Source organism: Nuphar pumila, chromosome 15, assembly GCF_984573655.1.
Source record: "Nuphar pumila chromosome 15, dmNupPumi1.hap1.1, whole genome shotgun sequence".
Taxonomy (NCBI): Eukaryota; Viridiplantae; Streptophyta; class Magnoliopsida; order Nymphaeales; family Nymphaeaceae; genus Nuphar; species Nuphar pumila.
The window spans coordinates 8,435,721-8,579,899 of NC_143263.1; the positions used below are offsets into that span (position 1 = coordinate 8,435,721).

The window sequence follows — 144,179 nt, forward strand, 5'->3', positions numbered from 1 at the left end:
AGCATCAAGGTGACCTCGGACAGTAACTTGTCAGATATTGCTCTAACCTGATAAGTACTCTTTAAGAAGGTGGTATCATAGCTCCTCTTTTAATGAGTCTCTAATTTTCAGGAAACCTCACTAATGTGAATCGTTGTTGGCCTCAACTTGCATGCACCTTGGCCTTCTACACATCATAATATATGCTAGAATGTAATAATCACTACAAGAAATAACATCTTTATTAGCGCACCAATAAAGTGTCATTTACATTGATGCAATTATATTTAGTCCTAGTGAAAAAGTAAGTTATATTGTAACCAAAGATAGGGTAGCGTCAGTATAATAAATTTTTCTTGGCACACAAAGGAAGTGTGTCAAAAAATATATTTTTACTAATGCATCTACTTCTTGCGTCAATAAAGAATAGTTTTTTCTGGCGCACATAAACAGTGCACTAGTAAAAAAATAAAAAATGACTGTATTGTATAGGTAATTTGACGTGTTTCTCTAAAAACCCTATAGGTTTTTATATTCTTCTCATGTCCAAAATCACAAATAATCAATGTTAAAATGCCTCTTTTATCCTTTGTATATGCAAAACTAACGAAGTTCATGCAATATATTGCTCTGCTCCTTAAAATGAGGTTGGCACATTTTTTTTTTTGGCGCTTCACAAAGTTCGTATAAAATTATATGCGAACTTTCTGTTAAACTTGAACAAAATGAGGAAGTCATCATATATTTTATGCAGATTTGAAAAAGTCCACATATATTTTATGTGGACTTAAGGAAGTCCACACATATTTTATGAAGACTTTGTCAAGTCCTTATATATTTTATGCGGACTTCCTCAAGTCTGCATAAAACATATGAGAACTTTTCAAGTCGGCATTAATTATATGAAGATTTTTTCAATTTGTTTAAGTTTAACAGGAAGTTTGCATATAATTTTATGTGAACTTTATGAAGTTCGCAAAAAAAAATATGTGGACTTCATTTTAAGTGAGCGTATATGACACCCGAGAAGTGGATCGATATATGGTGCGAACTTCATCAGTTTCGCACATATGAAGGGTAAAAAGGATATTTTAATGCTAGCTATTTGTGATTTTGGATAGAGAAAGAATATCTCAAATTATGGGGTTTTTAATAAAATGCATTATTTTTATTGATAATATGGTCATTTTCATTGAAGGTTTGTTTTTAATTTGACTTTTGGAATATTCCCTCGAACACGCTCCCTATCTCAATGTCACTCTTTGTGTTCACTGCCACCATCAATATCCACCACTACCACGGTCAACTGATGCTTCTCTCTATCACTCTTTGTACTCTCTCTCTCCCCCCTCTCTCTCATTTTCTCTATGTTCACTAGTGACCATTGTTGCCTGCATCTCCCTCTCTCTCTATTTTTCTTTCTATCTCTCCTTCTCTCTCTCACTTTGTGTTCACAGGCCGCCATCGTCACCTCGGGTGCTCGCTTCTACTACCTGCCACCATCGATAAGGTATTTTTTTATTTTTTATAATTTTTGGATTTTTGGGTTTTGTATTTTAATTTCTAATTTAGAATTTTATTTAGTAAAAGCATGCTTAATCTAATTTTTTCATGATTTAGATTTTAAGAGTTTTTCATTTTGATTGCTAATTTTGTATTTTATTTGGTGAATGCATGCTAAATCTTATTTTATTTTTAAATATGATTTAGATTTTAAGGGTTTTATATTTTAATTGCTAATTTTATAATTTATAAAGTTAATGCATGTTAAATCTAATTTTTTTCTCATATATGCTTTATATTTTAAGAATTTTATATTTTAATTCTTAATTATGTAATTTATTTAGTGAATGCATGCTAACACACATTAAAAGATCAATTGGCAATGTTCATATATATTGGGTCAAGACAGATATCCTTGAAATAAACATGAAAAAATCAATTGACACACTCATATAAGAATGTCTACATGATAGTGGTAGGTTTTCATTTATTTGATGATATGTTTGCAGTTTATTGTGATATCCATATTTTTGTAATATATTATTGAATGTCTACTTCTTTTAAATGCTAATTGTCATAAATGTTGTTAACTTATTGTTAATTTTTCAACAAATACTTCATTGACGTGTATCATTAGAAGCATCAATGTAGGGACAAAAGCATAAGGTTGACATTAATATGTATAGTCAACTCATACGACGGAGGCACAATACCTAAGTATCTTTATAAGAACAATCATACAAAATCTTGACCACACACCTTTACATTTTTTCCTAGCATGCATTATCAGATTTTTACAAGGAGGATGTTTGGACTTTAGTGCTAGTATGTATATTTTTTTATATATTAAATGTAATTTTTTTGAATTTTGACTTTTATTCATTTAACTATAGGTAATATACATATATTATTATTGTAGAAAAAGTTTGGCATTTTTGAGATTATGAAAGCATGGGTGTTAAAAAAATATGAAAAAGTTGAAAAAACTTCAAGTGCAAGCTTAGAAAGATCTTCAAGCAGTATAGTACTCTCGATAAGTGTCTGGCAACACGTCTACCTTATATACCTTCTTATTAGTAGTTACAATTAATGTGTTATTTTGAACTATAAAACTTCAGGTTATGAGATGTCATCATTTTTTTATTTCATGAACTATAAAACTTTTTTGTAAATATTTAAAATAATTTTTATTTTATTTTTATGTTAGCTGACATTATCTAACATGTGAATTCATGATTTTTTTCTAATATTTATAGTTTTTAAGTTCAAATATGAATGTTGAAATTATGGAAGGTTGAAGGAAAAAATATATATATATAGTTGTGTATATGTATATTTTAAATATTGTATTTCTTAAATAATTTCAAATATAAATGTTGGAGTTATGAAGGTTCAAATATGAATGTTGAAGTTATGAAGGTTGGAGTTATTGAGGGTTGAAGGAAGAAATATATATAGTTGTGTGTATGTATGTTTTAAATGTTGTATTTCTTCCAAAGTTTCAAATATGAATATTGGAGTTATGAAGAGTTGAAAGAAGAAATATATATAATTGTGTGTATGTATGCTTTAAATATTATGTTTATTGTAGGGCTCTAAATATGAATGTTGGAGTTTTGGAGGTTCAAATGTGAATGTTGAAGTTATGAAGGTTTAAATATGAATGTTTGAGTTACGAATGTTGGATTTATGGAGAGTTAAAGGAGAATATATATATATATAAATGTGTGCATGTATACTTTAAATATTTTGTTTCTTGTAGGGCTTTAAATATGAATATTGGAGTTAGAGGGTTGAAGAAAGAAATATATATTATTGTGTATGTATGTATGTTTTAAATATTGTGTTGAATAAATGTACAAATAAACGTGTTCATTTGGTGATAAACAAATGAATGATTGTAAAAGTTTGTTCATATTGAATGTAAAAAATGAATGTATGCATGAGTAGGTTTTTTTATAAATGAATGAACATGTTTATTTTGAATGAATGGTATGAAGGAGTTCATTTTTAAATGAATGAATGTACATGAGTATATTTATTTTTTAATGAATGATTGAATGTATGTATGAGCAAAGTTTATTTATACAACAACTACTACGCCTTCATCCCAAAATAATTGGGGTCGACGATATGAACCAAAAAAGAAAATCATTCTGGGTCTTCCACATGAATCTTTCTCCACCAATCATTTTTATCCAATGCCATGTCCTCGGTGAGGTTCAAAGCATGCATATCCTTTCCTATCGTCTCCATCCAAGTCTTCTTAGGCCTACCCCGGCCTCTTTTAACTAATATATTTTCTCATTTCTCCATCCTTCTAACTGGAGCATCATTAGGCCTTCGCCGAATATGTCCAAACCATTGTAAACAATTCTCTCTCATCTTATTTTCAATGGATGCAATGTCTACCTTCTTACGTATCTCCTCATTCTGAATCTTATCTTTTATTGTATTTCCACACATCCATCTAAGCATACGCATCTCAGCTACACTCAATTTTTGAATATGATGTCTCTTGGCAGCCCAACATTCAGTACTATATAGTAAAGCGAGCCTAATTATCATCCTATAAAACTTTTTCTTCAACCACAATGGCATTCTACGATCACACAATACTCCAGTTGCACTTTTCTATTTCATCCACCCAACCTTTATCCTATGATTTACATCTCCATCAATTTCTCCATACTTTTGAATGATAGATCTCAAATATTTGAACCAATCATCCACCAGTATTTCTTGCTCACCAAGCTTCACTACACTCCCATCACTACTTCGTTGCTTATTAAACCGACATTCTATATATTTTGTCTTACTCTTACTCAACTTAAAACCTCTTGCTTCCAATGTCTGTCTCCATAATTCTAACTTAGCATTAACCCTAGTTCTAGACTCATCAATCAAAACAATATCATCAGCAAACAACATACACCACAACACATTTTCTTGAATTGATCTCGTAAGCTCATCCATCACTATAGCAAATAGGAAAGGGCTTAATGCAAATCCTTGATGTAACCCAACCGTTATAGGAAAATTGGTTGTCACCCCTCCACAAGTGCGAACATTGGTTACTACTCCTTCGTACATATCTTTAATTATACTAATGTACTTGAGAAAAATATCTTTCTTCATCATTGTCTACCAGAGAACATCCCTAAGTACTCTATCGTATGCCTTCTCCAAATCAATAAAAACCATATGCAAATATTTGTTCATCTCTCTATATCTCTCAATAAGTTGTCTAAGAAGATGTATAGCTTTCATAGTTGATCTTTTAGGCATAAAACCAAATTGATTCTCCGATATCATGACAACCTTCCTCAATCTATACTCAATCACTCTCTCCCAAAGTTTCATAGTTTATTTTTAAATGAGTGAAATTAATAAGTAGGTTTATTTTGAATAAATGTATGAACTGATTTATTTTTAAATGAATGAATGTATGTATGATTATATTTATTTTTTAATGAATGATTGAATATATGTATGTGCATGTTCTTTTTTTAATAAATTAATGAATGTACATATGAGCATGCTCATTTTTTTAATAAATTTATCTATAAGCATGTTTATTTGGTGATGAATGAATAATTGTAAGAGTTTATTTATATTGAATGCAAAAAATAAATATATCTATGAGCAGGTCATTTCAAATGAATGTATAAATAACTCATTTTTAAATGAGTGCATGAATGTATGTATAAGCAGATTTATTTTAGAATGAATAAATAATTATTGTATTAGCAAATCACGTGAGAAAGAAATCACATTAGCAAAATAAAAAAACTATCACTAGTGTTATGATAGCATTAGAAAAAAAAATTATGATGCAACAAAAAAAAGGTCTTTTATTAGTGCTATGCATTAGCACCAATAAATGCACTACCATCATTACTTTTACTGGCACAACTACTGGTCGTTAGCACCAGTAAAAGTCTTTACTAGAGAGACTTTTACTGATGCTAATTGAGCAGTGTCAAGTGTTCTTGGTTTACCTTGCAAGGGAATAGGCCCATTAAGTGACCCGGGTGTCAAGTGCACCACCTGTGGTGAACCCATGACAACCTAAATAGTGATTGCAGATTTAGATGAGAGACTGACTGGTCCACATGAAAGCCTTGATTTGGTTAGGCATCTGTTTTCAGCCTCACATAGTTTTGTTTTAGCCCAACCTTATGATGTCGTTTCTATTTTGAAAGTGAACGGTAATATGTTAGAACAACATAGGCATTTGGTTAAACTTTACACCCAAAGTACTGACTTTCAAATGCCCATGAGAGCTTTTTTTTTTCAAAGGTAAGCTAGGGTTAGGCAGACCCCTGCCAGATACAATGATACCATTGGGATTTGAACTTGCAACGTCTCAACACAAGGTAACGTGCACTAGCTGCTCTACCAGACAAGCAGAGCCCGACTTTTCTCATTGGTAGGGGCGATTTGTGAATTTCACCAAGTTGGCAGGTGAGTAAGGGAGACGTCAATGGTTTTACCAGGAGGCCAGACGATATACGGTTGGATTATCCAAAAAAACGTACTACCTTTCATTCCCATCCTAGTTTAAGTTTAAACTTGCATCCAAATGCAGCCTTCTTATTGTAGGGGCAAGCCCTCGAGTTTTACGCTGACAAGGACAGCAACCTAAGTGTGAGCCAGCGGGGTTAGGTCTCTGCTGCTTGAGCGGTTTCTCCAAGTAAAAATTAAAAAAATACAACCTTCGTATATCCCACTTGAAGAGATTAACGCCTCATAAAAATATAACCATAAGTTGGGTTTCCCATGTGTTAAGCGGGATCCTGTGTCAATCTGAAGACCCAGGATCGAATCCCTTTGCCACATGGGGCCGGTAGGGGTCCGCCTATCCCCAGCTTGCCTTTAAAAAAAAACAAGTTGGGGTTCTTTTTTGTTTTTTTAATGACCAATTATGACAAAGATTATTCATTTGGTTAAGAGTTCGTAAACTATATTATTACAAAGATTAAAATATAACAAACACTTTTCAATGCAAAGGTTTACGAGTAATCAGACCTTTTATAATTAACTTTAAATGGGCTAGAGTATATATATATATATATATATATATATATATATATATATATATATATATATATATATATATATATTGGAAGAAAACCATATTTTTCTTTGTATAGGTAAGTAGTGAATATTTGAAATACTACAAAAGGCCACCAAGTGTTAAATTGCTCCAAAGCCATAGAAATGACGAAGGTTAGCAGTTGCTGTGATGTCTAGTTCAAACAAAAGCAAGTAGTGGTTATTCTAATGAGAGTAAGGCAACATTGGATGCAGGAAAAGGTGATTTAGCCTCTTTCTCCGGCGCTGGGATGGGCATTTATGCATTTGAGATGGGAAGTGAGACCCTTTCTCCTTTGTATTTACACTGAATCATGGAATTGGCAGCTGCCACTTCTTCAAATGCATAAACGCCCATCCCAGCTACAGCTTCCAAACAGGTCCTAAAATACTTTAAGACTGTCAATTGACGTAGAAAGACCACTTTTTAAGTGGTTAGGTGCCGTGTGATATTAGGCATCTCTCTCTCTCTCTCTCTCTGATTGGCTAAGAAAACTGGGGCATCCATGAAAAACATGTTTGAACTCCCCCCTGGGAGTGAAATCGGCCCAACTGCACTCCTAATAAATTCACGGTCAAGCCCTCTAATGGTTCAACCGGGAAATGTCTGAAGCCTCCTCCCGACTCTAGACCTTCTCCCCTGGGATACAAACTGTTCAAATCCGGAACAGCGAAATACATCGGAATTCAGATAAGAATCGGATCCCGAACAGCCAAAAATTGCAAATTTTCCATCCTGGATACGACCCATTTTCATCCCCCTAGCCAGAAAGACCTCAACCATGAAGACCTGCCATGTTTCTAACAGGCATCGTCAATAAGCAGGTTCTCACACCAAAGCTTGCAACCTGAATAGACTAAAAAACAAATACCATAATGGGAAAGATACATCCAATACAATAAACATTCTCTTTCCTGTAAATTGAAACTCATGGGAGAACATAACCGGCAAGTGATACCCAATTTGGACAACTGACCACAGCCTAGCTAATTAGGCTGGACCAGGCAGTAGCCAAAGAACCCAGCACAGTACATGGTTTAGCCTAAAATCATTTTTTCAAAAGAACCAACACTTCCAAGACTTCAGCATCAGGAAACCTCCCAAGTCATCACTCTTGAATTCTGAGTTTACTCTTCAATGGTCAATGCTAAAACGCCTGCATTCTTAGAATATCAGGAAACCTCCAAAGTCACAACTCTTGAATACTGAGTCTACTCTTCAATAGCCAATGCTAAAACGCCTGCATTCTTGGGACGATTGACACCTTGGCATCCTACAATATAAACATCACACAAGGCATATGTTGTCCTACCAGTGACCAAAAACAGCTCAGTTTTCCAACACCTTTTTAGTTTTTTTTCTTTTTTACCTTAATCAATATCAACACTAAGTAATTCACCAAGACATGAAGAAATTTAAACATAATCTTTTGTATGGTGGAGAACATGCTGGCTCAAAGCAATTTTGTTTATCAAACTGAGCAGTATGGCTTACAAAAACCCAACACACCCCCAACCCCCAAAGGCTTTTATACAAGTGGAGCAGGGGGGCCATTGGATTCATGACATTTCCTTTCTTCTAACCAGGCATAGCCCATTCCACCCATAAGAGAGAGAGAGAGAGAGAGAGAGAGAGAGAGACTCACAACACACACAAACAGAGGCTCAAAAACAGAACGTTCATGTATTGTTATGTTGCTTCTATATAGTGGTTCAGTATTATTAACCCCACAAAGGTCGCCTAGCTATTACTGAGTGCATGAACGTTCATCTTTCTCAACAGACAAGGAAAAGGTGCATTGCATATTTCGCACGCACATGTGATCTCACCTTTCATGTGAGGTAGATTAATTTACTCAGATAGTAGGTCCCTCGAAAGCCTGGGTGTGGGATTGAGATCATAAAAACTTGCCAGGAAAATGACTGCTTCATGTTGAAGAGACCAATGGCTGCGTAGTGCTTGAATATGTTGATTCCAAGTGTGTTGGTCTCAAACGAGGCTGCCGATACGCATTGATTGCAGCCTCTCTGTTGGCTTCCATTGTCCCCTCCTTTTCGTCAAGTTCATCATTCTCCACAGAATTCTAAACACAAACAAACATCATCAGTGATCACTTATTTTACCACAAAACTTGGCTAACATCAGAATTTGTTCGAAAATTGAATGACATGCATCTATCTATATATCTATATACACACATACAGGGAAGGGGGACCGTCCAACCAAAGGAAGGTCAAAAATTCCTTCTCTCAAGATCGATTTTTTCATCGACCGGACTTTACATATTGGATTTTTATCATTCATTTAGTGAGAGGCATGTTTTGGATTACGAATTTTCGATGTTTAGATGCGTTTTTTGAAAGCGCTAAAAAACAACGGGCCACAATACCTTTTATTGTAAAGTTTTAAATGCATTGTGAGCCGTCGATAATGCATGTTTTGAAAAACATGTCTATATGTCATAAAGTCTTCAAGTAAAGCATAATTTTTACTAAATAAATTATAAAGAACAAATACATGAAGTCCGATCGATGAGATGTTCAAGCATTGGAGAAAGGGAGCTGTCCAATCATCATTGGTTGTAGATTTTGGACCTTCCTTTGGTTGGATGGTCCCCGTTCCCCACATATACATACATAAATATATGTGCACGAGCATGTTGCATATGGGTATTGCACGGTTGGTATTATAGCATATCGGTGCTTAGCACTATCAATGAACAAGTAGAAAATTTCTACCTGAACTGAGTATCCGTAAAACAATGGAAGGAAGCGGATTTTGCAATGCTCGTTGAACAATAAAGTGAGCACTAAAAGAGGTATGGTTAAAACTGTTGCCGCTGGCTTTGACTTCAAACCAAACAGCCCAATCATAGTTACTTGCATAAGAATGATGGCAATTACTATATAGTGATGAATATACGGCCAATGCTGGCCATATGTCTCGTAACAAGTTTCATATACATCTTTAATCTGCAATATAACGATGCACCCATTCAATATATGGACAAGATCAGAAACATGTTTAATAGAATATTGCACCAATCAACAAACAGAAGCAATTAAATAGAATAACAGAATTGTGAACAATTTTTCATGAAAGAACAAGTAGAGTTCACCATTAAAAAGAACATAAAAACACAAAAGATATGCACTCCTCTTAATCCTCATACCAGATATCCCATCTCCCAACTAAAACCACAGATGAAAATATGGTAATCCAAATCAAACGAGCCTGACTTGAAGGCTGCCCTTTTAGCCTACAGCTAGATGGGATCGACGTTACCATAATATAGTCAATTCAATTGCTTTCTTTTAGAAGAGCAAGTAATAAATTCTTCAGAGGTTATTTCTCTAAGCCAAATGGCTTCAAGGTTAGACAAATGCACTAGCAACAGCTGATACAACCAGATGTGAATTTAGGAAGCAGTATAGAAAGCATAATTAGGAATCCAGTTCCTAAAGAAAGATAAAAACTGGAAATTCAGATTTTAAGGGAAGGATACAAGAATAATGTGCAAGCTACCATGCAAGAAAAAAGGAAAGCATCACAGAAAGCATGCAGCAGGTTTGATTGCAGCAAGTTTCTACAGAAGCAAATTTTGCCTGGGATGTAAGCTTCCATGCTGACACTTTGGTGGAGGCTATAAAAAATCCCTGAGGATAAATGCATGGAATCTTCTGATAAATATGGCATTAACTAAAAAATGCAAAAAAGTAAGATGGAAATGAACCTGGAAAGCAAAAAAAGTTCTTTAAAATGTTTGCATATAGTTGCTGAAAAATAAAAAAGCATAGGAGGGCATACGCTTCAGTGACAACAATGGGTAACAGACAAGCAGCTCTTTGTTTCGATATAACCCAGACTGGATAATTAGGATGGTCCAGGACATGAAAACCAATCATATTTATCAAATTGTCCTACTGAAGATGCAGAAGACTTGTATGCATTCATGAGTTGATGCAATCAGCAAGTCACTTGATCAAGGAAAGAAACTGTTAAAACTAGTGTTTTGATTATTGTCCAACTTCACCAAGTAAACATGATAAAGCAAGTTCTCTCATAAGATTGTATGTAGCGAACACACCATCTAAGACATATCACTCATTTCCCCCCTTTGGATAATGGTTGTGTAGAAAGCCTACTTTGTTTCTCCTTATATTTCTTAGTACCAACAATGGCAGATTTTAATATTAGCAGATTTGATCTTTTCCCCCTTCTATTTCTATAGTAGAATAAATGATGTTAAGCAAACTTAGCCTACACAATGCAAGGTATGTTATCAGCATAGCATTGTCAAAAGCTATCAAAAAACAATCTGCATATAAATGCAGGTTATTTGATGCATATTTAAAAAAGATCCAGGACATAAGAATGAAAGAAATCTGCATATTCACACAAAGAAAGTTTGGCAAACAAAATAAAAATAAAAAAACATAAAACCTACAGTTGCCTAAGACAGAAAAATGGAAGAAATAACCTGGTTGATGTACACCACGTAACCGAGGAGCAAGTAGACAACTAGAAATGGAAGTAAAAAAGGAGCCACGACAGCATAGACCATTCCAATTAATATGGAAATACAAACGGATGGAATAACTCGATAGTAAGGCAGTGAATAGAGATAAGGTTCTTTCTCCGCTCCTCGGCAAAAAGAATGGGCTCGAATAAGATGCCATAAAAGTAGACCAGGCTGAAGAATCTCCAGAGAGAAGCCAGAGAGCCCATCAGTGAGAATGTATGTTATAAAGAAGTCTGCCTGAAAAAGTTGAGGAAAAAAAGTAAGAGCGTTAACCATCATTTTACTTGTAGAATGACTTTTAACCATGACATGTTCAATGCAACATCAGCCTCAATCTCATTATATATATATATATATATATATATATATATATATATAGTCACTAGAATATGAGAACTGCAAATATGAGAACTAATGTGTGAACTGCGATTTTCATGGATTTTTGGTTTTTTTCTATCGAATCTAACTGCACGGATGTGATCTACATGCTTGGTTTTATAAGAACCCATTCTTGAATAATCCGATTTTGATGCATAAACGAGATTTTTTAAGGCTTTAAAATCAATTGCTCATAAACTTCATAAATATTCAAGCATTCAAAAATCACAGTTTTTCATTGAAAATACATGATCCAATGATGGATTCCTAGCAAATTCACCATGTCAAACACATCCACATGGTTGGATTTGCAAAAAAAAAAGTGTTGGAAATGCCCATATTTATAGCTCTCTCTCTCTCTCTCTCTCTCTCTCTATATATATATATATATATATATATATATATATATATGTCACAAGGATTCGGCTAGCAGAGTGCCGCACCCGCGTCGACGCGACGCGGGTGCAGCACCGGGTGCGGTCAACCCGAACCTGGGTGTGTTGACCGCACCCAGGGTCATTTTGGTCCAATTTTCAGACTTAAAAAAAATTGCCAAGAAAAATTTTTTTGCCCTATATGTCACAGGGATTCTCCAACTAGGTGCCGCACCTGTGTCGCACCCGCACCCGATGCGGTCAACCTGACCCTGGGTGCAGTCAATGCACCCAGGGTCATTTATGTCCAACTTTTGGACTATATATATATATTTTTTTATATTTATACCGCACCCCCGCACCCGGGTATTTTGGAAGTGCCACATCCCCGCACCCACACCCATGTGACATATATATATACCCTCATGGGTAAGGAACCCCTTAGCAAAAACTGCAATATTTTTAATTTTTTATTGTTTTTTGCACATCTAACCCTCCAGATGTGATCTGCATGTTTGGGTTAGTAGAAATCAGTGTTTAGATCATGTTATTCCAACGTGTATGTAAGATTTTGCAGGGGTTGAAAAATCAACGGCCTACAATGTACCACATTTTCAACCCTATATAAGTTGAGAATTGACATGTAATATAATGTAATAAATGACAAATATAAAAAAAAATGCATGCAAGTAAACAGAAATAATAATCAACATCATAAATGGAAATAGATAAAGACATGGTGTTGACTGCGTCCTGAACATATTCGATGTCCATGAGGTGCCATGATGTGTCTGTAAAAGTATCTTCAACAAGATACTTTAGTCGATAACGCAACAACCTTAAGAATAAATGTGTGAACACACACACCCAAGAACACTTGTGCACAACAAACACAACACACCGAATCACAAATGTGCACTTGCACCCATAAGTTTCATAAACACTAAAAAGGTTGGGCTATAATCCCAAATCCCTTAAAGAAATACAAGAGGAGTTGCCCATATATATAGGGCTTTGGAGGAGGCCTTGGGAGGGGCTCCACATAGTCGTTGGAGCCCCTCCAACGGTCACAAATGTGACCGTTGGAGGGGTCCAACGACTAGTGGGTTGGGCCCCTCCCAATGCATGTACAATGCATTAAATGAAAAGGAAAAAATAAATAAAGAAAAAAGGAAAAAAGAAAATACAAAAAACATATTCTTGAAAAAGAATATGTGTAAAATTCCTAAACTACCCTTACTATGACTATATATATTTTATATATATAATTGGTAAATACATATACATATATTATATATATGTATATGTATTACCTTATATATATAAAATATATATACGAAATTACAAGTTTGATTACATAATTTAACACCCCCCCTCAAACTTAGGGCAAGATGACCGATAGTTTGCCAAGAAGGAAGTTGAACCGCGGAGCGCACAAGGCTTTAGTGAAGAAATCTGCCAACTGATATTCGGACGTGACATAAGGGAGATCGATAACTCCTCGGAGATATGCTTCACGAACATAGTGACAGTCCATTTCGATGTGTTTTGTCCGTTCATGAAAGGTGTGGTTCTTTGCAATGTAGATTGCACTTTTGTTGTCGCAGCATAGCTTGGTGGGTCCTTCAATTTTGATCCCCATGTCTTCTAGCAGTTGGTGAATCCAAACAATCTCCATGGTAGTAGTGGCCATGGCACGATATTCAGCTTCAGTTGAGGAGAGCGACACCTTTTGTTGCTTCTTGCATCTCCACGAAATTAGTGAGTCTCCTAAGAACACACAAAAACCAGTGGTGGAGTGACGGTTATTTGGGTCACCTCCCCAATCAGAGTCAGTATAAGCAATCAATTTTAAGTCAGAGGAAGAGGACAGAAAAACTCCCTTATTTAGAGTACCCTTTATGTATCTTACGACCCGTAAGATGGCACTCATGTGAACGGATGTAGGCGCATGCTGAAACTGACTTGCAGTATGGACTGCATGGGATATATCTGGTCTGGTAATACTCAGATACATCAGAGATCCTACAAGCTGTCTGTAGGGTGTAGGATCCAACAGGGGAACTCCATCATCAATTTTCATCTTTGCTCCTACAACCGCAGGAGTTTCACACAGCTTCTCATCTGTAATACCTGACCTGTCAATGATCTCAGAAGCAAGCTTAGTTTGAGATAAGAAATATCCTCTAAGAGAGTATGCTACTTCAATTCCCAAAAAATAAGTTAAAAAACCCAAGTCAGACATTTCAAATTTATCTTTTAAGATAGATTTTATACTTTTAACCCCGTTAGAATCACTCCCAGTGATGAGCATGTCATCAACATACAGAAGTAAAATTACAATCCCTGCATTGGATTTTCTAACAAATAGAGCAGTGTCAGTAAAACAAGAGGAAAAACCATTCTCAATCATAACAGAGTTAAATCTATCATACCAAGCTTTGGGAGCTTGTTTTAGGCCATAGAGTGCTTTCTGAAGACGAAGCACCTTTCCCTTAGGAGTCTCCATTCCAGGAGGAGCATCCATGTAGACTTCTTCACTTAAATCGCCATTTAAAAAGGCATTTTTCACATCCATTTGATAGATGTTCCATTTGTTGATAGAGGCAACGGTTATAAGACATCGAACAGTGACCATACGAGCTACAGGAGCAAAAGTTTCTTCATAGTCAATACCATATTCTTGACTATATCCTTTTGCAACCAAGCGAGCTTTATACCTTTCAAGGGATCCATCACTTTTAGTTTTTACTTTGAAAACCCATCTGCACCCTATTGTTTTCTTGCCTTTAGGAAGATTTTGGAATTCCCAGGTTTTGGCTCTTCTCAGAGCCTCAAGTTCATTGTCCATGGAATTAATCCATTCAGGGCATTTACGTGCTTCTTCAAAATTTCTAGGTTCTATATAAGAGTGGATGGCACTAAGGCAGGCTCTATATCTTGGGGAGAAGGAGTCATAGAAAATGAACCTAGAAGGAGGCCTTCTACTTCTCTCAGTTCTACGAGGGATCACTTCATTCTGAGAGGCACTGGGACTGGCATCACTATATCTGTCAAGAGCACTCCTAAAGTTGTTTTGATCTCTATGAGAGTAGGTGATAGGGTCTCTAGGTAATTCAATAGGTTGATGTGACGAAGGAGACAAGGAGATGTTTTCCTCGGTTTCAAGTTCATTTGGGTTACTTTGATCTGACTCATTATCACTAGTATCATCGTCCTTATTCAATAAATCAAATAAAAAAGAATAATCCATATTTTCATTATGGGGGTCACAACGTTCAAATCCACTAACATTTTCCAAAAAACTCACGTTCCTGGAAACATACAATTTATCACTTTTGATATCATAACAACGAAACCCCTTTTGGGTTTCAGAATAGCCAAGAAAGGCACAAGGAATGACTTTTGGAGAAAGTTTGTCATTCTTATCAGTAAGAACAAAACACTTACACCCAAAAACCCTTAACCTGCTATAATCAGGTTTCTTATCATACAATTTTTCAAAGGGAGAAATTTTGTTTAAATTTTTCGATGGAAGTCGGTTTATGAGATAGACAGAGGTAAGGGCTGCCTCAGCCCAAAGATTTTTTGGAATGCTTTGAGAAATGAGCAAAGTCCTAGTTGTTTCAATGATGTGTCTGTGTTTTCGTTCGGCTAACCCATTTTGTTGAGGGGTTTTCGGACATGATTTTTGGTGAAGAATTCCAAAATTTTCAAGATAACTCTTAAATTCATTTGAGAGGTATTCTCCTCCAGAGTCAGACCTAAAGATTTTTAAACATCCATTGAATTGATTTGAAATCATCATGTGAAAACTTTTAAAGGTTGAAAAGACTTCATGTTTATGTTTAAGGAAATAGATCCAACAAAACCTAGTATAATCATCCACAAAGATCACATAATATGAAAAACCTCCTTTTGACATTACCGGAGCCGGTCCCCATACATCGGAATGGACAATTTCAAATGGTTTTGTCGTAAACATGGATCTTTGAGGAAAAGGCAAACATTTCATTTTCCCAAGAATGCATTCATTATACAAAAGTCACTTTTACAAAGATGTTTAACAAAAGGCAAATACGAGATTTTAACAATATTGGGATGACCCAATCTCTTATGCCATACATGAATGTCTTTGTTTTGGACGACGTTGCAAAATTGACTCTTGGGAACTTGAAGAAAATCTACGTAGTAGAGGTCTCCTCTTCTAGAGCCTTCCCCAATCAATCTCCCGGACTGGCGATCCTGTATCCAACATTTATTAGAAGAAAATTTTATATCGCAACCATGGTCCGAGAGTTGGGAAACGGAAAGAAGATTTAGGTTAAGGTTTGGGATAAAACGAATTTTTGGAACAAAGAAGTCTTGTTTTTCAAAATTACCTATTCCTTTAATCTCAAGAGATGTACCGTCCGCGGTTGATACAAAGGATGGAAAAGCATTTTTAGAAAAATTTGAAAGAGTGCAATAACTAGGGGTCATGTGAAAGGATGCCCCGGAATCTAAAAGCCAAGATGTCTTACCGGGGGAAGAGGATGACATAGCGGCTCCGGAAGTACCTCCCTTGAGAAGAGGTTGTAGGGCTTCCACGATTTGTTGAAGAGAAAGAGACTCACTTGATAAAGAGGGTCGTTCTTCAACTTGAGATGCCATAGCCGTTGCAATCAATTTCTTCCATTTAGGACACAAGGGTTTGATATGTCCGGGTTCTTTACAATGATAGCAAGTTACTTTGCTATAGTCTCTTTTGTCATACCGATCATTTCCTCCTTGACCTTGATTCTTGAAATGAGGAGGTCTATAGGTCCTCATGTTATTTCCCGGTCTTGACACGGCATTAGCCATTTCACCATCTTCTTGAGTAGAGGAAGTAACAAGAATGCTAGGATTATTTTTGCTAATCCCCATACGGGTTTCTTCACCACTTAGCTTGGTGATAACATCTTCGAGTGAGGGGGATGTGAAGGCGGAGAGAAGAGAGGACCGAACTTGTTCAAATTCGGGTCTAAGGCCATTTAAAAAATTGAAGAACCGGTCTTCTTCAAGTTGTTTGTGCCTTAATTCGATTGCCTCACCACTCCATTTAGGTTCAAGGATAGCGAGCTCGTCCCAAATAGAGGATAATTCGGCAAAGTACTCCCGAATGGTCATGTCATTTTGTTGGAGAGTCAAAGCCCTCTTTTGGAGAAAGTACTTGTGGGATAGATCTCTTGAGGTGTACATTTTCTCAAGATACACCCAAGCTTCGGAAGCCCTTTTAAATTTGATGATGTTGGCATTTATCTTGGTCTCAACGGATGAGAAAATCCAAGATAAGATCTTGAAGTTCTTCATTTCCCAATCATCATGTTTTTTAGAATACTCTTCAAGGGCCTTTTGTCTTTCATCCCCTTCAAGGATCTTAATATCCCCTCCTTCAACAATGGTAATTTTGGGTTCCAGTTCCGGTATGGATCCATAAACGTAACCCCAAAGCCCCTTTCCTTTAATATGGGCTTCCATATTACCGGCCCAAACATGATAGTTTGAGCCATTAAGCTTAAACCCAAGAGAGAAATGGGAGTCTTTTTTGCCCATTAGAGAAGAAAGAATGCAAGAGATAGTAAGTACCTTAATTACTTTTTGCGTCTTTCTTGACAAAAGAAGCTCCTAAAACATTGCCCGAAGAAGATGATCCTCTTTGATTTCAAAAAACTTGAAGGCATGCTTCCCGAGGAATGCAAAAGAAGGTGAGTCGCAATTCTTCTTCTTCAACGAGGCTTTGATACCATGTAAAAGTATCTTCAACAAGATACTTTAGTCGATAACGCAACAACCTTAAGAATAAATGTGTGAACACACACACCCAAGAACACTTGTGCACAACAAACACAACACACCGAATCACAAATGTGCACTTGCACCCATAAGTTTCATAAACACTAAAAAGGTTGGGCTATAATCCCAAATCCCTTAAAGAAATACAAGAGGAGCTGCCCATATATATAGGGCTTTGGAGGAGGCCTTGGGAGGGGCTCCACATAGTCGTTGGAGCCCCTCCAACGGTCACAAATGTGACCGTTGGAGGGGTCCAACGACTAGTGGGTTGGGCCCCTCCCAATGCATGTACAATGCATTAAATGAAAAGGAAAAAATAAATAAAGAAAAAAGGAAAAAAGAAAATACAAAAAACATATTCTTGAAAAAGAATATGTGTAAAATTCCTAAACTACCCTTACTATGACTATATATATTTTATATATATAATTGGTAAATACATATACATATATTATATATATGTATATGTATTACCTTATATATATAAAATATATATACGAAATTACAAGTTTGATTACATAATTTAACAGTGTCCTACATCTTGTCCGGTGTTGTGTCATGTGGACACCGCACACACATGCAAAGTGAAGTGCCCATATGTCATAGCCCAATAAGACCATGTAGTCGAGAAACTCCATAATTTTTACATGTCAAAAAATTAATAGTCAATAAAGGAAAAGATTTTCAGAACATAAATTAACGACATGAGTACCATACAGGTGAATAGAATAAATACAAGTAACATCGACTTAGGAATGGAATGTTTTGATGCACAAAAAACTTATAACTGAAAAAAAAACATGTTCGTTTCCAAGAGTATTCACAAAGAACCAAAGAAGCAAATTTGTTTCCTCCTCCAGTGATAAATACATCAATGAACCAAGAACCAGTTTAATTTTTGTGGACAGTTTTGCTGCCACTGACAAGATTGTTTCCAACTCTCAATCCTGCCCTTTCAGGCATCCAGAGTTTGAGGAGTATGTTTTTGAATATTTACTCTACATATACTGTATGCCCATCAAAAGATATTTGTGTCTGATGTACAGTTATTTTGGTATAGTGGCAGTTTTTAACTTTTTATTATAAGTTACTGTAATTTTACAGAGGTGATTAGACATTTTTTTATGGTTCACCCTCTGTCCTCTCCCAAACTCCCAAATCTTCAATGAAACTCAATAAGCATCAAAAGGTATGGAGAGTTCTCTTTTTTCGGTTACTTGTATATCATAAAACTTGTCAAAAGCATCTTACTATAATGTTCTTCCATTAGGGTGTTATTGGGGCCTCTTTGGACGAAGGGATTAACCAGGTAAAAAGCTAGTCTCCTTTTTAACCAAAACTGGGTTAACACCTTGTTTTTTTATGGTGCAACCTGGTTTCTTAAAAATCCACCCACCCAACGCAACCCTCCGTACTGGCCACCATTTGCTGATTCCAGCCACTATTGCAGTCAGCCATAGTCCCAAAAGGAAAAAAGGAAAAGAGCAGCATGACAGTGTGTGTGTGTGTGTAGAGAGACAGAGAGAGAGAGAGAGAGAGTGAATATAGTGAAGAAAAAGAAGTATATAGTGGTTGTGTGGGAAAGGTGGAGGTGAGAGAGATGGTGGTGGTGGTGAAGAAAAAGAAATTGTGGGAAAGAAGGTGGTGGTGATAGTGATGGTAAGAGAGAGAATAAAAAGAAAAGAAAAGAACAAGAAAAGGATAATGGTTAACCTAATGATTGTGATAATGATAATAAAGTTACTAAAGAAGAAGATTTGGAGGGTATGATGCTGATCATAAAGTGAGAGATTAGATACAGTGATGATAGTAAGAGAATGATGGGTTAAAAACTCATTTAAAGATGAAACAATCTATTGATGCTGGTTTCCTTTCAAATTGCTATGAAAACCATATGGGACACTAGGAATGAGATGATTCCCAATGACAGGATTATGTCCACCAATCAGACAGCAATAACCTGCCTAAATACACTCTGTGAATGTATTATGTATGTCGGACATAATTACTCCCAGGTTATTCTTGCTCGTTGGATGTTATACTGGTTATTGCTCCTCATGTAGATTAGATCAAGGTGAATGTTCACAGCATCTTCACTTCCCAGTGACAGGTTGGTTTCACAATTCAGAATCATGCAAGCGAATACGTTCACATTGGATGGCTGGTGGGTGGCAAGAAGTGGGCTAAAAGAGAAAGGGGATTGATGGTCACACATTCTGCAAGTTTTAACCAGCCTTCATAATATTATCATTAAGTCTTCTAGGAGAAATCTGGTCCAAGTAATAAATAATAATCAAGGGTCATGGCTCCCCAAGGCTGGTTATTGGTTAACCAAAATATTCTGGACCTTCTATATTAGTTCCAGAGTCTTTGAGTCTGCCTTGTTGATGCATAGCTAATGATTTGTATGCTGCACACACAGTTCTTTGCACAGTTTGTTTCATGCCTTCTTGAAACCAAGACTTTCTTGTGCTACATTATGTCTATCAAGATAGTCATTAACATCCTGCCCTCTTAAGTTAAAATGTTTTTTGCTTCATGCCCGGACATTAGAGGCATCCAAAATTATTGAACAAGAGATGGAAGGTTATGATCAAATGATGGAAAGCAAAGGCATAGCTGAAACCTAAGGGGACATTTGATTCTGAGGGGCGTGGTGTCCATGGGATGACCGCCGCATGGGGCCCACACACTCCCATGCAAACGCGGGATGCATGGATGGGCAAGACACTGCATTAAGCATGGATGCATTTTGCTCTCACTCTGATGCGCCCTCCCCGTGGAACAGGGGAGGACAGGACAGTGTGGACACCTTTGAAAAAGAAAAAACAAAACAAAAAGCATCCTTGTCCAGGGCCGTCCATGGACAGGACACTGTCCTTGTCCTCCCCTGTCCGTGAATCATATGCCCCCTAAGAAATTAATAAGATCAGAGCAACCTTCCACCAATTCATTTTCTAAATGGAAATTGTCAGGTTAGTAGTATAATTAATCTTGAATGACTGAATTGATATATATACACATATATGAAAGAATCTAGGATATATACTGCTCTTTATTTCTGAGCTGAATAAATAACCATCCGATTGAACAGAAAGAACATAAGTCAAATAATGACCTTGGGTTCCTTTTCCTTTTCTCATTGCTGTAAGAAAAAATGCCATATCAACACAATTGGAGGGTCACTAAGATAAAAAGTAGATAGAAGACAACAATAGAAAAAGAAAGAATATATAAAAAGAAGTAACATTGATAGATTAGAAGACAATAACAGAAGAATGTAGCAATTTAGGGATCGTTCAGAAATGACTTACTGATCCATCAAAAATTCACATTGTAAGCTTAGGAGAGAAAATGGTCTACCACCCTTAAACTACAAGAGAATGACAGCATGCACATGCACATAATCATTGACAACTATAACCATGGTAGTGATATCTTCCATCTGTAACCCCAATAATGTTATTATCAACTTCTAAGGCATGGGTTTCCATAAATCCTGGTTGGCAGCAGCATGGATTACCAATTCCTCTATGTTGTAATTCCATATGGGCTTTGCACTTGAGTATGAACGAACATTTTATTTTTACTGAATCTGCTCCTAGAAGGATGCAATAACTGGATGTATCCAGTATCTGCTCATTTGCAAAAAAAATCAAGTTCTACCCACAAGTGCTTTGGACACATTATGCTGTGATGTTCTTTATGTCCATGAACTAACTAGTCAACCAGTGTCACAGAAATGATTGGTTGAGTGATAGTAAAGATTACGCTTACCACAAGTCAAACTGTTTTATGCTACTCTCATCTCAAAAACCAAGATACAATTTTGTTCAATGGGAGCCAAACATGTATAAATGCATCAACTAATGTTGAACAGTAAATATGCATGATTCAATGCACATGCATTAATAACTTATTAAATTATTTATCAAAATTGTTTTTGTGCATGCATGTTCCTATTAAATGCACACAAGTTTAATTTTCACTTTTCTTTAAATCCGTGGATACTTAAAATGGGTACAAATTCCTGAAGTTCAAGATTGATTCTCATTTGTAGATTAATACACAATTCGTATTTTATTACTGGGATTTACACTTATTCTTCAACCGATATCAGGAATCAATATCATCCATCAGAACATTAAAAATCATCTAATGTCAAGACATCGGAGAAATCAACATCACTGACGCCACTTTCTTGGTATACCAATAACTATAGTTGAGTCAACAACACCCCCCCCCCAAGCAAAGTAGTTTAATCTCTTTAAAACCATGTCCGAGAAGTGAACCACCATATCGAGTTCAGGAGTACAATCACAAACGAAGTTTTAGTATCCTCACGGCCCCTCAAGACCGTCATCCAAAATTCTCACATTGTAGAAGGGACATCAAAGAAGAGATTAATTACATTGTTTGATGATTTGATCTCTTTTACTCTTTTCAAATAAATTTCAAGTTCTTTGCACAATAACCGTTTTGCAAATCAACGTGTAAAAACCAAATTCGGGCATTGACCCGCATAATATTAACAGTGCAATTAACTTTTGGAAAAACCAATAAATTTTCAGAAATAAATTTTGCAATGCATAAATGAAATCAACAATAAGTAGAGCAACATACGCTCATAGCCTACACGGCTCGCAGTGACCACCAACACATCATAAAAGTAATTTATGCATCTTTGTAAAATTTCAGTGAACATATGCAACACACTTAATGTTTCAAAACATGTTCACAATGCACATTCAAATACACAAAATGAATGCACATGAGGCCAAATGCATACGCATGCCAATCGATGATCGCAGAACACATTAACATGAACAATTTAATGCATAAATAATCAAACGTGCATATGATCATGTTTATGCAAACATCAAATAAATTTCAGATTCATGAGTATGATACGCACAAGTACAAGCCAATTAAATCAAAATCATGTTTATGTATCATTTCAGAAAAATGCATACATTAATCTTAAACGTGTACATGACCGAACCCATATACTCAAATGACTATGCAGAAATTTCTGTGATTCCAATCAACTGGTCTAATCCATGTGCATGATCACATTCATGTACATAGGTCAACCATAATAAAAAACACGCATTTTCAGCATCTTGGTTGATCCATGTACATGGATCACCGAGACCATAAAGAACCATATGTACCGCATATACAATATGTTGGCTACATTCGTACATGAGTACAAAAACAATATAATTGCAATATATAATTCTATGAACATGGTTCGACTAACATGAATTGCAATATCACATTTGAATGCATGAGCATGCATAAACAATCAAACATGTAATCAAATACATAAGCCTGCATCCAAAATGAATATAAACATGTACTCAACAAATCTGTTCAGATTTACATACTTACGAATCTCGACAATTTTGATCAGATTTACATACTCACTAAACTTAGCAATTCTGATCAGATTCGCATACTATGAAACTCAGCAAAACCTGATCATATTGGCCTACTGTGAAACTTGGCAGAACTTGATCAAATTGGCATACTATGAAAGTCGGTAAGTCTGATCAGATTTGCATACAAGTGAAACTTTGCAAGTCTGATCAGATTTGCACACAAATAAAATTTGGCAAACCAAATCAGATTTGCATCTCATAACACTGAGCAGATCTAATCAAATTTACATATCAAAACACTTGGCAAATCTGATCAGATTTTCATAAAAATTGGCAAGTTTGATCAGATTTGCTCATAAGTAGGAATCGGCAAGTCTGATTAGATTTGTAGACACATAGAAATTGGCAAGTCTGATCAGATTGCACATACACACAGAAATCAGTAAGTCTGATCAGATTGCATACACGCAAAAATCGACAAGTCTGGTCAGATTGTACATATACAAAAATCGGCAAGTCTAATCAGATTTGCTTGCATGTAGAAATTCGCAAGTCTGATCAGATTGCACACAAAAGAAAAATTGGCAAGTCTAATCAAATTTGCTTACATGTAGAAATCAGCAAGTCTAATCAGATTGCACACAAATTAAATTCAGCAGATTCTGAAATAAGAAAATATTGTCAGTAGCATGAATAAAACAAACAAATTTAACACAGCAAAACATGATCAGTTGTATGCATATGAGCTCGATCAACTGAATGCCATCAGAAGTTATATATATATATATATATATATATATATATATATATATATATATATATATATATATAAATATTGGGATTGCATGAGCATGGAAACTCACAAAAGATTAAACTACATATATAAATATTCAGATGCACAACAAGGAAAAATCGCTAACTCATATAGCATGCTCACATTCAATCAAAAAAATAGACATCTATAGAAATCAAAAACAGATATTTTTAGGATTTGATATTCTAGGGAAATCGACAATCTTAAGAAATAAACATAAATATGTATATATATATATAATCATCACTTTATATATGTATATATATTCTTTTGAATCAGATTTCTCTTTTTCATCTAAAACTTATACATAAAATCAGATTTATACCTATTTCTTCTCGTAAGAACTTAGAGAGAAACTCGTACTTTGATCGCAGCGTGGAAAAGGACTAGAAAAGAATCGATGGATATATGAAAAACCAAATTTTTCTTCTTCTCTTTCTTCTTCCTTTTTCTTCCTTTTCTTTTTCTATCTCACTCTCTCTAACTGTCTCTCTAGAACACGAGTTCTAGAGAGAGGGAGAGATCCACCCTTTTTATAATATTTTAATATATTATTTTATCTTTTATTTTTTCTAACTTGAATTAATCTAGAAGGGGGTGACGTACCCTCTAGAGCCTTAATTAAGTAGAGTTCTACTACTTGTAAAACTCTATATTATCTCCTAGATTCTTCTTTTTATTAATTAATTGATTTAAGTATTTATTTATTATTTTATTTAATATAATATCTAAATAATATTCCAAAGGGTGTCGCCCCCTCTGGAAGTCTCTATGGGGTAGAACTCTACCTCATCCAATTTAAATTTTAAATTTATTTTAAAGATTTAAATTGGCCATGTATGGATTTTGAATCTAGATCTGGATCCAATATCTAAATCCATATAGATCCTACTTGGACCAGATCCTAATCAATATGGATCCTGGAATGGGTCTAGATCCATATTAACTTGAATCAAATGGAGCGGATCCAGTCCTATCCAATCCAAAAAAAGACAAAAATAGAGGTGGGTCATTTTTTAAAAATGTGATTTTCGAGCCAACCATAATCCAAATTTGGAAAAATAGGCCATCAACGCGATCAGTATTCCGAGGTAGATCTAATGGTGTATATACCTGATTTTTGCCTTCAAATTTTGCTTGAATTTTACTCGATTTTTGCTCGAATTTAAAGGTTAAAAACGAAAAAAAACTCAAATTATAGTGGGCTCAACTAGGTCTTGTCAGTGGGCTATGGGCCACGTCCAGACCCAGCTGGCGTCACCTATAAAATACTATATTTTCTCATGATTTTTATCACTTTAATTAAATATATAATATAAAATTTATATTTTTCAAATTTAAAAAACATGGAAAAATTACGCGATATTACACTTTTGCTCGCCAAATGCAACCAATATAGGAGGATAGCATGAAAATCATTCTCATGCTGAGGTTCCATATATAACCAATAATCACTGCATGGAGTTTCCCTCATCATACTGGTCCACATATACATAAGAAGGTGAAAAGGCAAAAGAAATATGTCACATACATTGACAAGCCAATTTTTTTTTCAAGAACAAATCATTCTTGAATATAGGAGCAATAGGTATATAACTTTGAGACAAAAGATCAGCCACCTAATCGTGTCACTCATGTTGTATCGCACTCACCTGGTCATGCCACTCATGTTTTTAAATAAGATATAACACTTGTTTAAAGATTCAAGCATAGCAGGTCACTTTTTGCACAAGTATTAGTTAATATCAATGGAAGAGAAAATTGTTACTTGAACAAATAAAAATGGAAAAACTATTAAACCTTATGATTAAACTAAAATGGAACATCACAAAAATTACAGATCACAGAAGTTGCAGACACAAAATCTCATGTTGAGAAAATCTTATGCTGTCAACAATGCTAAATTTATTTGTAACAATATTGTTCTTTAACCATAGGACATGAGCATACCTGAAAAAATAATCTTTTGCATGTGAATATGTATATTATCAATATCATACAATGTTGATGCAGCTCACCTGAGCAGAAACAGCAGTAGCCAGATGGTTTGGGAAACTCTTAGGGTGGGTAAATGACTCTCCAATTTGTTCTAGCAAGGATCCTGATAATAAACTCAAGAAGAACACATTTCCCACTAAGAAATAGAAAACCATACTGCAGGTTTTCATCTCCTTCTTGCTTCTCGAGACACAGCATTCCAGGCTACATATTCCGAGCATAGCATAAGGAATAGCATATATGAAACTGTTTAGGATAACACTTGGAAGGTATCCAGTCACAATCGAGCTTAAGCCAGGTCTGCAAGAAATGAAAATGAAGGTTAAGAAGCATCTCTTCTGAGGAAATCATAGACAGAACAAGAAGATTCCATTACATGATATCAGATCTACACTTTTATTGACAATAAACAACTGTTCCACACTGCACTAGAACACAAGATAAATCACTAGAAGACATACTTAAGCACTGACTAAGAGTCAATAAGACAAGAAAATTCAAAAACACAAAGATAGTGAACACATCGGAAAAAAATATTAATGCTACTTGTGAAATAGAAAATGTATGGTAGTCTCCAGTATTTGCACTAAATTGAAAAGCATTTAATGTGTATGATGAGCAATAGATGAGAAATATTTAGAATTGAATACTTTCCAGAAAGTTGTTAAAATATGACTATATGTATATATAAGGGTATTTTGGTCATTCCCCTGTTGTAATAGGGACAGTCTAGTAGAGACTGTTTTGTAATTTTGTTTAATTCTGTTTGTTTTTTTAACTGTTATAGTCAATATGACTGTTGAGGCAGACTGCTCTCAACGGTCATATTTTTTAGTGTTGGAGGCGGTCCAACTACTGCCGCCCTTTGGCCTCTCTTGGATCTATAAATAGAGCTATTTTTCTTGGTGTAATGTTATGATTTTTACAAGCATATTTCAGGTTATATAAATTTATATTTTTTACATTGTGATTGTCTTCTTAGTGAGATTGTATGTGACCCAATAGTGGTCTTTGGGTGTTTGTGATCTCTTGTATCACTTGGTGGCATTCTATTGTGATTATTATTCATCTTATTTCATGGTATTAGAGCCTAGAACTCTTGTTATTTGAAAGTCATTTTGATCGTGTTTTCCTAGCGGTGGTCATCTTCAAGTCATCTTCTTCATAGTGACCGAAAGAGAATCTCCCGGCATCTCCTACAAGCTCAATGAAAGCAACTATTTGATGTGGGCTGCCACTATGAAAAACCACATCAAAGGGAAAAAGTTATGGGTTTTGTTAGTGAAACTACTACTGAACCTCAATTAAAGCTAACAAGGAAAGAGAAGATCAAGTCAAAACTCTTTAGGAATATGCTACAAGAATATCAAAAAAAAAGATAGAGGATTGGGAGGCCACAATGTCCAAATACTCTCATGGTTCATGAATACAATGAAGTAATATTATCAAATTCAAGAAAGCATGTGATGCATGGGTGTTTCTAAAGAGCATGTTTATTCAAAAGGACATGACTCATTTATACCGATAATTTTGAAATGATACAAAATCATTAATGACACATAAAAACATACATAGACATATGTGTATAACACATGAATATGTAGATGATATACCGATAGAGCAAACTCATGAGAGCATACAAACCATCCATGGCATGACTAATGAGAGCATACATACAAGAATTTAAAATTTCTCAAGTAGCATATCTCAGTAAAAGCACCCCATAATCTTGCAAAATATAATTTTCATTACGATATTTTTCAAAAAATATATATTCATAATTGAAATATATACTTCAAGTAAACATGTTTATGCAAAAACATGTCAAAAGACAATAATTTTCACAAATTTTAATTTTAATTAATTTGAAAACATATTCATTTTTAATAAATAGCCACAATATTTCAAATACATTTTTAAATATATGCTATAAAATTTTAAAATAGAGAATCCAAAGAAAAATACATACCAAAATACGAGAGTCTTGAGGCCAAGCTGTACATCAATTCAAATCTTTCTTTTGAAGTAGAAAGACAAACAAGATGCCAAGACCAAGATGCCTTGCTTTGATACCATGTCACGAAATAGCACGAAACCCAAGACATTCCAAATCGTAGTCCAAATGTCAATCATAACGTATTTGAATACTAACAATACGCAAAACTTGATACAAGTTGGATGAATAAATGATTTCATTCATACAACAACAACAACAACTACGCCTTCATCCCAAAACAATTGGGGTCGGCGATATGAACCAACAAAGAAAATCATTCTGGGTCTTCCACATGAATCCTTCTCCTCCAATCATTTTTATCCAATGCCATGTCCTCGGTGAGGTTCAAAGCATTCATATCCTTTCCTATCATCTCCATCCAAGTCTTCCTAGGCCTACCCCGACCTCTTTTAACTAATATATTCTCTCATTTCTCCATCCTTCTAACTGGAGCATCATTTGGCCTTCGCCGAATATGTTCAAACCACCGTAAATGATTCTCTCGCATCTTATTTTCAATGGGTGCAACGCCTACCTTCTTACGTATCTCCTCGTTCCGAATCTTATCTTTTATTGTATTTTCCACACATCCATCTAAGCATACGCATCTCAGCTACACTCATTTTTTGAATATGATGTCTCTTGGCAGCCCAACATTTTGTACCATATAGTAAAGTGGGCCTAATAGTCGTCCTATAAAACTTTCCCTTCAACCGCAATGGCATTCTACGATCGCACAACACTCCAGTTGCATTTTTCCATTTCATCCACCCAACCTTTATCCTATGATTTACATCTCCATCAATTTCTCCATACTTTTGAATGATAGATCCCAAATATTTGAAACAATTATCCACCGGTATTTCTTGCTCACCAAGCTTCACTACACTCCCATCACTACTTCGTTGCTTACTAAACCGACATTTCATATATTTTGTCTTACTCTTACTCAACTTAAAACCTCTTGCTTCCAATGTCTGTCTCCATAATTCTAACTTAGCATTAACCCCAACTCTAGACTCATCAATCAAGACAATATCATCAGCAAACAACATACACCACGGCATATTTTCTTGAATTGATCTCATAAGCACATCCATCACTATAGCAAATAGGAAAGGGCTTAAAGCAGATCCCTTTCATAAGGGCCTTACTACAATACACTCAAAAACACTCAAAAAAACACAAAAAAATACATAAAAGAAATAAATACATAAGGGCCTTAATACAATACACTCAAAAACACTAAAAAAACACACAAAAAAACCTAAAATTATTCATCACTCTCTCACCCACAATAGGCACACACACCCCATATATAGAGAGAGAAAAGAGAGGAAGAGATAGAGTAAAGAGAGGAGAGAGAAAGTTCTCTCTATCCATTCGACTAGAAATCTAGTTGTTGGGCTTAGTTCTCAATACAAATCTAGTTGTTGGGCTGAGTTCCCAACAACTAGTGTAAAGTCAACTTTAGTTGACTTTATAATATATATATATATACTATGTCACAGGGGTGCGGGTGCGGCACCGGGTGCGGTCAACCCGATCCTGGATGCGTTGACCGCACCCAGGATCATTTCGGTCCATTTTTTTAAAAAAAATTGCCCTATGAAATGGGCTGCGGAATTTAAAAAAAAAAAATTGCTGACAGCTGCTTGCTGCTGCTGCTCTTGTTTTATAAAGGGGCACTTTTAAAACCATCTAAAATTGAAGAGCCTTTTCAATCCAGATCCTTCTTTTTCGTAAAGGATTTTCTCTCTCCATAATAAATGATAATGATGGTGGTAGCCTTGCTGGCTATTAGTATTCATTGTTTTCCTGACGAGATGGGTGCTCTAGCTGTAGCCTTGTGTAGACCTCTCTTTTTCACATGTCCAATCCAATAAATTTCTTTTAGTTGCCGTGCAGCTGTATATAAAATGAAATTTGAAGAATCCTATTGCGTAGCAGTGGAGTCGTAGGCCTCATGAAGACTCTCTCTCCAACAAACTACATCAAACCTTGCGCTTATATTTTTTTTCGTGAAGACCAGGGAGTTTCAGACATGATTGAATCATGACAGTCAGCAGAACGCAGCAGGCTGGGTCGATCAGATTGCCAATCCTTTCGTTTCATCAATTTTGTCCCATTGCCTTAAAGTACACAACAAGCAGAACGTGGTTAACGAGTCTTCAAACAAACACACCAGCAAAAAAAATTGGACCCCCGACCCGCGTCGGGGGAACCCCCGGACCCCCTTTTATATATATATATATATATATTTACATTTTTGCCCCTGTTGCACCCCCACACCCAGGTTTTTTGGAAGTACCGAATCCCCGCACCCGCACCCATGTGACATAGTATATATATATATATATATATATATATATATATATATATATATATATATATATATACACACACACACAAAAATGATAGAGTAATCTTAACACTTACGTGTTCAAACTCTAGATGTAATCCATACAAAAATTAGAAAAATTGCTCTCTTTTCATTTGTTCCCGCCCAAGTTCCATATCTTCGGTGGCCACCCACTTAGGCTACAAAAGTGCCAATTCAACCCATAGAGTGGATACAACATTAAAAAGTCACAGACATTCATGTCTTCTTTCTTGGTTGTTCTAATTTTTTCTTGCAAGTAATATTGTCTTGCAAGATCGTTTTGAGTGTATATGCCTTTCATGAACAACCAAACTTCATTTGTCTTTCTAAATTTGAAAATATTAGCACAAATTTTTATTTCAACGATATTCATAAACCATTCAAGAATCTTAGAATGGTTACTCTCTCAATCCTCTACTTTTGATTGATGATCTTCAATAGCCATAAATTGAGCATTTCCTTCTAGAGCCTTTTATTGATCAACTTCTAGTTTGGTGAGTTTGAGTTGAGGCTTGAGAATAGTGCCCATCGCATATCCCTAAAGCTTTTTTCCTTTGAAGTTGTTCTTCATAGTAGAGGCCCACATCATGTAATTGGTGCAATTGAGTTTAAGGAGAGATCAATTTTATTCTCCATTTTGAATAAAAGAGAGAAGTGTAGAAGAATATGTCCACTTGCAAGCACCACAAACACACAAATACTTTTGGATGCTTTCTCACGAACACCTTATGGTCACTCTCCACAAGACCAAGAGCACTATGGCTTTGATACATGTAATGAAGTATGTGGAAATACAAAAACTAGAGCCTCTAAGAGCTTACAAGGTCATAAACACAATGTGCACATACTCAAGTCCACTATGGGACAATACAAAAGCCAATTGTCACAGGCTTATTTGGAAGCACCGTGCAGCACTTGGTGATCCCAACCAGGTCAGCCTTACGAGTCAAGGAAGCCAACACACAAATACCTCGCATAAGGGTGCACAGTCGCAATAAGAGCACAGGCGTAGCCTCATAAACACGTGTGTGCACAATCAGAGAGAGAGAGAGAGAGAGAGAGCAACAACTTATAACTGCTTGAAGATTTACAAAGCGAGGGGGGGGAGGGACCTGTTACCATTGTAGTATACGAGGGATCTTAGTCCAGAGGCCATTTATAAGCACTACAAAGTGCCAAAGAAGTATTTACATCAAGAGAAAAAGGTGAAAACATGGCGGGCTGGAACACAAACAATGGCTATAACAAAATATAAAAAAATATATCATTATCGATCAAATGCTTAAGCAAAAAGTATTAAGAAATAGGGACAAGAAGTCCCCTTTAAATAGGCTAGAAGAGAGAGAAGGGAGCTCCCAATAGAGCTGTTGGGAGCTCCCAACGGTCATAAATATGAAATATGATTGTTGGGATTCCCAACAGCTTTATGGCCCAAATGACCAAAGAGCCCCTTTATAATATGGAAAAAACAGGACAATAAATACAAATAAAACGTACAAATCTGTCCCTAGTGGATAGCAACTATTACAATAAATGAAAAGGACAAAAATGCCCCTGTAGGCCATTACCTATTATAAAACTGTTTATAACAGTAAATATGTATATATATGAATATATATACAAATATATATTAACATATATCAGGGGTATTTTGGTCATTTCCCTTATTGTAATAGGGACAGTCTAGTAGAGACTGTTTTGTAATTTTGTTTAATTTTATTTCTCTGTTTTTTTTTGTTTTTTACTGTTATGGTCAATATGACTGTTGGGGCAGACTGCTCCCAACTAGGGGTGTCTACAAGTTGTGTTTACCCGGACAAAACCCTATAGGGCCCGCGTATGGTGATAAAAAAGAAGACCTGATTAAGGCCGAGCTACGGACCCGAAGGTCTGATTAATACATGGATCCGGGTCTAGTTTGTGAAATTTTATACCAGACTCGAGCCCGACCTAATTCCAATTAAGACCCGCAATTTTTCAATGTAAAAATGATAAAAATTTATTATTTTACTGGGTCTGGTTTATGTAGTTCTTATAGGGTCTGGGTATGGTTTCTCTTATGGTGGATCCGGGGTCCAGACCCGATACCATACCCGAAATTCGGGTCCAGGTCTGTTCCACCTGGGTCTGAACCAAACCTGACAGTTGACAACCCTACTCCCAACGATCATTTTTCACTGTTGGAGGCAGTTGAGCTATTGGACTGCCTCCCTTTGCCCTCTCTCGGCTCTACAAATAGAGCTACTTTTGGTGTAATGCTATGCTTTTTGAAAGCATATTTGGGGTTATATAAATTTATATTTTATACATTGTGACTTGTGAGATTTGTGCTTTTGTGATTGTCTCCTTAGTGAGAATGTATTTGACCCAATAGTGGTCTTTGTGTGTGTGTGATCTCTTCTAGCCCTTACTAGCATTCTATTGTAATTATTATTCACTTCATTGCAAAAGTATCATGGAAGCTTTCTAGAACAGATGCTATGACCAAAACTCCACTTTGAAATAAGTTTTTAAGTGACAAATCCAACCACGAACACAACCTTAGACATTCTGTGGCTTACCTAAAAAATGTGATCATGGAATTTGGAATTTTAGCACCCAACAGTTACTGTTGGCATAGGTTTTCAACGTTATGCTTCCAGGGTTTACATTTCTCTCATTTTTTCCAAGAACAATCATCATTTAATATCTTACTTGTTCGGTCACAATACCTTTTACAAACATTGAAATTCCATTATGAATAGCAAAAACAACATTCACATCAACTATTTCAGTAATTACAAGGCAAATTGTCAATACAGCCAAAAGCATTACAAAACACACATTCGAAAATACTTCATGCAATGAAAACATATACGATAACCATGAACGAGAACACACTGGATAAGAGAGAGAGGGAGAGAGAGCTAAGTTAGACTTTCTTACATCAACTGTATAGCTCTGGCTGGTGGAAACCAGTTCTTTATGTTCTCCAGTTGTGCAATCCCTTGAACTGCAGTGACTGGGATGGCAAAAAATATTGTAAGAATTGAAGCAACTATGACAACAAGAAGCCTGCAAACTATCAAATAGCTATATGGCACAGCCAAACTATTCCATAGCACATCTCTTGGTTCTGGAGCTGGTTCAGTGATCCATAAAAGTGGATCTTCATGTTGTTGTGTTTGTGAAGCTAATGCTGCACCCCATCGGGATTTGAATGACACAAATGCAGCTGGTAACTCCTAGGAAAGCAAAAGAATAATGAGAAAGATCTTGCAACAAACAGGAGTAGATGATTCCCGCAATTAACATAAGCAATCAACCTTGCACGTGGACCCACAACATACATGACCGACAAAGCAGTTGCTTGGGTGCGGAGACATGAACTAGTAGAAGTTTTATGAGATTGTTTGGTGTTACACAGATGTGTGGCTTTGTAATGAAATAAGAGTGTGCACAAATAGATGCCACTAGGAGCTACACAATTTCAAAAGTGTGCACAAATATAAGAAGCCACTTATGGGCAAAATACAAGATCACCAAAGATTGCACAAGCACAAGCCACTAAAGGCTACAACACAAAATAAATAATTTTATTAAGAGAAGCATATTCAATACAAGGGGGTTTTACCCCTGTAATGAAGTGGATTGAATCCGATACACATGCAAGAACTCACTTTCAATCAAGTAGAATACTTAATTGAATCAAAGAAACCACCCACACAAGGGTCTAACAAATGTTATTGCATAAGGATACTCAAAAGAGAGATACTCTTTACAATGCCTAAGAGGGCATATTTATACTACAAGAGAGGCACATGGGGGCAGCCCCAGATGGCTGTTGGGGCAGCTCCAACAGCTATATGGAGCTGTCCTAAATCCTAATCACACAAATACAAAAGCAAAGGTGAAAAGGACAAAAAAAATAAAGTGCAAAAAGACAAGTAAAAAAAAAAAAGTGGGCTGAAGAAATAAAGTGCAAAAGACAAAAGTAAAAAAGAAAATAAAGTGGGCTGACGCCTATAGAGTAAAAGGACCGAAATACCCTTGATATTTCGGTTTATAGTATATATATATTTTAACACCCCCCTCAAACTCATGATGGAACAATCGAGAGTTTGCCAAGTAGGAAGTGAAATCTGAGTGATGGAAACACTTTGGTGAAGAAATCTGTAGTTGATATTCTGATGGAACATAAGGTAATGCGATAGTCTTTCGCAGAAATTCTTCACGGACATAGTGGCAATCCATTTCAATGTGTTTTGTCCTCTCATGGAACGTATGAGAGCTTGCAATATACACAGCGCTCTTGTTATCACAGCATAATTTGGAGGGGTTTTTTATGTGAATTCTCAAGTCCTCCAGTAATTGTCGAAGTCATACTAACTCTGATGTAGTTGTTGCCATGGAGCGATACTCAGCTTTAGTTGAAGAGAGACACACCTGTTGTTGCTTCTTGCATCGCCATGAGATTAGAGAGTCACCTTCAAAAACACACAAACTAATTGTTGAGCGTTTATCATTCACATCCCCTCACCAGTCAGAGTCTGAGTACGCAATGACTTCTAATGAGGAAGAGGGTGACAAAAACAGTCCATGACTTATAGAATTCTTAATATATCTAATAATTATCATCACAGCACTCATATATACTATAGTGGGAGCATGCTGAAATTGACTGACAGAATGAATAACATGAGAAATATCAGGACGAGAAATAGAAAGGTAAGACAAAGCATCAATCATTTGTTTGTATGGGGTTGGATTTTGCAAAGGTTCTCCATCATCCTTATTCATTTTTGCATTTATGACCTCTGGAGTGTCAACCAGTTTCTCATCTGAGAGTCTTGATCTCTCAATAATCTCTGATGCATACTTAGTCTGTGATAAAAAAATAACCACGAGGTGAGTAAGTCACTTCAATACCAAGAAAATATCTTAAAAAACTAAGACCTGTCATATCAAAGTTGTCTTTAAGCACATCTTTGATATGATTTACTCTCTATTTATCACCTCATATGATTATCATATCATCCACGTAGAGTAGCAGTATAATCATCCCTGCATTGGAAGACTTAACAAACAATGCAGTGTCAGTAAAATAAGATTTAAAATGAAGTTGAGTCATTAGATTACTCAATCTATCATACCAAGCTTTTGGAGCTTGCTTTAATCCATACAAGGCTTTTCATAACCTAAGAGTTTTTCCATGTGCTAAATTCAAACCTGGTGGAGGATCCATGTAGACCTCTTCATCTAAATTACCATTCAAAAAGGCATTTTTTATATCCATTTGAAAGATAGGCCATTTTTGAATTGATGCTATAGATATAAGGGTTCTGACAGTCGTCATTCGAGCGACTAGGGCAAAGGTCTCATCATAATCAAATTCATATTCTTGATTATACCCTTTAGCTACTAATCAAGCTTTATATCTTTCTAATGTCCCATCCCATTTAGTTTTAATTTTGTAAACTCATCTACATTCTATAGTTTTTCGTCCTTTGGGTAATGTTTGGATTTCCTAAGTTTTTGCCTTTTCTAAAGTTTTTAATTCATCATTCATCGCTTTAATCCATTCCTGATGATTTTTGGCTTCATAATAGATGATGGTTCAGTATATGAATGTATAGCCATTAAACATGCTCGGTATCTTGGTTTAAAGAAATCATATGATACAAATCTACTAGGGGGCTTGGAAATTCTTATTGATTTTCTAATACTAGCATAGTATGTATCTTGATTTTGTGAGTATCTTTCTAGAGCACATGGTGGGTGATCTTCGGTCCGCCGAGTGTATGTTTGTATGGTAGTATGAAGGGGGTCAATATCATCAAGACCATTGTCTACATTTTCTCTTACATCATGAGCGTCTTCATTTTCACTCTCATGCTCATTATGAATGTTTTCACACCTATCATGTTCATTGATAAGATAAAAAAGAAACGAATAATCATAGTTCTCTTGGATTTTTTTTTTGCTAAAACCGTCTTCATTTTCCAGAAATGTAACATTTCGTGAAACATATAACTTGTTTCTTTCCATGTCATAGCATCTATATCCCTTTTGATTTTCAGCATAGCCTAGAAAGACACAAGAAATGGCTTTTGGGGAAAGTTTGTCATTTCTATGGGTAAGAACAAAACATTTACATCCAAAGACTCAACCTTTTATAATCGGGGGAGATTTTAAATAATTTTTCAATGGGAGATATATTTTTAATAGTTTTTAAAGGCATTCTATTTATTAAATAAATAGTCGTAGGAGCGGCTTCGACCCAAAACATTTTTGTAACATTTCTTGATATAAGAAGTATTCTAGTGGTTTTAATAATATGTCTATGCTTTCTTTCAGCTAGACTATTTTGTTGAGGAGTGTATGGCCAAGATTTTTGATGAATAATCTCATTTAGGTAAAAAAAAATGAATTCTTTTGATACAAATCCCCCCCTCGGAATCAGACCTAAAAATTTGAATGTTGGTTTTGAATTGAGTTTTTACGTAAAAATAAAAAAATTAAAGCATTCAAATACTTCTAATTTTTGCTTAAGAAAAAAGATCTGATAACTCTGTGTTGAACCCATTCTTACACCGATCTCCTTACATCTGAATGTATTAACTCAAATGGTTCTTTAGATATAAAATGACTAGGTCCAAAAGATAGAGATTTCATTTTTCTGAGCACAAATCAAATCCCTTTCATTACAATTTTCAAGAAAAGGGAATAAATACATTTTTGTCATACTTGGATGTCCTAATCTCCTATGCCAAATTTCAATACCTTTCTTTTCAACAAAGTTACAAAAACTTGATTGGATAATGTAACACTTGCGAATTTTGTTTATTTTAACTTTTAAAACTGAGTAAAATGCAAGTTAAATTCAGACAAAATTCAAGAGTTTAAGATGAACTAAGACTCTAGTTAGATCCGTTATAAGCCGTAGATCTCATAGGCGATCCGATTTGGCAATTATGGATATAGGTTGGTTCAAAAAATGCATTTTTCATAATGAACTAGCCTCTATTTTAGGTTTTTCCACTTGTTTCGGATTCAGAAATGGATTTTTCAAAATTGACCGAATTGTATTTTTGACCCAACCTGGTGTCCCAGTAGGGTGCCACTGTGGCATATGGGGCCCAGAGGATCACGACCAGCTCAATGGAGTGCCATGTGTCAATGTGAGGCCCATAGGGGCATGGAGGTAGCCAAGGGTATAATGGGTATTTGCACTCTCTACGCCAAGTGACGACTCCTACAGATCCTCCAAGTGGATCTCAGGTCATTTGGTAGGATAGGTCATATATGGATCCAAACATTAGTATTTAGATTCAATACATATTTAGACTAATTAATGGATTTCATATATATTGGATATGGATCTAACCCATATTAATTGGATCCAATGTGATATTGGATTAAATTTTAGGTTTGAACTCTTAATTAAGGAGTTTGGACCAGACTGGATTTGGTCATTTGATCCAATCTCAAATAGATTGGACCCATAGGTGGGACGCTCCAAACAACGTCATTACTATTTTGACAAAAAAATCGGTTAATCGGTGGCTCTCCTATTAAATCGGAGTTGACCATGACGTTCCTCATCTTGAGGGCATCAAGTTCGACTATCTATACGCCCGAATTGGTTGTGATTTGAGTGTTCTATAGTCGGTCAAAATTCATACCTAATTGCAGGTTAGAAATCAACGTTTTCCGGCATCAACTATTTTTTCAGTCAATTGTGTGGGTACGATTAAATCTAAAACCACTACGATGATCTACGCTTCAAGGGCTATCGAATTGACTATTTAAAAGTTGAATTTTGTTAAGTCTTTGGGTCTGTAAGCCTCTCGAAAGGTTACCATGTCAGTAGAGCCTAGGCTAGGGTAAGAAGTCACACCTTTCTTCTCTAGCTTAATTAATTTTGAAATCTAATGAGTTAGGACACATAATTTATTTATTTATTTTTACTAATAAAAGAGATTAATAGATATTAACCTTTTATATTAGAGACGAAACTCTTGCCTAAACTCATACATAAATAGAACTCATGAGAAAGATTAACAAGGTTAGTTCTCTCTCATTCGCCTATTCTTATTAGAATTCTCTAATCTTTCTCTCTTCTCTCTCCTATTTCTTGTCAACCTCTTTGTCTTTCATCTTCTTCCTCTATTCTCAATCTTGGAGTTTTTCCAGCAGATATGAAGTTACTCTAAGGTGATAAGATGGGAGATGAAGGTGTTAGCACATTCGAAAACTCGATTAAGGTAGGATTTATCTTACTCATAGTCATAGATCGAATGCAAGAGCATAGATCATGCGTCTTGCCGATTCTATGGGTTGGTCCATGATGGATTAGATTTGGAACAAGTTAGAAAAGTGTTAAAATTGTTTTTAAATCAATACCATGACTTGAAACGGATTTAAAAATATGTTTTCGGTAAAACTATGCCAGAACGGCCAAACCGGAAAATCGGGTAGTGTGAAACGCATAATTTCAAGATTGGCACATCATTGTTTCCATCATAATTGAAGTAATATTTATTTCCTTTCATGTGTTTAAAGTATGAGTCATGTTCTTGCAAATTTATTTCATGTGTTCTATGATAATTTAGCATGTTAGCATCTTAAACTAGATATTATATGCATAAATTGTGAGTTATATTGATAGTTTAGGATTTGATGAATGTTTTATGATCATATGACGTGTTTATGAGTCTACGTGGTGCTTAGGTACTATATATATATGGTTGATGCATGATTGAAAATCAATATTGCACGTTGATGCTTATGTTTTTCCTATATTTATCATGTTTTATATTGTGATGCACATGTTGTCAGAATTTTCTTAATTGATTCATTGCGGTAAAATGATTGTAGCTCTCAAACTGAATCACTTCTAATCAAATCCGTTTATGGAGACCTTCTAGACATTTGAGAAAAAACTAGGTCCCAGTGGTGGTACAGAATTGAGGGTTATGGTTGTTGCAATACAAGACAGGAATTTTGTCTTGTATGCAGAGCAAATTTCTATAGTCAGTTTTGCTGAAAATCCAATACATCAATGGTTTGGTGTTTATAGCTAATTTTTTGATGTGTTATGGTTATTATGTTGGTAAATCTAAAAATAAAAATAAAAAAACATATTTATTATCTGAATATCCCAAGGTCTTACACAAATCAGGTGAAATTTTGGATTCTGCAGATAATCTAGATCTAGAACTGTTTCAGACAGGGTCTGGTTCAGAAAATCTAGAAAATTCATATGATGGATTTTTTCTTTAAAATAAGAATCTTTTAAAAGCTAATAGGTATAGCTAACAACAAAAAATTTAAAAGGTTGAGATTCCTCTCGAATTGGGTCTAGGCCCATTTATAGTCATAAAAATGCTTTGTGTTGATTTATTTTTCACGGAGTTCTATGTCAAGTGGATAATGTCACTTTAGGCTCTAAAAGAGTTAATTCATCCCAAAGGAGAGAAAGAGCATTATAATATTTTTTTATGCTCATATCTCCTTGGGTCATGGTCCTCACTTTCTTTTGGAGGTTACAAACATGGGTTATATTATATCCCTTAGGGAGTACATATCTTGGAGGTACTTCCAAGCATCAGTAGCAAATTCAAATTTTGCCAAACTAGAGCATGTTTTTATTTTAACACTATTAATGAGTCATCCCATGATTTTGGAATGACCCATCTTCTACTCCTTCCATCTCTTTTCATAGTCAGCAATGACTTTGTTCATTTTTTTTCCTTGATACTTCTTTGTCATTTTTATTCTTGGTAAGCACAAACTTTGGTTCTTTCTTGGATCCGTCCACCAAGCCCCATGAACCCTTTTCCCAAATTTTATGTTTCACTATGGATACTCACATCATATAGATTGTATCATTGAGTCTCACAGGCATATTGACAATGACTTCTCTTTCATCCTCCATAGATACAAGAAAGGAAAGACATAGAAAGACAGAAAGATAGAGAGGGAGAAGAGAATGAAAGTGTTCTTTTAGACACCACGAGTTCACGATCACACAATCCACGATCTCACGTCCACTCAAACAAGCTTCACGAAGATCAAAATTGTGACAAGTTCTGACACCATGTAATGAAACAAGGTGTGCACAGAAACAATGCCACTAAAGGGTAACAAGATGCACAATCACAAAAGCCACTTATGGGCAAAATACACAAAGCCACAAAGGGTTAACACAATAGAGAAAAATATTATCTTTATTGTGTTTAAATGCACACAAAATGCATATATAACAAGGGCATCAAGGTCCCATACTTATATACAACATGGGGAGTGAATTCAAGTAGTTGGGGAGCCCCCAACATATTGTCAAGGGCATTGACATAAAGCAAATGACAAATATAAAAATAAAGAAAAATAAAAATATGAAAAAAATTGTTTAGCCACTAATGGGTTGTTCCTATTACAAGGGTCAAAAGATCAGAATACCCCTGGAAGGTAAAACATATTACAGACACAAAAAAATATACATATATATACGTATTAGGACATACATATATATATATACCCATATTTTAACATACAATGCATCAAACACCACATGAAATGCAAGAGTATGCATGAATAACTGTGTTGGCATTCTTCCTTTGTTCTTTAGCATTGTTTGCACTTAATTCTTTATAGGTTAATTCAAATCTTCTAACAAAAATATGCATGAGACTAATGTATTGTCTCATGCATATAGCGAGATATTATTGTCTTGGTCAAATAGAGGATAAAGTTTTTTTTTTTCTACTTGTTATCTCAACATCATCCACTGCTCAACCCACCCCGTATCATTGTCATATTTCTATGCATTTAAACACTTGAACTATTTCATTTTTTTTCTTGATTTGTTTATTCAAAATTCCACATACCTTCTACTAGAGTTGAACAAAGATTTACACATCACAAACATCTTTAAGTCATAAGCTTACAACTTATGAAACAATGACATAAATAAAAAGTACATAATTCCTGTAATTTCACATTTAACAAAGAGAAAGAAAAGCTTACAGACAGCTCCTCGATATTTTGCACATCATAAGCCATTTGATATGAATGATATGTATGGGGATGATGTTTAGAGAAAAAATGGTCCACAGAACACCCACGATCCTTGTGCTCACTGCAATATGGGATTCCTCGAACAAGAATGGTGAATAGATCAGGCTTCTGCTTAACAATATGAAGCTGCTGAATCCGCCTTTTCAACATTGAACTGTACTCCTAGGCACAAACTATAGTGATTAGAAATTAAATGTTGACATTCGTAGGAGAAAATGCTTCAATTGATAGAAAAAACTTGACATTATTTCTAACACTACCCATTCCACAAATTGCACAGGCACATGAGAGATGCATTCACACACACATGCACATCATAAACCCTTCCATGAGTGTGTATTAGTTGGATTAGGTCCAACCACTTCATCAATCATTTTCCAATTATGAAAAATTGGCTGCCACACTTATAACATCAGATTTTATTTTTTGAGTGAAATCAAATCAAGAATTTCATGAGTCTTGAGCTAGTGAATAGCACCCATCATGTCAAAACAATGTGAAAAAATCTATTACCAGTGAATCTGGATATCAAAAATAAAAATCATGAAGAAAAAAATGCAAATATTCACTACAGAAATTCCAATATACAGTCATGTTCAGTACAATTCCTTAAACCCAAATGGTCAATTTCTCAACCCATATAAACTATATTCATAAAAAAAATTGCCCTGCTGACTAGTGAAAGAAAAGGTGGCACGATAAAATTTTCAGCTATTAAAATTCATGCAGTAAATTTTGCATCAAATGCCTTTTGCAAATTAAAGGTAAAACACAAAAGGTTGATGAATCTGCACATGCACACACACAGTGCACCTATGTCACATGGGTGCGTGTGTGGGTGCAGGTGCGGGTGCGACACGGGTATGGCCCAATTTCAACAATTTTGGACACGGGGACACGGCTATATATATATATATATATCCAGTGTGTGCATATATGTGGATATTGTCCTCTAAAGTTTGGCACCAGCATGAGTGTTTTTACTAACTTTGCAAATTGTACTTTTTGCAAATCTAAGTCATTGTTGGTGCTTGGGCACTGCCATGGTATCCTTGAAAAAGTAGGGTTGAAGGAGCTTCCAAAAGGCGCGACCAGGTTTGAGGTTCGTTTTCTTCTCTCTCTCCTTTCATTTTCTTCATCTCTCCTTTCGTTTTTTTTTTTTCTGGAGGATTCACATCTCATGTGAATCTCTAAAATCATCATGTCTCACGTGAATCTCTTAAACTATCCTATTTCTTACTCTTGTATTGAAAAATCACGTTTCACGTGAATCCTTTGTTTCACGTGAATCCCTAAAGTCGACCCATCTTCTTCTTCGTCTGAATATTCAGATCTGGTCGTGCTTTTGCACCAGATCTGAAGCACTTCATCTCTGCGCATTCTCCTTTTCACTTGGACCGAAACATTCAGATCTGAGCGTGAAGTTGCATCAGATCTGAAATATTAAGTTTTTTATTGTCCAGACTTGATATTTGACAGCAGATTTCAATCTGAGTTTATTTCTATCAAGCGTCTCCACTTTATAGTATATTTCTTCTCTCTGTCACAACTGATATTCACATAGAAGTTGTCTCTCCACATCATACCCATCTGCGTTTTGTCTGAAAACACAATTAGTTTCAAATTTTGTTAAACGTGTGAGAACTTCCTATTGCGTCAATCACAAACCTTATAAATAAAAAAAAGGAAGGGAAAAATTTAGATCTGGTTCCTCTTTGAATCTGACAGTCTCTGATCGCCAGTTTCTTGAAGGTTGCTCAGCTTCAAAAAAAAGGGCGACCAACAAAGTTCTCTGGCAGTAGACTGGGCACTTCCTGAATACCCTTGTTAAATTTTTTGCACTTCGTGAATACCCTTGTTAAATTTTTTTTTCTTTATGGATTCTCATTCTTCTCAATCAAGTCTTCCTTCAAGTTTCCTCAATCAGCTTGTTTCTAAAAAGTTAACCACCTCAAACTTTTGGAAGAGGCAAATCATTCCTTTTATAAGGAACTAAGGTCTCTTAGGTCATCTGGATGGAATCACTCCAGTCCCGCTAGAATTTGTTACGAGAAAAGAAAAAGATGATAAAGGAGCAACTTCAATTGTGTATGTCAAAAATGTAGAATATCTCAACTGAGAAAAGAAAGACCAATCAGTAGTTGCATACATTACCTCTACCTTGTCTCAAGAGGTTCTTGTTGCAATCCCTGACAATTGTACAGCCCTGCAACTTTGGGAGAAATTGGTTCAGACGTATTCACAAGTTTCACAGGCGAGGATAGTTTTTCTCAAGAGAGAATTCCAGCTGCTGAGAAAAGACTCAATGACCATCATGGAATATTTAAACAAGATGAAGACTATCACAGACCAACTTGCAGTTATAGGATATGCAGTGAGTGAGAGTGATATGGTGCAACAAACTCTGAGTGGATTGGGATCGGATTATAATATGATCGTCACTTCACTACTATGCTTGCATGCTCTTCCTACTTTTGATGAGTTGCGGGCTAAATTAATTCAGTATGAAATGACTCTGAAAGGATTTTCTGAAAAAACCCACGCTCATGCAAATTCTCAAGAAGTTTTTGGCACAGGGGTGACTTATGGTCAAGAACGGGGGCGAGGGGGACAAGGGCGAAATGAACATGGAGGACGTGGATTGCTTCCTACTCCAAATATGTCGACCCATGCTTAGGGACAAAGATCTATCCCTACTTACTTTTTTTGTAACAAAAGGGGGCACATCAAGGCGAATTGTTGGCACAATCCTGAAAATAAAGGAAAGACTCCACAGACAAAACCAAAAAGAAAGTCCAGCAATATCAGGGACAGTGGAGAGATTAGAGATCTGTTGATATCCGCCTTGTCAAAATTGAATTTAAAGCAGAATGACCAAGGAACTTGGTTTGTTGACTCAGGGGCAACAACTCACGTGACTGGTGATGCAGGTAAACTTTTTAAACCTATTCCTTATTTTGGTAAAAGTAAGATTGTCACTGGAGATGGATCCTACCATCCTGTTTCACGTTGGAAAATCTGTCATTCCCATGTCATATTCTACTCTTGAACTTTCTGATGTCCTTCATGCTCCCAATATCAAGAAAAATATTGTCTCTCTTTCTAAACTTGTTGATGATAATCATGATTCAGTCGAATTCACTCCCTTCTCTGTGTAGGTCAAAGACTTTCGTACGAGGAAAACATTCGCTGAAGGAAAGAGACAAGACAATATGTATGTCTTTCAAGAAGCTCCATGTCATCCCGTCCGCTCTACTTATCTGGATTTGAAGTCTACGTTAGAGTCGTGTTCTTCCTCTTCAGCAAATATTTTTAGTATTTCTGAATATAATAAGCTTTTTCTATGGCACAGTCGATTAGGACATTGTGGGAGTCATTTTATTGAGAAACTTGTTTCTAATAATCTCATTCCAAAAGAAAGTCTCAATGTGAATGAGAAAAGTCAAAAGTGGTACAGTTGTCTTTTATGCAAGTCATGTATTGCCTTTTCACTCTGTTAATAAGAGAGCTTCAAAGCCTTTTGAGATAATATGTTCTGATGTATGGGGACCTGCCCCAGTTGCCTCTGGATCTGGAAGCAGATACTACTTAATTTTTATTGATAGCTACTCATGATACACCTGGATATATTTCATACAAAATAAGTCAGAAGTTTTTCTTTTGTTTCAAAACTTTCTTTCCTTAGTAAAAAATTAATTCTCTGAGTCCATACAATTTTTTCAATGTGATGGAGGAGGGGAGTTCTCATCTAGTGACTTTATTTATTTTCTTCAAAATAATAAGATAGGAAGAAGGGTATCTTGTCCACACACACCTCAACAAAATGAGATTGCTGAGCGAAAACACAGGCATATCGTCGAAAGTGCAATGAGTATGCTCCATGACAGTAATCTTCCCATCAATCTGTGGACAGAAGCTTTTCATTTTGTCGTACATGTGATAAATAGATTACCTATGGTTGTTTTGGAAAATAAGTCTCCTTATTACTGTCTTTTTGGGATTCATCCTAGTTATCATGATTTACGTGCCTTCGGATGTGTTTGTTATGTGCACATTGATCGGTCCATGAGAAACAAGTTTCAGGACAAGGCTCAGAAGTGTAGATTTGTGGGATATGCAGACGACTACAAATGATATAGGTGTTATGATCCCGCTAACAGACGTATCAGAATCTCAAGACATGTTGTCTTCGATGAACAAAATTTCGATCACAAAGCTGGCACAGTGGATATGCCTTCTACTACAACTGAAGTTTATTATCCTTGGCTGAACTCAGAACTTTTTGCTAGTCTCAATGAAATCTGTTCTTCAGACTGCGTGCAGACGGAAGAAAAAAGGTTTAAGACTATTGGTGCATCGAGATCACATAATGGGAAAGAAGTACCATCATCGGTATCGGGCAAATACAAGGGCATTTCTTATACTAGACAAAGAACGATTGCGTCAGGTCTTTTAAATCATGCCCCAGCAGCTGCACCTACTTCCTCTCATATTCTTGAGGTCAGAAGATCCAATCGCATGCGACATCCTATTGATCGATGGGTTAGCTATAATAACTTCTCCTTAGATTTTCAGCTCTTTTTAACTGTCCTCAATAAGGAAGATGAACCTATTATGTACTATTAGGCAGCCACTTCTACCAAATGGGTAGAAGCCATGAATGATAAAATGCAAGCTTTGCATGAATGTGGAACTTGGGAAATTGTTCCCAGACCACCTGACAGAAATGTTGTCGGATGCAAATGGGTCTACAAAATAAAGTATAAACCAGATGAGACCATTGAACGATACAAGGCAAGACTGGTGGCAAAAGTGTTCACCCAAGAAGTAGGGCAAGACTATGATGAGACCTTTAGCCCAATGTTGGGAATGGGAACGATTCGAATTATTCTTTCCTTAGTTGTTGAACATGGATGAAAGTTGAGTCAACTTGATGTAAAAAATGCATTCTTGCTTGGGGATTTAAAGGAGGAAGTTTACATGGAACAACCACCTGGATATCATGAGCAAGAGTGTAAAACACATGCATGCACGCTAAAAAGAGCTATCTATGGCCTAAAACAAGCATCTTGTTCTTGGTTTGACAGCTTCTCACTTGAGATTCAAAAGCATGGATTTTCAAGCTCTCTACTGGATCACTCATTATTCATTTTTAAAAGGCAGAATGTGATCACCCTATTACTAATCTATGTGGATGATATCGTTATCACAAGAAACTCTGGAGACCACATCAAAGAAGTGAAAAATCTATTAGGTCAGAGGTTCAAAATGAAAGATCTTGGTGCCTTACGTTATTTTCTTGGGGTAGAAGTCGATAGTCAGGCTGATGGCTTGACTTACACTCAGTATAAGTATACGATAGACGTTCTCGGCAAGGCAGGTATGAAAGACTGCAAACCTCTAGGAACTCCAAGTGTGCTCCACCAAAAACTAAGCACTCATGATGGAGACTTGTGTGAGGATCCCACCAGGTATCGCAGTTTAATAGGGATGTTATAGTATCTTACATTCACTCGACCTTATATTGTTTATTCAGTCAATCAAGTGTCTCAGTTTATGCATGCACCACGTACTGGACATATGGAGGCGGTTAAGAGGATACTCAGATATCTGAAAGGAACAATTAGGGATGGGTTGATATATTCTCCAAAATCGTCTGGCAAGGATATGTGTGAGATTATTGTATATTGTGATGCGGACTGGGCAGGGGATCCAGATGAACGAAGGTCTACATCAGGATACTGTGTCTTCATTGAAAAAAACTTAGTCTCTTGGAGTAGTAGAAAACAAAAGGCCATCACTAGATAAAGCACTAAGGCCGAGTATAGATCCATGGTTGCCGCTGCTGCCGAAGTCACATGGGTCAGGCATTTACTGATTGAAGTGGGAGAAACGATCTCTCAGTCTACCTTGCTGTGTGACAATCAAAGTGCTTTCAACATGTCATTCAATCCAGTACATCACAATCGCGTCAAGCATATTGAGATCGACCAGCATTTTGTAAGACAAAAAGTTGAAGAAAAAGAGATCGAGCCTGAATTTGTTAATACTGAAAGACAAGTAGCAGACATATTTACAAAGGGCTTAACAAAAGATCGTTTTTGGATGCTTAAAAGGCAAGTTGTTCATGGTTCAAAAAAAAGCTACTGGAAGCTTCTTAGGTAGGTGGGAAGCTCGCTTCCCGAAAACTCGCTTCGGAAGCGCGATACTCCTCACTTTCGAAACTTCATGGGAAGCTCGATTCCCCCACTCTTCTTCTTTGCTTCTCATATACATGGTCTATGCATACTATATACTTTTCTCACGTTTCCTTTCATCTTTTTCATGTATTTTCTCTCACGCTTTCACTCACTTTCCATGTACTTTCTTTAAATTGGTAACCATCGTTGTTAAATTTTAACAAAAAATTTAACTCTTTTACAGAAAAATCATAAAATATAAGAATGATCAATTTTATTTTAGTTTTTATTTGTTTCTTGTTTGATTCCATATTGCTTCATTTTTTTATTCATATTTTGCTTTTAAATTGAAACTTCGCTTCCCGCTTCGTATAAATTTTAAAATGCCTCGCTTCTCGCTTCCACTTACCGTATCGTTTCCTGCTTCCGCTTCCTAGTTTGGCAACCTTGGTTCAAAACCATGGTCAACTTGAGGGGAGGTGAAAAAGTAGTATTTTGTATATCACGTGTTACCAAATGTACCATGTACCGGGTCTAGATATTATAACAGACCCGGATCCATATTGTATGTTAAAACTTTAAATACAAGTTCTAGGTCACGATTTCATTATTGAAATCGTGACAACCGCAGCCTCTATTCTCCTCTTCTTTTCTCTTCCTTGCAAAACAGGTTCTAGTGAAGAATCTCACAATCCTTTGAATTGTTAACTTAATTTTGTTGAACTTGTTTATGTTCACTCATAAAAGAGGTTGGTAATGGTTTCCATTTGCTGTGCTTATTCTAATGGTAAAGTGATGACACTATCAATATACAACCACCATTGAGGAGGATTATCTTGGTGGGTGTTACCTTTTTTTCTGGAACTAGTCGTGTTTTTCATGGTTTCCTGCTAGTTCAAAGAGTATTTGAGTTTTGTGGTCAAGGTTTGGGCTCATTGATAGGGAGGTCTGATGAGTTGTGGAGCCTGATTCAGAGTTTTTGCTCTTGCAGAAAGGGGGGTCCGGAAGCTCCTCCCGACGCGACTTGTTTAGGTTTAGGGTTGTCGCCCTTGCCTTGTATAAATTCTTTTCTTTCCTTTCTTTCTTTTCTCTCTTGTTTATTGTTTCTTTTGGTTGTTTCTTGCTCGCGGTTTGTGTAACAAGGTCCGCCCTACCCTGAGTTTGAGTTCCCATGTGAGTGCCCCCTTTTTGGAAAAAAAAGGGGGAGGCCCCTTAGGGTTGAGTAGGGTCCATGGAGTTTCAAGCCATATATGTGAATATATAACAATATAAAAACACTCATGCTATATATATATATATATATATATATATATTAAAAATATATATAAAAAGAACATTTTTTTGTTTTTTGCCCTAAAAATGGATAAAAATAGGGATCCGACCGAATCTGGGTCCAATCTCTCCCCCCCCCCCCCCGAAAAGAAGTCGTTCATGGATCCGGATCCAATTCAGAACCATATCCATATGCAAACCTGTATCCATACGCAATATCATATTATGTTGTAATTTTAGTTGTTTATTAAAGGGTATTTTTGTACCCTAATTATTGTAATCACTCCCTAATATGTATTACTGAATAGAACAGTCACGTATGAAACAATTCAACCGTGACCTTCTCCAACCCCTTTTCTTTGTTATTCTTCTTTGTCCTTGCGCAGGTAAATCTGGAGTTCCTCTTTTAACATGGTATCAGAGCAGTGTTAAAGTTAAGCCTGGGATTGTTTTTTCAAAAGGAATGTCCAAAGAGATGATCTTAAGTTTCAAGCTGAGAAATCTGTGAGTTTCAATCTGCATCTTCTCTGAATCCAAATCTGTGTTTCTTTTCAATTTGCGTTTTCTTTTCTAAATCCATATCTAAATTTCAATTTGCGTCTTTTTTGAATTCAAATATGTGCTTCTTCTAAATCTACGTTTTGATGGCAGGGTCGGCAATGAAGTCGATCCAGGACCCATGATCCAATTGGATCTCCACGCGCGGAAGTTGACGATGATGACTAATGAGTCCAAACAGGACTCAGTAAAAGGTCGATTCGGGGTAGCAAACTTTTGTTTCGACAAAAATGGTAAACACAGGAAAGATGCGTGAAAGACACGCGTTTCCAACGAATATAAGTACGCAAGAATGGGAGGTGTATTGCCTAATTTATAGCATTATGTTTTACATTCTAAGATATACGAATTGTAGAACAAGATTTGGAACATGCAAGTAACAAGAGAATATATGAAGCAGTAAATGAGCAAATTATCAACTTACAATCATATTCCAAATGGAATATGCGTAAAAATAAGTGAAATGACTAAACTACCCCTACAACTAAGAATAGAGAAATATAGATTTTATATATATAATTAGGAAGATACATATACATATATACCATATATGTATATGTACCATCCTTTATATATATAAAATATATATATATAATTACAATGATTGAAGAATACATTTTAAATATGCATCTGTTTAATGCCGAGTCTTTGTGGGAATCGATTCCTATGGGTGAATCAGGCCATGGACTGAATAACTGCATGAAACCATATGTGAAATCACGTTGTATGTATGTTTCCTTTTCAGAAAAATGCATATGTAATGGAGTCTTGTCTAATACATGTGTAGTTTCTTTTTTATTAGAAAAAGAAGAAAAAAAATCATGTTTATGCCAGTGGGCTGGGCTGATTTAATTTTTTTTTTATGATTGATGGTTTGTCCAGCCTTGACAGCACGCACACATGCCTGGGCTGGGCCTGGGCACGGGCTGTCAGGCCCAGTCGATATGCTCGACTGGCTGGCTCGACTAGCCTGGGCCGGCAGGGACTGGCCGAACCCAGACCAGCCCTTGGGCCGGACTGGGATAGGCCTGGCAGTCCACTGCCAGGCCCGGCCAGAGTCTGCCCAGACCAGACCCAGCCGATCCTGGTCAGCTGGGCTTGTTTGAGACCCCAGCCGACAAGGGTCGGCTGGGTGTAACCCTTTCAAAAAAAATAATAAATTTTATAATGATCTTTTTTTTGTGTGTGTGTGTGGTTGTCCAGCCTTGACAGTATGCACAGGCCCGAGCTGGGCCTGTGCATGTGCTGTAAGACCCAACCGACAAGGTCGGCTGGGCTGACTTGGCTAAGCCTGCATGTCAAGCATAGGTCTGACCAGACCGACCCAGCTGACCTTAGTCAGCTGGGCCTGTTTTCGGAACCCCAGCCGAAACTGGGTCGGTTGGGTGAAAAAAAAATCCACATTTTTAAGGGGTATGAGTTGGGATTGTTACACCTACCATGTGCTGCTAGACCAGCCCCTTTTTGCCCAGCCGACTTGTTGGGCTAAGCGGAGACCGATCTTTCCCAATCAAGCACAACAGGGTTAGATTGACAGTTAAAACAAAAAATCTAATTATGCTGAAAAACAGGTTAAGCATTCACGTGTGCCAGATCAACAGAAAAAAAAAGATTTGTATGTGCCTATTCAGATACATCATTGTATGTATATTGTCATACCTTGTGAACTTTCATTTAAGAGTGCCTGCATACAAGGTTTCACATCCCACGTGTGCATGAATGTGCATACTACAATCAGCTATGTATGCATGGACAGAATCATGTTTTCGGTATGCATTCATATGCATAATCTCACTCAATACCATACACATGCTCAGATTTGTATAGATCCATAAGGCATTAACGATACTCATGCAGATTTTTCTCAATTATGCAAGCACGTGACACCAAATTCATTAACAAAAATGTTTATGCATATATACATCATTGCATCCAAATTCCAAGATCTTGTATGCATTAAATCTGGGTCAGATTTGCACATGTCTCCAACATGGCAAATCTGTCCCGATTTAGGGATTCACAAATACTAACACGAATAAAAGTATTAACTCCAAAATAAATTTTGGAAAAGAGTACAAAACCCAGGTTAGAATAAATCTCTAGATTTATTTATTTTTTCATGGATTTCCATCAAAATCATGCATGGAAAACCCATCCATATTCAATACCTCATTCGATTCAAGAGAGGAGACCCGTACCTTTGCGTGGATCGAAAAAAGAATAAGGATGATAGTGAAAAACACTGAACGATCGAAGAAGGAACCACCTTCTTCTTCCTCTTCTTCTCTTTTCCTCTCCTTCCTCCTTTCTCTCTCCCTCTTTCTCCTTTCTCTCTACACGACGTTTTTTTTTCTAGGCCTTGAGGCCTATTTATAGGCATAGGGGGTGACGCCCCCCTCTGTAACGCCCCAAAATTTTAACTTGTAAACTTTAAATACATGCAGAGAAAACCTTTCAAATTTTAGGGTTTGGTTTTAAAGACTTCAGCGGAAGCAATTTCTTCTTAGAAAGGAAAACAAGTTGACAATTCTAGGCATGTTAGCTTACAAACCAACCTTATCCACAAAGAATAGTCAGCATGCCAGCAGAAAGAGGGTGATTTCGATCTATGTTGCATCGCGCAATCGGCCGTCTGTAAAGTCCTATTTGTCACTTGCTCATAAAATGGGTCAGTTACATAACAAACCGGTAGGTGGACAAATAGACAATGTAGAATAAATAAAGCAGGGAATCACAAGATAAGCAGTTTATTTCATTGAAAGTAGTAGTAGCATTTGTAATTGCGAGAAATTAAATCTGAGCAACATATGCAAAGAACATCTAAACTGACCTGTCCAAACGTACCTGTCCAATAGTACGGTCGTAACTGTCTAAAGGTATGACTACGATGAGAGGGTAAACATTCAATATGTTGCAATTCATTTGGTTTCATCTTGACATGCATAGCTCTTTGAGCATTTGACCTGTGGAGGTGAACATCATTATCTTTATTTGTTTCAATAGAGTGCTCATTGCACAGTACAAGGTGTTCATCGACCTCTCATACTACTCATTATAGTGTACATACCGTACCCATCTAAAGGGTCCGGCTACGATAGTAGGTCATGGGTTTCTCAAAAGATAACCCTAGATAGTGTTTTGTATGACATAAAATTAGTAATATAACTTGGCATGCTCAATCACTACGAAACAAGAAATCTCAAACAAGTTTTGGGATCACCGTGGATCCAATCATTCCTTCCGAGTAACTGGTTCGGGTTACAATTAGTTGCATCTAGCAACGCACAGATGAAACACAAGCTAGAACTAATACTAGCAAATTACAGGAAACATATAATTGCAGGGATATAAGGACTGTTAAAATATTATGTTTCTTTTATATATAATGAGATGTCACATGGGGTATTTCTCATGTATATATGCTCCACTGTAAACTGAAATACCCATCAGGGGTATTTCAGTCCTTTTACTCAATAGGCGTCAGCCACCCTAATGGACTAACATTTTTACTTTTTTTTATTTACTTTTGCCTTTTACACCTTTTTCTTTTTTACTGTTGTGAAAGGGACAGCTCCATATAGCTATTGGAGCTGCCCCAACAGTCACAAATGTGATCGTTGGGTGCAGCTCCAACAGTCATATAGAGCTGCACCCTGTGGCTGCTCTTTGTATTATAAATAGGCCTTAGTGGCCCTTGTAAACAATATACTTTTTTGTGAGTGTATATGCACTAACAATTCTTTTTGTAAAGCCCCTTTTGGGACTCAAGTTATTAAAGTTGATATTTTTTATGCCCTTGTGCATGTGTATTCATGCCTTTGTGCACTTGTGAGAGTTTTCCTTTGTGCCTTTGTGCATACTTCGTGGTTACGACATTGTGTTTATACACAAAATCTCTTTTTATAGAGATTTTCACATGGTATCAGAGCAAGGTTGAAGAAGGAGGATCGTACGTATCCTCATTTTTTAGTGTCTCGTAAATCGTGCCTTCAAGATTTTGAAGATTGAAGTGAGTCATCCTTCTCGAACAATATTTTAAAAGCTTCTCTTGTCAAGAAAGACGTAAAAAACTTTTGAGGTACGTGGTTTTCCTCATCTTCTATCCTCTCTAATGGGCAAAAAAGACTCACTTCTCCCTTGGTTTTAAACTTAGTGGTTCGAACTATCATGTTTGGGTTGGCAATATGGAAGCCCACATCAAAGAAAATGGCCTTTGAGGTTACATTCAAGGTTCGATTCCGGAACCGGAGCCTAAAATCACTTAGGTCGAAAGAGGGAAAATAAAAATTCTTGAGGGAGATGATCGAACCAAGGCTCTTGAAGAATATAGCAAAAAACATGAGTGGGAAATGAAGAATTTCAAAATCTTGTCATGGATCTTCTCCTCCGTTGAGACGAGAATCAATGCCAATATTATAAAGTTCAAAAAGGCATCTCAAGCATGGGAGTATCTTGAAAAGATGTATACCTCTAGGGACTTATCCCATAAGTATTATCTCCAAAAGAGGGCGTTAACTCTTCTCCAAGGAGAAATGACTATAAGGGAGTATTTTGCCGAACTCTCTTCCGTTTGGGATAAGCTTGCTATGCTCAAACCAAAGTGGAGTGGAGAGGCTATAGAGCTTCGTCATAAGCAATTAAAAGAAGATCGATTTTTAAATTTTTTGAATAGGCTAAGGCCCGAGTTCGAGCAAATTAGATCTACTCTTCTATCCTCCTTCACCTCTCCTTTTCTAGAAGACGGCATTACAAAATTAAGTAGAGAGGAAACTCGGATGGGCATTAGCAAGCAAAGTCCAAGTGTTATAGCAATGCCCACAAATCAGGAAGAATGTGATGGGGTGAATGCGGTTTTTAGGCCCGAAAACAATTTGAAGACATATAAGCCTCCACATTTTAAAAATCAAAATCAAGGATCCAATGGAGGACAATGCGGTAGAAGGGACTATAGCAAAATTGTGTGTCACTTTTGCAACGAACCGGGACACATCAAACCGGTTTGTCCCAAATGGAATAAATTATTGGCTATGACTACCACATCCCAACCTCAAAAAGAATGAGCATCTACTTTCACAAATGGAGCTCTCTCTTTGAATCAAATTATGGAAGCTCTTCAACCTCTTCTTAAGGGAGCCATTTCCGGTGCTGCCGTATCTACCCCTTCCCCTCCAGGTAAAATTTTTTGGCTTTTAGACTCGGGTGCTTCATTTCATATGTCTCCAAACTTTTCTTTTCTTTTCTTTCCGAATATTCCAAAAGTTTGTCACCATCTTTTGTTTCAACCGCAGATGGCACTTCTCTTGAAATTAAGGGGATTGGAAACTTTGAAACTCAAAATTTCTTTATTGCCAAAATTAGATTTATACCTAAATTAAATTTGAACTTACTTTCCATCTCTCAACTCTCGGACCTTGGATGTGACATTCAATTTTCATCTAATAAATGTTTAATACAGGATCACCGGTCCGGGAAGTTGATTGGGAAAGGCTCTAGGAAGGGAAGACTTGAACTATGTGGATTCTCTTCAAATCCCTAAAACCCATTTTTGTAATGTGGTTCAACATAAAGAATAAATGTTTGGCACAAAAGACTTGGTCATCCCAACATCACCAAGTTATCCTATTTGCATTTTATTAAAAACCTTTGTAAAAGTACTTTCTCTTGTAATGATTATATTCATGGAAAAATGAGAAGTATGCCTTTTGAACAAATATTTATGTTTACCACAAAACATTTTGAAATTGTTCATTCGGATGTTTGGGGACCGGCACCCGTCATATCTAAGGGAGGCTTTGCCTATTATGTGATTTTTGTGGATGATTTTTCTCGATATTGTTGGATATATTTTCTTAAACATAAGCATGAAGTGTTTTCATGTTTTAAATCATATCATATGATAATTAAAAATCAATTTAATAGTAATTTAAAGATATTTATGACCGATTCCTGAGGCGAATATCTTTTCAATGAATTTAAGAAATATCTTGAAGACTATGGTATTGTCCATCAAAGATCGTGTCCTAAGACCCCACAACAAAATGGGTTAGCCGAAATGAAGCATAGGCATATCATTGAAACCACTAGAATCCTTCTTATTTCCCAAAGTATTCCCAAAAAAATTTGGGCCGAAGCGACTCTTGCTTCAGTTTATCTTATTAATCGTCTCCTATCCAAAAATTTAGATAAAATTTCTCCTTTTAAAACTCTATATGAAAAAGAACCCGATTATAATAGATTGAGAGTTTTTGGTTGTAAGTGCTTTTTCCTTACAGATAAGAGTGATAAACTCTCACCTAAAGCCATTCCTTGTGCCTTTCTTGGCTACTCCGAAACCCAAAAAGGGTTTCGATGTTATGATACTAAAAATGATAAGTTATATGTCTCAAGGAATGTAACTTTTTTGGAAAATGATAGTGGTTTTGAAAATAATGAATCTCATTTAAAAAAGCCGACTATTCATTTCTCTTTGATCTTTTATCTAAAGATGCTGATATCTCTAGTGATGATGAATCAACATATAGCAGTGACAATGAAGTAGTTGAAATCAACAATAACTCTAACCCTACTACCTCTCAAGAAGAAAATATAACTAGAGACCCTATCATCTATACTCATAGAGATTGGCGCACTTTTAGAAGTGCTATTGAGCAGTATAGTGAACCTAGTGAATATATCCCCTCACATGATTCAAACCCTAGAAGAACCGAGAGAACTAGACGAACTCCCTCTAGATTCGTGTGTTTTGACTCTTTCTCTCCTAAATATCGGGCTTGCTTAAGTGTCATTCACTCATATTTTGAACCGAAAATTTTTGAAGATGTCAAACGATGTATTGAATGGAGAGAAGCCATGGAAAGTGAACTTAAAGCGCTTAAAAAAACCAACACTTGGGAATTTCAAACGCTTCCCAGTGGAAAGAAAACTATAGGATGTTGATGGGTGTTCAAAGTCAAAACCAAGAGTGATGGATCTCTTGAGAGGTATAAAGCTCGTCTTGTAGCTAAAGGGTATAGTCAAGAATACGGGATTGACTATAAAGAGACATTTGCTCCAGTAGCTCGCACGATTACTGTTAGATGCCTCATCACCATTGTTTTCATTAAAAAATGAAATATTTACCAAATGGATGTCAAAAATGCATTTCTAAATGGTGATCTTAATGAAGAAGTCTACATGGATGCTCCGCCTGGTATGAAAATTCCTAAAAATAAAGTTTTTCGTCTTTGTAAAACTCTTTATGGCTTAAAACAAGCTCCCAAGGCTTGCCACGATAGGTTTAACAATGTAATGACTGAAAATAGTTTCACTTCATGCTATACTGACACTGCATTGTTTGTTAAGAAATCTGATGTAGGGATTGTTATATTATTGTTATATGTTGATGATATGTTAATAACAGATGATGATATCAAAGGAATCAAGAGCATTAAATCTATTTTGACTTCAAGATTTAAAATGTCAGACTTAGGATTTCTGACATACTTTTTGGGAATTGAGGTTGCCTATTCTCACCGAGGCTATTTTTTGTCTCAAACTAAACTTGCTTGTGAGATTTTTGACAGATCAGGAATCACAGATGACAAGGTCTACGAAACTCCTGAAATAGTAGGTTCAAAGATAAGATTGATGATGGGATTCCCCTAAAAGATCTCACACCTTACCGACAACTGGTTGGATCCCTAACGTATCTCAGCATTACCAGGTCTGATATTTCTCATGCAGTACATGTTGCTAGTCAATTTCAACATGCACCTACTACAGTCCATATGAGCGTCATCCTTCGCATCATCAGATACATAAAGTGTACAGTAAAGAAGGGAGTATTTCTATCTTCTACGTCTGAATTAAGTTTAATTGTTTATACTGACTCTGATTGGGGAGGTGACCCAAATAACCGTCACTCCACCACTGGTTTCTGTATTTTTTTAGGTGAATCATTAATCTCTTGGAGATGCAAAAAGCAGCAAAAAGTATCTCTTTCATCCATCGAAGCTGAGTATAGAGCCATGGCATCTACTACCATGGAGATTGTTTGGATTCACAGCTTGTTGGAAGATATGAATATTCAAGTTCAAGGGCCCACAAAATTATGTTGCGATAATAAAAGTGCAATCTACATTGCCAAAAATCACACATTTCATGAGCGCACGAAGCATATCGAGATGGACTGCCACTATGTTCGTGAAGAATATTTAAGAAGAACCATTGACATTCCTTATGTTACATCAGAATATCAACTGACAGACTTCTTCACCAAGACATTGTGTTCTCCAAGATTTAACTTCCTTCTTGGCAAACTTTCGGTTATGTCACCCTAAGTTTGAGGGGGTGTTAAAATATTATGTCTCTTTTATATATAATGAGATGTCACATGGGGTATTTCTCATGTATATATACTTCACTGTAAACTGAAATACCCATTAGGGGTATTTCAGTCCTTTTACTCAATAAGCGTCAGCCACCTTAATGGGCTAACATTTTTACTTTTTCTTTTTTATTTACTTTTGCCTTTTACACCTTTTTCTTTTTTACTGTTGTGAAAGGGACAACTCCATATAGCTGTTGGAGCTGCCCCAACAGTCACAAATGTGACCGTTGGGTGTAGCTCCAACAGTCATATAGAGTTGCACCTTATGGCTGCTCTTTGTATTATAAATAGGCCTTAGTGGCCCTTGTAAACAATAAACTTTTTTGTGAGTGTATATGCACTAACAATTCGTTTTGTAAAGCCCCTTTTGGGACTCAAGTTATTAAAGTTGATATTTTTTATGCCTTTGTGCATGTGTATCCATGCCTTTGTGCACTTGTGAAAGTTCTCCTTTGTGCCTTTGTGCACACTTCGTGGTTCTGACATTGTGTTTATACACAAAATCTCTTTTTATAGAGATTTTCACAAGGACAACCAAGGAATAGTAAATCACAAGTCATATAAGTACCATCTATCATTATCTCAATTTCCTAAATCTTTATTTAATTCATTCAAAGTCCTCGTGCGACTTTTTCCTACCTCGGGAGGTTATGACGTTGCGTGTGCCTACGAGTGTAAGAGATGTAGGGTTCAGGTCGCGAGACACGAGCGGGCTCTGTTGCGTAGACTGCCAAGATACACAAAGTTAGCATAAAAGCGATGAAAGAAGAGGCAGGAAGCAGAGGTACCTCCCCATTTGTCGATCGACGGCCTGACCGAACGAGGCTGCCATATCACCCTCCCGGCAAAACGGGATCGATGGGAGGGTGGCGTACCTTTCCCTGGTTGACCAGTACGTAAGAGGAAGGGGGCGAACCCCTGCCAACTGATAAGGACAGGCTAAGGTGGCAGGATGATGACCTGCCTGAAAAGGAAAAGTGGCATGGGCTCCCTGCCAAACCGAAGACATCGGCAGGGGCAAAGCCCCTGCTTGGCGAAAAGAAGAGACAGCGGCAGGGGGCTTCGCCCTTGCCCGCTAGATCACAAGGAGGCAGGGGCTTCACCCCTGTCTGGAGGAAAGATATGGTGGCAGGGGGCGAAACCCCTATCTACCGGAGGGTCTCAGGGGCCTCGCCCCAGCCCGCAAACTCAGAGAGGCAGGGGTTGCCTACCGAAATTTCTAAAGAAAGGCAAGGCAGGGGCCAAGCCCTTGTCGAAACAAAGAGGGAGGGAGGACGCAAAAAGGGACTGTCGGCCTCCCGTTGGTCCTCCAACAATCACAAAGAGAGAGAGAGGGCACTACAGGCTGTCATCGGCCTCCTGTCGGCCCTTTGGCAAACGTAGTGGGAGCAGGAGGGCGTGACAGGGGCGATCGACCCTCCGACGAACACAGCGAGAGCGGGAGGGCATTGCACGAGGCTACCGGCCTCCTGCCGACCCTCTAACAACACAAAGAGTGGGGGGAAGGCATGGCAGGTGGTTGTCGGCTCCCTACTGGGAAGAGGGAAGGGCGAGGCAGGGGGTTGTCGGCCCTCCGATAACACAGAGGGAGAAGACAGAGGTAGAGAGAGAGAGAGATAGCGGATTACCTGCGAGGGCCGACGTCATTGCTCGGAGGCACAACAGGGAGGGCATCGTCGAGGTACGCCAGATGAGAGGGGGATCGGGAGGGAGGTGCAGGTCGTGAGGACCCTCCCTCCCCTCAGTGCTACTTAAAGGGAACGGGGGGCGTCCAACAGGGAAACCCCAAAGGGTTTCCCATTTTGCAATGGGGACAAGGGAAGGCGCAGCTACGGGGGGGCACGAAGAGGGTTTTTTAAAAAAAAACTCGCCCCCCATGCGTGTTTTAACACTAACGGGCTCGGGTCGGGTCCGGACCCGACTCGGGTCCAAAAAAAATTAAATCTCTTGGGTTTTACACCCTCTCTCCAGCCCCTTCTAAAATGGGCTGGAGAGAGAGCCTTCACCTTTTGTGACTCTCTTCCCTTGTTTCCAAATTTTTAAAAACTCCTCTATGTTGACTTTTCCAAATTTGATATTTTTAAAAGTGTTTCTTAATCACTCTTAGGTAAGAATAAGGACTCTTTTAAGAAGTCCTAATCAACCCTAAAATAAAATTAATAAATTAATAAATTTTAATTAATTTATTAATTGTTTAATAATTAATTAAATATTTTTGAAATTTCAAAGTTAGTTTAATTACTTTAGGAGTCTTCCTAACTCCAACTATCTTTAATTTAAAGCTTTAAACTGAATTTAAAGCTAAATTTTTATTGGACATGGATTTGGGTCCGGATTCGAATCCAAAACGAAATTGGATCATGATCTGGATTAAATCTAGATTAAAACGGATCTTGAATAAGATCCAAATCCATATTAATTCGGATCATATGCATTGGATCCAATCCGATCCAACTTCGGATTCAGTTTGACAAACTGCTCTTTTTTGAAAAAAAATATGATTTTCGAGCCAACCAGAACTCGAATTCAGAAAAGTAAATATCGTTGCGCTCAGAATTCTTAGATGCATCCAACGACATATTACACGAATATCAAATTCCAAATTTTGCCCAAAAATAACCCGAAATTAACTCGAATCTCGCTTGAATTTAAAGGTCGAAAATGAAACTCTTTATCACGCTTCGATTGGTTCGTCTCGACCTTGTCGATGAGACCTGAGCCAAGCCCAAACTCAAAAATATTGGTCTAAAATTGAGTTCCAAACGGTTTTTCTCCCAGACTTAGCCAAATTTTTGACAAAATCATAAAATGACTAAGTATAAAAAATACGCGACATTACATTTAAGCCAACTGGATGTTAAAAAAGTGTTTTTGCAGAGACACCTCAAGGAGGTGTATATAGAGCAGCTACAAGGGTATAACGAGAAAGATTCAGCTAGCTATGTCTATAGATTGAACAAAGCTATATATGGGCTAAAACAGGCTCCTCGATCATGGTTTGAGAGCTTTTCTCTTAAAATTCAACAGCATGGTGCATTCGGAACATTTTTTATCCATCTACAAAGGTGACAAATGGATTATAGTATTACTCATTTATGTCAATAATATCATGGTTGCAGAAAATTTCAAAGAACATATTGATGTTGTCAAGAATGTGCTAAATAGTAGATTCAAAATGTAAGACTTGAGAGATCTCAAATATTTTTTGGGCGTTGAAGTTTATTGAAGAAAAGACTCATTAGTGTTGACACATCATAAGTATAATATTGATTTACTCAATCGGTATGCTCCAATATCTCACTTTTACTTGTCCTGATATTGTTTATGCAGTCAATCAAGTTTCTCAGTTTATGCATTTCTCTCGTGTGAATCATGTTAAGGTTGTCAAAAGAATCCTTAGATATCTGAAAGGAACTCTTGGTGATGAGTTTTGTTATCGGAGAAATGATAGTGATAAAGGTGTTTTAACAGTTATGGCCTTTTCAGATGTTGATTGGGTAGGAAATTCAGATAAAAGGTTTGTCTCAGATATTGTGTTTTTATTGGGAAGAACCTGGTTTCATGGAGCAGTAAAAAACAAAAGGCAGTGGCTCGGTCAAGTACTAAAGTTGAATACAAATCAATGAAGACAACATCATCTGAAATCATTTAGACTAGATATTTATTATCTGATTTATATCAACATATATTGAGTTCTATCTTGTTTTGTGATAATCAAAGTGCGATCAAGATATCTCTTAATCCTTTTCAGCATGGTAGAACGAAGTATATAAAGATAGATCAGCACTTTATTAGAAGCAAAATTGAAAGTGGGGAGATTTCTACTCAATTTATTGGGACTCAGGATCAAGTGGAAGATTTATTTACAAAAGGATTAAGGAAAGGTTTTGGTACTTGAACAAGTTGTTTATGGTTTTTAGTATTTTACCATGCACAACTTGAGGGAGGTATTGAGATGTGATCTATTGGGTCTGGATCCAAATTTGGATCCAGATCCAAAATTTGTTTGGCATCCTAGTCTGAGGTCAGCAACATATGATGTGTTTTCATGTATTAAGTTGTACTGTGATCAGTTTAACCATATTACCCTTCTTATTTGTATTGTTTCTTGTATATTAATTAGGGGTATTTCTATAATGTAAAATACTTGTTGATTTAAAAGTAACCCACGACCCTAACGAGAGATGAGAATTCTTTGCTGAAAACCTTCTCTTCTTTCTCTCTCTTCTTCTCTACATGTTTTCTGGTGCAAATCTTATAAATGCTTGCATGGAGTCTACAAGAAGTGCACATTCCCTATGTGAATTCACCTAAAAATAAATGTACACATAAGTCCCAATAGAATCTAAAGATCAATCCAGCATCTGATAAATGCTTGCATGGAGTCTACAAGAAGTGTACATTCCCTTTTTGAATTTCTACCCAAAAATAAATGTACACATAATTATGCACACATAAGTCCCAATAGAATCTAAAGATCAATCCAGCATCTGATAAAAAATTGGGTGTAAAAAGGAATATTTGATAACAGAATATCTTATCAATTTTCTCGTGCATGAGATACTCTATCAACAATATGCTGATGGACATCTGATAAAGGTTTCAGATGTTACCTGGTACAAAAGGTACAGTGCATAGAAGGATACAATGTATAAGAATGAAAAGTGCACCCAAAGCCTGCCATGCAAAATCAATATTGTGAGTTTTGGAAACCAAGCATAAGTGGAGTGTCCTGCATCTTACAGCTAAACATGGTAAAAATTTCAGAAGTCCAAAGTTTCAAATCGATCAGTCTTGAAATCATCAGAAGGATCTCACTTTCTATAAACATGTATTATTCAGCTGATTGAACTAACAGATGTTGGAATTCTGACAGAAAGAAACATACTAGAAAAGGCATTGGAAAATTTTACAGCTAAACATGGTTGTTTTTCAATTTTGAAAAATTACAACCATGAGTAGATCATTATATCTGATGCTTTTGAATGTGTAGCCTCACAGACATTGTTTTCTCATTTTTTGCTTAATATCTCTTGCCTTCTTGTTTTGTTGACGTTGGAAAGGATCATATATGACTATCATATGTAAGTTGTTCCTTTCTCGTCACAATTGCAAATGAATTTACTTGGTCAATATGGGTTGATCTAGCTCAGATCAGATCCATCTTAAAATACGGGAGCATGTGATAATTTGCCAAAGGCACAATTATCCAGTCGTCGTTATTGGCTAGTAAATGCTCTTAATCAATCTCTCAAGAAATAATTCTAATAATAACTCATTATTGAAGCATCAGAGCTTATAGTTTCTGAAATGAAAACAAACCACAGATGAATCCTGAGATGCACCTCAACTAATAAAAAGTTGTTGAATACACTGTTGAGGAATGTAACGGTTGTCTGAAGAGTGGACTTTGGACTTACTGTCAGAACTGATCCTTATTTGAGTAATATATTGGAAAATCAAGTCCACAAGAGAGCTCCAGCCTACTGGGACATCCATCTTTTGGAACTCCAATTCATGCCCTATAACAAAAAATCTGCTATAAGGCCATGATGGTACATGAAATACCTAACGTTATTTGCACACATTTTCATGGTCAAGTTGCTGGCTGATTGAATGAAAAATTATTTTCCCACTTCAGTTCAAACTTCAAAACATGAAACAGATTAATCTTGTTCTAGGGCATCACAGTATTGGGTAGCTTAAGCTCCGTGTCAGAAATTGTGTAAGACTAGTTAACCTCTTGTAGGACCAGTAGGAAGCATTTATTCTAGTATAGAGAAACCATTCTAGGTTTTTCATATTTAAAAAACAACAGTGAACAAAATTTACCACAAAATTTTGAGTAGAAAGGAATTACGGTTGCAGGGAAACGTGTAGACCACAAGACAGGTGGAACAGAGGAGGAACAGGCAGATGAAAAGGGAGTGGAAGGTGGGAGGCATGTTGGAATGGAAGTGATGGTAGGCTTTACCACCCACAAATCCTCAAAATGGATTCACCAAAGAACTTGAGAAGGCAATTGGAAGAGGAATTGGCAATTATCTCCTCCAAGTGAAGAACACTGCATGGGGAACAGGAAATTTGGAATTGGCAAATCCTCCCTGATTTCTCCACCCAAATGGATGTTAGAGCTTTCGTATTTCTGAATTCTCAAAAACAAGATCCAACCCCCACTGAGAACCACCTCCCCTGAGTTTAATTTCACACACACATACTAAAATGCATAAAAATTTTGTGAAGATGACAGCAGACTGCTGATCGTATAGGATCATAGCAACCAAATGGATCCATCCGCACTGATAAACATAGTAGTGTTGATATGCTCCACTGGCCATGACAAAGAATGTTAGTTGTATCACTGGAGTTGAATAGGGAGTTCTGAGCATGTACCCATGGGAACCGAAACAAAGATATGCAATCGATGTATTTACCCAGTTCCCTATGGTACAAAGAGGGAAATTTGCTTATGCGCTATACTTGCATGAACTAAGAGAGCACACAAATCCCAAGTTGTTCTACAACTTTAGTAGCAAATCTACCATATCCACAACATTGTTTCCCCAGTAGAGTATGCATAAGCTAGAAAGTGTAGAAGTGAAGAAATGACGAAACCAAAGCTCGAGGAAATAAAGAGTAATGAATGACACCAAGAATGACTGACATAAATTGATTACTAGCGCACATTAAGCATGTCTTTACAAACCTTATTTGCACCAGACATCCATGCCTCTCAATCATCCCAGTTTATAATTTCAGTGGCATTTATGTCATTTGTTACTTGGTATGATGTGATGTATGGAAAAGTAATATTTTCTTTCTTTTATCTCTTGCCCAACTTTCATGGTATTATGGCTTAGGATTTTTATTCTGCTCCTTCAACTCATTCATCTATTCATGGAAGGTGATTCCTGCAACTCAATAGTTCTCTCCATTTTCGTCTGCAAGTGTTAGGGTCTCTAGATTCAGAAGACAATGTCATTCTCAAATTTTTAACAATTTTCCTTCCGCTTGTTATCTTTCTCTATCAGCTCAAAGTGATTTGAGCTCTTAGCATTTCAAACTGAGACACCATCAATGCTACCCATTCTTCATTTTTCAATTCTTTATTCATCAAAACACATGTTCTATGAATTGATGTGGTATGTAAAGCCCTTTCCCAACCTTTTGATTTCTTAAAATTCCAGGTGGGTCTTCCTCATTGTATTTCCAATTATACTTCTCCAAAGTACCTCTACCAGGGGCATCATCTCAAGTATGCACTTCTATTAGTACAGCTAACCAAAATATTATGTCTTAGTATGTTTCAAAAATAATCTGGCAGATGTCTTCTGCTAGAGAATTACTCAATTGACCATATGTTACTGCATACAACAGCACTAAAAAGGATTATTTGACATATCAACGCTAAACATAATTAATGTTAAACATACATATGAAACAACACTGCAGAGAATTATTTAAATTGCAGAATAGTTGTATGCTGATTATGCAGGAGGCCCTAACTCAAGAAGTCTTAACACCAGTTACTATGCTTTCTTGAAAGGCATCTTTTTCAATAGGCAGTAAGAATCATGACAGCTGCCAGATCTAGTGAAAAACAAGGTATAGCTCCACCCATGGTGCAGTATTATCTTTACCATGATGGAGAAAATATGAAGGTTGGTAGCATATTATAAAAAGAAGCTAGTTATCCATTTCAAATCATCCTATAGGGAGAAATATAAATTCAACTTTTACTGTCATTTTAATAGAAAGAAGTCAATAAGAAGGCTGAGACATTACTTTAGAGAATTAAACATGCATGTATCTTCACCAGTGTTATCAAAAACACGCATTGAGGCGCCAGTGTTATAAAAAACGCGCCTTGAAGAGCAAAAGGCATGTCTTGCCTTAATTAGTAAGTTTTTAATTAGTTTATTTGTTTATTTTGCTTTTTATATGTTAATCTCAAGTTTTTAATTAGTTTATTTTGCTTTTTATATGTTAAGCTCATTCTAAGTTTTTAATTAGTTTATGTTGCTTTTTATATGTTAATCTCATTCTATCGCTTATTGGTTGTTGCATAGGAAATTACATTTTTCAATTATATAATTAGTTTTCCAGTTATGTAATCAGTTTCTTAGTTACTTTGAATTAATTAGTTTATTTTACTTTTATTTTTAATTAGTAAGCTTTTAATTAGTTTATTTTGTTTTTTATATGTTAATCTCATATTTTTAGTACTTATTTAAGATTTTTTATTGCTTATTGGCTATGTCACACGGACTCGGCTAAGGAGGTGCCGCACCCGAGTCGACATGCCCCGACACGGGTGCGGACTCGGGTGCGGCTTCGGACTCGGCCCGGACTCGGTCAACGCCGAGTCGGACTCGGTCAACGAGTCCAGGCCGAGTCCGTCCACATTTTGGACTCGGTCAACTTTGACCGAGTCTAAAAATGTCCCTAAAAAACTAATTTTTTATAATTTTTATTTAAAAAAATATATATAAAAAAAGGCACAGTGCAGACTGTGACTATGCTGCGTGACTGTGCACAGTTTGTGACTGTGCACAGTGCACAGTGTTGTGCCTGTGACTGTGCACAGACACACAGACTGTGCTGTCAGCTGTGGCATTTTAAAAATAAAATAAAATTATATATATATATATATATATTTTTTTTTTTTTTGCCGAGTCCCCGTGTCCAAAAATTTTAAAATTGTGCCGCACCCGTGTCGCACCCGCACCCGCACCCGCACCCATGTGACATAGCTTATTGGTTGTTGCTTTATAGGACATTATATTTTTCAATTATATAATTAGTTTTCCAGTTATGTAATCAGTTGCTTAGTTACTTTTATATGTTAATCTTATATTTTTTAGTATTGATTTGAGATTTTTTATTTCTTATTGGTTGTTACTTCATCAATAAAGCATTTCTTTATTTATTTGTATTTTTAAAATTTTTTATAATTTTTTTTTAAGTTTTCAAAAACAAATTTTGAGCCTTACGCTTTACGCCTCACCTCAGTTTTTGGTGGAGAGACTCATTGCACCTCAACACTTTTCACAACACTGGTAACAGCAAACAAAAATAATTCACTAAAAATATTAACCAGAATTTTTTAACTAGATTTTTTTTATTGTACCAATGAGATACATGTAGGTAACTGAAAAACAAAAAAGAAAAAAATCATAAAAAACAGATATTCAAAAATTTATTTCAAACACATTCATCTCATAAAAATTAGAAGGTTTTTTGGGCATGAAAAAAAAAGGTGAAATTTTACTTCCTTCTTTAGAGCACATACAAGGGATGCTGGAAATAACCAGAGAAAAGGTAATCATTGCATGTGCAACTAGGTATTTTCTATTGACTGCTGGAATCATTTAAGAATCACCTGTAAATTCAAGATAAACACATTCTAACCACTCACAAGTAGTATTAGAGAAGGGCTGAATCAATCACTTAAGGGTATAGCTTAATGCCGGCATGTCCAACTATAGCCAGGTTTTTTATACTTATCTCAGTACTTGTTGACAGCTATCGGCTATCGCATATAAGAACACTGAAACAAGTTATCCACAGTTTGATACACAGCATTCAATACATGAAGAATAGGATTCAAAATTAGTGAAAAAAAGCAGATTTCAATACAATGACAAAACAACAAGATGCACAGAATCCCACAGAGGGAAAGCCCTGCAGTAAGGAAACTATTCAATAGAGATTCTTACATGGCATTACAAGTCTAATGAACAGATATCTTCTACTGCACCTCCCTCACTACCTCCTATCAAGCTGGTGCTAAAGAGTTGGAAAAAACATGGACCTAGGAGGAAGGAAGTTCAAGTCTAAGTAATGTGCCCACTTGCTAGCCATGCAAGCATAAGAACTAAATGACATGGTCAAGATTATAGGTTTAAGATGTTCAGTGACCAAGTAGTTTCTGGTGATCCTTTTTTCATTATGTTAATGAAGTGATTGCTTGCCTCCTGGTCGGTGCATTCACCATCTGTCACAGGGACAAACCCCTTTGGCTGCATGTCCCTGGTGACACTAGCGGACACACCAACACAAAACTGACATGTAGGCATTATTTTAATTTTTAAATAATATTTTATTATATTTTAATTTTAATTTAATAAAAACTATTTTTAATGATAAAAATGTTCAAATTTTAGTTTTTTATTGATTAAAAATTACGTCCTTGTGTCCCATTTTTCAAAAAGATTTTGAACTTTCAATTCGAATCTGAATCCCGAGTCCACGAATCATTGTGACATAGCTCACCATGTTATAATATTTTTGGTAAAGTTTTTATTTCATTCAAAAAAAGAAAATACACACACACAAGTGCACCTATGTGAAACCAATCGCACTGACCTAAAGCAGCCATTTATGAAGTGTAACAAGTTAGTAAAATGCACACAATAAAGTTGTTTAAGATATTAAAGGAAAAACATTATTCTTCTCATAAACATTTATGAGTACAGAAAAGCCTCACCTATTAGATCCGCTTATAATATTTGATATGGTAAATGAATCCATAGAATGGGAAAGGGTGGTGCTAGGCGATCGATGCTGACTTGTATAGTTGACAGGTACCAGAACCAGTAGCCCAATTATAGAACACGGCACAAAAAACTTTATGCTGAAAAAGAAGACAATCAAAAGCAAAACTGGTCAATGTAACTCCACATAGAAATAGTTGGATAACACGTTCATTGCAAATATTAGAAAATCTCATGCATGAAGTATTCCAGATATTTCTGACACAAACATTACAGTCCACATCACGTATCCATGCAATTCTCAAGATTTATTCTGGAGTTGCAATTCTATGCTTTGGGAATGAGACTTTGAATTATGGGTACATGAGAAGTCGTGTATACAATAGTTATAAATATCAGTGATATTTAAAAAATATTGTGATTTTTCCACTAATTTCAAAAGCCGTTAAAATACCAAAATTGCAATATTTCAAACAGAAAATGACATTGATGGCACTAACTTTTCGCACAATACCATAACTGGCAGCAAACTATAAAATATGACAAATATAGCCAAATTACTTTTTCCTTTTTAACAGTTTTGCCCTTTTGGTCACATTCATCTTGGTTTAAATCATGCCACCTGATTTTTTTCAGGCAACAACTTACATGGTGCCTGATTTTTTCAGGCAACAACTTGCATAAGTGGTTTTGACCAAGGTGCCTAATTTTTCAAGAGATAAAAGGGAAAATTTGACAGTGAAAAAGTCAATTGACCAAATTTATCATATTTTCTAATTCACGGTCAATCTAAGTATTATGCCCAAAAGCTAGTGTCATCTACGTCTTTAAAGATTTTTCAAAATATCATAATTTAACACTTCTTCTATGATCTTTTTTCTTTCTTTTTTTTGTGAATTTCCTTGTATTTTTTATTTTATACATGTTGACATTTTCTCAAAATTCTTTTAAGAAAAAATAATTTTTTAAATTGAGCGTGAGATATTCCCTTGGCGATAAAATCCCTATAAGGAGATTTAAAACACTAGTGTATACCTTATTATAGACGAAGTGTAATTTGTCTGAAAAATTAGTGACAAAGCAGAAAATTTTCTTCGAGCGAGATATCTCAGACCACATATGTTTTTAGTTCCGAGTTTCTCTGCAAGAAGTAAAACACACTTCATCGCATCCTCTTCACAATATGATCTTTTCTGATTCTTCAATTGAAGAAATAAAAAGATACATTCAAAAGAGAATTCATGTGTATGGTGTTCCCAAGACTTAACACATTCACAACAAAAGAAGAGGAACAGTTAACAAGAATCCAACAAAAAAACAATACGATAACATTCTCTAAACAAAAAGAAGCAAGAACAATAACTTAATAAACAAAAAAGATAAAATTAAAACGAAGAAGAAGGGTAGACGACTTTACAGTCCTTAAAAAACAAGAACTACTCCCAAAATGGACAGCCAATGAGGCGTAAAATTTCCGCATCCCCCAATTTCAGGAAACTAATGCGAGATGAGGAGACGACAACAGAGTTCTCGCCCCAAACACCAAAACCATCACCAAGGACAGAAAAAAAAAACAATAAAATCGAGAAAAAATTACCCCAGTTTGAAGAGCCTAATGACTACCAAGGCGTCGAGGCCGAAGTTACTGAGCAACTCGTCTTCGGTGACGCGAAACGCGTGATTTATCCATGCAAACGAAGGGAGGAGCCTGCGGAAGCAGAGGGGGTGGGAGGGGGGAACGAATTCTTTGTCCCTCGACATGAGGCGGGGGAGATAGACGACGGCATTGCCTGGTTGCTTCTTGAAGATGGAGAAGAGGACGAGGACGATGAAGACGAGGCCGATGTTGATGGCCGATGAAGCTAACAGACTCTGCGCATTCATGGCTATGCAATTCGCAAACCTAAAAAGAAAGGTGGAGAGAGAGGGGGGATCAAGAAGAGTGAGGTCGGTATACACAGAGAGAGAGAACGTGGCATGCAAAATGCAGACGTTTTTACAACGGCGATGGCTATATTTGCGCGCGAGCGAGCGCGCGCACGTAAAGAGAAAGGGGGCAGGGGCAGTGACAAAACATTTAAAACGGAAAAATAACGGACTGACAAATTCGCGTAAGAAATTGAAAATTTTCAATTTTTCGTGTTTTTATCTGAAAATATCTGCAAAATATAAGAATATATAAAAAATCTATTTATAAAATTGACCAGCGGTATAGTTTTTCTTCTTTTTTTTCTGTTTCTTTTTTATAGTCAAAGGGGAAAACCCTCGGTCACGACTGCCCATTGTCAGGCCTCCAGTGGTTTAAACCCCAGAGGTTCACTGCCCGCCAAAGATTTCACTCATCTCTGACCTTGCCGCAAGGGATACCATTCATGAGTTCCAAATTGTTGTCGTCTAGCATTCACAAGTCGCCTCTGTCAGATGAGAAAAAGCCTGTGTGGGCTAGAGTAGGGGTGGCTGTTTACTCGTGTCAAGTGAACTAGTAAGGTTCTATTAGAATCCAGGTTAAACTCAAAGGGTCCAGTTAATATATGGAGCCGGGTATGGTTTGTGAAATTTCATACAAGATTTGACCCGGACATGAGTTTAGACTAAGATATGTAATTTTTTATGTACAAAAGAAATATATATAGGGAAACTAAAGCCTACAAAATACAAAACTTACTAAATGAAACATGCTATTAGATTTTTATGATTTTTTTGTGTTTTTTAAAATTTTGATGGTACAGATGCTATCTATATGCTTGTTTTTATAGGAATCACTTCTTGGAACATTTGATTTTGATGCATGAGTAGGTTTTTATAAGATTTTAAAAAATCAACAGCTTAAAATTTTCATAAAATTTTGAGGCTCCAAATAACAGTTTTTTCATCCAAAATGCATGATCCAAGTATCAATTTTTAGAAAATCAATCATGCTGAACACATTTATGGGGTCGGGAATTTGAAAAAATACAGAAAATCCACTATCATGTTTCATTTTAGTAGGTTTTTTATTTTATAGGTTTGCCTTGCTCTCTCTCTCTCTCTCTCTCTCTCTCTCTCTCTATATATATATATATATATATATATATATATATCATTTTATTGTGCATGATCTGGGTCTGATTTATGTATTTTTTATAGATTTCGGGTATGGTTTATCCTATGGTGGGTTCCACCGGACCCGATACTAGCATCTCAAGTCAGGTCTGGATCGAATTCTAGCTAGATTTGAACCAAACCCTACCCATTGACATCCCTACTCTTGATGGGCGTGCAACCTGCGTTCGCCTTGTTGCAATATGCAGCTATCTTGAATTCTTGTAAAATATTACCAGTGAAATACATAAGAATAGAATTAATGTTTTTACAAGAATAAATTTGTGAGAAAATTAATATTAGGATAAATGAAACATGAAATTCTTATTTCAGTTAGCTACTGTGTGGAATATGAATAGGTTATTGGATTTATACAGCGACTTTCTATCCTTCAGACAAAATTACACTTTGACAAGTTGGCATGGATATTTTGTTCTTAAAACAATATGTTTTGTGTTTGAATTTTAATGAGATCAAAGGAGCTTTTTTTTTTGGCTTATAAAAGTCTCACCTTCTTAACTATTAACTAAGGGGGGCAGCTGTGGTTGTTCACTTGACGTGGGACGACTCCGTGAGGGCAGCTCTTACCACAAGGACGAAGAAGCTTATGTGTTTGTAATATGTTTACTTAAAAAATTCATATGTTCGGATTTGGGAGTAACCCAAACCCATTAAATATCAAGTTAAATGCGAGTTGAAACGGTCCAGACCTGAGAAATCTAGTCTGAAGCAGAGCCATAACAGTATTCAATCCATATAATCGATTTGGACTGGATTGGCATCTACCGGGACTCTAAAAAATCTGTAACAGAAAAAGGATTGGGTGGGTTCGCCGGTTCAAACTTGGATCTGAATAAACGGAGCCCAAAAAAGTCATTTCTGAAAGAAAGTGTTAAAAAAGGGGCTATTTGGAAAAAAAATATGTAAAAAAAAAGGAAATTAAAATATAAAAAAAGGGCAAAAGGGTCTTTTCTTTTGGATGAGACCCCTCCCTCTTTCTTTGGTGGGTCGACACGCGATCGCTCCCTTATCTCTCTCCTCTCTCTTTGGTCGCGAAGCAAGTTATATGTTCCCCACCCCCCACTCACAGAAAACGCAGGTGCCTGTTCAGGGGTCTGAATGAGCGCCATGTATATAAGCACATGGGGCTCGTATCCCCGTGTTTGTCGACATCACTTAGCATTGGAGTCTGGTGCGGTTGAAAAGACTTAAGTACCCTTTCCCGCCATTTCTGTTATGAAACGATGGTTTGAGAAAAGGACAAAAATGTCCTTTATCAAAAAAAGGAGGATGATCTTAACTCTTCAAAGTCCAAACATTTTATTTTTGCCCTAAGCAATAAACTCTCTTGATATCGCTGGATTACCCTTTGACAACGCAGAGAAAATGACAAAAATGTCTTCCATCTAGAAAAGGGAGGATGATCTTAACTCTTCAAAGTCCAAACATTTCATTTTTGCCCAAAGTAGTAAACTCCCTTGATACCGCCGGATCACCCTTTGACGATGTATCATCTGCTGTAACAGGAGCTCCCTTTGATGGCGCATCCTTTGTCATCGTTTGCTGCCTCCGGAGCACCCTTTGTCATCGTCTGTTGTCGTTGAAGCAACCGTTGTCATCATCTGCGCAGTGGGAGCATTGTTGTCACTATCGACTGCATGTACCTTTTGGGTGTTTCTCCTCCATTATCGAATTACCAAAACTCTTGTCATTTTGGTGAGTTTCGTGTAAGGTTTCATTGTGTAAACAAATCGATTTGTAAAATTGAATGTTAAATCTTACAACTGGTTGTATTATTCATGCTAAATAACACCTATTTTTATACTAAAACAAGTCGATTTGTACCTATCCACTTTTTTGGCATCAAAAAACGGTTATCATGATTTGTTCTTATGAAGGTCAAATATTACAACGATATGTACTTATGAAGGCTAAATTTCTACGACTTGTACGTTTGAATGCAATAATGATTTATACATTTAATGCAGTAGTGATTTCTACGTTCGATGCATCAACGATTTATACGTTTGAAGCAGTAGCGATGTGTATTTATGATTTATGAAGTTACCACGATTTGGACTTAAGTTTGCTAAATCGTACAATGATGTTTACTTATGAAGCCCAAACGTTACAATGATATGTACTTATGAAGGGTGTGATTTCTATAATAATTTGTATGTTTGAAGCATGAACGATTTATACATTTAAATCAGTAGCGATTTGTATAATGAGTTACTGAGCCAGGTGCAGAATTTGGGGAGACAAATGCTGTCACAATATGGTACACTGATAGAGATGATTACCAATGGTTTTAATAAGATCAAGGGAACCAAGAGGCCACCAAGGAAAGAGAGTCCATCAAGGAAAAGAAAGACGATTTGTATGTCATAGTCCATCTGAGTCATCAATTGCCACTGAATAAACATTATATAATTTTTGTATCCCGATAATTATTTATTATAATTCTATAATTCTTTATTGTAACGTGATATTCTATAATTGTATAATTCTTCTTTTAATAAGCGTAACACACATGTGACACTGAATAAATTGTTGCAATGTTTGGCCTTCATAAATAAACATCAAAGAAGCGTTTAGTGTTGTGTACTGTAGAAATTATGATTTGCTTTTACAAGTTGTCTTCCTATCACGATTTACACAATGATTGATAAAATGTTGAAATGATTTATACCTATGAAGGCTTCGTGCTATCACGATTTGCTTGATACCGTTTGGCTTGCAACCAATTATAATTCTTTGTTGTAACATAACATTCTATAATTATATAATTCTTTTTATAAGAGATCACAATTTGTTTTTTATAGAGAAAGTGTTCTGTCATGATTTGTACAACCACAGACATAAAGTGAAAATGATTTTTCCTATCGTGATTTGTGTTTACGAGCTTTGTCTATGTGAACGATATGTCCTATCATGATTTACAAAATGATTGATTTATAAAAGGCAAAAAAATAATAATAAACAAATCAACATGATGTTTAGACTTCATAAAGTACAAATCGAGGTAACTTCAATTATACAAATCGATTTTGTTCACAAAGACAAACAATGACATATCTTTGTCGCGGTAACTTCATAACTACAAATCGACGTGATTTATAACCACATTCATATCTTACAAATCGCATGTCAGGTGAAATGTTGATATATACTTCGAGGATGAAAACATCTATGTTTTCTTCAAGATGATGATGATGACATCTTATGTGTCAACTTCGATGATGATGGTCATGTATTGTATCTAAGTCAAACCATTGGTCATGATGTATTGTAACTGTAAAATGATGCAGTATCTAAGCCAAACCATCTGTGTTTTCTTTGATGATGAAGTTTTAACTTCGATGATGATGGTCATGTATTGTATCTAAGTCAAACCATTGGTCATGATGTATCTATGAAATGTTTGTGGTTGTAAATCGCGCAGATGAACTATGATATTTGTTTCAACATCTATATCTCACAACTAGCTTGGATCAATACATGCTACCTGAATCTGAAAGCACAAGTTGGCATGTTACTTGATGACTTTAAAGTATAAGTCGAAAATGAGTTGTTTTATCATGATTTACACAATTACTGATAAAAGACAAAAAAAAGAAAGAAAAAATAAAATGATATGATATTTATTGGTAAAGTACAAATCGAGGTAACTTGATAAATACAAATCGACTTACAACCACATTGATTTAAGTTTCATACTATAAAAATATTTTAGTAACAAAGGCAAATTGTTGTGGTGGACATAAATGTCATTGCGTAAATCGCGATATTTGTTGCAACATCTATATCTCACAACTAGCTTGGATCAATACATGCTACCTGGATCTGAAAGCACAAGTTGGCATGATACTTGATGACTTTAAAGTACAAGTTAGAAACGATTTATCCTATCACGATTTATACAATGACCGATAAAAGGTAAAAAAAGAGAAAGAAAAAGAAATTGACACGACGTTTATTGGTAAAGTACAAATCGAGGTAACTTGATAAATATAAATCGACTTACAACCATATCGATTTAAGTTTTATACTATAACAATATTTTAGTTATAAAGGCAAATCGTTGTGGCGGACATAGATGTCAGTGCATAAATAGCATTATTTGTTGCAACATTTATATCTCACAACTAGCTTGGATCAATACAAGCCACCTCGATCTGAAAGCACAAGTCAAAAAAGATGTGTGCTATCGTGGTTTGTTTTTATAGAGGAAGTGTTCTGTCATGATTTGTTCAACCATGGACATAAAGCGAAAATGATTTGTGCTATCATGATTTACTTTTACGAGCTTTGTCTATGTGAACGATATGTTCTATCGCGATTTACACAATAATTCATTCATAAAAGGCGAAAAAGAAAAATAATAAACAAATCAACATGATGTTTGGACTTAGTAAAGCACCTAAACAATACAAATTCACATATTTAGATATTTGAAAAGGAAGTTTGCATAAGTGAGAAAATTTGTATAAAGTCCACAAATTTTTTAGAATTTCAAAATGAATTAAAAAGATATTTTTTGTGAATTATTATAGTTAATTCATTAAACATTTTTTTTCTGAAAACTTATCGGTTGACTAATTAGCAAATTCATTATTGATAATATTTCAATATTTATTCAAGTTATTTAATATTTAATTACAAAATTTATGAGATCTTTGCAGAGTATTTGGGTCAACTCAAATGAATATGGAGAGAGTTTAGACTCATATCAGGGTTTGGACCGAACTTATAAGAAATTTGGATCCATTTAAGACCCAAATAGATCTCCTCTAATGTAAAAAGTATTTTAGATCCATTTAGAGAACAAATTGGATCCTACTAAGAAAATAAGATATTGAATCTACTTGAAGACTCAATTGGGTCCCATTATGTAAATTAACATTTAGACCCATTTGGAGATCTAATTGGAATCCAATAAGTAAATAAGGCTTTTGGATCTATTTGAGACCTAAATGGATCTCATGAAGGTAAAATGAATTTGTTTGGATCTGAATTCAATTCGAGACCCAAATAGATCCTACTTAAGAAAACAAGTTTTGGATTCACTTATGATCTAAATGAATCTTTTTAGTGTACTGTGAATTTTACTAGAATCTAATAAGTTTTGGATCTATCTTAATTCGAAATGGATCCTACTTAAATAAATAGAATTTGGGTTCATTTGAGACCCAAATAAATTTGATTAAAATATGTATATATATATATATATGTAAATGTCTCTCTCTCTCTCTCTCTATCTCTCTCTCTCTCTCTCTATATATATATATATATATATATATAATACTTTAAATTGGGTTTGGATTTGATGGGAGCTAAATGGGTCTCACAACCAACATAATCCAATCACTCCCCCACCTAAACCCATCATCTCAATCGAATACATCTCATCCCACCAAATCTGTTTGATTATCCTATCATGATTTGCCTTTACGAGCTTTGTTTATGTGAACAATATGTCCTATCGTGATTTACACAACGACTGATTCATAAAAGGTGAAAAAAAAATAATAAACAAATCGACATGATGTTTAGACTTAGTAAAGTACAAGTTGAGGTAACTTCATAAATGCAAATCGATTTACAACTTGATACCGATTTAAGTTTTTCTATTAAAATAATATTTTAGTAATAATTGCAAACTGATATGAGTAAATCATGAGATTACATATCGATATTGTTCACAAAGATAAACAAAGACATATCATTGCTGTGTAACTTCATAAATACAAATCAACGTGATTTACAACCACATTAATTTACAAACAATATAAGTATTTAGTTACAATACATTATGACCAACGGTTTGGCCATGAAACGATTTGTATTATGAAGATCTTATCTCGATATTCTATTTTCTATAGCAATTTGCAAATGAAACACCATTTTTTTTAATTTATGCACAATATAACTTATTTGTTTATTATATACTTTACGCATGATTTTTGAAAATGATTTGTCAGATATTTTATCATCGATTTGCAGATATTGATTCATACATTGTGGCGATCATTTGAGCATTGGGTCTTATATGTGATGGATTTACGAAAATAACAACTATGGTGCTACAACTCATTGGACTTTCACACTAATATACAACGTGACATTATGCATTTGGTAAGTTTCTATCTATCAGTGTATTGTGTCTTATACGATGGCCTGAAATTTACTTGCTTCTGTATTAACCACAAGTGGGATCCTTCAAAGACGTCTTGGGTGTCAACATTGACGAGTGGTGGCTTCACTGCGCACCCAATACTCCTTTACAAAATAATGACATCGATTATGGTTTATTTGTAATGAAGTATATTGAAACAATATAAAATGGACAAGAACCTGATTTCGACGTTGTATGCTCTACAGTTAAACATGTTTTATTATCCTATATTATTGGGGACTCAATTTTTATATTGGTCTCACATTACCTTTTTGTTGCGGGTTGATATACCTGAATTTCGCATAGAACTATGCAAAAAAAAATGATGGAGTTTCTAATTGTGGAAGAAAAAAAAATCAAACGACAAGAATACCTAGAAGGCAACGAACTATGCGACCCCCCTAGAAGTAATATGATATACAAAGATTTGTAACAGCAATTATAGACTATGTATACAAATTTTGTAAGATTGTGTATACAAATTATGTAAATCTCTCTGAGTTGAAATAAAAATTCAACAATTACCCCGATTTCAAGCAGAATGTTGATAAATACTAATAAATGTTGATATCAAGAGGAATGCTGATATATACTTTCAAAATGAAAAGATCTATGTTTTTCATCCGTTAACATAGGACACTATGTAAATTGATGTGGTTGTAAATCACGTTGATGAGCTACATGATAAAATGCTTTTACGAAATACGTCAATAAGTTAGACTGCTATTTATAGCAAAGACAAATCGTTGTCTCCAACATAGACGTCATTGTCGAAATCGCTATAGGACAATATATGGTACAATGATTCAAATACAGTATATGTACAACGATTTATATATATGAAGGCTAGATGAGATAATGATTTTTACTTTTAATATAATTTATTTACAGAACAAGTCTTTGCACAACGATTCAAATACAATATATGTACAATGATTTGTATATATGAAGGCTAAATGAGACAATGATTTTTACTTTTAATACAGTTTATTCACAAAACAACTTTGTACGCAATGATTCAACTATAATATATGTACAACAATTCGTATATGTGAAGGCAAGATGAAACAATGATTTTTACTTGTAATACAGTTTATTTACATAATTATTTTTTGCGCAACGATTCAAATACAGTATATGTACAATGATTTGTATATGTGAAGGCTAGATGAGACAACGATTTTTACTTTTAATACAATTTATTCACAGAACAACTTTTTGCGCAATGATTCAACTATAGTATATGTATAACGATTTGTATATGTGAAGGCTAGATGAGACAATGATTTTTACTTTTAATATAGTTTATTTACAGAACAACTTTTTGTGCAACGATTCAACTACAATATATATATATATATATAACGATTTGTATATGTGAAGGCTAGATGGGACAACGATTTTTACTTTTAATACAGTTTATTCACAGAGCAACTTTTTGCATATGAAGGCTACATTAGACAACAATTTTTACTAATGGTATAAACACTGAACAACGATGATTTACCTATAGTATTTACCAATGGTATCAAAACTCTAGCTCTGTAGGCTAGATGAGACAACGATTTATATATATGAAGGATACATATTGCAATGATCCATCATGTTAATACAATCAAATACAATTATGTAGCTGAACAATTCACACGTGATTCATGTGTTCCATTACTCACTTTTGAATTAAATTGAGTCTGTCGTGAAACCGAACAATATAAGACACTACATTAAGTTTAACAAGAAATGCAAACATTCTCCCAACATTGATTATATATCAGCAATTCAATCTTTGCTTGTCCCGTCCATCTTCGCATTAATATGACTCAAGTATTTCTTGTATCTTCTTTTGATTAAATGTCTTTAATGTATGATGACATAAAATACCTTTGAATTCGTACATTTTGCATGTACATTCAATTGTTTCATTGTCAACATCTTTTTGGTGTATTAGTTTTAGGAGTGTAAGTGGCCTACAACTGGTCAGGTTTTGTCTGTGTTCCATGGGACCTGATCTTGCATTAGGTCTAGTCAATGGATGCAAACCTAAACCTGTTTGGATTGAGTCGATCCAATTATGGTCCAAATTTCATATTAGACCAGTATAGGCTTTTTGTATGCAGTTCATTTTTTGTTCAGGTTCATGTGTATAGCATTTCAGTTGACAGACAGGATGGTTAACAATGGTTCTGATCCCAGTTGGGTTGGGTCATGGGAGGTCTTATTACTTGATAATAACTTCATTTTTTAGAAGTACAATAGCTATGCATGAATACAATAATGGTGTATATAGCTATAATATAAGTTCATGTAGTTTTTTCAACAATAATATCATACAATTAGGCTGGGTAAAATTTCAATCAGATAAAACTAGTTAACATATAAATCAGGTACACATTGTGTATAAATATTGTCCAAGTTTGAGTTTGCTAATTAGGTTCATGCCAGTCAGGTGTAGTCAGGTGCAATCAACATCGATGTCAACAAAATCTTGATGACTACACCTGACGTCGGTGATACCCCACATGACGCCGGCCAACACTATCCCCTCTTCGTGGGACCCCCACTCCTTACCGTATCCCTCTTGTCACAATTTCATTGCATGCCAGATCGCCCAAGTCAGGCCGTCATGTCTACCGCCTGCCAGATATCGTTCATCGGCTACCTTGTTGATCCTCCCATTCTCTCTCTCTTTTTCTTTGAGTTACACAACCTGGCCCACTTCTCTCTCTATCCCCTTTTATTTCGAGGTGCACGGGAACTAGTTGGCCACTGTTCGTTGAATAATGATGCAAGCCATTGTCAATGATCTGCTTTCCCTGTGGCCGAACCTAACTGATGTTAGCTGTGAGGAAGAAAAAGGAAAAAGAATGGAAGGGGTTGTGCCCCTTCCCTCCACTTGATCTCTCTCTCTCCTCATTTTCTCTCTTTGGTTGTGCACCGCGATCACGTTGGGCTTTGTGGGCCTCGCAACCGTGATGACAATGACAAAGCTACAACGTAGCCACCACAGTCTCTGTTGTCACATGGTAGTGCTCGCAGGGTGTAGTCCACCCTTGCGGAGCCACCAAGTGTTTCTCGCTGACGCCAAAGTCATAACCGTTTAGCCACCGCGTTCAACTACGGTCATTGTGATTCACGGGTTATTTATTTAGTTTATTAATATATTATTAAACTAGATTCATAGACACATCAGGTTGTAGCCGCTGCTGCCCGTGATCCACCAACACCACCTCATAGTCTATGTCAAGCAAAGAATTTGTTACCTGCCACATGTATAATTTTAAAACTCCTATTAGGTATTATTTACATGTAAGCATGTAAGTAAATACTGCGTATGGAAATTGGGCACACTTTGCTATAAATTTTCAATAGTGTTTTGGAACCCGGGTCCTGGTTGATATGAGGTTTATATGAATTATAGGTTGTTCTAACTAGAGTTGGGTTTTGGCAGATGTGTAAAATTATCATTAGAGAACTGGGTAATCTGGAATGGAATAGAAATGCTTTGTTTTGCAGGTTGGACTTTTAAAATAAAAGATAAAATCGACATATCTCTTAATTGGTTGCAGGGAACAACGTGACCTTAAAATGGGCCAGTGAAATTTTTGTGGTCAGTGCGCATGCTGGAAAGGCATACATATTGTAACGTTCCAAAATTTTATAGAAAATTTTAAAAGATTATTTTTTTAAATACAATAGAATAGTATAATTAAAAATTGATTCAACTTTGAACTAATTACAATAACACAACTACACACACATTGTGTTTAAAGCACTTAGTTAAAGGAATTAATGCAATCTAATACTTAATTAAACTCAGAGTTTACATGTCTCATCAAAATCTAACATAATAAAAAATATTCTAAAAAAAAGCTGGATTCTTCGAGAAAGAAAAACACTGATGATCCATCTGACACCGCCGAACAACTCATCATCACACCAACTTATGCATTATCTGAAAAAATGTTAAAGTATGGGGCATTAATCCATAACCCCAGTAGGTTACACCAAAACACATAAACACAGATATAGAATAAATACAAGAGATAAGCATTGATACAATTTCAGATAAATGACTAAATCATTCAACACAGTATAACAGGATAAGCATAATTTGCATTTTCACAATTAATTATGCTTGTAATTAAATTTCAGAACAATTATTCTACATTGCATAAATTCAAGTAAACAAATAATTTATCTTAAACTCTATAATCATGCACAAATTGAAATAATGTCAGTGATTCAATACTTGATATTTTGTTTCTCTTTTCTAACATCGACACATTCAAGGTTGCTAACTCCAATACAACTAATTCAATGAGGTGTCTGTTATGTCACATAATTTATTAGCCTCATTGACTAGAAGAATTTGCAAACTCCCTTCAGAGCTGTCACTTGAGCAGTCTGTGACCAAGAGAATTTTCTAGTAGTCCGTATGGAATTGATTTCTATTCTACAAATATTCGAGACATAACACCTAAGCCATACGGTGGTTAGGCCCCCTACGACCGATGATTGGAGACCAATGGAGACACTTAGCTCTCCAAAATGATAACGGTCGACCGATCATTTTTATCACTACCCTCTCTAAGGTAGTCTCGAGTTTAAATAAGTTATAGGTGTTATTTAATATTAGGCTAATGAATTAATTTCAAGTACTCTCAGCACACGGGATCACTAGCCCAATCTTTATTCGAGAAGATTATATAACACAAGGTTGTTTTAACCCATTCAAATTGCTCACAGTTCAAACCCCATATCTAGGAGATTTTGAGCATGACCTTCTTGAGGTAATTATGTAATTATGTGTATAGATGTTCAGTCTTTTCTTTTCTTGGTGTTTCACAAGCACATGCGGGTCCCACCAAACTCCGGCTCACTCATGAGCTATGTTCATGATCATACCACGCATTCATTAATATCATGCATGCACCATATCATATGCCCACATGCTTATACAAAGGCTATATGCATAATTTAGTTATGTCTATGCTTCATTTAAAATTAACATATGCATTCATGTGTCTCTTACTGATCATGCTTCGTGATGCATAATACACATCATTGTAAATGACACATACATTCTTAAGATACATAATCCAACATGAATAACATTTAGTTAGCATGCATATCCGACCACCAGTCAAGTTTTATGCATCATATATCAAGTTAAACAATGTAGAAAATGACTAGGCACTAACACATGATAATTGTGCAGATCGGGTTTCTATTAACCTAATTTTGAAAAAGCCACAAAAAACAACAAGGATCAGTTTTAACTTTGAACATTTAACTGAGGTTGCCCTAACACATCAGAAACACAATCCAAGAAACAAAATTTCAAAATCAGTTGTAAAAAAATTATGAAAATTATAAAAATAATCCCTATTCAAGAAAAATAAAAGATAGATCATGTCAACTACAAAAATTTATCCTGAATTGAGGAATTTCTTGGGATTTACTGAGAAATCTTTTAACAAAATTCTTTTTACAGAATCTTATTATACATCTTACCATTCACTCATATTTTTTATAATTTATTTTGATCATTTTTTATTATGTGTTTAGGTATTTCAAAATATTTGGTTGGAATAATCCTACTGATAAGAGAGAAAGTCTATGTTATGTTGCAAAAGATGTTTCAGCTTCAAAACTAATTCAAAAGGGACAAATCAAAACTCTAAATTAAAGCTCCGAATGTGTAGAACACTCTTGTATTTTATTTTTATTTATTAGTTTTGTATTTCTAAAGATATTGAATTGCTTTTGAAACTGACCAAGTAAAAAATGAGAACAGAATATCAAAGATTTCAAATTCATAAGACACTTATTAAGCAATACTAAGGACGATATTAAAATATAATCAAGCATGATTATAACTGTTCTAAACATTTTTACAACACCATAAACTCAATTCTAATTTAATAAAATTACATTACATATATATCAAATTAATTATAAACTCATTTATAATTAATTCTAAATCTAAATTTAAATTCTAATTTACATGAAATTAACCCAAAGTTAAATTCAAATTCTAATTTACATGAAATTAACCCTAAGTTAAATTCAAATTCTATTTTACCTTTTAGTTAAAATTTCAAATCAATTGAGATTAATTTATAAGTTAATAAACATAATTAATTTTAATTTCGATGCACATTTGAATACCTAAAAACCATAATTGACATAAAATTTCTTCTTTATTTATTAAAACAACTACCAAAAATTATAGGTATTACACGTATGGTTGTGTGTATATGGTATACACGTATGCAAGGTCAACATATGTGCAAGATTGTGATTTGTGCATATGCTATATAGCATATGTATGAATGTCAAATATAATATATGCTTATACAAGTTTAATATGTGTAGGTATATTACAACTATGGTTCATGCATCGCCTACAAACCTCTGAATTGTGTTCTATAATGCACACATATGCAAGAATAACATGTGTGTGACCGTTTGCTATGGTGTGTGTATACAAGTAAGACATACGTACAAATGCTTGATGTGATAGGTATCTAGCATTCGTGGTATAAGTAGGAATATTTTGTCTAATGTGATGAGTGTGTATGCAATTGTGCACACATATAATTATATAAATATGATGTAAGTGTATGTAATGATGTATACATGCGAACATATGTATGATACATGGCGTATATATTTTAATACATGAATGATTTGTTGGGTTTTGAGATGGAATGTATGGTGCATGCATTAAAATTTTATCTGCATATGACTATTTGCACGCATTAGAAGGTAATTGCATATGAAAATTTGTGTAGGGATAAGTGAATGTATATGTAATTTATTGCTATGAATTTAGGGGTATTTACCCCAAATGATTTATGCAAAACTAAAATTTTATCATTTGTGTTTGACTTTTGCAAATGTGGCAAATGGTGGGTGATAAATGTGATGCATGTATTTATGTACACTTTCGAATTTGAAAGTGATGAGTATGAACCCAAATAAATGCGTCGAATGTGAATGTTTTGTTATTCATGTTATTTTGTACAATGTATACTTTCGAATGTGAAAGTGATAGGCATTAATCCAAATGATTGTTTCGAATGCAAGATTTGTTATTCGTGTTTGATAATTGCATGTTGATATGTGTTTATTTTCATGCACGTAATGGGTATGACACTTATGATAATTTCATATGTGAAACTATGTGATTCACATATAAGTGTGATATTTGATATAGGAAGTTTGTTATTCATATTTTAAGACTTATATGTAGGGCAAATTTGCCTGAATGGTGATTTGCATGATTGTATAAGATGCAATTTATGAGTATTGGCCCGTGTGCAACTGCTAATTTGATAATGCATGGCATGTGCATTTAATTTGTTAAATGTCATGCATTATGATTTTTTTTTGAAATATAAAAAGGTTTTATTTAATAATTATACCTGAAAGATGGGTGATATTGACTCGTACAATTGAGGTGGAGTAAGTGGGTCAAATGTGAACCTGTGTTACACCGATTCTATGAGAATTTACGAACATAGCCATAAGTCATTTTCGACAAATGTGAACTGAGGCAGTCTCGTAGGGCCAAATGTGAACCCTTCGCCTACTACGACGGTCTAAGGAGACCTTACACTCAGATACACATGGTAGAGTTTTGTGTCAACCTCTTGTACGTTTAGTGTGTATATATATAGTAGAGTGTAGTAGCTTGATGAGTAGGTGCTTGAGCACCTATTTAATCAAGCGAATCGTCCATCACACGCTTGATGGACAGTCATGTGCAAACAAAAATCATAAAAATTGCTAAAAAAATATGTTTTTTTGCGTCAAAAATATTTTAGTGACACTTTTTTATTGTCACTAAAGGTTCTAGCAGAACTGAGACCTTTAGTGACGCTAAAAACAGCTGCTAAATGTCCAAAAAGATGCGCACTTCATTACAAAATTATAACAATGCGTGTGTCCCTTGTCTTTAGCGCTGGCTAAAGGGTATTCTAGCAGAAAACTCATTTTTTTACGATTTTTGGGTTTTGCTTTTGCACATGGCCGTCCATCAAGTGCGTGATGATGGTCTGCTTGATTAAGTAGGTGCTCAAGCACCTACTCATCAAGCAGCTACACTCTAATATATATATATATATATATGACCTAGCCCCTGCTACGTAAATTTGCTGGTTGTGACCCTAGCTGTTAGGTACCCATCCTGTATCGGGTTGGGCTCAGGCTTTCAAATGTAGCCTTAGCTCGCTAAAAATAGGGTCGGATTGTTGTGTAAATACATAGGGCTCGACAAACCCAGCCCGTTGGGCCTAAAGGGCCTGAGCTGAGTATAGTTGAGTCAAGGCAGGCTTGGACCAAGATTTATGTTGAGCCTATCATGCCCTTGTCAGGGCCTAATCGAGCCGGGCTGGTTCTACCTGATGGCCACCCCAAGTTGAGTTCTCCAAAACTTTTGCAATCAACGCAAGCTGCTTATGTCCACGTTATTAGTCAACAATTGATGATAGAGGGACAGAATTCCAAGAGAACTTTACCGCAAGTCACCCTTGTTGCGAGAGAGAACGAGTACTTTTTTCCTGCAAAAAACATAGAATTTTTGGGCTCATTCATTCAGAATGTCAGTCATACCCCGTACCTAAGGGGGGGTGTTTGATTGCTTGTTCATGATTGAACAGAGCAAACAAAATACATGCTAATTTTGTTATGTAACAACTGTACTGCAACTGCAACTGCAACATTTGTTTCGATTGGATAAAAAATTGTCTTTCTTGTGTGTGTGGTGTTTGATTTTTACATTGTTCAGACAACTTGGACATATATGGATAATGAGTTGGATAACTTCATTTTGGATCGTTTGACTTGACCCATCCCACCATATGAGTGTTTTAATATATTTATTATGGATTTTAGATCTTTATATGGAACTAGAAACTCAAAAAAGTTTACAATTTGGGTAATTATAGAAAAATATGAATTGATATTTTTTACATATATAAATACTTTAATTTGTGTTATATTGAATCTAATTATGAAGTTAGTCAAGAAATTATGAATTTTAGTCTCGAATATGGATCTCAAACGGGATCTAAGTACAAACAATATTTAAATTGTGGATAATTTGATAAAAAATATGAATTCATATTTTTTATATACAAATGCAAAATCATAAATAAACCTTAAAACTCCAAAATATAAGAAAATTAATGAACTATAAATAAACCAAAAAACCCTAAACTACAAAAAAAATAAACTATAAAATCAAACAAATCATAAAAAATAATAAATTTAGATATAAAAAGCCTTAATTCAAGCCCTAACAAAAGAAAAATAACCCTAATCAAATGTATGAAAAGCTCTAATCAAATTAACTATAAGAAGACCTAATTAAAAAAAATTAGTTCAAAATCCTAATAAAAAAACTCTAATCAAATTAAATATCAAAAGCCTTAATTAAAGATATTTAATTCAAAACCTAATAAAACAATATCAAAGAAAAAATTATAATAAAATAAAAGAAAAGCCCTAATCAAATATATTTGGTTCAAAACCCTAACCAATGAAAATCATAAAAAAAATAAAAAATAAAAAAACCCTTAATCAAATCAACAAAAAATCTTAATCAAATTAAATATAAAAAACCTTAATTAAAAAAATTTGATTCAAAGTCCTAATCAAAGAAATTTCTTATTGGGGCCCTAATTGGAGAAGAAAAAAGAAGAAGAAGAATGATAAACAAAGAACAAGAGACAAAGAGAAAAACTAAGAAGGAAAAGAAAGAAAAAAAGGAGGAGAAAGATGAACAAAAAAGGAGAAGAGAGAGAGAGGTTCAGGCTTAGGCTCTTAGCTCGAGTTTTGTTTTTGTTTGTTTGTTTTTTTAGTGGTGTTCCCCGTCTTGTTTTCAGCGTAACTGGGGGCGGTCACTGTTTCAGGAATGCGGCGTTCAGTGTTTGATTTTGGTGGTGTCCCGCACGATGTGCGATCAAACGCACCCTAGGGATGGGACTGATGTGTCCCAAGCTTGAAGCTCCCCTTTTGAAAAACCAAAGATGGGTACAAACTACAAGCAGTCTTTACAAGGATCACTTTGTTCTAAACAATACCCCCACGCTGGGACTGCTTTGTCCCTGCGTAAGTCTAAAGAACTCTTTTTTATGACGAAAAACTGGGTCACTTAATGGGCCTGCCCTTCCTGTCATTTTTTTTAGCCATTGTTTCAAACACCCGCAAAAGGATCGAAGCCCATTCGAGAAAAAAAATTGTAAATGATCTTGCGGTTGCGACTTCCATGTAAAACCATGGATCCGGAACTATAATTTAACCCTTATATTATGTTTGATTTCGAGGGTTTTACAGGATCCAATGTTCGGGAATTGCAGGTGTGAGAAGGCCTTTTCCCACGGCCGAATCCAAAGAGGAAAGGCAACAGAGAATCCATAAGAGCGCCTTTTCCCATGGTGGAATCCAAACAGGAAAGGCAACAGAGAACCAATAATAACTCCTTTTCCCACCGCTGAATCCAACGGGAAATGCAACAGAGAATCCGTAAGAACGCCCTTTTCCCACGGCCAAAAACCAAACTGGGAAAAGGCAACAGGAAAATCGTTTTTCCCTTCTCAAAACAGAGCCATATCTGCAGACTACGTGGTGGAGCGGCAGCCCGGGACTAGTGTTCGTCTCCTTCCTATTCTAGGTTTCATTCTCTTTTCTCCAGATTAGGGTTAGGGTTAGGGTTTAGGCGACTCGATCGGTGGCGAAGTTGCGAGTTTCTAGCAGCTCATGATGGGTGTTTGTCCTTGATGATTAGGGTGCAAAAGAAGGGATTTGATCATCTGTTCGACTAAAAGGAAGGTCTTTCCCTCTCAATTCTCCGAGGAAAATTTTGGGTTTTCCTCCCAGGCATCGTTTTCTCTATCTACCGCCGGATTCTGGCCGTTCTCGGTGAAGATTCACGTCGAAGGTACCATTTTTCTCTCTTCGCCGTTGGTTTCTGACGGTTCTTGGCGAAGACTCACGTCGGAGGTATGCATTTTCCTTTGAATTTCAGTTTTGTTGGGTGTTTAATTTGCAGACTTGGAAGGACGCATGTGAGCATGGATCATGGTGCAGAAGATGAGTTGTTCATGAAAACAATATAGAGAGCCAGATCCTAACCCTGAAAAATGCGCACTTAACGATATTCTGAGATTGATTGACTGTTTATTGATCGACTTCTTCATTGCCCACTTTTTTTCCCCAAAAATTTCTGCGTGCTTGTATGGTTTGGGGTGTTGCTCATTACTGTAGTTCGATCATAGGGATCTGTTGGAAAGGCTATGGCTAGTGAGAAATTGTTGGTCTGCGTGATTCATTTGGGGGGCGCCCTTGTGCAAAACGATGATGGGTCTGTGCTGTATAACGGTGGAGAAGCACATCTTCTGGACATCGATCGGAACATGTCGTTCGATAGATTTAAGTCTGAGGTATCAGAGATGTACAATGGCGATGTATCCACTTTGACGTTTAAGTACACTCTACCGACGAGTAAAAGGACCCTGATTACGATTTCCAACGACAAGGATTTGAGGAGAATGGTTGATTTTCAGCAAGATGATTCACCGGAGATCTATGCTATTGGCAGGGAGGTTATTGCTGCTAACAACATGAGTAATGATCCAAGCAGGTATTTTCTAGACCCATAAATTGATCAAAATCAAAACAGCAAGCCAAGTGTTTTTGAATATGGTGTTTTTATTTCTAATCACAGGGTTAGTGCAGATTCTATAATTGAGTCTTCGACACCAGTTGTGACTAGTGAGGATAGACCAAACAAGACCATTTTTTGGGAGAATATCATTACTGGTGTAGGTCAGTTGTTTAAGGATGCTCATGGATTCCGTGAATCGCTGCGTAAATATGCAATTGCCAGAGGCTTTGCCTACAAGTTTGCTAAAACAGATGCCGGACGTGTTACTGCCAAATGTAAAGCCGAGGGATGCCCGTGGAGGATACATGCATCAAGAGTATCAACAACGAAGATTTTTAAGATCAGGACCATGAAAGATGAACATACTTGCAAGAAAGGCTCTGGCATAGACAATCATCCTAATGTTACAAAGGACTGGGTTGCAGATCTGATAAAGGAAAAGCTTCGTGAAATGCCGGACTATAGTGCGAGTGAAATTGTGAATGATATACACAGAGAATATGGAGTAAAGCTGAAATATTTGCTGGCTTGGCGTGGCAAGGAGGCTGCTAGAGAAAAAATTCTTGGGAAGGATGTGGACTCTTACAAGGAGCTGCCACGATACTGTGAAAAGCTAATTGAGTCTAACCCAGGCAGTGTTGCTACATTATCCACTACAGAGGAAGGTCGCTTTCATCGTCTTTTCTTATCCTTCCATGCATGCCTTCTTGGATTTGAGCATGGCTGCCGGCCCTTATTGTTTCTCAATAGTGCTTTTCTGAAGTTAAGATATGGAGGGACGCTATTGGCTGCAATAGCATTGGATGGAAATGATGATTTTTTTCCAGTTGCCTTTGCCATAGTGGAGCAGGAGACATATGATAGTTGGCATTGGTTTTTAAATCAAATGAAGTCTGCCTTACTGTCTCCTCGGCCTCTGACATTCATATCTGACTGGCTGAAGGGTTTGAAAGAAGCTGTTGCTGAGGTGTTTGAAAATAGTGAACATGCATTCTGTGTGTATCGTTTAACAGAGAACTTGAAGAAGGAAATGAAGGGTTCATTGTCAAAAGCAGTGAATGATGTCCTTGCAGATTTAGTTTATTCAGCTGCTAGAACATGTAGAAATGATGAATTCAGCGCTTTCATTGAAAGCATGAGATCTATATCCCCAGATGCTGTTGCATGGCTCACTAATATCGACCCTGCACATTGGACAAATGTATTCTTCAAAGGATCACGATACAACCAACTAACATCAAACACTGCAGAGTCTTTTGATAGTTGGCTTCCCAAGGTATGTGATTTTCCTGTTCTGAAATTGGTGGACACCATAAAATGCAAGATAGCAGAATTGTTTCATATGCGACTAGAGGATTCAGCTCAATGGCATACAAGGCTGACTCCTACAGCAGAAGAAAATTTGCAAAGAGGCATAGAATCTGCCTCTTCGCTTTCAGTTCTAGTTTCTTCTTCCACAATATTTGAGGTGCTTGATGATCACACTAACGTGGTTGACCTTGAGAGGTGGGACTGCACTTGTCATTACTGGAGGCTTACAGGTCTACCATGCTGTCATGTTATTGCATCTCTCAATCGCATTGGTGGAAATGCTTATGATTCCTGTGAAAGATACTTCACCACTGAGTGCTATAGATTAACATATTCAGGCTCTATCAATCCAGTGGCAGATGTGGACTCCACCGATCAAAATCCTGATGCTGGCACAGTTGTTAATGCATATCCAACCGTAGAGCTTCCTATAACACGGCGGCCTCCTGGTCGACCTAAGAAAAAACGAGTTGAGTTTCAGGAAAAAGTGAAAAGGGCACTCATTTGTAGTCAATGTAAATTACCTGGTCACAATAAGTCAACATGCAAAGCATCAACCGAGTTCAACATGCAAATATCATGATCTTGGTTTAATTTGTTTTATTTCCTTAATCATGGTAATTCTTTTTTACACCTGTAAGATATGCAAATATCATGATATGTTTTTTCTTATTGCATATGTCAAGGGTCATTGATTTTACGCTTGTAAGATATGGTCTGGAATCCACAAACACCCAATACCAATATTAATGTATATTTGTGTTGAATAGAAACATAAATGGGGTGTGAACCAAGTGGTATGTGTAACGGCTTTTGGTTCTGTTACTCGGAGGTTCGAATCCTTCCGTCCCAGATCAAATCCATCTTAACAATTATTATTTGTTCTCTTTAATATCAGTAATCTTTTATTTAAGTGGTTCATGTTGGATACAACATAATTGTAATCGATTCTTTATTTCTGGTTTGGTTTTTAATGATTCTTTTCAATACTATTTACTTTGTGTTTTCTTGCCTATGTCTATTCATCTGGAAGATCTGATGCACATAAAAAAATGTGATCGAGTAGCATGCCTTTTTCCTATTGCATGAAGCTGGTTGTCGTTTGAAAAGGATCAGTAAGGTGCTAGCCTAAGCAGGATTACCTGGAAAAGCGACTTTGCCGCTGTGTCTCACAGACATGTCCACATAGAGCATACCCAATTTTTCTGTAAAGTAATAAAAAAAATGGTGGTTATAAGTCATCAACCGGCCATAAACGCGATCAGGCTTCCTAGCATGGATGATTGTATATGCAGCATTAAATATTGCAATTATTTCATGTGTAATTGCATTCACAATTTAAATGTAAATTGCCAGTATATAGGTATGGCCTTCATGTAAGATAATGGCACTGACTTAATGTATGTGATCATTTTTTCTTTTCATACATGTTCTTTGCCAAGTTGTCTTTTCCCTGTACTGCTGGGAGTTTCATTTAACTCCTATTTACTTTGATGAAATAGCTTACTTTTTGAGTAATGGTTATATGATGAAAAAAAAAACTAAATGCTACATATATCACTGCTGCTGTATTGTTGTGATAAAGACAGTGCCTTGCCTTGAAGGTAAGATGACCTTTCTACGAGACTTTGCAACCATTTATCTCTGTAGATGAAGGTGATCCATGCAAGGTGCTGTAAAAAATGTGAGTGCCTACAGAGAAGCAAGGATCTGGACTCTGGAGCCTATTTTTGCAATACTACCGGACTTGGAGCACTCTCTTTTTCTTGAATTTGATAAGATAGCTAATAACTGCCAATTCAACAGACCGGATAGTACTAGATACCATATATCTAGTGAACTAGTTTTTCAAGTTTGTGACTTTGTGGAGTTGCACTGTCTGTAACTGGTATTATATGCAGATGCTGTATGATTATGAATTTTCAGATTTGGTGTCACATTTATCGACTTGAAAATTTAAGGATAATTATGTATTTTCAGATTTGGTTACAAACTGTCACATAGATACTCCATCCATTTTGACTCCCGTCTCATATCCCCTTATATACAAGTCATGTTAGAAACTTCAAAAAAATGGCCATGTCCCTGTACCCTGAGCAGTATCCATGTGACGTAGGTTACAAAAGTTACAAATATGTGCATTACCTGTTACCATGGGTATTTCAAGCTAATTTTGTTATGACGTGGAAATTTCATAACAGAAGGTACTGTATGAAACTTAGATTTGATTATGCATGTACAAGACATTGGCGACTAGCATGTAAGATACTAATTACTATTCAGATTTTCTTGCAACACAGCTAATTTTCATGTGTTAATGTTTAAAACAGATATCTTCTTTCACCTGGGAAAGCATATCTATTTCTTCTCTCATACTTCCTGTTAGCTAGAAATCTGAATATTAACTAGAAAATAATGTGGTAAGTGAAGCCTTCATTTTGTAAATCTAGAATTAAATGTCCACCCTTTTTCCCAGCAACCATGGTTAATTTTCTGCAAATGATCACCTTTTGTGACTCTTCTATGAACCAAGTTTACTTTTTCCATCGTTTCCTGATCAGAACTTTTTTCTCTTTGTGCGGAAATGGTTTGTTCTATTGCTCCATTTTTTATTTTTTCCCAACCTGAAATCTCGACTTTTTTCTATTATATGCTTTAATAATTTGCTAGACCATTGCCCTGTTCATGTGTCCAGCCTCCAAAAAATATATGATATGGTAAAGAAAGTGGATATTAAAAACTTTTATGAGGATCAAAAGAAAAAATAATTCAAATCATAAACATGTTGATAGCTTAAAACATTTTAGGAATATATTTTTTGTTCATATTTGCTAAACATAAAAACTTATTACTGATAATATGTCACATCGATACCACTGCACGTATGGGTAAGGGTCAATTGTGTAAAGTTTCCAAAATGACTTGTATGTAAGGGGATATGGAACAGGAGTATCCATATATGACATGGGTACTAGTGAAAAGTTAACAACTATCTTTCAACATTTTTTGAATTTGATAGATAAAATCAAGGGCTTGTCCAAATTTCATCCACAACAATCACACCCAACTCCAGACCCATACAAATCAGGCTCGTATTCTGTTCTGGGTGTGCTATTTGTTTTGGACCATACGTGGATCGTCAGGGTTCAAATATATATATTGGATCTGGACAATATCAGGTCAAGCCTTAATGAGCCGGTCAGGTTCAGCTTCGATATAAATCATATTTGAGTCTATAAAAGTTCGGGTTAGGATTGGTTTGGGTCTATAAACAATTCAAGTTTGTTTCAGGTTGTCAATTAGGCTGAGAACAAACTGGCATGAAAGAGTTGAGTTTGGTATCAAATTTTTTTGGGGTAATCAATCTCTAATATGCCCCAAATGGGGTTGGCGTAGTGGGGTGGGGCATTGGCTGCTAGATGGGCAGTCAAGGTTCGATTCCTATGGACATCTCCCCTCTGCGCAAACCGACCCCCCAGCATAGGCCCGGAGGTGGGGGTTCTAACCTTAGAGTTTTATGCCGCCGGCACAACCAGGTCTTCGTGCTGAGCATGTTTTCTTTGAGTTACAAATCTAAAAAAAGAATCTCTAATATGGATTATGGATATTGGGATGATTACTTGCACATCAAAAATGTGTATTTGTACTGCACAAACTTATTCAAATTTTCATCCATTAGAGTCTGAATTGGCTCATAGTTTCGTTGGTCCAGGATGATATAGGTTTGGGCACAAATAGGTTCGAGTTTGAATGGGTTTGGATACTGGTTACACATTTGGTTTTTTTTTTTGACGGAGAAAGCTGGGGTTAGGCAGACACCTACCAGTTATACAGTCATACCATTTGGGATTCAAACTTGCAACGTCCCAACACAATGTGATGTGCACTAACTGCTCCTGCCAGACAAGCGGAGCCCCCATTGGTTTGGATACTGGTTACACATTTAGTGGTGGTTTAAACCGAGTGTTCATATTATGGAGAACCCATTGGGTCAGATATATTTGTGCCGGTCATGTGCAAATAGGTTTCGATTTATAACATTTTAGACCCAAAAAACTGACAGATTACCTGAATGTATATAACTTTTGGACCTGACCGGATCCATGAATCTATTGAAATCCAGTCGGGCAGGTGTAATTGGTTCAGTTATTTGGTCCGAACCAGGTTTAGCCGATTCAATTGCAGCAAAAATAGTAACGCCATTAATTATGGGTTTGGTGATATTATTTCCTAAAACACAAATTGCTAAAAGATGAAATGAAATAAGAGTTTTTTTATAATAAAAACAATGCACTTGTTTTATTTTAGGATAACTTGGAGAAAATGTTTTAACTGGGAAAAAAAGGTCAGGTTTAAAACACAAATTGCTGAAAGAAAAAAATGAAAGAAGAGATTTTTTAATAATAAATGACTGGTCTCATTTTATTTTAGGAAGACTTGGAGAAATTGTTTTAATTGGGAAGAAATGTCATGTTATGGGCAGCCTTTTTAGTCAAGAGTCTGTTAATTATTGATGGGACGTTAAATATAGTTTTCTACTACATGTAGCCTGTCACTAAATTAATACCATAAATAACGGAATTTTAGTAAGGAAAATTGGTTCCTCCAAACTGTTCATATAGCATGGACAATGCTGATTTTTTTTTTTATGTTTCAAGTTATGTTTTGTAAATTTGACCCCACAGATGTGATTCACATGATTCATTTGCTAGGAATCAACTGCTGGAACGTTTTTTCGATGAAAAATATGATTTTGGAACATGTTTTTTTGATGAAAAATATGATTTCATAAGTTTTTAAATTTATAAAAATTCTGAGTAATCAATATTTGAAGCCTTATAAAAACTTGCTCACATATCATAATCAATGATAATCAGATGATCCAAAAACCTATTTTTATTAAAACAAACCATGTAGGTCACATGTGATAGGTTAAACTCCACATAAAAAACTAAAATAATGAAAATTAAGACTGTCCGCACGATCCTACTGTTGGGCTGTGGCTGTTTTAAAGATGTCCTTCGGTGCACATGAACATTGACATTTTTTTTTTGAATAATATCCAATCACAACTAATCTCAAGTAGAACATGGATAATCTGGATGCATGAATACCCATACGTTTGTCGCCGAGTGGGTTTGGTGTTGTGAGGAGGGGCCTTGGCCGTCAGAAGGGTGGTCTGGGTTCGATTCCTACGAGCGTCACTCCCTTGCGCAAGCTGCCATCCAGCATAGGCCTTGAGGGTGAGGGTCATAGCCTTGAAGTTTTACGCCTCTGAGTCAACGACCGTAGGAATCGCAGGCTGAGCGAGTACAACCAGGTCTTCGAGCTCAGACACAGTTTTTCTGGGTGATAAATCAGAAAAGAAAAAAGAAACCATACTTTTGTGCACAAATACTTTTCTAAGATTTGGGGTGTGTCTGATGCAATTGAAGAAAATATCTAAGATTTTCAGATTTCCTACCAACTAAGAGGGAAGCTTAAAGTTCAGGAAGTTGATGGATGCTGCAGGCAGAAAATACATAACTTCCCAGATTTTCAGTTTACATGCTGCTACTAGAAATTTCAATAAAACCCAGAAATCTTTCGAAATTCCAGTGACATGTAAATAGCATTGATGGTTGAACTAAAACATCAATTTGACTTGATTCTCACTTCCCTGACGAACATTACCTGGTTGAGATGCTAATTCTCGAGGCCACGAGCAATTGAAATTGAAGAAAGAACATCTCATTCGCTCTTGGTTGCAAGTAGGGCTGGGAAATGAGATGAGCTTGCAGCTCAGCTCGTAAAGAGTTTATTTGAACTTGTGAAATGGGCTCAACAAGCTTGAGCACGAACAACCGATATTAGGCTTATAGACTCGGTAATTAATAATATATATATTTTAAACATATTCTTATATCAATAAGTTTAGAGCTCAAATATGCTTACAAGTTTGAAACGATTATTTATTTTATAAATGAGCCAGTTTGAGCTCCTATTATTTTCAACTCTGAAAAAATATACTTTTTGTTAAATGAGAGAACTCATGCTCAGTTCATTTGGCTCGGGATTTTTAAGAGCTCAAGCTTGGCTCAGCTCAACACAAAAAACGAACCAAGCTTGAACACCCTTTGTTTACCAGCCTTAGTTGCAAGCTTATCTTCTTGGTAGACGGTTAGACGACTAAAGCCCTGTTTGTTTTCTTTCCATGGAAGGGAAGACCCTTTCATGGAAAGTGGCACGACTTTCTAAAAAGACCTGCCACCGTGGCCTTTCTATGAAAGTTTTTTCATATGGGAGTAGGGTGAAGGACTTTTCATGCGAAAATAAAAGACATGGCAAAAAATGGAGTTCACTTGTACCAGCATGGTACTTTCCCACCATGATGTTTGAGGAAAAAAGATGCCAGCTCAACAAATTTCAACGAAAAGGCATGAACAAGTGCTTTCCATCCCCCATGTCTGACTGGACATTGCTTGCAAAATAACAATTGTTTTTTTTTTGGGAAAAAATCTACATTTTTATTTGTTTGGGAAAAGAATAATCTCCACTATGAATGCTAGCAAGATATATTTTTACTAACCACTCATTCAACAATGCCACTTCATTGTAGTAATATCTGTTACCTCAAGCACATTAGCAGTTTTACTGAACCATCATAGCAGCAAGGACCAGTCCTAATTTATAGTCTATAAACAGTGCCTTAATCCAACCATAAAAGGGATCAACTCTGCATCAACTCTGAGTGAACATTTCCTGAAGACATCAAATGGAATAAAAAGTTTTTTTTTTTATGACAAACCCTACCGAGAACCGGGCAATTTATGGGTCTGACCCCTTGAGAGGTAAACCCCAGGTGGGGTCATCGACATCCAAGCCCTTATGGAGCCCACCAGTTAAAGGCACCTGAACACCCGGTGAGAGTAGAACATGGGATGAAGGGGTCAGCACCTTCTCCCCAGGCCCACTGCCACTCGGGCGACCCGGGAATTAAAAGTTGGATGCTCAAAATATGTATGATATTAAGCACATCTAATTATCCATCATCTCGGGTAAAGATTTTATGTTTTCACATAAACATGAATGTCTATACTAAATCCAGCCACATTCCTCAATTTAAACAAACAGCTCAGTGCAAACTTACATTGCAAGTCATTACTGATCAAAACCATTCAGAAAACCAAAATATTGCGAGTATCAAACTAAAACAGAATGAAAGCCATAAAAGACATTGTCAACTGAGATATTACAAAAATTAATTTATGAAGGCATGAACAATCAGTTAATAACTCTAAATGCTGCATCTGCATGGCATTTATCAACATGAGTGCTAAACTCTAAAAATATCCAACATGCTAGACCAAGAAACAGTCAGTTTGTCAATAATGCATATGCTTTACAGGTGGTTTTGTTGTGACCCGGACCTTTGCATTTACTACAAAGGAGTGTTCTTTTCTCAATTTCATGTGATTCTAATCGCCTTTTCTTAGGACGGCCACGTAAACGACGGGTCTTAGGAAGCTCCACATTCGGATATGAATCAACCACTGTCTCATCATTTGGGATAGAACTGATGGAGTCGATGTCGAGAACAGACTTGATGGTCTCTGAATATGTTAACCTATAACATTCAGAAGTGAAGTAACTTTGACAATAATCACAAGCATTTCTGCCAATGCAATTAAGAGATGCAATGACATGCCTACAGGGCAAACCCGTAAGCTTCCAGTTGAGGCATGAGCATTCCCACCTTTCAAGATCAACTGCGCTAATATGATCATCAATCACTTCAAACACTGTGGCAGAGGAGACCGACACAGAAAGCAAGGGAGCTCGATCTATCTCCTTGCGCAATTTTTCTTCAGCTTTAGGTGTGAGCCTGGTATTCCATTTGTTTGATTCCTCCAAACGTGCATGAAATAGCTCTGCTATCTCGCAACGCATGACTTCCACTAGCTTAAGAACTGGGAAATCACATGCCTTTGATATCCAACCATCAATGAACTCTATGACATTTGATGCCATTTGATTGTAACGCGATCCCTTGAAGAATAAGTTTGTCCACCGTTCAGCTTCAACACCCATGACCCATGCAGCTGCCTCAGGCGACACAGATCTTATGCTCTCAATGCAAGCAACAAATTCTTCCCTTCTGCATGCTCTAGCAGCAGCAAAGATTAATTCTACTATCACATCCTTAACCTCTTTAGAATATGCTGCCATTAGTTCCTTCTTCAAGCTTCTTGTCAAGTAGCGCAAGCAAAAAGCATGTTCACTATTTTCAAACACTTGCGGCACAGCTTCTTTTAATCCATTATGCCTGTCTGATACAAATGTCAATGGACGGGAAGATAACAATGCAGACTTCAACTGGACAAGGAACCAGTGCCAACTATCATGGTCCTCTTGCCCAACCACAGCAAAAGCAACTGGAAAGATTTCATCGTTTCCATCTATGGAAGCAGCAATAAATAGAATTCCTCCATACTTTGACTTCAGTATGGTACTGTCAAGGAAAAGCAATGGTCGGCAGCCACGTTCAAATCCATGAATACACGCATGAAAGGATACAAAAAGACGATGGAAACGCTCTTCAGCTGTAGTAGCCAATGCAGCAATGCTACCAGGGTTAGTCTCAATCAGTTTTTCACAATAACGTGGCAATTGCTTATAAAAATCTACATCCTTGCCAAGAAGTTGCTCCCTTGCAGTCTCCTTACCACGCCAAGCCTGTGAATAGTTCAGCTTCAAGCCATAATCCTGATGGATGTCTTTCACAATATCTGCCACTTTATAATCTGGGTTTTCCTGAAGCTTCTTCTTCATCACATTTGCAATCCAAAACCTGGTCACATGTGGATGACTCTGTGTCTCCACATTTCTTTCACACGTGTGTACATCCTTAAAAACCCTGACCTTAATGATTTTTGTGGTTGATACTCTAGAACCATGTATCCGCCATGTACACCCCTCACCTTTACACTTGGCAGTCACACGCCTACGGTCGTTCTGAACAAATTTGTATCCAAAGTTCTTTGCAATGGCATACTTACGCAGAGCTTCACGGAACTCGTGGGCGTCCTTGAACAACTGACCTGCGCCAGTGATGGAATTCTCCCACAAAACACTCAACTTATTCAGCCTATCACCATTGCATACAACGGCTGTTGATGACTCTATTATAGAATTCGTACTTGCCCTGCATTACAATGTTCCATATACATTACCAATACTGTTTCCATGTGCTGAATCACTGACTACTAATTCGGAATGCGTTGAATAGATACCTGCTCGGAATGTTCTTGGTCTCATTGACAGGGTTGACAGGGACAACGCTCCACTTTGCCAAGACATAGATCTCAGGCGACACAGTGTCCCGGTTAATATCAACCATGCGCCTCAAATCCTTGTCGTTCGAGATTGTGATAAGAGTTCGTTTATTGGTTGGCAGAGAGTACTTAAAGGTCAACCCAGTGATGTCACCACCATGCATCTCAGCGACCTCCGACTTAAACAGATTGAACGTGGTGTCGCGGTCAACATCCGTGAGATGGGCTTCCCCACCAGTATATGATATGGACCCATCCTTGTTGCTCACAAGTGAACCACCAAGATGGATCACACAGACCAGAGGCTTGTCGCTAGCCATGGTGAATCAAAACCTCGCTAATCGGACTATGGAGACCACGATTCATGTAAACAACCAATTCTAAAGATTAACAGAAAATAGTCATAACATTTAAACCAATGAACCATTCCACAATCTGTTAACGATTGAAGAAAGACTTTGCTGAAAAGGGTTCTTCAGGACAAATTTATTAGTGGGTGCTCATCAAATTTCATTATTTCGAAGACTGAAGTATGTCAAAACGCATAAAAATTCACGAATCCATCTTTTTCAAAAGAACAAAAGCGCCACAAGAAACAGCTAAAAACCAAAATTTAAAGAGAAAAGGGAGAAGAAAGCGTTAATTATCATGCATAATTTAGTTTTTTTTTAGTGGCACACACAAAAAAAATCTACCCAATTCATAAAGCTGAACAGGAAATCGTCACAGCATTTAAACCGTTGAGTCAATCCACAATTAGCTAACAACCGAAAAATTACCCCGAGAAAAAGGGTATTTTGAGGGCACATTGTTTCGTGGGTGCTCATAAAAATTTCATTATTTCGACAACTAAAGTATACCAAATGCATAAAAATCGAAACAACCTTCTTCATAAGGAACAAACAACGCCATAAGAACAACTAAAAACCAAAAACCTCCTAGGAAAGAGAGGAATAACGCTACATCTGGTACATAAATTAGAGTTTATCACTAGTACTAGCATCTATAAATGAAAAATTAGAGAGAGAACCCCAAAACAGAAGATAACGACGAGATCGAGGGTGAATAACATACCAGAAAGCGAGCACTCCTCGAAGGCTTTTCGACGATATTGAGGTCACAAATTTTGCCGCTCCAAACGTTAATCGAAAGGGAGAAGAAGACCATGGGCGCCTGAAAGATCGCGTCTTCATGTAGATTTCACCAGATTGAACAGAAAAAAAATCCTAACCCTAAATCCTAATCGAGTTTCTCACACTAGAGAGAGAGAGAGAGAGAGAGAGAGGACGTTTTCCTTTTCCTCTATTTAATAGTTTTTTTTTGTTTTTATTTTTTTCAGATTTTTTTAGATTGATGTAATTACAAACCTATCCCTAGAGTCAACGATTTAGCTGACCGGACCTGAGTCCAAGTGATACTTGACTTGACTCGGACAGGGTTTTGTTTGATCTTGAGGTGGGCTCGACTCGGATGGGCCACGAGTCTGTATTGCAGGGACTTGGAAAGAGGCAAGTCATAATAAGCTTTTTAAGTTTTGCATTTTTAGCAAAAATGGTTACCACCTTATTGGCTATTTGCAAATTAGACCTTGCCTTTTTTTATCATTTTTTGCAAAATGGTCTTTATGTAAAGATGGCATCAAATTAACCATTATTAAAAGTTGACCATGGTCAGATGCCACGTAAAATGTCTATTATACACTCCTTATCAATGAAGTTTTTCCTATATCCCTAGGCTCTCTCTAAAGTAGGGATGGTAGCGGGCCCCACCCCTCCTCGCCCCGTTTGGACCGGGGATGAAGGGTATGAAAAGGGGATGGAGGCGGGGACGAAGGTTAAAATCCATCCCCGTTCGGGGATGGAGGCGGGGATGGACATACCCTTTTCCCCGCCCTATCCCCACCATGATCCCTGCCTCATTCCCGCCCCGCCCCGTCCCTGTCGCTTTTCCCCGCCTCATCCCCGTTTGAACCAGGGATGGAGGACATGAAACGGGGATGAAGGTGGGGGTGGAGGTTAAAATCCATCCCCGCCAGGGATGGAGGTTCTAATCTTGAGGCGGGGTGGGGGTGGAGACCTTGTCCCTCGCCCCGCCCCACTGCCATCCCTACTCTAAAGTCTAAACAAGGGATGCAGACCCGTTTAAGCTTGGTGCGAGCTCTTCAAAAGTAAAGAATATGTCTTTTTTTTTTAACTCGCTCGACTCGGCTTAAGCTTGAAACTGAGCCGAGTTTGAACAATGTTGTTCAAACTTGGCTCCAAGCTCGAGCCAAGCTTGAACACATGCATTTTGAAACGAACCAAGTTCAAACAACTCAGGCTCGACTCGTGTGCATGCCTAGTTTAAACCATTTATTCTCCTTAACAGGAGCTCCCTCTATTTTTATTTTTATATTTACATGTAGAAACCACCCTCAGGATCATAGACCTAGCCGCATTGACTTTACCTGTCGTACTTACGATCACTGTCCAGGAAGCATAAAACTATGTGGGCTTACTCCTTACCCCCCGGAATTAGCCTCGTTTAGGCTTGTGCAAGAGGTGGTGCCCATGAGATATGAACCTAGACCACCTGCTTAGCAGCCTAGGTCCCATCCCACCATGCCAAACCCCTTCGGGGCTAGCTCTCCCTAACCTTTTGTTCTCGCTAACCTAAGCTCTTGCTAATCCAACATTTTTGTAGCTTTGCCAACACAATCTGCTGGCTGTCAACAACATTTCTGGCCAGCTCTCTGGCGATCCCCAACAGTTGTGGGGTATCGTCTCTCACAAACATTTTCTTGGAGTTGCTAGCTCGGTCTCTTATCATTTGGTGCAGGCAGGATGGTATCCCAGGCAATAACCATGGCCTAGTTACTGTTAGCTTGTGTGTGGCCAAGTTGGTGCACCAATTCCCCTAAGCAGGGATGCAAAGGGGTTGGATCCTAAAAAACTAAATACATGGAGGGTTGGATCTAAAACAGCCAAAATTTACAAAACCTCTATCCTAGATCTGACCTATTTGCATGCCTATGCCTGGGTGCAAGTTGAAGGGAAGCAGGTTGACTGAGCAAGGTGGTGAAGTTATCTTGAGAGAGAAGCACCCTTTGTGTGGTGTGATGGTCCCTTGGTGTCGCTTTCTACAGTGTAAATTTGTTTTTCTAATATGGTTAGGAGTTTGGTGGGTAAATATTGGTTGTTAATTAAGGTAAGAAACTAATGAGTAGAAATCACTTTTTTGTTAAAAAATGCCCATTTTTTTTTGTAGATCAAATGTTATTGATGTGATATACATGGTCTTTTTAGTAGAAAACTTGTTTTGAATCATGTGATTATGACAAGTAATTAGGTTTTTAAAAGAGGTAAAAAACCAACTGCCCACAATGTGCCAAAATTTAATAACTCAAAAAATCATGTTTTCACATCAGAAAAGCATGATCTAAGGCTTGACCTTTAATAAACAATGCATGCTGAATGCAGCTATGTAGTTAGATTGAGTGGAAACAACTTGCACCTATGATTTCTAGCTCATAAATTCCTTACCTTCACGAGTAGCAAATATTTTCATGAGTTTGGTTGTGTTAATTTGCTAAAAAACTACTTGGGTCACCTTTATATACTATGGTATGGTTTTGTTAATGTGAGAAAAATGCTCCCCTACAATCGCACTATAATGGTGTTTCATGTTCAATGTATGATATATGTTGTTAAGCACGTTATCAAATCTCTCACTGTCATGCAGGGCTGGATATGTCTCCAATTTTCCCTCGGTTTTTACTTTTGTTGTGTTCTTGACGAAAATGGGAGATGGATTATTGAGTTTGATTTTAGAAGTTCGGTTGAACTCAATTCAAGAATAGAGATTGGATGTGAAGTTCTATTATCATGATTATGATTTGTGGGTGATAGATGTGAAGCCCCATATCCCACGCTGCCAAAAATTTTGCAGCTTTTTAACTGGTAAGCAATCGCAGAAAGAAAATCACACTCATTTTCTACCATTGTTTGGGAGAAATCTTCTCCCAAACAATCAAAGGCGATTGACATGTTTAAGGGAGCATTCATGTGTGGAAAATCAAGTTTGTTTGTGATATCTTGGTCAACCAACGGTTTTTCAACTACCCTTGAAAAATAGTTCCTGTTTATTCAAGTCTCTTAAAAAAGAGAACAAACCGTCGTTTTGCTGCATTTTATTATTGTTTTTGTTATTTATAAACTAGTTCTCTCATGAAGCTGAACGATTATTTTGCTTCATTTTTTATAGTTTTGCAAGTTAATCCTTGCCTTCTTTGTAATGGCCTCTCATGTGGGAAGCAGATCAGGTCATGCTGAACATGAGCTTTTTTGCTCATGCCAACATCGTGGCCGTCTGATTTGGATTTTGAAAAGTTAAAAAGTTAAAGGAACAGTTATATGCTACGTGGCATTTATCCAAAATACAAACAGACGACCACGATGTTGGCATGAGCAAAAAGCTCATGTTCAGCATGACCTGATCTGCATCCTCTCATGTGGGTGTAGAAAAACTATTTTTGTTTCATGGCTTTTGTAAATTAGTCTTTTCCTTGTTTGTTTTTCCAAAGTGGTCCTTTCTGGAGGGCAAAACCATCATTTCACCTGCTCTTAAAGATTCTGATCTAGAGTAGGGTGTCAACGGGTGGGCTTTGGTTTGAACTCAAGTGAAATCAGACCCAAACCTAGTTTGAGATGTTGGTACAGGATTTGGACCTAGGTCATAAGATAACCTCAAGCATACCCATAAAAGTAATATTTTTTTTATCTTTTTTACCTTGTAAATTTACGAATTTAAGGCTGAACTTGAGTTTGGTATGAAATTTCACAAAGCATACCCGACTCCTCTATATATTAATCAGATCCTTCAGCTTTGGATCCTAATTGGACCTTCTTATTTATCATCAAACCTTGACTCTGTAAGCGTTGGTACGGGTCGGGTCTGGGTCAACCCAACCTATTGACGCCTCTACTTAAGAGAGTGTATTAACCTCGTGATACCCTATTTTTTACGTGTGTTGATAAAAATTTGTGAAAGGGAAGATCAGACTTACCCTGATTCATAAAATCCTTTTGAAAGATACGGGGATGTCATATTCGATCCTTGATCGTCCTTTATCCAAAGGAAAGATAAAACCCATACAAGTTTCACAATTTTTGAAATTAAGATCACATTGTCACAGGTTCAGGTATACGAACAAATATAAAAAAATGTGTATAAACATTAATAAAAAGATTAAATAAAAATTGAAATAAATGAAGTAAGGATGTGAAAAATACCTTTTCGGACTCGAAGGTTCGTTTAGTTGTTAGACTTTTTTTGGTTCATCAGTACTTTCGTGTAGGTTCAAGGGTTCCTCAATGGTGTCGGGATAGAGCTTAGGCATGGTTTGAATAGACCTGTTTTGCAGGACCAACACTTAGGTACGATGACTAGGTTCTGAAAGTGCAGTAGGATCGAGGCAACGAGCACTAGAGGGGGGGGGGGGTGAATAGTGCTTTTAAATATCGTCTTTGAAATTTTGAAGGATTTTTGAGATTCGCAAAGCAATCATATAAAGAACACAAAAATTTATCCTGGTTCGGTCTTCCAGACCTACATCCAGTCTCCAAGCAAAACCCGCTTGAGATTTCCACTATCAATCTTGTGTAACCATAAGAATATACAGACTAAATCCGGTCTCACTTTCAGTAACAAACCTATTGAAAACAAACAACTCCTTTAAACCAAAGAGTCCTTTCCTTTTATAGAAAAATAAAATAATCAACTTACAATCAACCTACGAGTCCTTCTTATGAATGCAAATGAAATGCAATTGGCTTTTGAGGTTGTTGAAATGCTCAACTCACGAATTTACTAGCTCTCAAAGGAATTTGACTGAAAAACTGGAGTGAAAATATAAAGTGAGTGAGAAAACGAATATGAGTGAAAAGCAAAGAATAATTCAATTGGATTTGATGTTTTTGAGTGTTGAATGCACTCATATTTATAGTTGAAAGATTCTATACGTTGAAGGTATGAAAGGGTGTCAAAACAGTCCATTTTGAACAGTCAAATCGTTTGAAAAATGAAAAGACATGCCTTTTAAAAGTTTCAGGAAAAATGACAAAATTAGTCGACTGGAACAATAGTTAGTCGACTGAAATCAAATATTAGCAGACTGACAGTTATTGTCGGCCGACTAATGTATTTAACAAAGTTGTTTGGACATCTGAAGTTTGAAACTTAGTCGGCTAAAGAAAAAGTTAGTGGACTAATAATATCATCAGTAGACTGAAAAATCTTTCAGTCGACTATTGCTAAATTTTTCTGAAAACACATATTCTTTTCGGTCGACTGATAAAACCTTCAGTCGACTGCTACTAAATTTTCTAGAAAACAGACATCTGTTCGGTCGACTAAGAGTCGATTAGTCGACTAATTCAGAAATTTGATGTTTTTGCTTTGGAAAATTGGCATGAAAGAATTAGTCAACTGGTGAGTCTGTTGGTCGACTAATAAACATGAAAAATTAAGTAAAGAGTTTTCTAAAATGATTTTCATGAAGGGTTCTTTTAGAAAAGTTTTATAAAGATTTTTTAGGTGAAATGCAATTGAAATATGCACTCTAAGTAAGACTCTTACAAGAATCTAAGACATTTAATGAAATTTACTTTTGCACACTAGTCTTCAAAGATTCTTCATCGAATTCTTCAATTCTTGTCATATTTCTTCATTGCCTTAGCTGAAATGCAGTTGATTCACTTGTTCATCATCAAAATTTAGTTTTGAAAATGTCATATACAGCTTCACTGTCGTAACAATCTTCCATTTTTTGATGATGACAAACTAGTCAAAGATGAAACATTTAGATGTATAGATGGAGATTTTACTCCCCTTATCAATATGTTGCGAAACATAAGAAGTTAGCACAATCAACGCATATATATCACATATTGATTGTTTTGCATTTTCATCATTATTTTATGCATTTTTATTTTTTTCTCATGAAATTAGCATAAAGTTCTTATATAATTTTTAATGCTTTCTCATGCAATTTTCATTATGCAATTTTCATGTTTATCTTTTTTCTCCCCCTTTGTCATAATCAAAAGGAGTAAGTGCAGTCATAGTATATGCAAAATGCAAATTGAAGTTCAAAAAATTACAACCTAGAAATTATAAAAGTTCATGAAAAATAATGTTGTTTTATCAAAGCAATAACAATAAACAAAGTTCAAGAGAAATGTTAGTCTTAAAAATTTTCAAGTAAAACAAAATTTTCAAAAAAAATTTATAAGTCTAATAATAAGCAAATGCCTAATTCTTCAGACATGGCCAAAAGCCAAAACTCATCATCACAAGCCTCATTGATATTCTTTGGTTCTATTTTAGATATGAAAGCAATATTTACAATATATTTTTCCAATTGTCTTCTAGTTTGGACATCACTCTTTATTTCTCCAATAATATGCTCATGTGGATGATTGAGAACTTCTTTTTAAACCGGTAGAAGATGGATATTTTCTTGAGAAGTGCTCTCTATCAAAGGTTCTTCTTGAAGTATGACTTCTTCTCCTTCGCTTAGAGGTATAATCTGCTCACAATTCTCATTAAATGCAACATGTAAAGATTCTTCAATGCAAGATGTTCTTTTATTAAAAACACGATAAGCTTTGCTTCTAGAAGAATATCCAAGAAATATTGTTTCGTTTGATTTTGAATCAAACTTACCAAGATTATCTTTGGTATTTAACAAGAAACATTTACTACCAAAAATTTTGAAATATGAGATCTTTGGTATACGATCATAATACAATTCAAAATATGTTTTATGTAAAAATGGTCGAATGAGAACACGATTTAGAACATAATATGCTGTATTTACTGCTTCAGCCTAAAAGCATTTTGGTAAATTTTTTATCTTGAAGCATGATTCTAGCACATTCTTGCAAAGTTCTATTCTTTCTTTCAACAACTTCATTTTGTGGAGCCACTCTAGGAAAAACAAAGTTGTGAGATATACCATGTAAATCACAAAACTTTAGAAAAGATTCATTTTCAAATTCACCACCATGATCACTATGAATTGTAATAATAGATGTAGATTTTTCATTTATAATTCTTCTACAAAGTTTAGAAAATTTAGAAAAAGCATCATTTTTGCTTTTTGAAAAAATTACCCAAGTAAATCGAGAATAATCATCTACTATAACAAAAGCATACTTGCTACCATTCAAATTTTGAATTCTAGATGGTCCAAATAGATCTAAATGTAAAAGTTCAAGAGGACGCTTTGTTGAAACTATATCTTTTGCTTTGAAAGAACTCTTAATTTATTTACCCATTTGGCAAGCATCACATAAGTGATCCTTCTTATATGGTATTCTAGGTAGGCCTCTAACAAGATCATTCTTGCATAACTTAGAAATTAATTTAAAGTTAACATGTCCAAGTCTCTTGTGCCATAACCATTGAATTTCATTTGAAACAATAAGACATTTTTCATTAAAAATGGGTAACTCATCTAGATAAAGTTCATATACATTATTTTTTCTTTTGCCTTTAAAAATGATCTTTTTAGATTGAAAATCATAAATTAAGCATAAATCATGTTCAAAAGAAACGATAAAACCTTTATCACATAATTGACTAATGGATAATAAATTATGCATTAAACCATCTACTAAAAGAACATTCTCTATCAAGGGAAATTTTAGATTACCAATGTTACCAATACCGATTACTTTTTCCTTGTTATTGTCACCAAAGGTGACAGTTCCTCCATCCTTACTTTGGAGGATGAAAAATAACTCCAGCCTTTCAGTCATATGTTTGGAACAACTGCTGTCCAAGATCCATTTGCTCCTTATTTTGTATACCTAAAACAAAATTGGAAGACAAAGCATTTGACCCATTTCTATTTTCGAGTCTATGAGAGTTAGTCTTAGGAACCCATATTCATTTAGATTTTGGTTTCCTTTGTGAATAAATATTCTTTCTATAAATTTTTTTAGCATTTCTAGAATAATCATGTCTAGGCTTATAAGCTTTATAAGTACCATGATTAAATGCATTTCTATTATAACTAGAAAATTGAGTTCTTTGAATCAATGATTGAGAATTTTGTCTTTGATTCTTCATTACATAGTTTGGTCTATTTTGAGTATTAAAGAAGCTATATCTCAATCCGGTTTTGTTAACCGAGCATCTTTGAGAACCAATAAGTCTTTCTAGATTTTCTTGGCCATTAGTGAACTTGGTCACTATAGAAAGAAGATCATTTGATTTTTCTATCAGACTTGATATTTCTTCTTGCAAGATATTGGTTCTAATCCCAATTTCTTTTATCTCAGATGCTTGACAAGAGTTTTCCTTCTTGAGATCTTCTAACTCTTGAAGTAACTCTTTGTTTTGAGAGTTAAGAGTTGAATTTTCAGTTTTTAACTCTTTGTTTTTAGAATTTAGATTCTTAAATTTAGCATATAAATCATTAAATGCTTCTAATAAATCATCATACTTAAATTGACTTATCGAGTCTTCTTGTGCTACAAAGCACATGTTGGTGACTTTTTCATTTGATTCTTCATCGTAAGAAGAGTCACTATCATTCTAACATGCTTGAAAAACCTTTTTCCTTTTGAATTGGTCATTGAGCTTGATTTTGAGAAGTGGACAATCTTTCTTGATGTGTTCTGCCTTTTTGCAGTTAAAACACTTGACTTCATTAGGATTGGAAGAATAAGTTTTCTTTACCTTTCTTTGAAATCTTCTCTTTTTGATGAATCTTTTGAATTGCCTTGTGATGAAGGCAATATCTTCATCTTCATCTGAGTCTTCAGAGTCAGGGGTGGACTTGAAAGCAAGAGATTTCTTCTTGGGTTTTTCTTCTTATCTATTATGAAGTTGAACTTCATATGCCATTAAGTTACCAACCAAATCTTCAAGAGAAAGAGCATTTAAATTATTTGCTTCTTCTATTGCTGTGGTTTTTCTCTCTCATTCAGGAGTTAAACACCTTAGGATTTTTCTAACTAAATTCACTTGTGAATATTCTTTTCTAAGAAATTTTAGAGTGTTAGTAATATCAGTCATTCTTGTTACCATATCCGATATAGACTCATTTTGCTTCATTTTAAACAATTCAAATTTATTAACTAAAGAAGCAATCTTAGATTTCTTTACCTTTGGCGTACCTTCATGAGTAACGAGAAGAGTATGCCAAATTTCATTTGTTGTGGAACATTGAGAGATGCGATTGAAATCTACTTTGTCAACGTCACAATACAGCGCATTCATAGCTTTGACATTGAGTGAAGCAATCTTCTTTTCTTCATCGGTCTATAGGTTGAAATCAGTTGATGGTGTTTGGTATTTTTCTGAAACAACTCTCTAAATTTTGAGATCCATGGATTGTAAGAATATTGTTATTCTTACTTTCTAATATCCATAGTTTGTTCCGTCGAAGAGAGGATGACGAACATAGAAGCATCCTTCTTTGTGCTGAGATGATGTTGTTGCCATGCTAGATGATGGTAAGATCAAAATATAGCAAACCTTGCTCTGATACCAAATGAAAGTGTTGTAGGATCGAGGCAACGAAGACTAGAGGGGGGAGGGGGTGAATAATGCTTTTAAATATCGTCTTTAGAATTTTGAAGGATTTTTGAGATTCGCAAAGCAATCACACAAAGAACACAAGAATTTATTCTGGGTTCGGTCTTCCAGACCTACATCCAGTCTCCAAGCAAAACCCACTTAAGATTTTCACTATCAATCTTATATAACCACAAGAATATACAGACCAAATCCAGTTCCACTTTCAGTAACAAACCTACTGAAAGCAAACAACTCCTTTAAACCAAGGTGTCTTTTCCTTTTACAGAAAAATAAAATAATCAACTTACAATCAACCTACGAGCCCTTCTTATGAATGCAAATGAAATGCAATTGGCTTTTGAGGTTGTTGAAATACTGAACTCATGAATTTACTAGCTCTCAAAGAAATTTGAGTGAAAAACTGGAGTGAAAATATCAAGTGAGTGAGAAAACAAATATGAGTGAAAATCAAAGAATAATTCAATGTAATTCGATTGGATTTGATGTTTTTGAGTGTGGAATGCACTCATATTTATAGTTGAAAGATTTCATACGTTGAAGGTATGAAAGGGTGTCAAAACAGTCAATTTTGAACAGTCAAATTGTTTGAAAAATGAAAAGACATGCCTTTTAAAGGTTTCAAGAAAAATGGAAAAATTAGTCGACTGAAACAATAGTTAGTCGACTGAAATCAAATATTAGCAGACTGACAGTTATCGTCGGTCGACTAATGTGTTTAACAGAGCCATTTGAAAATTTGAAGTTTGAAACTTAGTCGGCTAAAGAAAAAGTTAGTGGACTAATAATATCATTAGTAGACTGAAAAATCTTTCAGTCGACTGCTGCTAATTTTTTTTTAAAACAACATTCTGTCTGGTCGACTGATAAAACCTTCAGTCGACTGCTGCTAAATTTTCTAGAAAACAGACATTTTGTCTGGTCGACTAAGAGTCGATTAGTTGACTAATTCAGAAATTTGATATTTTTGCTTTGGAAAATTGGCGGGAAAGAATTGGTCGACTGGTGAGTGTGTTGGTCGACTAATAAACATGAAAAATTAAGTAAAGAGTTTTCTAAAATGATTTTCATGAAGGGTTCTTTTAGAAAAGTTTTTTCTAAAGACTTTTTAGGTGAAATGCAATTGAAATATGCACTCTAAGTAAGGTTCTTACAAGAATCTAAGACATTTAATGAAATTTACATTTGCACACTAGTCTTCAAAGATTCTTCATCGAATTCTTCAATTCTTGTCACCTTTCTTCATTGCCTTAGCTGAAATGCAGTTGATTCACTTGTTCATCATCAAAATCTAATTCTGGAAATGTCATATACAACTTCGTTGTCGTAACAGGTTCTAGAGGTGAGCTCCTATTTATAGAATTTTGAATGAGATATGGATCACTGATTTTTTTTGTGTCTAGATCCAAGTGTGAGTTTTACCCAAATAGGTTCAAGTCTATCGCAAATGATGATAGGGCCTATTAATTTTCAGATGACAGGGGTGAGCTCCTATTTATAAGATTTCGAATGAGATTTAAATTACTGGATTTTTTTGGGGTCCGAGTCTTAACCAAATGGGTTCAAGTCTATCTCCAATGGGGATAGGGCCTATCAAGAACAATTCCCTGTTACTGTGGGGGGTGGGTGGGTGTAGGGGGGGGGGGGGGGGGGGTTACGGTTAAGACCAGATCGGGATAAGCCACAAAGCTTATCTCTATATTTGGCATAAAGGAGGACAAAACATCTTTGTTGTCCCCATTGATGGACAACATAGTGTTTTGTCATCCCCGAACATGGACGATAGGGGATTTTGCCATCTCCAAGGTTGGACGACATAGGGTTTTGCTGTCCCCAAATTGGGATGGAACACACTGGGGTTAGGACGATACTATAGGGTGTCGTCCCATGATTGAACGACACAACTTGTGTCATCCTTAGGCTTTGTGCCATCTCCAAAATGGACACATCACTTATGTTATCCGATCTATAGATAGGCCAGAGAACACAAGGTTGTGCTAACCTTATCTAAAAAAGGACAACATGGTGGACAGGACGGATGCCAGAGGATTTTGCCATCCCCAAGGTTGGACGACAAAGGGTTTTGCCGTCCGCAAATCGGGATGGAACACACTAGGGTCAGGATGATACTACAAGTTGTAGTCCCATGATTGGACGACACAACTTGTGTCTTCCTTAGGCTTTGTGCCATCCCCAAAATGGACACATCACTTCTGTCATCCGATCTATAGATAGGCTAAAGAACACAAGGTTGGTGCTAATCTTATCTAAAAAAGGACAACATGGTGGACAGGCGGCGGACGACATAACTATTTTGTCGCTCGGGCTAATGTTAGGATAGCACAGCTAGTGCCGTCCAAAGGCAGGACAAAACCTCCGTGGTGTCATCCTAGCCCATGCTCAGAATACAAAGATAGGACGACAACAGAGGCAAGATGACAGGGGAAGGATGACACCACAGTGTGTCGTCCCCCATGCTTAGGACACATGTTGCAGCAGTTTGGGCAGCACTGGGAGTGCATGGGGGTGTCCGTGTGTAGTTCAAATCCCCCCATGGGGCGTAGGCAAAGGCCTTGGGTGCATAGGCAGACGGCTCTTGGTGCGGCGATGCGGTCCCAACCATGCCAAGTGGCATGGGGTTGTGCAAGTGAGTGCACAACGCCGACGAACGAGTTTGGGTGGTGCTGTTCGTTATGGCAGAAAATCATCAACTGGTCTGCGGACTGGGGGTCGAAAGACCTTGTCCCTTCTGTGGTGAGGTTATGGTATGGGTGTGACCATGGGATCATGATCTGCTCCATGGCACGCGAGGCTAAGCCATCTGTGCGTTGTTGGCGTGGATGGCTAGAATTCAGGAAGGTTGGCTCGCAATGATAGTTGGAGGCATGGCATACATCGATAAAAGCTTTGGGATGTGCCATGCTCCCCATGACCCGTGTTGGATGTTGGTTAAGTCGGTAATGCCGTGAAAACATGTTTCAGCTATTGCCAACATATGCTTGATTGTGGGAGTAGTAAGGCATGGTTGGCTTGGCGGTTGAAAGTGCTAGTCGGTATGGGACGGTTGTGCATGAAAGTGCTAGCCGGATACGCCATGGACCATGTTTGAAAAGACTTATTAGGAAGAAAAGTTTGTTAAGTTGACGTTCTGCTGGGTAAGAAGTTTACGTGTGGGAAACACGTGCTGTGAGGCTGACTAGGCCGTGAGGCCTAGTGCCGCATGGGCCTTCCTTGGCTTAAAATGCAAAAAAAATTTGGCCTTGGAAAAATTAGCCCGTGACAAATACCAGGGGCAGGATAACCCACTATTGTGCCATCCCAACCCCCTTTCGGGACACAAAGGATAGGACAACACACTGTTATGCCGTTCCAACCCATGTCCGGGACACAAGGCAGCACAACACACTGTTGGGCAGTCCAAGCCCAACCTGGGAAAAGAGAGGCAGATGGGTGGCAAAGGACAGACCGAACAGTATGGACAGATGACGTGGCTATTCGAGATAGGAATATGGGGATGACACAGTCTGTGTCATCCAGAACGCCCTGTCCCAGGGCAAGATAGTCTGTTCCAGGGTACAAGGAGTCTGAACAAGAGGACCTAGGGTCTCTTAAATATCTCAAGCACATCGTCCCAGGGCAGGACAAAGGGACTTAATGGGGTTTTGGGGCATCTATGAAAAATTGGGTATCTACAACATGTTATTTTTAGATTCGGATATTTAAATAAGATCCGCATTCAATCAGATCCAAAGTCAAATCAATATTTTAGGTTGGATCTAATTAAAATTCAGCATAAAACCTGATTTGGTTGCACCTTTTACACATTAAGATATTGTGTTTAAACTGTTTTACCAGATTCAATATTTTTTTTCACAGAGAAAGCTGGGTTTAGGGCAGATCCTTACCAGTTATACAACCATACCACTTAGGGTTGGAACTTGCAACGTCCCACCACATGGTGTCGTGCACTAACTGCTCCTGCCAGACAGCGGAGGCCGCCGTTAGTTACGTTTCAATATTACCTATATTTTGCATCCGGATTCATTTGTACCTAATCGGATATTATTCAGATCAGAATCAGATTTTGATGTACTGTTTGCATTTTAAATTCAGATTTGGAACTGACATGATTTGACCCATAGTCAATCTGTTCGCACCTCATTGTTGATAGGATTTGGTCTAGGCCCATATATAATCACGGTCTAATGAGTTTAGACCTTGGATTAGATTCTGTACAGTTTGGATCCTACAAGACGTGGCCCAAATGCAGGCCCCTATACGATACGCAGTCGAATGTGATTGAACCTTGGATTAGATCCTATGCAAAACTTGGATCCCAAACAGATATTCTCAAAACCTTCCTCCCACATTTTGTTAATTTCAAAAATACCCCTAGCTTTACATGTCTGGCACAATTTGATGATCCGAATATCCAGGCTTATTTTCAACCAAGAGAATTGCTGCCCAACAAATTTAAAATTTATCAAAGGCAAAAAGATTTGGTAAGGTTGATAATGTCCAGTTAAGGCTGGAGTCCGGATCGGGTGCAATATGATTGCACAAATATTTGTGCATTAACCACTTGATTGCCCTCCATTAGGCCTTGGGCCCCACAACTGACAGGCCTGTCTTCAAGATGAAGGGTGATCAGATGCTTAATGCACACATGCTTGTGCAAGATCTTTCACCTTAAGGCTGCATTAACATTTAAAGCCTTTTAACCAACGGGGGCTCCTTTGTCTGGCACGATCTGTTAGTGCACGTCACCTTAGATTGGGGTGAAAAGATCAGGTGCAATATGATTGCACAAATATGTGTGCATTAAGCACTTGATCACCCTTCATCTTCATCTTGGGGACAGGCCTGTCAGTTGTGGGGCCAAGGCCTGATGAAGGGCAGTCAGGTGCTCAATGCACAAATTTTGTGCCATGTGGTTGGTTGCACCCGATCCAGACTCAGTGTTGGGACGTTGAAAATTCAAATCCAAATCCAAATGGTATATGATTGTATAACTGGTAGGGGTCTGCCTAACCCCATCTTTCTATGTAAAAAATAAAAAACATTCAAAGCCTTTTAACACACACATATGCAATTAGGGGTGGCAATCGGGTCGGGTTGGCGGGTCAGCATACCTCAACACGAACCCGACCCGTTTATTAAACAGGTCGGTTGTGGCAAACACGAACCCGACCCATTTATTAAACGGGTAACCCGACACGACACGGTTAACCCGTTTAATGAACGGGTCGGGTCGGGTAAACGGGTTGGCGAGGACGAGGTCGAAGAGGGCGTTCACGGCAAAGGCGATGACGACGGTGGTGGCTGCGCTCGAGCCGAGGCCGTTGCCGAGAGGGAGCCCCTTCTCCAGCAAAACCGAGATGCCGACGGATCGAACACCGAGGTCCCAGAGGGCTGCGATCGCTGCGATTCCCGTGCAGTTGTGGAGTGGGTCAAGGGTGAGCCTGGGGTGTCGTGGACGGCGGTGATGTCCTTGTGCGAGTCCTTGTAGAAGTCGGTCTCAGAGGAGCCATCGGCAAAGGCGACAGCGACGGTGGTGGTTGCGCTCGAGCCGAGGCCGTTGCTGAGAGGGAGCCCCTTCTCCAGCAAAACCGAGATGCCGACGGATCGAACACCGAGGTCCCGAAGGGCTGCGATCCCCGTGCAGTTGTGGAGTGGGTCAAGGGTGAGCCTGGGGTGCCGTGGACGGCGGTGATGTCCTTGTGCGAGTCCTTGTAGAAGTCGGTCTCAGGGGAGCCACCGGCAAAGGCGTTGTGGATCAGGTGGTTCTGGCCATGGGGGATGGTCACGCCGCTCACCAGGAGGGTGAGCACGCGGGGGGATCCCGGCGAGTATGGGCTCAGGAGCGAGCCGAAGAGCGACCATCCATGGTGGTATACCAATACCACGTATCTTCCGGTGGAAGCAAACGAAAAGGAGCAAAAGCTGCAAATTTACTGCAGTGCAGGCAGAAAAAATTAATGCCATGTCTTCTCGCGGCTTGTTTTAGTGTGTTTTCTTTTTTCTTCCTACATTTTTGGTTAATGGCAGATATGGTCTTGGACTCTTGGTGTTTATTAAACGGGTTGGCGGGTTGACATACCCCTAACACGAACCCGACCCGTTTAATAAACAGGTTAAGCGGGTCGACCCATTTACGACACGAACCCGTTTAAGCCAAACCCGAACCCGCCTAAGAAGCGGGTTGGCGGGTCTTGTCAGAAATTGCCACCCCTATATGCAATGAATAAAATAATTTATTTGGCTACTGCCAATTAGCCTGACACTTAACCATATTCTAAGAAATTGGTTTTTAGAAAAATCACAGAAAACCACCTCTCACTGTCGAAATCATTGGTGTAAAAACCCCAAGTTCCTTTCATCCACCAGGGAGTATACCCAGCTTCAGCCTTTCATCAAGGCGTGTACACTAGTGGGTTTCAAACTCGTAATGTCCCTTTAGCTTGGTAACATTCATGAATCACCCAGATAGATGATTGAAAAACCATATCAGCGACCATATTCTAAGGTGCTAGTTTCTTGCATTTTCATGGAAGGGAAAAGCCTTTCATGGGAATGAGCACAAATTTCTAAAAAATCCTACCAACTCAGTCTTTTCATGCGAATACTTTTAGAAGGGAAAAGGTATAAGAGGATTTGAGTCCAAGTCTCACTTGTGTCAGCATGACACTTTTGGGCCGATTTAATGTTTGTTTTACTCATGATGAAAAAGGAAGGGGAAGGAATGCCAGCTCAACATTTTTTCATAAAAATTGCATGAAACAAACAGGCCCTAATAATTGTTTGAACCTGCACTTTAGAGGGTGATAAATCTAGTGGATGATGATGATGGATATGAAAAGTGATGGTGAATCATGATGGTCACCATGGCATAGGCATACGATGGTATCCTAAAACGGACTATGTTACCTGTGCAAAAAGATTATCATAATGAGACATGATGATGGTAATGATAATGTTCTCAAGCTACACACAATATACAAAGATAAATGGACGGGACATAAAAACAGAGTTAATGGCGACAAGCACATGCTTCACTACACTTTTTCATCATTTTCCTGCAAATAGTCCATCTTCACTTGGTTGATTCAGGCCTATAAATATTTGACAAAGATTGTCCCCATCTGTATTTGTTTTTTAACAGCTATCAAGGGATTGGACTGATGGGTGAGCATCAGTTGTAGTCGACAATGTAGCAATACTGCCCGGGTTGGTCTTGAGCACTCTTTCACAGTATCTTGGCAGTTCCTTATAAAGAGTCAATGTCCTTACCAAGGAGTTGTTCATTAACAATCTCCTTAGCTCGCCAAGCCTGCGAATACTTCAACTTCAACCCATAGTCCTGCTCAATTTAACTAACAATTTCTGCTGGGCTGCAATCTGGACTATCACGAAGCTTATGCTTTATCAAATCAGCAACCACGTGCTTTGTAACAATAGGACGGCTAGCTGTTCCTGCATCTTCTGTCTTGCATGCATGTATATCTTTCATCACCTTGATCTTGATAGATTTTGCAGAAGTTGCTTTAGAAGCATGTATTCGCCAGGGATATCCCTCAGCTCTACACTTGGCAGTAATACGGCTGGGATCATTCTGAACAAATTTGTAGGCGAAGCAACCAACAGGGGGGCTCCACTTGTTTGGCAGGAGCAGTTAGTGCATGTCACCTTGTGTTGGGACGTTGCAAGTTTGATGACTTCGGTATATGGTTGTATAACTGGTAGGGTCTGCCTAAACCCAGCTTTCTCTGTCAAAAGAAAAAATTTGTAGGTGAAGCATCTTGCAATTTCATACTTATGCACCGTATCACGAAATGCATGAGCATCCTTAAACGTTTGACCTACACCAGTGACAATATTTTCCCAATAAGCACTCAATCTGTTGGTTTTTTCATAAAGACAAACAAGTGCTGTGGATGACTCAATTATCGTGTTTGTACTAGCCCTGCAATTGAAAAGAATAAGGTGTCATTGTTTTTCCGTCCCCGTTTAACTCCCAATATTTCCAAGCTTAATGGACCAAAGAAATACCTGCTTGGGGCAAAATTCACATCAGCAGGAGCCATGTCAATCACGACATTGAGAGAAATCCGCTCTTTGGCCACTATAACAATTTTGGAAACTTTGTTGAATATCAACCATGTGCCTTGAATCTTGATCACTCAAAATCGTAATAAGAGTACGTTTGTTGGCCAGAAGCATGCACTTAAAGGCTAAATTAGACATATTAATCCCATACATCTCTGATACTTAGGACTTGAATTGATCAAACAGCATATTCGGATCGACATCTAGTAGATGTGCCTCTCTACCCTCGTATGATAAAGTCCCATCAGTGTTTTTAACAAATGAACCACAAAACTGAACACAAACCAACGACTTTTCGGCCGACACATAGTTCACCAACAATCAAACTAATTACGTAAGACCAAATAAATCCTAGGGATGTAGAGAAAATATACCATCATTAAATACGGGAAAATTACACAGAATTCAGCCCAAACATTCGTCAGTCTAAAAATTGCACACATTTCAGTCTAGGCGATCTTAGTTGCTTATACAAAATTTTCTTCCCCATGATGTAAAAATGAAAAATGTTTTGTTCCAATACCACACTTTCTACACAAAACCACACATTTTGTACATTTTCTCAGAAGAAAGACCCAAAAATTCACCAAAAAAAATGAAACGTACCTCTAAGGGACAGCTTCATCAAAGTGAGGATCGTTATCAAGATGTCATCTGCCGAATTGATAAGCCCAACCTCCTCCCCACCAAAGAGTTAAACTATACACATATACAAAGGGGGTGAAACATTAATTACCAGAGAAACACTAGGCAAAGAAACAAGAATCATCCCAAAAACTACTAGAAGAGAACATATCAGAGGGAGAGAGATTTTTGAAATAAGAATAAAAAGAAGGATCAGATTTAGTTCGGACTCACCAAAAATCAAACATAGATTAGGTAAAATGGCTAAACCCTAAACCTAATCCAAATGAAACCAGACTCAAACAAGGATCCTATAATGATTACATGAACCATACACAGATCATACCCAGTAAAATAATATTTTTTTTTATCATTTTTACATTGAAAATTTACAGATCTTAATCGGTAATTGGATCGATCCCGTGTCTGATATGAAATTTCACAAACCATACTCAGCTCTATATATTAACCAAACCCTTAAGGTCCAACCCATAGGATCATCTTATTTATCACCAAACCTTGACCCTATAGGGTTTGGTCGAGTCAGGTCACAAATACATCGTTGCCAGTCGAGGAAGCGGGAGCGGAAAGCGAGGCACTTTCAAAAATTTAGGAAGCGAGAAGCGTGGGACTACTTAGAAGCGAATCACGATCCGTCTCGAAAGGGAATCAAAAGCAAAAAATAAAAAATAAAAAATAAAAAATAAAAAATAAAATGGAAAAAAGAGAGAAGCGAGGGGGAAGCGCGTTTCCCAAAAAAAAGGGACGCTTTCCCATGCATTTCAGAAGCGCGATGTTTCACGCTTCTGAAACGCTCAGGAAAGCGTGCTTCCCCTAATGTATGGGTGCTTCCGGTAACTCTGGTCAAACCCAACAAAATAAACTAAAAAAATAACTTTCTAAGGATACCTGATTTGCTAAAAAACGATGGAGCGATGAGATACAACCCTGACAACGTTCTTCTAAAATTTGAGGAAGTTCACATAAAATATATGCAGACTTGAGGAAGCCCACTTATATTTTATCAAGACTTGAGAAAGTCCGCATAAAATATATGTAAACTTCCTTAAGTCTGCATGAAATATATGCAAACTTGAGGAAGTTCACATAAAATATATGCAAACTTTCTCAAGTTTGCATATATGCGAACTTTCTTGAATTTTAGAAGAACGTTGTCAGGGTTGTATCTTAACGCTCCTTCATCGTTTTTCAGCAAATCAAGTATCGTTGGAAATGTATTTTTGTCTACTTTTTTTGTTTTTTCTGTATTTTTTCAGAATCCTTCATTTTATGAGTTGAAACGTTATCTCAAACTACTCATGATTCGATTGTTCTAGCCTATATAGCATATTTCTATTCTGATTTTGAAACTCAGAAACGAGAACCCTAGAGGGGTTTTTGGTTTTGACTCAAAACATGAAAGTTAGAGAATTGTGTTTCAGGCTTAAAACACAAGTTTTTGACATCGGATCAGAGAGATATGAATATGAGAACAAAGACTATTCTGCAATGAAAGCCACATATTTGAGAGGAAGTTCACATATATAGGAAAAAGTTTGCATGTACGAAGGGTAAAAAGGTCTTTTTAAATCTAGATATTTGCGATTTTTAACATGGATAGAATACAAAAAAACATAAGGTTTTTAATGAAACATAACAAATTAATCGTAAGTACAATCATTTTTCATAAAATAAAAAGATTTGCATGATATTTATGAGACCTTCCGACATTCATATAAAATATCTTATGAACATTCGAAAGTTTATAGTGGCATGATTTCAGACTTATATAAATACTTGTCTTTTTTTTTGCGACTCTCTTTGCCTATCAAGAAAACCTTAATTGTGTATTATCCTCTAGATCTCTGTAATTCTTGGGTGATTTGTGCAAATGTCAGCAGGTTCACGCAACTATCATGTGAATATTCTTAATGATTTTTACTATATATGGAGGTTCGCATGATAATTATGTGAATGTTAGGATATCTACACAAATGAGAATGAAAGGTTGTAGCAAGTGCAAATTTTCTCAACAAGTTTCAACTTTTAGAGGTTCAGAACATATTTGTGAGAACGTGAGGAGGCCTGCCGACAAATTCGAAATATGAAAAAAATCATTGAGAAAATTCACATGACAACTGTGCAGATATGCTAAAATTCACAAAACTCACCCACAAATCATAAAGAACCAGAGAAAAACACACAAATAAGGTCCTCTCAAGAGGCATAGAGAGTCGCAAAAAATAAAAAATAAAATACAAGTATTTATATGAGTATGGAATTATGCGATTATAAACTTTTAGACGTTCATAAGAAATTTTATGCGAATGTCGAAAGGTCCCGTAAATATTATGTGAATTTTCTTAGTTTGATTTTAACCATATTTGGAGGTTCACAACATATTTGTGTGAACATTAGGAGGTTAGTATGTGAATGCCAAAAAGTCTACAAAAATATGTTGAGAAGGGTAAAATGGTTTTAAATAAGTCAAATATCAATGATTTTGAACATGCAAAGAATTTTGACATAGTTGTTTTTTTTGTAAGAATGCACGATTTTTATATGACAATACAGCCATTTTCCGATAAAACTATATAGATCATATCTATAAGGCTTGATCCCCAAAAAAAATCAAGAAAAGGTGATGGAATTGGTCCTTTTTACTAGAAGGTACGGTAAACTCGAGAATATCCAATATTTTCCCTAAAAATAACTGATAGTCTGCAGAATACTGGATTTAAAACCCTCCACTAAAAACTAAATAAATCAAGGGAAGAAAAAATGAAGCAAGAAGCTTGTGGTTCAGTTTTATTTGGCTCCTGTATAGAAAGTGGATCAAGCGAAACTGTGTTTTACAATACTATGCATCTGCCATGTTTCCCTACAAAGCAACTAGTGGGCCCCATCACATAAGACAGGTGTTGCATTCACACAGACCGTTTTACATGATATGGATAATTATAATTTTCACCTTTTAATTATTTTTTTAGTATCTAACCTTATAGATGTGATCTACAAGGTCTGTTTATCAAGAATAAGCTTTTGGATCATCCTACTACAACATGCATGCAAGTTTTTACAAGGGTTCAAAAATCAACGGATCAGAATTTTTATAAATTTTAATTATTCATAAAATCATTTTTTTCATTAAAAAAATATGATCAACAGTCAATTCTTAACAAATGAATCATGTTGAATGCATCCATAAGGTCAAATCTATCAAACATGACTTGAAATCCTAAAAATCAGCACTATCCACACCATATGAAGGGTTAGGAGGAACCAAATTTCCCAAGCCAATTTGCTTACAATATTGAGTTGAGCATAAATAAAGCTGCTCAGCTCATCTTGGCTCGTATAAGCTCGTTGGCTTGCAAAAACTTGAGTTGGGTTTGAGCCTAAAAGAGCCAAGCTTGAACAGACCAAGCCCTTCCCACGGTTAAGGGTGGACATGCATAAGGGTCCTGATGGGTAGCTGGGTACCTGACCCGAGACCATCCAGGTTGGGCAGAAGAAGCCCAGTAAGCGTCAACATTGGGTTCAGCTCAAAGAGAAAAAAATGCCATAGAAGGCCAGCCCATGTGCATTTACCTGTGAGAATTGAAAAGTCCAATGTGACCCATCTGTAACTCAGCCCCATAAGACCTGAACCAACAAGGCGACACAAGAGTCAGGTAAAAATTTTAAGTGTTGTAAAATTTCTAATGTTTTGATTTACAATGGATCAAGAGTCAGGTAAAGATTTCAAGTGTTGTAAACATGCCTAGGCCTTGGCAAGGCGTATTTGATTACAACCAGAGTAGCCTAAGATCCTTCAATAATTCTGAAAAGAGGAATTCACCCAATTTTAGTTTACCTAACATAGGGCCACTAAGGTGTGAATGAGACATTTTCAATGTTTTTTTTTTTTTTGAAATCTGACCCTGCAGATACGATCAGCATGACCGATTTGCTAGGAATCAATTGTTGAATCATACTTTTTTGACAAAAAAAAACATGATATTTGGATGCTTAAATATTTACAAAAAATTCTGAACCATCGATTTTTTAAGCCTTAAAAATTCTTGCTTATGTGTTGCAATTGGATGATTCAAGAACTGCCCAATTTAAAACCAAGCATGCAAATTGCATCTGTATGGTCAGATTTAAGAACAAAGACAAACAAACCCATTAAAATTTCAGTTCATACTCTGGTTCTCATATTTTAGTGGCCCATGTAATATATACATTAGAATCAACCGTGCTACTTCAAATCATGAACAAGAGTTGGCTAGATCTAAAAAATCTGCCAACATAAAATTAGTAAATTTTGACTCGTAGAAGTAAAGAAAATTGTTGGTGCACAACACTATGCACAAAAGATTCAAGTCATGTATGTATCTAAGACATTTAGATTATTGCATTATTTTCATATGCATTCATAATTCTTATATACAATAAGTCAACTCACATCTGACCATTCCAGCGTGAAAGACACGCACATATCTTCTGAGTATTTTAGTCAAATACCCATGATACACACCTCAATCATGCTATACAGGTATGATATATTCACTCAGATAATCATAATGCAATCATTTAAAATGAAATTATGTAGGTGTGATGTATCATTCATCTAATAAGAAAAATCTAATCATTTGTAAGCGCAATATATCATCCACCTAATACGTTAAAATTAATAATTTGTAGGTGTGATATGTCATTTACTTATATAGTCAAAACTAATCATTTGTAGGCGTGAGGTGTCATTTACCTATTTGCTAATATAAGCATCACAATCATAAGGATCTTGGGGGCACATTTGACCAGAGAGAGTTGGAAGGTTATCACATCGTCCTAGGTTGGTGCGAACCCATCCACCCTATGATCCAAGTTTTGGACCATCGCTTGGAGCTGTGCAACTGCTCAGGTCAATGTATCTATTGACTCAATCAATTCATTAAACGACATCTAAACTGAAACACATTTCTCTAATTAAAATAAATACAAAATAATTTAAATAATAATACTTACAATGCGATTGCAAATGATCAAAAATCACTATTTTCCCTGTCGCTCCGATACCAAGTTGTTATGCTCCAAAATCCAGGACTTGTAATTTTTTATAAAAAGTTTGAAAGCTTTTAATCATTCGTTTATCAGAATTTTTAAATAGTAATTCAACAGAAATTGATGTTTGAAATAACAAGTTAATGGATCTTGGGCGCATTACAGCGCAAACTTTCCTTCACAAACATATTTAAAACTCCATACATTTAAGAAAACAAATATAATTTTTAATTGTTTAAGACTTGTACCAAAAGAGAAACTTTCAAGAAAACCTTTATGCAAATTTACCGAAATATCTTCAGAAGCGAAACGTCAAGGAAAAAGCCTTATCTTGATCTCATCACGTCATCGTAGTCTGAAATATCACCTGGCCATAAAATGAGTTAGTTTCACAAAAAACTGCTAGGTGCACAAGCGAGACAATATGAAACTGAAATAAGCAATTATAACAAGTAATGTGTTATGTCTAACATGATTAGTTGACTTAATCCAACAAATAAGCTACATCAAGCATAAACAATAGACTATACAAATAAATAAGTATTTCCAATATAAATAATTAAGTATGCTTGAACAAATAAAGGGTTTCAATGTGAGCAATTAATTATAAAATCAAGTGAACTATCAACTATCACAAGGTAAGAGTTCATTCATCACAAAGCATATACGATTTCAAGGCAAGTAATTAAATTAATCATAAGGTGTAAGCAATTTCACAACAAGCAGTTTATAAGTTGCACGCGGTAAGCAATCAGAAGACATCAGTTATATTAATCACAAGATATAAACAACTTATAAAACAAGCACTTACATTAGTCCTAGTTGTAAACAATTCGTAGATTACGAGTTGTAAGCAATTACATTAGTCATAAGAGAGACTCGAGCCAACAAGTGTTGTAAATAGGGTATTTATTGTTTCGATATTAACTGGCCTTGCAGGTATGCACAATACGTAAAAACAGCTGAGACTAATCCAGAGGTTTATTATGCTATATATTTTAGATACCTCAGGTATCTAGCTCAGTCCGCTCCTAAGGGGACGACCTATGACCAAAAAAGAAAATCCTTAAAGGCATTCATGGCTTATGGGTGTATCAAACTTCTGCAGAAGTGCCTAAAACTACCTTTTGTAGTCCACTTTCACTGACTTCGATGACTGAGGAAGCTGAGTCTTTTGCCTGAAATATCCATTAATGGCCTACCAATCAGAGTTTTTGTACCATCCATTCTCTCTCTTGATGAAGTCAGTAGGTCGAATGGGTCTTCAATTAAGTAACACCTGACGAAATCATTCGACCAACTGACTTCATCAAGAGAGATGATGGATGATACAAAAACTCTGATGGACATGCCATTAATAGCTATTACGGGCAAAAGACTCAGTTTCCACAGTCATCGGAGTTAGGAGAAATGGGCTACAAAAGGTAGCTTCAGGCACTTCTGCAAAAGTTGGATGCATTCATAGGCTACAAATGCCTTTGAGGATTTTCTCTCTTAGTCACTGATCGTCTCCTTAGGAGCAGACTCAGCTAGTTACCCGGGGTATCTAAAATACATGGCATAATAAACCCCCGAATTAGTCTTAACTGTTTTTACGTATCGTGCCTTGTGCGTACCCGCAAGGCCAGCTAATATCGAAACAATAAATACTCTATTCACAACACTTATTGGCTCGAGTCTTTCATATGACTAATGTAATTGCTTACAGTTCATAATCTACGAACTGTTTACAACTAAGACTAATGTAACTGCTTGTCTTATAAGCTGCTTACATTTTGTGATTAATATAATTGTTGTCGTGTGATTGCTTACCGCGTGCACCTTATAAACTACTTGTTGGAAAATCGCTTGTACCTTATGATTAATTAAATTACTTACCGTGAAATTGTATATGCGTTGTGATGAATGAACTCTTATCTTGTGATAGTTGATAGCTCACTTGATTTTATAATTAATTGCTCATATTGAAACCCTTTATTTGTTTGCATATTTAATCGTTCATATTAAAAATACTTATTCATTTGCATAGTCTATTGCTTATACTTGAGGTAGCTCACTTGTTGGATTAAGTCAACTAATCATGCTAGACATAACACATTCCTTGTTATAATTGTTTTTTTCAGTTTCATATTATCTCACTTGTGCACCTACCAGTTTTTCATGAAACTGACTCATTTTATGGGCATGTGATGTTTCGAACTACGATGACACTATGATGTGATGAGATCAAGATAAGGCTCTTTCCCTGACGTTTCGCTCCTAAGAATATTTTGATAATTTTGTATAAAAGTTTGCTTAAAAATTTCTTTTTTGTACAAGTCTTAAACTATTAAAAAATACATTTGTTTTCTTAAATGTATGAAGTTTCAAATCTGTTTGTGAAGGAAAGTTTGCGTTGTAATGCGCCCAAGGTCCATTGACTTGCTATTTCAAGCACAAATTTTTGTTGAATTACTATTTTAAAACTCTGATAAACGAATAAGTACAAAGCTTTCAAACTTTTCATAAAAAGTTACAAGTCCTTGATTTTGGGGCGTTACAGAGAATGTTTGGCAGTGACCATGGCCAAGTCATTCCTACATAGAGTGCAAAAGAAAAAGTCAATATACTTACTGATACAATCCGGTTATTGATAGGTCATAATAAGAAAAGGGGAAAGAAACAACAAACACTATACTTTGAATGTTTGTACAAGAGACTGGTCTTGGCTTTTGAGTTTTACAAAAAGCAATAATGGAATGCCCCCTAAATGGATCAGATAAACCATGAGGAGGTTAATTCTAAGCGCTAACTTGGATTAGACAAGTTAGAGAAACAATGAAAGCTTTGGAGGATTGAAACCCTTTTGGAGTCGCGAGCCAAAAATGTTTTGGGTGCCGTACCCATGTATTATGCTTGACCCATATCCAACCATTTCAGACCTATTGGAGTTCAGCTATGATACCACGACACAGCACTTTGGGTGCCGTACCCATATCGATACGTGTCAACACAGGTATTGGTACTTGGACAGGACATTTGCCGTGTTCTACATTATATTATATTATATATTATATTTTCAATATATAATATATTTTTCAGTATATATTTAGCCATGTCCCGTACCCACATTTTTTGGAATTGTCGTGTCATACCCCTACTCGCACCGGCACCCGTACCCAGGTGACATAGGAGTTCAGATATGCTGAATATAAATGTTAAAGTTCACAGCATCAACAAGAAACAAAACAGCACAATAAGCACAATGAAGCATAGAAATAATTTAAGGGTATTGAGACAAAGTTTGGTTAACCTACTATGCTGGTGGTTGTTTGGGGGAATGACAGGTATTTTATGGAAATGAAAGAGAAGTGAGACGGTCTCTGCTTTGTATTTTAACTCAAACTGGAATTGTTACTGCCACCTCCTGAAGGTGATAGCAGACAATTCCAGGAACTGATGACTCTCACTTTTCCAAATCATAAACTCCCTTCGAATCCCAGCTCTCAGAAGCCTAAGTGAACCTGCAAGTCCTTCAACTTTATCCCTGCTGCAATGGACACCACAAGCTTTTTCTTCGTAAGAAATGGTTTCAGCTCACAAGCTACTTTCTTAACTGCAATAACAAATTTGTCCAATCAACAAGAAATATCTTTTAAAGTATCTTGAAATTTTTCCAAAAAAGTAGTTTGAGTAAATAACTTACCAACTTGAGGTTTGACAGACAGAATGATCACATGACTTTCTTCGACCACCTGCACAAAACTTGAATAACAAGGTAGAGATAAGAAAACAAAAGCTACTGATGGGAAAAATTCAAGAAACAACGAAAGTAAGAAAGCAGACATCTATAGAAGCAAGAACACACACACACACACAAAATGAGGAAGCAGGAGCATGAATAACAAAAATATAATTCCTTATATCTTAGTGAATGTGACATTATTTGTTTTATACTGAGTTTGGAAGCATATTGGCTACCCTCTGCAATAATTGTTGGTCTCTCTTTGTAAGAGTAGCATGGCTTAACTGGTGGCCATTGTTACCTTATCAAGTACTGAGGCAAAATGACAATCAAAAGAATATTGATACCAAGAATTCCTAAACCAAATTTACAATTACATTTACCATCTTATTGCTATTTCATATAGTCATCAATAACCATGGTTACACATGTATGTCACTGGCACATTGTTCTATGGCATCAAACCGAAGTTGTGATCTTCACTAGTAATTTAAATCGGTACCTTCAGATGAGTGGGAACTGCCATTCTAACTCTTTTAGGGATATTCCACCCACAAGAAACCATATTAGACAGGGAATTCAAGGTGGGGCTGTCAAGAAGCAAAATATCCGGAGGAGGAGTTAGTCGTGATCAAATTAGATAATGTTTGCTACTCGACATTCTGGTTTCCCAGAAAGAAGTCATGCATCTTCTTAGTAATGTGTCAATTTGGATGCACCCACTTATCCAGAAAATCAGGATACTGCATTGTGCGCCAAACTCGTCCCGGATGAGTTTGCACATCCAAACACCGCAGATGTGGAGACACTCGTATCAATATCACAGAAGCACGATGGAAAACAAGAAGAAGAAGAAGAAGAAGAAGAAGAAGAAGAAGAAGAAGAAGAAGAAGAAGAAGAAGCGAATCTGAAGTAGCGAACCACGAATACGAGAAAATACAAAGAATTCATGGAAGAGAAGGGGAGATGAGGGATTCCACCTTGACATTGGAATCGAAGGCCTTGACGCCGAGCTCCGCGAAGACCCGTAGGCGATCCTCGCTGAGGTCGGAGGCCCGCATCCGCGACGCCGGCAGCGTCCTCGATACGCCGACGCCCCTCGCGATGGCCTCCGCCATCTTCCCGGCGCCGATGAACCCTAGAGTGATCGCCTCCATCATGGAAACCACCATTTCCCGGAAATTTGATCTGGCGGATAGGGCTCCCCGCTTTATATACTGTTTGAGATTAACTTATTGCCCTCTCAATTTATGTAATTTACGCTAAAGCCATTATGGACACACCAGTGGTCACTTGCGACCTGTTGAGCCCGGGTCTCGTCTCTGAAACATGGTCGCAAAATCTTATTATCAGGAAAATATCGGAAAGGGAAAATTTCATGATATTTTCTAAAATCGAGTTCTCTTTTTGTCGAAGAAATATCGATGTAAATACATAAAATATATAGAAATAAATAAATATGAATACCTAAATAATCGATTGTCCGTAACGTCGAACAGGCAATCGTTGAACGATGCTCATGCAAAAAGAAGAAATTAGCGGCGGTCCTAGGACGAAAAAACACCTTTAACTGCATTCAGGGACAGCTACCGCCACTAAAGGTGTTTTAACTCAGAATTAGCGTGCGCGGTGCGCGGTGGGCGCTTGTCCAACGTAGATTATGGGTGATACAAACTAAGGGTGTGATTGAATACCTGAGAATTTTTTTCCAAGGAAAAACTTTCTGCTTTTTGTGTGGAGCCCACACAACTGAAAGGAAAACATTTCTGCTTTTTGCATTGATGGAAGTTTTTTCTTCTCGTTTTTGAAAGTACCTAGCGATTTTTTTCTCCAAGATAAAGTTATATATGGAGATGACTTGAACTTTATCTTGCAATCAAACACTTATTGAATCTCTAAGGACCCACAGACATGCAAATCAAGGCATGGGCTCTTCACCTTAATCTGACCCTCACTCAAATGGAGGACCCTCACACATCTCACGAAAAAAAACGTTAAATATATTTTATCTGCTTTTGTAACATATAAAACGTGAGATTTTACCAACGGGGCCTCTGCAAGTCTAGCAGGGGCAGTTAGTGCACGTCACCTTGTGTTGGGAAGTTGCAAGTTCAAATCCCAATGGTAGTGTTGCATAACTGGTAGGGGTTTGCATAACTCCACCTTTCTCTGTAAAAAAAAACGTGGGATTTTTAAGTCTACCTAAATTCATATAATCACGTCATTTTCGTGAATTTTTCAATAAAACGCAAAAAAAACCCACCTCAAATGAAAAGGTTTAAATTTTAACAGCCTGAATTTTTTTAAGGGCAGTTCTTAATCTCAAGGCGAGTTTCAGGGAATGGGCATTGGGAGGATTTTATAGGCATAGAGAGAGACCCACTCTCCACTCCTAATCGATCTGGGTTTATTTTCCTCCCTATACAGATGATATTTTGAAACAAAATTTGTTTTTTTTTTTGTATAATAAAGTTTTTTTTGGATATTTACACGGAGAAACCACCCTCAGGATCATAGACCTAGCAGCACTGGCTCTGTTTACTGTACTTACAATCACTGTCCTGTCAACATAAAACTCTGTGGGCTTACCTCTATTTTAAGTATATTGAGGACATTTGTGATTATGGTTTAAAAAATCAAACCATATTCAAGTTCACTTAAAAATTAAATAAATTTTAAAATATTTTTTAAGGTAAGGTGAGGTTGCTTCATACAAAAGGTCGTATGAATTTTGCTGGTAGCTTATGGTTCTTGTACTAGTCCTTTAGTAGGGATGGAGCTCACACTTGCAAAATATTTGTTTATTAAAAATCATACTTTTTTTTAAAGGCCAGCTGAGGTTAGGCAGACAACTAACAGTTATACAACTTGTATCATTGGGTTTTGAACCTGCAAAGTCCCAACGCAAGGCTTGCACTAACTGCGCCTACCATACAATAGTAGTTTGGTATTAAGAATAACACTTTGGATAGAGTGCTTTTGAAGTAAAATATGATAATGCTCAAAAAATTAAATAAATAACATTTGACCTGCTCATCACTTGCAGGGATGGCAGTGGACCGGGGGACAATGGGGCCCCGCCCCGTTTGAACCAGGGATGAAGGGGCATAAAACGGGGATGAAGGTTAAAATCTATCCCAGTGCGAGGATGGACTTATGCTTTCCCCCGCCCCCCCCCCCGTCTCCAATCCTTTAAGAAATGACTATAGACCAGGGCGAAACGGGCCCCCACCCTGCCTCACCCTCATTTGAACCGGGGATGGAGGACATGAAACATGGATGGATGCGGGGGTGGAGGTTAAAATCCATCCCCGTGCCAAGATGAAGTTCAGATTTTGAAACGGGGCAGGGGTGGAGACCTTGTCCCCCACCTCCGCCCCAGTCCACTGTCATCCCTAATCACTCGTTGGTTGCTATAAAACCATGATCTAAATTTTGATTATTTTATTGAAAATTTTGATGCAACATGTGCCGTTGATTTTTAGAGTCAGACGAAAGCCTACAGAACATAAGAAATCCCTGATCTAGTATTGAACGACATAGGCCAAAACCTTCGGCTAGCTCAGCACAGTTCTGAATCTCAAACCAATCTGCATCAAAGCGAAAGAAAAAGAATAAGGGTGGAGGCGACAGTTCTTGTTTCTTTTGAAACTTCTGCCGAAGGTGTGGCCGGTGCAAAGGTATATTCCACTAAGCTTTGGCCAATTCGGTGTGCGGAAAAGACCCCATCACCTAAAAGCACCTCAATTTTCTTCTAAAAAAGAGAAAGACAGGTTACCATAACTACTGGAATGGGACGGGAAAAAATGGTAACGGCCATTAGGTGGTCAGAAAATGATCTAAAAGCAGTCAAAATAGAACAAAAAAAATTATGGCCATTTTTTTAACCACTTGATGGTTGAAAGCTATCGAGAATTTATGTGGCCATTTCCTGTCAATGCTGCTTCAAATCCAATCATTGGGTGATCGAAAAATGGCACGAAAAACAGCCAAAATAAAAGGAAAGGGAAAATTATTTGATTTTTCAAACTATTCTGAATTGTTCATTAAAAAAAAGGCCAGTTCTGATAGTCAAAAAATAGCCAAGACGGTATTGTCCAACTCATTTGCAACGAAAAAATGGTTGGACGCTGGTCACGCCCAAAAGGGCTGGATTTTTACAACTGGATTTTTGGGCAAAACTGAGTTTGTAAGAAGTTGATTTTGTGGCACCCAGATGGTGCATAAAACCTGGTTTTGGTAAACTTGGAAAATACTCAAAAGCGGGTGCTTAATTAAGTTGTGGGCATCACCCAAAAGCTCCCTAAGGAAATTATGGAAATCACATTTGGAGTGTTTGGTTTGGCTTACGAACCATGCAACAAAAATAAAAAAACTATTATGGTCCAAAGTGATCAGTCTGTCACCTTCATAACAAATTTAAGTAATAGTAACCTACTTTTTCTGATTAGCCGTTGGATCTTTAGAGATCCAACGGCTGTGATGCATGCAGCAAGTGCCTTAAATTTTTTCTCTCTCGTTATTTCTCATGCAACTGCCTTAAATGGCTCTCTCTCACAAATAAATACGGTGGTGGATATTGGATATGGACATGGATGATGAATGATACCCTCGTGGATCTTAAATGGCTCTCTAAGTCCTTTTCTCTCACACACTGCATGGATAATGGCATGTGAGCACATGCTATCATCCATGTCCATCTACATGGGCTACTCAATTCATTGCTAAGTTGCATTGATTTGAATTTTGATAGGAACATGACGTCTCCCAATTTTACACCAGAAATATATATGTTTCCTTGCGACTTACATTGTAAAGTTGCACTTAGAGTCTGTTTTGCTTTTGTTGAGTCTGATATAAGATGTTCGGTTCAGGTGAATTAATACCCTGAAAAAGCAGCCCGTATGCTTGACCTGTAATAGTCTGCGGGCGAAATTGTAAATGAATTAAATGCGTTGAGCTTTTTTTTTTCCACCCTCATTGTGATTGCTTCTTGTGATTGCAATTCTTCTCCCTCTATTCTCTTTTGCTTTCTTGCACTATGATTACAAGCTTTCATGACTGGCTAGCGAGCTGACGAGTAGGCTTGCGATGGTAAGGAAGGATCGTTGCGTCGCACTGACCTATTGAAAGAAATAGGCCCATGACAAGTGATATCAGAATTCGTTCTCGTGATGAAGAAGGGACTCTGAAGTCGGTGTCGACAGACACGCTGACAGGCTGCGATTTATGAGCAAGACATCGTGGCGTCTTATCAAAAGTTGCGCAACACCAAAGGCAATGCAGTTACCGAAACTGAGGAGATGGGTTCACCTCGGGGCCAAGAAGAGATGACTGCAACAGTCAACAAACTAGTGAAAGATGTGACTTTGCACGAAGAAGCGATTTCACACGCAGTTAAATCATTCGGTGGACTGAATGATATGGTGGCGAGCTTGCAAGAGCAGGTGAACTTACAGATGGGGCAGATCACTTCCTTGATGACAATAGTGGCTGACTTGCATACTGAAGTAGGAGAGCTTTAGTTGAAAAACCATACATGGCAGCGGTCAGTGACCCTAAATGGCAGAAATGGTGGTAAGCGGCCATCAAGGATTGATGTACCAAAACCAGCAAAGTTCAATGGTTCTCGAGACAACATGAGAACTTTTTATTCTAAGTAGAAGACTATTTAGATATTCAAAATATGACGCTTGAAGATCTCCGGATTAAGGTTGCAGCAACATTATTGGATGGGGATGCTATCGCTTGGTGGAGGCAGAAGCTTAACGACATGGAGATGGGTCAATGCATGATAGACACCTGTGATGTCTTCAAAATAGAGTTGCACAACTACTTTATGCCGAGGAATGCACAAAGACATGCGTACCGGATGGTTCGTGAGTTTAAACATATTGGTTCGTTATAAGACTATGTCAGAACGTTCCAGAAGCTTATGCTAGAGTTGCCTAACATGCCAGAAGAGGATAAGCTCAACTGGTTCATTGTGGGACTTCAGCCATGGGTACAGTTTGAAGTGGAAAGGAGCAACCCCCGTATTTTGAAAGATGCATATATGGCAACCGAGTGCTTAGTTGACACTCAGCGTAAGCCTTTCATCCCATCAACCAAAGTCAGGAAGAAGCTTGACCACGGAAGAAAAAAGAACGAGTCGTGCGACAACAAAGGTGAGACATCGATACACTATCAATCTGATAAGAAACAAAACTATACAAAGCATAACAACAACAATAAGGGTACAATTGTGACATGCTGGTTCTGTGGCGATAGGCATATCGCAAGACAGTGCCCCAATCACCTCGTAAATGACGACAGACAAGCCAATGCAACACAGAAAGAATGTAGTGACACTGAGATCATGCAACCGCAGATGGGAGCCATGCGGTCGATCAACACAGCTAAAAGTTGTGCAGTTGAGAACAGACATGTTAGCAAAGAACTGATGTATCTCGAAGTTATTATGAATGAAAAGTCTACTTCAGTTATGGTAGACTCCGGAGCCACACACAACTTTGGCTCGCAGGAAAATGCAGAGCGATTGGGCTTGAAGCTCGAGCCAAAGTAGACGACCATCAAAACAGTAAACTCTGAGGCCAAGCCCATCCTTGGTGAAGAAAGAGATGTGGCTATCTAAGTGGGGAGTTGGGCCGACAAAACCAACTTCTCTGTGGTGCCCTAGACGATTTCAAGATGATTCTGGGTATGAAGTTTTTACGGAGCTAGAATGTTATGATGCTGCCAAAGTTTAACACATTGACGATTATGGGGCCAAACCTATCCCACACAGTGCAGTGCCTTACGCAGAAAGAAAAGTCTTCAGTGTTATCGGTGATGCAACTAAAAAAGAGTGTCAAGCATGGGAAGCAGACATTCTTAGTTGCTGTGCATGCCGAAGAAGGAAGGTAGAAGCAACAATGCCGCTGACCCTAGCCCCACTGTTGAAGGAGTTTTGGGGGGTGATGCCTCCGAAATTACCAAATCGTCTTCTACCAAGATATGAGATCGACCATAAGATTGCGTTGACTCCGAGAGCGAAGCCTCTCGCAATGGTTCCATACCGTATGGGACCAACTGAGTTGAAGGAGTTGTGCAGGCAGTTAGACGTGATGTTGGACGCATGCATTGTTTGTCCATCGAAAGCCTTATTTGGCATCCCAATTCTTTTTCAGATGAAACATGACGACTCCAAACGATTATGTGTGAATTACCATGCTTTGAACAAGGTCATGATGAAGAACAAGTACTCATTGTCACTAATAGCGGACTTGTTAGATCAGCTAGGCAGTGACTGTATATTTTCCAAGTTAGATCTACGATCGGGTAACTGGCAGGTGGGGATTGCTGAAGGTGATGAGCCGAAGACAACTTGCGTCACCCGCTATGGTGCTTACGAATTCTTAGTAATGTCATTCAGGTTGACAAATGCTCCAGCCATGTTCACGACTTTAATGAGCTAGATCTTCTACCCTTAAATAAGTTCGTGGTAGTCTACCTGGATGATATCGTGATCTACAGCAACAACATAGAAGAACATGTTGGGCACTTACGAACAATATTTTAGGTGCTGAAGGAGAATGACCTCTATGTCAAACGAGAGAAGTGTCTCTTCGGGCAGGAGGAGATCAGCTTCCTTGGCCACGTTGTGGGCGTGGTGTGCTGCGTATAGATGGCAGAAGATAAGGGCCATCCAGGAATGAGTTTCGCTAAGCAAAGTGTCAGAATTACGGTTATTCCTTGGTTTGACAAATTATTATTAATGTTTCATCGAATGTTATTCCCTCATTGTTGCGTCTCTCATAAATTTGTTAAAGAAGAATCAGGTATGACTCTGGACAGAAGCATGCCAAGATGCCTTTGATAATTTGAAGAAAGCCTTAGTGAGGGAGCCAATGTTGTGACTGTTTGATCACTCAAAACCGTTTGAGGTCCATACAGAGGCCTTAGACTTTGCCATTGGCAGGATTATTATGTAGGAGGGTCATCCGATTGTATATGAAAGTCAGAAGCTGAAGGATGCAGAGAGGCGTTACACGGTGCATGAATGTGAGATGACCACCATCGTGTATTGCCTTAGGATCTGGCGACACTACCTTCTGGGTGCTGAGTTTGTCTTTATGATGAACAATGTGGCCACGAGCTATTTTCAAACACAGAAGAAGTTGGCGCCTAAACAAGCTCGGTGACAAATATTTATGGCTGAGTTCGACTTTGCCTTGAAGTACAAAGTTGGAAAGACCAATGTTGTTCCAGATACCCTGAGCCACAAAGCTGAACTGGCAGTTGCGCGCACGGAGCCTTCTGAAGTATATTTGGAGGGCACATTGTTGAGCTGTATACCCAAAGGGACGTAGCAGGATTCGATAATACAACATCTTGTTTCTCTGGCGCAGGCAGGGAAGACTCAGCGATTTTGGCTACAGGATGACCTCCTTGTGATAAAAGGGGGACGTATCTTCATGTCGCGGTGGGAAAGCCCCTCGTCGAGAACTACTTAAGGAGTACCATGATACACTATGGGCTGACCATCTTGGTCAGAAGCAGACCATAGCACTCCTTGAGCATGGTTACTATTGGCCGCAGATGAGGGACGACGTTGAGGGGTATGTGCGAATATACCTCATCTGCCAACAAGATAAGGGGACAAACCAGAAGGCTATCAGTCTCTTTGAGCCTTTGCTAATTTCAAAACATCCTTGGGATAACATCTCCATGGACTTCATTGTTAGTCTGCCAAAGGTAGAGGGTCTCAGTTCTATTTTGGTTATGGTGGATCGTTTATCAAAGTATGCCACTTTCATCCCAGCTTCTAAGGAGTGACCTGCAGAGTTATTCGTAAAGCATGTGGTGAAGCACTGAGGCATACCAAAGAGCATTGTTAGTGATCGCGATGCTTGCTTCATGGGCAAGTTCTGGCGTGAAGTATTTTGGCTACTTGGCTCTGATTTGCTATTTTCAACAAGCTTCCATCCGTAGACAGATGGGCAGATAGAGTGCATCAATGTGATACTTGAGCAGTACCTTAGGCACTTTGTTAATGCCAATCAGAAAAATTAGGTGAAGCTCATTGACATGGAACAATTTTGTTATAATCTGCAGAAAAGCGAGTCTTCAGGCCACAACCCGTTTGAGATAGCTACGGAGTAGTAGCCACTGACCCCACACACTCTTGCCGCATAAGAAAAAGGAAGGCCATCCTTCGCCTATCAGTTTGTTCGCGATTGGCACAAGCAGAATGAGTTGGCAAAGCCATTCTTACACAAGGTAGAAAAGAAAATGAATAAGTGGGCGGACAAGTATCGTCGGCCCGCTGGGTTCCAAGTTGGGGACCAAGTGTTGGTGAAGTTATATCCAGGACGCACAGGCATCTTCCGCAGATGGTACCACAGACTGCTTAGAAAGTATGGACCCTTCATTATCGTAAAGAGGTGGGCACGTTGGCGTATAAGCTGAAGTTGTCTCCAAACTTCAAGGTGCACCCGATGTTCCATGTGTGCAACCTCAAGCAGTTCCATCCAGACGATGGAGATCCAGAACGCAGCGTGCCACAATGCGCTCCCATCATGCAGAGGGTCTCGATAGCACAACGGGCCGATAAACGCCTCAGTAAGATCCTTCGTCATAAGGTCAACTACTTGGGCGAAGCGAAGAAATATCTAGTGCAGTAAGAGGAAACAACGAAACCAACACGAGAGTCAGCATTCCGAATGAACAGCCGCTACCCGGCTGAAGTCAGGGCTTACCATAAAATGGATGGCACCGAGGACGACACATGATTTGAAGGGGAGAGTATGTTCCCTTACGACTTACATTGTAAAGTTGCGCTTAGAGTCTGTTTTGCTTTTGTTGAGTCTGATATAAGCTGTTTGGTTCAGCTGAATCAATACCCCGAAGGGGCAGCCCGTATGCTTGAACTGTAATAGCCTGCGGCCAAAATTGTGAATGAATTAAATGCGTTGAGCTTTCTTTTGTTCACTCTCGTTGTGATTGTTTTTTGTGATTGCAATTCTTCTCCCTTTATTCTCTCTTGCACTCTGATTACAAGCTTTCGCGACTGGTAAGCGAGCTGACGAGTAGACTTATATATGTAGTAAAGCTTCTCTGGATTCCAATTCCAGCTATCTAGTAACAAACATGTCCCAAACAAAGGAATCATCATCAATGATTTGCAATGAGGCATGCTTATTACTGTGTCTATTAATTAATTCTGCATATAGGATGGGGCTTCCCTAACAAAGAGGCTCTCATGCCCTAAATTTGGTCCTACCACCATGGTATGGTCTCATGTGAGCCTATATAAAATGGGCCAAATGCCAACCATGTTACATCAATATTGCTTAATGTTCCCTCGGCATCATATCAGATGTAGCCCACTAGGCCAACTATTCGAACATTAGTTTGTAAATCAAGATTTTCTTGTGCTCCAAAGTTACCACAATGAAAATAAAGTTCAAGGCTCAAGAGAGGAAAAACAAAACATGGTGCAGTTGGACAGTAAAGCCGATTGGATGTTCCCGGACATAAAATATTCAAGTGGTTCAAACTGCACAATCATTTCCCTTCTGCTGCTCTACAGTTCCACCGAATATAGAGTCACCAAAAAACAAGTGAGAACTATTAAAGATTCTCAACACAATTAAATTTCGCTTTGACAAAAAGGTAAAACAAGGGACACTCAGCATGTTACATAGATCTCCGATGAATATTAGGCCATGGAGATACAAAGCATAATCACAAATCTCATTAACGGGATTTTCTCGGCAATAAAAATTCTTGCCAAAAATTACAAACATTTTCTTTTCTCAGCAAAATATAGTATAGAGAGAAAGATGAGTTGAGCTCGCGTCCAGCAGTAGAGAAAGAGAGATGAGTGGAGCTCTCGTCCAGGAGTAGAGAGAGAGAGAGAGAGAGAGTTGGAAACTAACGTTTTTATTTTTTTATTTTTTTTAAAACCGACATTTTTTTATTTTTTATTTTTTATTTTATTTTTTTAAGACCTACATGAACGATGGCATGTGAGCATATGCCATCATCCATGTCCATGCCCAATATCCACCACAGTATCTATTTGTGTGTGAGAGAGTCATTTAAGTCAATTGCATGAGAAAGGATGTGAAAGAATTTTTAAGGTACTTGCATGGGAAATGAGTGCCATTTCGCAGCGGTTGGATCTCAAAAGATCTAATGACTAATAAGAGGAAGTAGGTGCTCGATTCACTATAGTTGTTTAATGTTATGCGAACCAAACCCTCCAAATGCCGGATCCATCATTTATTTAGTAAAAGCATCTATTAGATTAGAGACTTTTTACATTTCGTTAGGTGTTTATGATAATCTAAAATCAATGGCTCATATGGCACCAAAAGTTTGAAATAAAAAAAAAAATGTGTTCACCACAACAGATGGATCCAAAGCATGTAAACAAACCCAAGGGGTTTAGTGCAGTGGAAGGGGTCTTGGCCACTAGATAGGTGGTCAGGGTTTCATCCCCATAAGTGTCAAACCCTTGCATTAATGAGAGCAACGGCTAAAAGTCAAGAAACAAGCCCTAGATTATCCAATGATCAGCCAAAGCCGGCAGACTCCCTGAGGGAGAGGGGTAGGTATAAGTTTACACCATCGGGAAAGCGACCGTAAGTATGGCAGGTTTAGCCAACGGGACTAAGTCTCTGATCCCGAGGGTGGTTGCCCCATCCTTCATGAAAAAAACGCGCCTACAAGCTCAAATTAAGCAAAAAATACCTGCAGCCTGCTGCAGAGGTGAGTTTTTTGAAGTGATCCATGTCTGCTACAGACCAATTACCCATTATATTTCAGATCTGGTATACAGAATCATGATTGGGGGAGAACTTCAAATAAGCATTTGATTTTCAGTTTCTACTAATGCAGAATGCAACAAAGTTACCTGAAATATCGAAGTAAAGGTATTTTGTTACAAAAGTAGCCATGAAGATCGATTCTTTAATATACCAACTACAGAAAAAAAAAACAATAACATTTAGCTGCAATTTCATTTGCACGACTGAACAGGGAAAAGTTGGAATTATGTTTCATGTCAACCATACACCAATCTTAAGGGGAATCTGCATTTACGTGCACTGCAAGTTTATAAAAACATGCCCCACAAAACATAACTCAAATCGATTCAAAGAATATTTTTCAGTGCAGCTAGTTTATTACATGAAGAAACTCGCTCAAAGCCACCTCAGCCACTGGTATTTATTATACTCGTAAATAGAAGTGTACATGATAAAGATCTACTGAGGTGGCCCTTATTGGGAACTCATGACTGCTTTTGGATTCTTTCAGAATCATAGCAATCTTCAAAAACATCTGCATAATTTTTTAGTGATGAATGATGATCCAACCTCTTTTCGGAAATCTCTGCAAATATAGAATAACAAATGTAGATCCTGTTCCTGCAAATTATTATTATTTTCATGGCCATTATTCCTCCAAACACAAACAATGGAATAGCTGATGAAGATGCCTATGATGTCATCACACTCCAATCACCTTGTAAACTGTACTGAATCCAAGAACTCTGGCCGGTTCTCATCATTCTTTCAGCATTTACCATGTTGATGCATTAATTTCCAGTAATGCATTTTCACCTGGAACATCAAGAAAAGCATGATCCAATAACCCTTGAAGATTTTACACCATAGTTTCTATTACAACTGCTGCCTCCCCAAGCCAATCTCTTCATCCTCAGTGTGCTTCATTAACTCCTCAGAGTGCTTCCTTGACTCCCCATTTCCGTGGCAGAGACGGGCTGATAAAGATGGGGATAATGGTGCATAATCTACATGACAACAAACCATGAGAAACAAATGACTAACCTGTTAATGAAGTTGCTTATGTTGAATAAATGACAAATGCAATACATACTCCACGAAGAATTCCTATCAAAGTCCTTAGTGACATGCAATAAAATTGTGCCTGACAGCACTACAATGAATCCACATATCTCAGAAATGATGCTTCCTCCACTTTGGCCATCCCAATCCTGAAACAGGCAATTAGAGGAAAACAATGAAGGCACTAAACCAACCAGAATTCTCAAAGTTCAAATCTTATTCTCGGTGAAAAACTGTGAAAATGTATCATATAGTGCTGCTATGACATTGTAGTTCCACAAACTGGAATGCAAAGATAGATATCTTGCACCAATGTTGTAAAAAGCATATCAGAAGGGCTAGGGATATGGGTGTATTGTACAATATTATAAGATATGGAAAAGTCACATTTAAAAGTTAAAAAAACAATACACCCAAAATCAGAAAAGTCTTGAAAAACAGAAAACTAGAAAAATATAGAAAAAATAGAAATAAAAAGAAATAAAATTTAAGCATTATGATCAACTAAACATGGCACTCTACTAAAACATGTGGAATGATATGTAATAATTTAAAAAACAAAAATAATTATGATTAAGAGTTACATTAAACAACAACAACAAAAAAAAAAAAAATTCAAATCTTCATAAATTTGTCACCCATGTCAAAAACGAAAATAAAATGAGTGCATGTACAGTACACTACGTAACCATATTATATGATACGTTCCGATAATTGGAAACTGGTGATATTTGATGCAGTATTGTGTCAGTCTGAGGTCCAATCCAGTGATACTGCTTATTGTATCATAAGAGACAGTACAATACAGGTAACATTGTCTTGCATGCAGACTTCCCTTTCTAACTGAACTCAAGCCTGTCAAGCTAGGTTCAACGCAATAACTAAGCATGAAACGGCCAACCACTTCTCCTGGCTTGACCACTTCATACAAAAATAGTAAAAACTTGGTTGCAGCAATAGCCAGCAAAGGTGACGTCAGAACAGGAATAATCTACAGAGCTGCCTTTACAAGTACTTTTCCACTTTTAAGCAGGAAAAGAAAAAAATGTACCTTGAACATTATGACACTTGCAAGGATGGTAAGCGTGGTAAAAATCACATAATATATTGGAGACACCACAGCTGTGTTAAAGGTGTCAAGGGCCTGAAAAATGTAATTTAACATGCAAACAAATGTTAAAGCTAGAAAAAGAGAATTTATTTTTAGTATTACTGAAAAGTCTCAACAGCATCAAGATTTCCATGTTACAAATACTGGTCAGTAATGTAAATAAAATAAGTTTACTTTATGCCATCCTTTTTTCTTCTTTTCTCAAGACATACTCTTCTGATTTTTCCTCAAGATATATGAATTTGTCAATGCTTTCTTTTTTGTGGAGTACATATATGAGCTTCAGTTCCAGCTTGTATAAACTAAGTACATCATACATCACAATCAAACAAACGGATCCACAAATACCAGAAATATACTGAATCTGTCAAAGTATGAATATTATAAATCTTTCACATGTTCTTAGTATCAGATTTAGAGCGAATTCAATCCATTGTGCCCAAATAAAAGAGCCCCTGCCAAATTTTGTAAAAACATTTGGGCAAGAACTTTTTATAGGTTTACATTTCTTATATATATATATATTTATTTATTTATTAGCTTTGTTAAATATTGCCTCTTCATTACAGTTCAACAAATGAGTTGCAGAACAAAATGCATCCAAATACAATTTATGGAACAAAAATCACACCTAGATATAACCTGTCATTCAAAGCCTTATATTGGGTAAAGAAACAGTTTAAGATGATAAACCCATTCGACCTGCTTATTTGTGATATACAGTCGTATTACCTGTCCCTATTCCCACTACTCTCTTACACTTGCATATTATGGTTCCTTCTTAGTGTGCATGTTCACAATCATTGAGAAGAGACTCTAATGAGAAGGGCATTCCATCAGCCAATATATCACATAAACAGTGGCGGAGCCAGTTAACGGGAGGGTGGGCACATACCCACCTTGACCCGCTGAAATCCCTTAAGAGGGATATGGGTCAGGGTGGGTGGTGCCTACCCTAACCCATGTATAACATAGGCACTGTGCCCGACGGCCCCCTTTCGTTCCCCACTCTCTCCCACTCTCTTGATTTTGCCCTAGTCTCTCTCTCTCTCTCTCTGGGAGCCTATGAGTCCTATCTCTTATGCTTTTTTGGCGATCCCCGTCTGTATAAGAGGACGGTGAGCTCTTTTCCAACTTCCCCAACTTCCCCAAATCCCCAAAATTCCGTCATCTCTGCTGGATTCCGATGGAGTTAGGGTTTCAGATGGATTTCTTCCTCCACTACCTCCTTCATCTAGTTTGTCGCTGTCATTAGTTTTTCTTCATTTCTTTCCACTTATCTTTCTCTGGCCGTTGTGTCATTTTTATTTGGGTATCAGTGTTTTGATTATGTAGGCTTATGACCCCAATTGCAGGTGTTATACCTTTGAGAAATGGGATTTTACCTGTTGTGATGGAAAATCAAAGGGTTTGGAATACGCTTTGTACGAATCAAGGCTGAAATAGAGTTGCCCAGTCTGACCCATAGATGTGTTCAACATGGTCTTTATGGTGGGAATCACACCCTGGATTGTGCTTTTTCAGTCGTAAAATGTTGGTACACTGTAGACCATCTTGCAAGTCGCATTTGCTAATTATGAATATGACATTCTGCAGTTTCTCAATTTTTTTTGCACTTGCTAGTATAATTTATTGTCATAGAAATTATTTTTTCTTTATACTGTGCATTTGTGCCCACCCTAGCTTAAATTCTTGGCTCCGCCACTACACATAAACGATTGAGTTGTTTGATTTAATCCTCATACCTACGCCTGACTAAAAAATTTCCTAGCAAATAATCACTTCCTGGTCTCTAGGGGTGGCCAACGGGCCAGGTACCAGGACGACTCTCAGGTACCCGGCCCTTCTGAGTAGGGCTGGGAAATGAACCAAGCAGCTCGTGGTTCAGATTGTCTTGGACTCATTCATGATTAGCTCGTGTAGATGGTAAGCCAAGCCACAAACTGCTTGCGTAGCATATAGGACTTGAATATGAACAAAGGGTGTTCATCTCGGTTTGACTCGTATGAGCTCCTAAGAAGAGAATATATATAATATACATGTGAAATATGTCACAAAAAGTGGTTTTGGAAGAATGGTCAAACGTTATGGCTTGTGCTCAAGAGAGTTGGTGTTTGAATCACAATATCTGCACGCCTTTGAAAAAGAGGTATTTTTTCTACACGAGCCAGCTTGGACTTGGCTCGCCTGACTCGAGCTTGGCTCACCTAGACCCAAGACCGAGCTGGGTCTGCTGGGAAACAAGCAGATCCCAAACAAGCTGTGTTCGGTTTGTTTGGCTCGTTTACCAGTTCTATACCAGTTACTGCATCTGCGTGTGTATCCAACTTTAATTAAACTTTTCACGCATAACTCATGCTACTGCTGCTTTACATTCTCTAGT

General features: G+C 36.9%; 5 protein-coding genes across 16 annotated transcripts in view; 1 reads left to right on the forward strand and 4 right to left on the reverse strand.

Annotated features, from left to right (window-relative positions):
* Positions 1-8,507: 8,507 nt before the first annotated feature.
* On the reverse strand, positions 8,508-70,064 carry LOC149814379 (Early-responsive to dehydration stress protein (ERD4)). The gene is made up of 10 exons (XM_089990351.1): positions 69,778-70,064; positions 68,174-68,320; positions 62,298-62,361; positions 41,257-41,469; positions 34,047-34,109; positions 33,172-33,470; positions 25,888-26,167; positions 11,061-11,339; positions 9,319-9,552; positions 8,508-8,663 (listed from the first exon to the last, which is right to left on the reverse strand). Exons 1-10 carry the CDS (start codon positions 70,062-70,064, stop codon positions 8,508-8,510), a joined length of 2,022 nt encoding a protein of 673 aa, XP_089846477.1.
* Positions 70,065-87,860: 17,796 nt separating this feature from the next.
* LOC149814380 (uncharacterized) lies at positions 87,861-91,333 on the forward strand. 2 transcript variants are annotated; one of them, XM_089988838.1, is made up of 3 exons: positions 87,861-88,449; positions 88,725-89,089; positions 89,174-91,333. In XM_089988838.1, the coding sequence occupies exons 2-3, from the start codon at positions 88,743-88,745 to the stop codon at positions 91,005-91,007; spliced, it is 2,181 nt and encodes a 726-aa protein (XP_089844964.1). In that variant the 5' UTR covers positions 87,861-88,449; positions 88,725-88,742; the 3' UTR covers positions 91,008-91,333. The 2 variants fall into 2 exon arrangements, with proteins under 2 accessions (XP_089844964.1, XP_089844963.1); XM_089988837.1 differs by having other exon boundaries at positions 87,861-88,387; positions 88,499-89,089.
* A 6,253-nt stretch (positions 91,334-97,586) lies between these two features.
* Positions 97,587-101,022, reverse strand: LOC149814381 (uncharacterized). Of its 3 annotated transcripts, none has more exons than XM_089988845.1 (3): positions 100,813-101,022; positions 99,697-100,118; positions 97,587-99,608 (listed from the first exon to the last, which is right to left on the reverse strand). In XM_089988845.1, the coding sequence occupies exons 2-3, from the start codon at positions 100,056-100,058 to the stop codon at positions 97,781-97,783; spliced, it is 2,190 nt and encodes a 729-aa protein (XP_089844971.1). In that variant the 5' UTR covers positions 100,059-100,118; positions 100,813-101,022; the 3' UTR covers positions 97,587-97,780. The 3 variants fall into 3 exon arrangements, with proteins under 3 accessions (XP_089844971.1, XP_089844972.1, XP_089844973.1); XM_089988846.1 differs by having other exon boundaries at positions 99,697-100,084; positions 100,813-100,945; XM_089988847.1 differs by lacking the exon at positions 99,697-100,118 and having other exon boundaries at positions 100,813-101,011.
* Positions 101,023-117,293: 16,271 nt separating this feature from the next.
* LOC149814382 (pyrroline-5-carboxylate reductase-like) lies at positions 117,294-128,975 on the reverse strand. 9 transcript variants are annotated; one of them, XR_016427968.1, is made up of 5 exons: positions 128,809-128,975; positions 127,790-127,838; positions 122,647-122,700; positions 119,038-119,130; positions 117,294-118,091 (listed from the first exon to the last, which is right to left on the reverse strand). XR_016427968.1 is itself a non-coding variant. In XM_089989453.1 (5 exons), the coding sequence occupies exons 1-4, from the start codon at positions 128,944-128,946 to the stop codon at positions 119,082-119,084; spliced, it is 300 nt and encodes a 99-aa protein (XP_089845579.1). In that variant the 5' UTR covers positions 128,947-128,975; the 3' UTR covers positions 117,294-118,091; positions 119,038-119,081. The 9 variants fall into 9 exon arrangements, 4 of the variants coding, with proteins under 4 accessions (XP_089845579.1, XP_089845580.1, XP_089845578.1 ...); XR_016427967.1 differs by lacking the exon at positions 122,647-122,700 and adding an exon at positions 127,401-127,633 and having other exon boundaries at positions 127,790-127,848; XM_089989453.1 differs by having other exon boundaries at positions 127,790-127,848.
* Positions 128,976-139,930: 10,955 nt separating this feature from the next.
* Positions 139,931-144,179, reverse strand: part of LOC149814383 (putative magnesium transporter NIPA6) — a 13,186-nt gene continuing 8,937 nt past the window's right edge. Inside the window, exons 7-9 of the mRNA XM_089988282.1 lie at positions 141,737-141,829; positions 140,717-140,834; positions 139,931-140,630 (exon numbers count right to left, since the gene is read on the reverse strand). Coding sequence (XP_089844408.1) covers positions 140,500-140,630; positions 140,717-140,834; positions 141,737-141,829 — 342 coding nt within the window. The 3' untranslated portion in view covers positions 139,931-140,499. The remainder of the gene's footprint in view (positions 140,631-140,716; positions 140,835-141,736; positions 141,830-144,179) is intronic.

Bases quoted from the DNA above. Each gene is read 5' to 3' on its own strand.
- LOC149814380 (XM_089988838.1), top strand. From the start codon at position 88,743: ATGGCTAGTGAGAAATTGTTGGTCTGCGTGATTCATTTGGGGGGCGCC. The intron at 89,090-89,173 runs GTATTTTCTAGA...TTCTAATCACAG, and splicing joins ATGAGTAATGATCCAAGCAG to GGTTAGTGCAGATTCTATAA.
- LOC149814382 (XM_089989453.1), bottom strand. From the start codon at position 128,946: ATGGCGGAGGCCATCGCGAGGGGCGTCGGCGTATCGAGGACGCTGCCG. The intron at 127,849-128,808 runs GTGGAATCCCTC...TTGTTATTCAAG, and splicing joins CCTTCGATTCCAATGTCAAG to TTTTGTGCAGGTGGTCGAAG. The intron at 122,701-127,789 runs GTAAGTTATTTA...TTGTTGGTTCAG, and splicing joins GTCTGTCAAACCTCAAGTTG to GTCTTATGGGGCTGAGTTAC.
- LOC149814379 (XM_089990351.1), bottom strand. From the start codon at position 70,064: ATGAATGCGCAGAGTCTGTTAGCTTCATCGGCCATCAACATCGGCCTC. The intron at 34,110-41,256 runs GTAAGCTTTTCT...TTGTGTGATTAG, and splicing joins AAAATATCGAGGAGCTGTCT to GATTTAGGACAGCTCCATAT. The intron at 33,471-34,046 runs GTGCCTCTCTTG...TTGCTTTCCTAG, and splicing joins CCATCTGGGGCTGCCCCCAT to GAGTTACCAGCTGCATTTGT.
- LOC149814381 (XM_089988845.1), bottom strand. From the start codon at position 100,058: ATGGCTAGCGACAAGCCTCTGGTCTGTGTGATCCATCTTGGTGGTTCA. The intron at 99,609-99,696 runs GTATCTATTCAA...ATTGTAATGCAG, and splicing joins ACCAAGAACATTCCGAGCAG to GGCAAGTACGAATTCTATAA.